Source organism: Columba livia, chromosome 5 (assembly GCF_036013475.1).
Source record: "Columba livia isolate bColLiv1 breed racing homer chromosome 5, bColLiv1.pat.W.v2, whole genome shotgun sequence".
Taxonomy (NCBI): domain Eukaryota; kingdom Metazoa; phylum Chordata; class Aves; order Columbiformes; family Columbidae; genus Columba; species Columba livia.
Window position 1 is genome coordinate 4455617 of NC_088606.1, and position 142572 is coordinate 4598188.

At 43.3% G+C, this 142572-nt stretch overlaps 4 protein-coding genes and 2 long non-coding RNA genes across 13 annotated transcripts in view; 3 read left to right on the forward strand and 3 right to left on the reverse strand.

The window, feature by feature from the left end:
- The window catches only part of CGRRF1 (cell growth regulator with ring finger domain 1), a 14834-nt gene extending 12975 nt beyond the window's left edge, over positions 1–1859 (reverse strand). For 2 of the 4 annotated variants that reach the window (XM_065063161.1, XM_065063162.1), the window contains exon 1: positions 541–755. In XM_065063161.1, the coding sequence (XP_064919233.1) occupies positions 541–644 (104 nt within the window). In that variant the 5' untranslated portion in view covers positions 645–755. Of the gene's footprint in view, positions 1–540; positions 756–1508 lie in introns of those variants that run through there. The other 2 variants (XM_005511731.4, XM_065063163.1) reach the window with 2 other exon arrangements.
- A 139-nt stretch (positions 1860–1998) lies between these two features.
- On the forward strand, positions 1999–22856 carry GMFB (glia maturation factor beta). Of its 2 annotated transcripts, none has more exons than XM_005511730.3 (7): positions 1999–2255; positions 4410–4506; positions 5054–5103; positions 6065–6114; positions 7163–7245; positions 9133–9206; positions 11744–15601. In XM_005511730.3, the coding sequence occupies exons 1-7, from the start codon at positions 2253–2255 to the stop codon at positions 11813–11815; spliced, it is 429 nt and encodes a 142-aa protein (XP_005511787.1). In that variant the 5' UTR covers positions 1999–2252; the 3' UTR covers positions 11816–15601. The 2 variants fall into 2 exon arrangements, with proteins under 2 accessions (XP_005511787.1, XP_064919240.1); XM_065063168.1 differs by lacking the exon at positions 11744–15601 and adding an exon at positions 18063–22856 and having other exon boundaries at positions 2046–2255.
- Positions 22857–24840: 1984 nt separating this feature from the next.
- Positions 24841–32334, forward strand: CNIH1 (cornichon family member 1). Of its 2 annotated transcripts, XM_065063166.1 has the most exons (6): positions 24841–25038; positions 27239–27307; positions 27559–27606; positions 30320–30432; positions 30785–30928; positions 31456–32334. In XM_065063166.1, exons 1-6 carry the CDS (start codon positions 24958–24960, stop codon positions 31481–31483), a joined length of 483 nt encoding a protein of 160 aa, XP_064919238.1. In that variant the 5' UTR covers positions 24841–24957; the 3' UTR covers positions 31484–32334. The 2 variants fall into 2 exon arrangements, with proteins under 2 accessions (XP_064919238.1, XP_064919239.1); XM_065063167.1 differs by lacking the exon at positions 27559–27606 and having other exon boundaries at positions 24842–25038.
- A 3708-nt stretch (positions 32335–36042) lies between these two features.
- Positions 36043–43049, reverse strand: CDKN3 (cyclin dependent kinase inhibitor 3). 2 transcript variants are annotated; one of them, XM_065063164.1, is made up of 8 exons: positions 42982–43049; positions 42781–42863; positions 41931–41986; positions 40313–40357; positions 39370–39592; positions 38440–38471; positions 37452–37555; positions 36043–36334 (listed from the first exon to the last, which is right to left on the reverse strand). In XM_065063164.1, exons 1-8 carry the CDS (start codon positions 43036–43038, stop codon positions 36248–36250), a joined length of 687 nt encoding a protein of 228 aa, XP_064919236.1. In that variant the 5' UTR covers positions 43039–43049; the 3' UTR covers positions 36043–36247. The 2 variants fall into 2 exon arrangements, with proteins under 2 accessions (XP_064919236.1, XP_064919237.1); XM_065063165.1 differs by having other exon boundaries at positions 37452–37552; positions 42982–43037.
- Positions 43050–43171: 122 nt separating this feature from the next.
- LOC110364572 (uncharacterized) lies at positions 43172–101893 on the forward strand. 2 transcript variants are annotated; one of them, XR_010472694.1, is made up of 5 exons: positions 43172–43236; positions 44738–44862; positions 89055–89176; positions 90599–90776; positions 101113–101893. It is a non-coding gene; the product is annotated as an uncharacterized LOC110364572 (long non-coding RNA). The 2 variants fall into 2 exon arrangements; XR_010472695.1 differs by lacking the exon at positions 43172–43236 and adding an exon at positions 43266–43419.
- LOC135579504 (uncharacterized) lies at positions 90770–105256 on the reverse strand. Its single transcript, XR_010472693.1, has 3 exons — positions 105110–105256; positions 101887–102015; positions 90770–91832 (listed from the first exon to the last, which is right to left on the reverse strand). It is a non-coding gene; the product is annotated as an uncharacterized LOC135579504 (long non-coding RNA).
- Between the last annotated feature and the right edge of the window lie 37316 nt (positions 105257–142572).

Below are 142572 nucleotides of genomic sequence, written 5' to 3' on the forward strand. Positions count from 1 at the left end.
CCACCCTGAGATATTGATCCCATTGATCAGATCCCTCTCAGCTTCTCTTCCTCAGCTGAACAGCCCCAGCTCTCTCAGTGTCTCCTCATCAGAAAGATGCCCCAGACCCCTCAGCATCTTTGTGTCCCTCCCATGGACTCTCTCCAGTAATTTCTTGTCCTTCTTAAACTGGGGAGCCCAGACCTGGACACACAACTCCAGATACTGCCTTACCATCCTCCCCTTCTCCTATAAGAGCAGCCCCTATGGTCAGTGCTTGCCCTCCTCACCTTCCTTTCTTCAACACAACCTCAATTCTCCAAGCACTGCCAAGCCCCACATCCCCATCCCCAGCACTGTCCCATCCCCGGCCCACGCCACACCCCCAGAGCTCGTATCTCAAGGGGTGCCAGCTCACATTACCCTTCTCCCACACCGTGCCCCCTCACTACACCGCCAGACCTCCGCAGCCGGAGCCCATCACTCCAAACCGGCCTCCACGAGCAACATCAGCCCCACAGGGCCGGAGCGGTTCCCAGACGCTGCCCCCGCCGCACTCACCAGCCCAGCACCAGGCCGCTGGTAACGAGGAAGCAGATGAACACCACAGTGATGCAGAAGAGCGGCAAGTCCTCGTAGAGCATGACGAGGAACACTTCGGCCATGGGGCCGGCCGGCCGGGGCCGGCCCTCACCGCCCCACAGCCGAGGAACCGCCAGCCCAGACCGTGCCGGCCGCCTCGGCCCGGAGGCCCGCGCATGCGCGGCAGCCGAGCGAAGCCGCTGCCCTCAGCTTGCCCGGAGATGGGCGGGGAAGGGGGCGGGGCCAGGGCCCGAGTGGCGGCGCGAGGCTTCCCCACCTGCCTGGGTTTGCACAAAGCATTTAAATAATAAAAAGAAACCCGCGTTTGTGCCCATTCTGCACAACCCGCCTTCAAACATCTCCGTGGCGCTTGGAAAACTGAGCTGGTGTAAGTAAGGGGCGCTGCAAACCTCCTCCCGCGATCTCTGCTCCTAAACACAAATAGGTTTTGCCTAACAAAATGAATAAACAAACTACCTATGGAATACTGAAACAGGTGCGTTTAAGAGCTCATGGAGATTAAGTGACACTTCAACAGCTGCTCAGCAATCCTGTGCTTCTGTGGTGTTTACTGAAGCTCTCGCCAAAAATCTGCAATTTTATGTTATAGAACTGGCACTTAAGTCGTTATTACAATCCACAAGAAGTCATGTCTGAGATGTGAAGTAGTTTCATTCTCTCTGAGCAAGCAAAGAGATTATTTTTGCCAATTCTCACCGTTATGGGATGGCCGAGCAGGCATTTTCTTTGTCATTACAGCAGCTTAAATCTCCAGCAGCACAGAAAAGGCCAGATATTTCCTTAGCAGCGGGGCAGACCTCCACCAACAGCCTATTATGGGCTGCCTCACACTTGCTGCTTGTATTTGTGAGCTCCAGATCCTGCTGTGCTTCCAGAATTATGCTCAACTTGTATAAACAATAAGTACCACGAGCAGCAGAGCTTACCGATTTCTGTCTTGTGCTCGAATTTTCTCATCTTTATTGAGACGGAAATTCCAGCTGAAGCTTTTTTAACAGTCATTTTTCTGAGTGTGCTCTCTGGTGTTTTAGCAAAGGATGTGACGTTACCAATAGGCCTTAACGGCCTTAACCGTGGTCACCCCGCCACGGGCTGATATCCCTGCCCGGCATCGGCACCATGATGATCCTCTGCGAATCGGGCTTTAAATATTGTCACCCTCAGGTGACATTAACCGCTAACAAATAGACTCCCTCGGTTCGGAGCCCGTTTCTCCGCGCCCCCCAGAACAGCCCCACGTCTGACGCACCCTACGTGAGGAAACCCCCGCCCGCCCCTTGCGCACGGCCCCGCCCCCTGCGCATGGCCCCGCCCCGTTGCCATGACTCCGCGGGGGGCGGGGCCGCGGCGCCATGGCAACGGGGCGGGGCACAGCAGGGGGCGGAGGGGTGCGAGGCGCTCCTTCTCTCCCTCCCCGGCGGCGCCGCGGCACCTGGATAGCCCCCGGCAATGAGGCGCTCCCCGCCAGCCCTTGAACCTTCCCGCTACCCGTAGGCGGGTGACACTGCCCCGCCCGGCTGGGGCAGCGGTGCTGATTGGCCAGAGGGGAGGGGGAGGCGGGGTCTCCGTCGCGCAGGCGCAGTGGGGTGCGCAGCAGAGCGAGGAGGCGGCGGTGGTTTCCGTTGGTGGCGCGCGAGGCGGCGGCGGTTGGGCGGTTGCACGCGCGCAAGATGGTGAGAGGAGCCGGTGCTGCCTGAGGGGAATTGGGAACCGGGGGGAGCGCAACCGGCTCCGCGGGCTCGGGGGGATCCCCTGCTGAGGCGGGAGGGGCGGCGTGAGGCCGGTGTCCCTGGGGGAAGAAGTTGTGAGGGGAGAGCAGGTGCTTTAGGGAGCGGCGAGCACCAGTTCTCCTCAGGGCGAGCCGCTGCTCTGGGGGTGCTGCCTGGGAAGGGGCCGCCGTGAGCGGCGTCTCCGGGTCGGGCTGTGCTCACCCGCCGCTCCGCAAGGAAGAGGACCTTCTGGGTTGTTTTGCTGCGGGGGGAGAGCGAAGCGGCAGCTGTTTGCGGAGGCAGCGGTGACCGGCCCTGCCGGCTACAGGGCTTCTGAAAATCTTGCAGTGTAATAGCGGTGTGAGTGGCGGCTGAGGGTCACCCACAGCAACCCCCCTGCTGCGCTGCTTGGCAGGTGTGTCTGCTGTCTGTGCAGCCCTTCTGTCTCTTAATTTGCTTCAGTTTCTATTAAATCAAGCACTGGTGAGCCAACTTAGCCCTGGTAGATGATCCAAATCTGCTGTCACCGTGTGTCTTGCAGGCGCGGCCTTCAACTTTTCTTAGGGATTTATGTCTGCGTGGCTGTCAAGGTGTAAGCAAGAGCCATGCTTACACAGCAGTGCCTGCGGGATGGTGTTAGGAAACTGCTGAGCCCGGAGGACTGGGAGAAATGCTTCAGAAAAGGGCATTTAATACAGAATATAACTTCAACTTTGAATTCTGGTGTGGTTTTCTGGTTGGTTTGTTTTCTTGTTTGTCTGTTGAGATCTTCTGAAATAGCAAAAGTGGATATTTATGATTTTTGTGGATCAGAGGGAGCCAAGAAAAATCTTTAAAGTTTAGGGTAAACAAGCAAATTAATGGATCTACACACACGGTGCTTGACCTGTCCTGTCACAGCAGAGCCCGGTTTCCTCTCCAGCTGTTGAGAGGAAGCAGAACGACAAGACTTTGTGCCAGAATTTGGTCAAGGTGGAAGTCTCTTTAGGAGTAAAAACGAACATAGGATATTTGCAAGGTGAATTTGGAAGTGGGGAAGGAGAGATGCTTCTCTGCTTTCTGAGGAAAATCCCACAAGCCAGTGTTGAATGCAAGGAGACAGAACTCAAAAGTTAAAAAGTAACTTTCTTCTGATATGTACTCAGTGATTTATCTGAATGATACAGTTCTTTAGTAGAGCTTGTGATAGGTAATCTTCCAAATTTTGTTTTTTTTTTTTTTTTAAATTTGAGCAGTTTTTTTAAGGAAGTCTTGAAGCAGTTGTTTTGGCACAAAAGCCTCGATACCTTAGGAATTTACAGATACAATATGAATAAGCTGGAGATGTTAAATAACTTTTCCTTTTCTAGCTGGCATGCATCTCTTAACTGTGGCTGTAGAGGTTGTGTGTATAAAATGTTGCTCAGGAAGTGATAGTGGTTGGCTTGGTACAGTTTAAAAATTGCATGTTTAATGGAAGATAACTTGCTTGTGAAATAAGCATTTCCTTCCCTATCTTCAGTATGATGACTAATATCTTATCTGGACACTTATTCTGAAAACTTGGAGTTAGTAACCTATAAGCACATGGGGGGAAGTATGAATGCTCTTTGATTAAAATGTAATAAATGCTTTCCGTATGTGAAAATCTCGAAAGTTTAGTTAGTATTTTTGTAGGTAAAAATAAGGGGTGACCCTTGATTGCTGTCTGTGTGCTTCTGAAATGCTAATAGTAGCTCCTGTTATTTTATATACTTAGATTACTTTAGCCAGTTTACTGCCACATTAGGGTCGTCCTTATTTCAGGACTTGTCTTTGCAAGTGAACTGTAAAAACTGTTTACTTCTGAGAGCTGTGAGAATAATCCCACTTCAGGAATAGCTAATAAATACTTCTAGTTAACTGTGTGGCTTTGAGGAGGGATATTAAAACAGGTAAGTGTTCTCTTAGAGTGTTTTTAAAAACTGCTTTCATCTGTGTTTTTTCTGGTTTGATGTTCAGAAACAGAACAAGCTGCATGTAGTTCCACTAAACCACTAAAGCAGGATTTATGCACACATATTCATGACATGGGGATTTTTTTCTGGTTTACTAGAAAGATTTACCTTTCCCTCCCCTCTGTCATTCCTTTTTTTTTAGAGTGAATCTCTGGTGGTTTGTGATGTTGCTGAAGACCTGGTGGAGAAACTGAGAAAATTCCGGTTTCGTAAAGAAACCAACAATGCTGCCATTATAAGTAAGTTAAAAACATGTCTGACAAAAATTGCAAAGTCTTGCAGAAAACCTGATCTTCTCTCTTCCTTCTCATTTAACGTTGCTGCTGTACCAGGTAAATGTGAGCCAAGAGGCTGTTTCTTGTATGAACTTCGATACTTCCAATTCTGCCTGTAATTTGAACAGTAAAGCAACACTGTTCTTATGATACAAGACTGCATCTGCTCTTAGTATTTATACTTAATTGTAGCTCAGAGTCTACCACTGGTTGTAAAATGATGGTAAAAAAATGTCAAGTCACAGTCATTTGAGTTTGTAAATTTCGTAGCCTCTAAGTAGGGGAATTTGAGGTTTCTGTGTGAAATTTGAGAGGAGTATATTGCGATGAACAGTGCTGAGTCTGTGCACTTCTCTTGCCATCAGTGATTTTGGGAAGTCAGGTGACAGACTGAAGAAGCAGAATGGAAGCACGAGGAATGCATTTATAGGGAGAATGTTAAAAAGCTTTGTGCATACATTGTATAGATCGATTGGAAAAACATTGATCTGCATTTTCTTTTGATTTATAGTGAAAATCGACAAGGATAAGCAGTTGGTGGTGCTGGATGAGGAGCATGAGGTTTGTTAAATGAATTGTAAATAAGAGTATCTTCAGCCTGCAATGTATTGTTGTCTCTAAGGTACTGCCTTAGTTTCAAATTGTTATCAAACTCTTAATCTAATTTGGGTCATGAGCTTATTTAAATGCATGGTCACTCTGCATGTAAAGCACAGCACTATTAATAGTGGAACTATGCAGAAGCAATTGAGTTGACTAATTAATTGCACAAAAAAGTTATTTTAAAGCTGCTATGATACAACTAGATAAAAAGCATCTCTGGCACCTTCTGGCTTTTTGAAGAGATTTCTGCTGTGTTTCCCCATAGATCTGCATATTTGACTCTGAGCTGATCTGCCATCAATTAGAAGCTGGGATTGCTAATCCTCTGCAGACTCTAAATTTGATAGGTGGCATAATAAGGTCAGCCCAGCATGTAGAGTTTCTTAATGGTACATAGGGCAAAATTAAATCCTTCCAAGGGATTTGAGCATTAACTGAAGCTCTTATTCCTAGAATGTAGAAGTTAATGTAAGATTTAGATAGAATGGGGACTCTTTTTTGCTTGCTCAAGAAGGAAGGACTGAGTTTTTCAAAAACACCATTTATGTAGCTGATTTTAACAGATACTTTTTGGTGTGTGCTTGCTTACTTCTGTTTAGCACTGGAGTCAGAAAAGCATAGTAGCTGCCAGCATATCCAACTAGAGCCAAAAATGTTGTCTAAACTCATTATGCCTAAAATAGAGATGATTATTCATGCTAACATTAATTCTATGTTTAGTCATATGAATCTATTAGCACACAAACTGCTTTCCTAAACTGATCTAGTAATTTGATTGAGAGATCATTATCAGTTCAGCTGTAGATGTACATCTGATGTACAGCTATTTCACAGTTCTGTTATTCTGCTTTAGCCTTCATAGTATACCTTCAAGTGCAAGGTCATTTGTTCAAATATTGCTTGTGTTTAATGTTACCAGGGTATTTCTCCTGATGAGCTAAAAGATGAGCTGCCTGAGAGACAACCTCGATATCCTTCTAATGCTGCTGGCATTTGGTCTTACTCACTCCTGGAAGCTGTTCAAAATGTTCAGAGTTGGACTTCACCTTTTTAGGCCAATATTTGCATGTAGTGTGACTTTACTGCTACTTTATTTGTGAGATAACCTGGGTGTCAGCTCTTGTGATACACCAAACAGTTGTCCCACTTGTTGAAACAATGACTGAAACACTTGAGCTTTTCCAAAGATTTTATTTTCTTCTAGACTAGATAAAGTTTGGGGAAGTAAAATGAAACCATGCTGCTGTTAATGTAAAGAAGTGAGTAAAATGTACCAGTTTTGTTTGTGGCTACTTCTAAATTTAGAAAAGTGCCTGTGTAACTTAGGATCCATTTCGGTACTTTGTCAGCATGTGGCCTTTGCTGTTTTGCTGCAGTTACAGATTCTGGGTGTGCTGTAGGCATGTGATCTGGGGAAGAATCCCTGTATTTAAAAGGAAGAAAGAGGCAAGTAAATTATTCTTTAACTAGGTGGAATAAGAGGGGTACTTAAGTTATTAGTGAAGAAAATATCTGCCTCCATTATCCTCAAAAGCCGGCTGGCACTATTCCACGTGCTGTTCTGAATCTTTCCTTTCATGAGCATAGTGCAGTAGGAGGCTACTAAGCAGGAGTGCTAGTGAAAACTTGAGTTAAAATTCAGCAAAACACCTGAAACAATGAAGTGCTTAGTCTGCAAAGAAAGAATTTGGCTTCCATTAAGCACGTTGGTGGGTGTGGGAAGTCTTTTTACAAAGCTGGGAAAGGAATATTTGTGATGAAAGGGTGATTTTTAACTCTCTGATGTGAAACAATAAGACAGCCCTGTCACCCAGCTCTGGTAGAGGTTGGTAAAGGCAGCGTCAGTTCTGAAAGTCAAATATGGAAGTGAAAACAGGAGAACAGTGAGAGTCCCTACCAAATTTAAAGCATCTCCTAGAATTCAAGACTTATTTGTGCCTTCATCAAGCTCTGATAACTGAGGATTATATCCTAATAAAATTGTTGATTTCTTAGTTTCTTTAACCTCAGAAAAAACATTTATTGTGTATAGTTACAAGTATCAACATGATGATGGAAGAGTTTCTTACCCCTTGTGCTTTATCTTCTCCAGTCCAGTTGGTGAGTGAACACTGTGGTAGCTACTGTGTGCTGTACATATGGGGATATTCTTTGCTATGGAAGATAAAATGAATGCTTAACACTCAAATAATGGTTCAGATACTTAAGGCTGGATTTGCTGATGCCAGTGCTGAAAGCGAGGCCCTATAAGGCTATGGCATCTGGAGACTTTCTTTGGCAGAGGGGAATCTCTAGTATATTAACTCCATCCTGTCACCCTCTTGTCAAATCTTGGGGAATCCTCAAAATATCACCAGACAAGGCTCAGGAAATGGGTGAGAAGAGGGCTGGAAGGTACCACCTCTTTTCCTGAGGGTTTCTGTTCATCTCTGTCCATCTTGCTGTTGGGATGTTAGCGACTGGCTGGGAAGAAATTCCTCAGAAGTACATGGAACCCATGTCTACCTGTGAAAGAAACAGGTCTCTGTAAAAGGGTTAGGATGGGATTTGAGAGGAAGGTTTTCCGGGGGGCCTGTATGTAATGGGCAGCAACAGAGGATGCTCCCAAACAGTGCTGTGATGTGAAGGTCTAAAGGATTGCAACAACTAGGGGTGAAAAAGGAGGAAAAAAGGGCTCTGGAACCCACATCTGGGCAGGTAAAAGTGCTGGGTGGACAGGCTGTAGTCAAGGAGAAAAAGAGTGTAGTCTTAGATTGTCCCAAATTTATACAGAGCAGTAGGTTCCTCTGCTTGCATCATATTAACCCTAAACATAAACCTAACTGTGCAGAAAACTCTGTAATTTTAATAGAAGCCAAATAACCTGTGACTTGGTTTGCTCTTACAGAGCTGAGTTGCTCCTGTGGCTTCCATCTGTGTTCTGAATTGTAATAGGGAAGCTTGCTGGTATTACTGGATTATCCTTGTTATCCCTTACAAGAAGATAAACTGATTGCATTGTTTTACCCTTCATTACTCAGAACTAGAATAACTAGGTAGGTAAAGAGTTGAGCAACTAGTGAGCATATTCTTCTGCAGTTACCTGAGCATCTTTGAATGTTCTGGGTGTTACGTGTCTTCAGAAGGACAGGTATTTTGTGAGTTAGAACAGCAAGAAACTTCCTGGGAGACCTTGAAGTAGCAAAGCAGGCAGACTAGTAGTACTTCATAGGAAAAGAGAGCTTACATAGTACTCTCTATTGATGGCAAGATTTAGAAGTATTATACACTCATATGTAGAAACTTATGAACAAGCAAACACTAAAGAAAAGCCCTTTTTTTTTCCTTGAGATAATGGTTAGACTGATACTGGAGTCAGAAATGAACCATTAGCTGGGACTTTAAACAGCAGTTACCTATAGCCGTGACTGCAGTGGCTCTGTGGTGGGGGTGAGAGGGGAGTCATTTTGAGCTACCAGTTAAGTTTAGAAATTTGGGGAGACATTAGGAGAAAGAACAACAAATTCAAACTGACTTGGTTTGTTCTCAGTTTAACTCCAGCTGGAAGGCATAAACTATAAAGATCTGTGTAAGTTTAACTATCAAAAACATGAGAATCTTCCAGAAACGGGAAGAGGGTAAAGAATTGAATGTAGTGTAATCAGCACAGTGCTGTGGTGGCGGGAGGTGCTGCTTGGTTGGCTGTTGTGATTCAAGTTTGACCACCGCAGTATTTGGTGGAACCTCTAAGTGGAAATACAGGTGCATGTTGAGACCACGAATTCAACTTGCACAACTATTACTTCTGGAAATGCTTTTCAAGTACCAGCTATGAAAGTAAGAGCAAGGATGACAATGTATGTAGAGAAACAGGTCACTTCTCTGGATGGAGACTTTAGCTTTCAGTTTGGATTATTCAAAAAAATAAAATGTTATTTTTTAAGTGTTGCAGTTTAAATAACTAGACAACCTCTTTATATATATGTTTTCTTTTTCACACAACTACAGGATGTAAGCCTGAACAACAGATGATGTATGCTGGAAGCAAGAATAAGCTTGTACAGACAGCTGAACTCACTAAGGTATAATTGAACAGCTGAAATAACTGTCTCCCCCTTAAATACAGGTTGCAGAAGCTGTTTTGTGTCCTGCTTGAACCTATTGCAAGAAGGGCATTACGAAACTTTGTAATTACAGTGGACAGATTTTGTTTTAGGAAGACTGAAGAGAGTGACATGTAAGGATTTGTGGAGTTTTAGGGTACAGGAAGAACAGTGTTCTCTAAAACTAAAATATCCATCAGTAGGGCAGATGTCTTTACTTTGGCAAATGAATTTATTGATGGGAAGAATAGACTGAAGTTGTGTGGTGTGGACTAGTTTTGCTAGATGGCTTATGGGTTGGATGCTTGCAGAACATAGCCTTCAGAATAAATAACCCATGTGCCGAGTGCTGAACAATTCTAAATCTTCCTGTGTTTGCCTCCTCCAGTACTGAGACCAGAATAAATCACTGCATTCACTGAGCTTAGGTGTACATATAAAGAAAACAAACCAAACAAACAAATAAAAAAACCAAACAAAAACAATAAGCAAACAAAAAAAAGCCACAGCTAATTGTCATTTTGAAGATCTTTGAAAACTCTGCTTAATTGGCACCTAGATTTCTTAAAGTTTTAGTTTCAACCAGTAAAGCCAAATAGAGTGAGTGGCCACTTCAGGTTTTTCATACAATATGAAGTGACTTCAGCATTCCCCAATAGCACCATTCCCTTTTGATCTTCCTTATCCTGACTGGGTACTTTTAACATCCCAGTAAAAATGTAATTTATGCCAATAAGAAAACTGTGAACTTCTCCCTCTTCTAGCTATACCCTGTGAGGAAGGACCTCTCTGCTTTAAGTTAGAGGTTGAGTTGACAGGGCTAAGCGGGGGGGAAGCAATCAGTACAGCCCCAAGAAATCTTTTTTTTAACTTTGTTGAAACTGCACAGCAGAGGCCTGAGAGCTTTAGCATCTTTGATAGAAAGGAAGAATTTGTTCAGGAGGAAGAAAGTTTTCAGTAGGTGAGAAAGAAGAGTTGATGAGAAGAAGGTGTAAGCCTGGGCACCTGCTCTATTGGAGTTACTCTCACCTGTCAAGAGGGAGAAATTCAGTTGGATCAGGGGTCTCTTATCTTCCTTCTGAAGCTGGAGAAGACAATCTGTCTCCAGGTTGCTTACTTGTTCTTCAAATGAGTTTCATTGTCCCCACTCATTGAGCCGTGTTTCATTTTAGCTCATGCTGCGACTTCCTCCTGCGATTTCTGCATGTGACTCAGCCGAGCCCTCTTATTTTTTCAGTGGCTTGTGTATTAGCTTCTGTTAAGCTGTTCTTTTAATACCAAGTTTTGTGGTTTTTATCCCTCATCTTTTACTTAAAAGAATCAGTATTAGTTGATAGTAGTGAATCACTGTCTGAATACAAGAAACAGTGTTCAGAGCCCATTCCAGCAGAGCTGGGGAATGAGGAAGAAAAGATACAAAACTTGAATTGTTTTCTGAAGAAGATTAAAATGGTGAAGTGGATGAGGACAGGATTAAATAGGAAGTTCTTTCCAAACAGCAGGTTCACTGGAAGACTTTGTGAGTCTTAAAAAATCCCATCCATTGTTTTGGCCTGCGTGCCTTTTGCAGCTCTCTGCTCCATACCCTTAGAAGGGCAGATAACAGATTTAGTGCCGGCAGAGCTTTATTTTCAGTGTTGTCAGAATGGTAACACCACTCTCCAGTGACAATATTTTTCTTGTATTTATTGCCTAGAAGAAGGCGTGTTTGAAAGCCTGTGGATCTGTAAAATTTACTTAACTGACTCTTCTGAAAAGATGATCTATTTGTGGGCATCTCGAAGACTCCAGTTAGTGATACAGGATTAACTGAGCCTTTTTTCAAGCACATTAACAACAAAAACCACACAAACAACCAAACAAACTCCAAACAAACCCAAAACATCGCTTGCCCATATGGAAAGTAAAGAGTATATTGGTGTCTCTGGTTTATTTTCTGTTTCAAGGTTTAAGACTTCTACAAAGGTTTGGGTTGGTGGTTTTTGTTTGGTTGGGTTTTTTATTCTGAGGTATCTTGGTTTTCTTAGAGGGAAAACAGTGTGCTACTGGATAATGTGGATTTGTTTCATTTCAGAGGAGGAATAACTGTCTTGGGCTGGGCAAATTTCCTGAACTTTGAGCTTAATTCAGCCCAGAGGTTAAATTAATTCGTATTCTTCAAACAGAATATCTTCTTGCTGAGATAATGCATGTGAGATGGTGCCATTTCAGAATAACTTTAAAATGTAGTACATGTGCTGTTCTTACCTAGTTTTAAAGAAGAATGAAGTCTAGAAATAGGAATTATGGAATTGCTCAAGTTAGTGATCTTCCTTGCCACTTAGTCTTGTGTATTTTCCACTGATGTTACTTTAGAACATTAACTGAACCTTTCAAGAAAGCACGTGAAAACCGCAGCTTGGTTCCTGGTTTATTATGGCTCAACCAACCTGTGTGGCAAGGTGTTGATTGCGTTGTATGCTTATCCCTTCCAAGTACCATCACCTGAAGAATTTACACAATGCAATTTTGTTTAGGTATTTGAAATAAGAAATACAGAAGACCTAACTGAAGAATGGCTGCGTGAGAAACTGGGCTTCTTCCATTAAGAAAACCTCCGAAAATAAGTATTTATGTACCATCCTGATAATACTGGAACCAGACATGAATACTTACATCTAAAAAATGCACTGTATTTACATCTGTCTCCTGCAGTATCTCTCTTGTGCAAAGGTTGTGCAAAGAATAGCAGGTCTGTCTCCTTGAAGTAACAAGTCTTTGCAGATGTTTCCTTATCTGTACCTGTTAAAAGGGAATACTCCTCTGCAGGGACTCCTTTTGCACTCCTGTGACTAATATTTCTATAACTAAATTAGTTCAGTTCTGGATTTATAACTATCTACGAACATAATTTGGAAGCTGATGCTAACTTCTTCTGAGCTACAAATGCATCCTTATGACATATACTAGCCATTTATATGCAGAAATTGTGTACTGTCACGTAATTTTCCGACTTTTTGACTTAACGTCTTCTCAGTTTTGAAAACTACTCTCTGGAAGCATTTAATATCCAAAAGACAAAATCCTTGTACTGCAAATCCATCCGTTTGCCTTGCCATCGAGTCCACGTGAACTTTCTCAAATTCTTGGAATTAATTTTTGTCATTCCAGTAATTCCTCAGTTGACTGAGTCAATCTTACAAAATTTCAGGGCACAGCTTTGACTGTCCAGTTCTCATGCTGATATAGTCTTACAGGAACTAGATGATAACTAAGGGCTGAACTACAACTCTGGCTACTCTCGTACCAGATGTTTTGCATATATAACTTCCTACACTGTTAAGAACTTTACCTCTTTGCTCATTTCCTGTTATATGAACACCTGGTAAAATACTGTGTGCCTTTAATTTGTTAGCTTTAAAATGACTTGAGAATTTTACACTGCCACTTATTACAAATTTGGTAAAAACTTTGTTAAAGAATCCAAGTAACATTTTTTTCTGAGTGCCTGGTCTTGCAGTTGACATCTGTTAAAAAAGAAAGCTAACCTCGTTTTCTTTGAAATTCCAGTCATCTACTCCATTTGTAGGAGTCAGGAGGTTAAAGCTTTTCATGATTATGAATGATTTCTATCTCTTTTGTTATAAAAGCTGGCCACACATAGCTTTTGAGTGATTACAGTCTCTTTCTTAACTGCTTGTTGGTCAAAACTACATTCCAGATAAAGCTTTTGCATAAGTGGTAATTTGATTTTCATTTACTTACGGTTCATCTCTTTGAAACAACAAATATTCTAATGTGAAAATAGTATTTAACTTTTATATATGACCAGTCTTTTTACAGGTCTGTTTTATATTCGCTAGAGTAGTTGTCTGACATGGGACGCGTTCGGCCCATGCGGTGGCAAAAGGAGTTGCTCATGTGACAGTATCTCACTATCTTGCTCATGAGTGTTTGTTGTGCTTCTGAATCAGTATCTGCGTGAGAGCAGCTTCCTGTTGATAATGTACCTTAAAATACAGCTGCGCTAACAAATCTGTTTGCTGGGAAGGAATGCAGTGTTAAATTTGGAGGCCAGTATTTCATGCTGTGAAACCTTTGCTGAAAGGAGGTTTATTTTTTGTTTGTAAACATCTGTTGTGTTAGTGTTAAAACACTAATTCCTCTAAAATCACAGGGAATTCATTTGCAAAGGTCCTCAGTGTTGGTAAATCTCTTCTTAGTTTGATGTTACTGCTCATTTATTTGTGTACTAATCTGACTTCAGAGGAGCTTTTCAAAGTACGTGTTAGAATGATCCAATTAAGTTGGTCTTTCAGTGCAGGGAAAAAAATGCTTGTAATTAAAATTACATTTCTGTGTTAACGTAGTGAACTGGAAAAACAATTTCACTTCCCTGGACAAAAAAAAATGTGGATTATGAAACTGTTGCTTGATCATTCTGTACTACAGATCAATAAAAAGAATATCTTTTGTGACAAACGTTGTATGAATAAGACCTTGGCTTAAAGAATAATGTCATTCTAAGCATCAGTCTTGAAACAGCAAGGATCTCGTTTTGTTGGCATTGTGCTCACAGGCATGTCAGTACAGCGCGGGGGACAGGGAAACTGCCACTTGTACCGTTCAGCTTGATTGGCAGTGGGGAAAACTGGATTAATCATCTTTGTTATTGTACTTTGTACACTGGGAGGCTGCCAGCATCCAACTGCTGCTTGCACAGGTCTTGACAAAAATAACTGTAAAAGGGGCCTCTCTCCTTCTCTCTCGGGAGGAGGAGGGAGGAGCTGCTGCAGTCAAATGGTTGAATTTGATTCTTCATCTCTGGATCACTCCACCTTCTGCCAAGAAAACACTGGCTGTATCTTCAGTCCAAGTTCTTTTCTTGTCTCTTCAGGCGTTATTGTTGCCTCCACTTAAGGACTTTCTGCCTTGAGTGCTGCCCCACAATTGCATAGAGCGAACAAATCCCCATGAGAGCATTAAAGCCATTTTCTTGTGAAAGGTGATGTTGGTGCTGCTCAGCCCACCAGTACTGTTCTTCAAACAGCTCTTCTTGGCAGCTGTACGTCCGTCCCCTCTCCGAGCTGTGGAGCTGAGGAAGCAGCTGCAGGTACCTGGAGAACCAGCATGCAGAGGATGTTTGCTGCTCTAGGCTCCGTTGTGGTTTTCTTGTTTTTAATGCAGTGTTTCGACACAACTGGCTGCTGCTTACTGTCCTAGGCTCTTGAGATACAGGTAGTGCTAATACCTGATTAAATAAAGGCATTAATTATGTCAAAATCCTGTGCAGATCATACTTGTTTTCATAATGTACTCTTCCCACCTTTAGAACTCTCTTTTCTGTCCTGAAGAGAAGCAGGAGGCAGATGTGTCCATGTTCAGAAGGCCAGTATGTTCTGACTGTGCTTTACTCGTGAGTTGCCCATCTGTAATCGTACATTTGTCTTGAATTTTCAGATCTCTAAAGAGGGTTCAAACTAAAGGACAACATAAATTAATGGCACTTATAGGAGCCTTTGTAGCTAAAGGTCTGAGAGTCAGCATTTTCCATTGGAGCTCCTATTTTTCAGGAGTTGGGTTGGCCATAGAATTCTTGGCCTGGAGTTAAAGTTAGAGGTCTCTCATAAAGGGAGACTTCTGCCACAATTAATCTGGTTTGCTTTAAATATTGACTAGATGGCAGGGATACAGCTTTTGTAATCCTATTAATTGATGGTAAACTGAATTAAAGCATGAGTTTGCATGTCAGCCTATAAAATGGATTTGTATTGTTTGAATTTTTTTAACAAAAAGTATTTGATGGTTTAAGTGTGTTTCTAGGATCATGAGTGCTGTTTTGATCTATCAAACAAGGCAATAATGGAGGTGTCCACACCTTTTCACTTCTCCAAAGGAGCGTCTTCTGCGTTTGTACCAGGGTTCCATCTTTGTATCTTTAGCTGTAAAATAGCTAGTCCAGAAATCAACGTTGAACTGGTAACAGGAGTCTGAATCACACATGCAAAAGCAAGGGAGTTCAGTTCCTCGCTTCAGCGCGCTCAAAAAAGGAAATGTCACGCAACTATCTTTTCTTTTTTAATAGATACATCTAGTAACTGTGAACTGGGGGTATGATGGGACACGAGGAGGGGCACAGTGAAACTCTTGCTTTTGTTACGTGATCCGGACTCTGCGTAACTTGTGTCCTGTGACATGGCAGGGTTGGCACCAGCGCTGCGAGAGGTTCACGGCCAGTTTTGAGAATTTGGCAATTCCATGAAAATATCAGTAACCAGTACAACTTCCACACGCTGTTTAGTCTCTGCTAGTTCACACTGCATGTTTACTTTAAACCAAATCTTTTTTGCTAAGCATGGTGCTTGTATCGGTTTAAATAAAATGTTTAATTAAGAGGTTCTGTTGCCCTGTTTTAATTGCACAGTATCACATCTATTGTGAGTGTCTGACAGGGATAAAGCTTTGAATTCTAGGTATGACCTTCTCTTCTCAGCTTCTTGGAGTTTGCTTTGGACTTGTAGCATGGTCTTCAGTCATTAATGTGCTCCTTCACTTGCTCTTCTACCTAAAATAATTCCTCTTTCCATCTGCTGTGAAGGGTGACAGCAAAGGAGAGGAGCTGATGGAGTGCGGTGGGACAACCGCTGTCCCCCCTGGCTGCTTTGCACCTTGCTGTCCCAAAACTCGGTGTGTATTCTTGTCAGCTGTGAGACAGCGTGGGGGCTCGACTTCATTCTGAAGCGCCACTTAGACTTCCATGTTTCACCTCTCCCACCAGGTCAAGGCTCCCGGCGTAACCTGGAGCTGTGAAATGCAATGTAACTGAATGCTGTTGGAGTAGTTGTGTAGGAGACCCCAGGGCTTGAAGGAGTCAAAGGAACTTAGTTGCACCTCTTCCTTCTCACAGTTGTTGGCTCATCTCTTTCTTGCCCACAAGACCCCCAGGTTTAATTGATGATGACGACTGTTTCTTCCTTTCCTGTCCTTGGAGATTAGTAGTTTATTCAACAATATTTTAAAAAAATAAAGATAATACAAGGAATTTAGCTTCGGTAGCTGATGTACATTGTTTTTGCCGATGCTGATTAAACATGATAGAGGTCAACCCCTTCTCTTTCAGGCGAGATTGATCCGTGAAGGAGAAAATGCGCAGCTGTTTCAGCTCTGGAATGGCATCTTGGTCACCTCAATGTGTTGCAACAAAATGTGTTGCCAAAAGCTATGAAATAAAAATCAGCTGAGCTGCTGTGGGAGAAGAATGGTTCTCAAGAACAGCTGATGAAAGGGAAGGAGGGGAAAAATAAAAGGAATAAATAGCTCTCCCATCAGAGGGGGAGACCACCTGTGGAGTCCTGTTCACTCAGTGTGCTTAACTAGAATATGAGGTGATGGTTTACTGGTCCTGCGAGACCATTGCGATGGTAAAAACAAAAGCTGACAAAAGAAAATTGCAAGGAGATAGAGGAATATGAAGTGAAGGGCAGCTGCTTTCCTTCAGGAAAGGTCATTGATTTGTAATAGCTATTTGAAAAGGGCAGTTGAGTGCTTGTTAAAGTCAAAGCAAGGGAAGAAAATAGGAAACAAAATGGAAAAGCAGTTCAAATCTGCAGTGTAGCCTGTGTATCGCTCATAGCTGCTGCTTTCCAGCTGTGTAACCGGGAGGAGTTCGCTACGGGGAGCCCTGGACTTGGCAGGGTCTTTGGGGATGATGCAGAGAAATAATCTAGTTGGTTCTGGGCGAGCTGGAAGCAGAGCTGCGGCAATTGCTGCCTGTATGAGTAGAAAATAGAACAGGATTTGTCCATCTTCTAAGATGTGGCTGGTTAGAAAAAAAAGTGAGCTCAGCTTTGTGTGGGAAAGCCTGCAGAGAAGGGTTTGGAGTCCTTAGGTCCTTCTACATGTATGACAACTACCTCTACCAAGTGAAGGAAGAGCTGTGGAGATGGTACCAAGTTTGTGGAGTAACTGTTACAATACCTCTTCTTCTCCAGAAGGGTATTGAGCCCAGGGAATCAGTCCTGTGCGCTGAGCTGGCGTCCAGGCTGGTCTGGGCACACGGCTTAAATTGTAACTGCTGGGGAAGAGGGAATTTTTCATGGATCCAAGAGGAAGCCCCAACGTTCCTAAAGAGCAGTTGCTAACCGCCAGATATGCAGGTGTGTGGGTTCCTGTAGCTTAGCGAGGAAAAGGAGTTGTAGTTCTCAAAATATAGTAACAGTCGATCGGGGCATTGGCAGCTTCTTTCGGGGCTGTTGTGTAAGGCAGTGGGCTGCATTGATTTGTGCTGTATTCTAGGTGTTTGGAGCTCCATTGCCAGCCATGTTTCAATGAATACAACAATTCTGAAGCACAAGGAGCCCTGGCATTAGCTTTAAATTTCTCCAATTAATACATATTGGTATCTGCCAGGACTCTATACTGAAAGGCTGAGCATAAGGCTGAGCAATTACATATCTCAGTTTTTTCCTATTAACGCTCAATTCTCATTCTGTGAAAAACAGTGAATATTCCCTAGTTGTGGTTAGGACACTACTGCATGAAAAATTGTCTTCCCATCTGTGTAAACTTGGCCACTGTTCCTCTCCCAGTTCTCGTTTGTTCTTCTCTATCTGCTGTTCCTTTTGGTGACACTAAGACGCTGAGCTCTCATGGGGAGAACAGGCTTTCTACTCTGGTGTGTATACATGGTATCTTGTACAGCCTTCCTCTGTGTCTTTTCTTAATGTGCCCATAAAGTGAAAGAGATGATTTTAATACATTTGCATACACGTAGTTAATCAGCATGGTCCGTTTTGTCATGCCACAGGGGGGTTGTCTCCTCCGGACTGTTTTTTTGTTGTGCTTGGATTTTTTCAGGGACTGGGAATGTACGCTGGGTTAACCATGTTCACCCTGGGTGGTGAGTGAGACGTCTCATCCGGAAGGTGATGGAGCTCGGCTGAAACTCCCCTGACAGCTCCAGCCGTTCCTCAGCAGGAGATGGAGCGGAGCACAGAGCAATTATCAGCCAGAACGACTCTGAATGCAGAACAGATGCGAACGCTGGGGAAACAGCATGACTGTCTTTCATGGCAAATTTACTTCTGCAACGGGGAAGTCCCATCAAGGCTTTTTGAAAGGGGCACTGTTAACCGTTCCTGCTGTTACGTGCTGTGGCAGGCAGCTAGTAGTATGAATGCAGCTTCTTTTTCCTTTTCCACAGTACTCGACTCAACAATTAATATAATGCACCCTTGAAATCCCCCTGCCAAACAGCATCTGTTGTCGTCACCTCTTTTCTGCAGAAAATGGGAAGAGCGCAGAGGAAAATGGGGCAGAAATTGTTCAGTTGAAAGGGAAAGGGGCACCAGCCATCCTGCACTCTCACTGAGGCCTTAGAGGGCAGAAGTAGAGCAGAAAGTTAGGGGTCAGTGCCCTTATTGAGCTGAACAGGGAACAAAAGAGATTTAGCGTTTCTTCAAAAGAATATCTAATTTTAAATATCTGCCATTGGAAAATGCTGCTGGATAATTGGGAGAAGAATGTGCGCGCCCTGCTCACAAGCGCGGCCTGCCTGGCCATCTGCTCCGACAGCGACAAATCCTGGATTGATTTGCGAACGTGATTAATTCAGCCAGGACGACTGGATCAAGGGATCAGCGAGAGACAATATTTCTACCTTATCTCCAGCTGTGAACGTGCAACTGTTTGGTTCAGAAGTGCAAAACAAATTGTGTAGCTGTATTACTGCCAGAATGGAAAAATAGATACATCCACTCAACAGCTCTGTTTTCCTTGAATGGCCCATTCCAAGGTCTATAACCACGTTCTAACATAAACGCAGTTTCCCCGTTTGAGATGAAGCGGAGCTGTTCTCATTTTACAGAGAGCTTCTGTCTCTTTAGTCCATGTGTCGATGCTGCTGTCGCTCTTCTTGCTGCAGTTTAGTCCTAAGATCTTGGAGCTGCTGGCTCTGTGACCTCATCCATGTGGCCTGGAGAGGCTGATTTGGAGGGTGAGCAACCCACCCACCCACCCTGCTCCTTGTGCCTGAGGTTACTGATGGGGGAACTGGTGCGTGGAACTTCGAATCCTGGAGTCCATTTGGGGCCCCTCATGACAAGAAAGACCTTAAGGTTGTAGTGAGGAGTGGGGGGTCAGGCTCTTCTCCCAAGTAACAAGCAATAGGATGAGAGGAAACAACCTCAAGTTGCGCCAGGGGAGGTTGAGGTTGAATCTTGGGAACCATTTCTTCCTGGAAAGGGCTGTGGGGCATTGGAACAGGCTGCCCAGGGCAGTGCTGGAGTCACCATCCCTGGAGGGGTTGAACAGACACATAAATGAGGTTCTCAGGGCCATGGGGCAGTGCCAGGGGTGGGTTAACAGTTGGACTTGATGATCTTGAGGGTCTCTGCCCAACCAAAGGGAAGCTCTTAAATCTTAAGAACAGCTGGGGGGTGAATATCCATCACTGGTAGAGCCTTGAGCTGCTTTGATAATACGGATATAGCTGGAGAGATCAAAAGCAAGATTTGTAAAGGTATTTAGATGTAGATGAAGGCTTTTGAAATCCTACTTAGTATGATTTAAGGGCGTAAACACACATTAGACCCGAAGGTGCCGTATTTGAGGCCACACGGGATTTCTGTGGGAGAACACAGAGACCAAAGTCTCCCGACTCTTTTTTCTCCCTCCTACATTTTCAAGTGTGCTGCAGGTCTGGGACTGCAAGAGCCACCTGGGGGAAGCGTGAGGTTGTGAGAGCTGGGCTGTGTCTTTTGGCAATTGACAAGATACAGCCCTAAACAGCTGATTTTTTTTGGATACAAAGCAGAAACCACATGTATCTTCCTTCCTTTTGGGCAGGAACAATAATGATGTCACATCTGGCAGAGGACTGAACGCCTCATTTGTCCCAGCGAGTATCTGCCCTGACTCTACCTTGGTGCAATTTTACCACCATATCCAGCGGTGACCGTGCTTCTGCTAAAACAATTAGCAGTGAAATTAACAAGGGAGGCTTTTTTAGGTGGTGTCATTTGGGACCGGATGTAACACCATCTTCAAATGCCACCACTATGGTTTCAGCTTCTCTTTATTCAGGTTGATGTTGCTGCATCAGTTTATAATTGGATCAGAATTTAAAGTTATTCAATGAAGAGTAAGGAGCAAGGGTGGCGTTTTCAGCATCAGAGCTACTGCAGTTGGGCTAACACAGAAAGTTTGGGAAAATCTCCCTCTTAGTTCATTAATGGGCAGCTGAATCCTGAAATGTGTTTTAAAATAGTTCTTGAAAAAACAATTATTGCTCCCTTTGCCGGATCTCCCAGGCGTATTATGCCATGGGCTCAGAATTGTATGGAGCTCTACCCAGCAAGAGAGAAACAAACCCTGTCATTAAAAGGACAGGTTGAGTATTCAGTGTTTAGCCTATTAAAAAAAGCCCTGTTGCCATCTGACAGTAAATGTTGGAGGGATTGAGGCCACGCATGGATTCCATAATGAGATGTGGGGAGATGCCTGGTGGCGTCTGCCATTTGAAATTGAGTTTTGAATATGACTCTTGTCTGTCTTGAGAATTTCTTTCATGTGCAAAGGGATTTATAAAGTGAATTTGTTTACGTGGTCACATACATAACAGTAGAGTCTAAACAGGGATTCTAAAGATGAGTTAATTAGCGCAACAGGAAAGGACGTTTGCCGGTTCGGAAGGAAGCCGGTGCATTCAGAAGCCCTTGGATCTTTTCATTCTGCTGATCAAAGGCCGAGCAGTGAGCCAGCACCCTCCAGCCTGCTGTCTGTTAGCACGTCGATGAGGTGGGTGCAGAGGCTCTGTACTTGTGCTGCTCCCGACGGGTATTTCAGAGGCGAGCAGGAGGGTGAGCTCCGCTAGACTGCGTCACAGGCACTCAGAGAGCTGCTCTCTATTGAGAAACACTCAGATTTTCCTCTCCTGAAAACCCAGTAAGTGACGGCTTTATTTGCATCAGCAGGATCTTAATTACTGAGTTCAACAGTTGTCCCTGATATCTATAACTGAAATAACTATGTTTTTTCCCAGGGATATTATTTTTAATGTTGAGGAATGTAGTTACCCCATGCGTTTCTACCATGGTAATTCAGAGAAGTTGCTGTGTAATCATCCCTCACAGGCCTGCGAAAGCACTGCTGTTGGACCTGCCACCGCCGTCTTTCTTCAGCTAAATCTTCCATATGAACAGACTGTAACACACTGAATTTTGTCTGATTAGATGACTGTTTTTCAATAAGGACCTCATTAATGTTTACAGATATATAAAGGGTGAGTGTCAGGAGGATGGAGCCAGGCTCTTCTCGGTGACAACCAGTGGTAGGACAAGGGGTAATGGGTGCAAACTGGAACACAGGAGGTTCCACTTAAATTTGAGAAGAAACTTCTTCTCAGTGAGGGTGGCAGAGCCTGGCCCAGGCTGCCCAGGGGGTTGTGGAGTGTCCTTCTGTGCAGACATTCCAACCCGCCTGGACACCTTCCTGTGTAACCTCATCTGGGTGTTCCTGCTCCACGGGGGGATTGCACTGGATGAGCTTTCCAGGTCCCTTCCAGTCCCTGACATTCTGGGATTCTGTGAAGGACAAATACTTGAGAGGGATTTAAGATGAGGTGAAAAGACACTGGCATTTTCCCTTGGGATTCCACTCAGGATTAAACTCAATGAGTCCACGTGAAAAGGAAAGCGCATGAAAAGCTGTAGGCCGCCTCCAGATCTCCACTGTGTCCTACGTACACTGCTTGCAAAGTTTAATCAGAGAAAATTTTGAGAAGATACTCAGTTGTTTGATTAGAGATCCCATATAAATGGACGAAATGAGAATCAACTAGACCCTTTTCTACAGAATTTGCTTTTCATTTCCCTTTGTGTTGTCTTAAATAGATAATCTATGATACAAGAAATCCCTCAATGAACAAATCTTTGTTGCACAAGATTATAGCTGCCTTCCATTTCTCCTGACAGGATAATTGCGGTTGAATGGTGTGTAAAGCATCAGAGGTAGTAAAACTTTGCATACCTTGAGGCACAACCAGTATTAGTTGCAAATGCAAGTACATGGCTGACACACCTTTTTATTTCTGCTACTGCACATCCCGATTGCACAACGTTGTGTCGTACAAGAACACAGAATGTAATTAGCAACAGCCTTGTTTATTGTGGTGTAGAACAGATGATTTGGTTCCCTTTTCTTGCCCTGTGTTTCGGCTAATACGGATCATACATCCCAATCCAAACCCATCAGCATCTGTAACAGCTGGAGTGCTCTGAAGGAATTTACTGCTGCAATGACCTGTGTATTCAAACAGCCAGCGATGGTCACTAAATCTGGGTCCCTTTTAGAGTAAATATCTACCTTGAATGGATCAAAGTGTTTTCCACATCACAGTGCAAAACCAGCGTTGCCCAGTCCAAAGGTGTAACAGCATCTCTGCACATATTCTCTGTGCCTTTACCTCCCACAGCTTTTCTGATGCAAATGACCCTTCTGGATGGCTTTGGAAAAGCCAGAAATCGGGAGTTTAAATGCTGAACGTCAGGTCTTCCAGCAAAGTCCATCAAATAGCCTTGAGAATAAGTGTATCCGTGTGGCCTGAGGCTACTCAAAGTAAGAAATAAACAGTGTGTTTATAAATAAGGCCAAGTGAAGTATCATAGAATCATTTTGGTTGGAAAAGACCCTCGAGATCACCAAGTCCAACTGTCAATAGTAGCACTAAACCATGTCCCCGAGAAGCTCATCTATGTGTTTTTGAACCCCTCCAGGGATGGTGACTCCAGCACTGCCCTGGGCAGCCTGTTCAATGCCCCACAGCCCTTTGGGGAAGAAATTGTTCCCACATCCAACCTCAACCTCCCCTGGTGCAACTTGAGGCCGTTTCCTCTGCTCCTGGCACTTGTTCCTGGGGAGCAGAGCCCGACCCCCCTGGCTCCAAGCTCCTTTCAGGCAGTTCAGAGATCAGAAGGTCTCCCCTCAGCTCCTGTTCTCCAGCTGAACCCCCCAGGTCCCTCAGCCGCTCCATCACACTTGTGCTCCAGCTCCTCACCAGCTCTGTTCCCTTCTCTCCACTCGCTCCAGCACCTCAAGCCCTTTCTTGGCATGAGGGGCCCAAAACTGCCCCCAGGATTGGAGGTGTTATTCCTAATCCATCCTGTCACCCCTGGATGGGAGCAACCGCATTAGGCTCAACCTTTTCTGATGTCCTGTGAGCATCAAGGTCACCCCGGCTGGTCCCCCCGGGAGGGGGTGGGGGGCTCCACGGGCAGCTGTCCGGGCTGGGGCACCCACCCCGTGCTCTCGCCTGCTTTTATTTTCTTTACCTTTTAATTAATATTCACTAAGGTTAATTTTTAAATCTGTTTTCCAAGTTTCATACTGAAGTTTCATTGGTCATAATGACACCGCAGTGGTTTTATGGGTGTAGTTTGGGGACAAGATGAGTGATTTTATACTGAAAGATCAACTATGTTTGCAACAACTGACTTCCTAAAGGTGACTCATTTGCTCCAGTTTTCCCTCTTATTTTGGGGAAGGAAATAAAAGTGCTCATCTCCCATTTTGACAATTAATTGCATGAAAAGCTTTCCAGCAGATATCATTGGAAAATATTATTTACTATTTGGCAGCTGTTAGTTTTTTGGAAATCACTACGCTGCCTGTGTGGAGATGACTGCACAGACACGACCCAGCCTTTCCGTCATTGCAAGGTATTGTTGCTTAAAACTGAAATGACTTTTATATGACCCAGCAGAACGAAAATACGTGATGTTCTCCTCAAATGATTTTTCTTGCTGTACTTTTAGAGCAGGGCCCAAACTGGATGGATCTGGGGCTGTGTAAACCTGTGACCTCCCGGGGCAAACACCACACACCCTTCCGCAGGAACTCTTCCTGACAGACATTTGCCGTCTCCCTGTTCTCCAGACATCGCGCAGATTTACCTGGTCTTTCCCACCAAAATGCCGCTATATTTATTGGGATTGCACCAATCTCACGCATCTCAACCTGAAAACCACCTTCTTATCTGCTTATAATCTACTCTGCCCTGGGGAGGAGTTGTGTGTCCAGGTCTGGGCTCCCCAGTTTAAGAACAAGGAATTACTGGAGAGAGTCCATGGGAGGGACACAAAGATGCTGAGGGGTCTGGAGCATCTTTGTGATGAGGAGACACTGAGAGAGCTGGGGCTGTTCAGCTGGAGAAGAGAAGCTGAGAGGGATCTGATCAATGGGATCAATATCTCAGGGTGGGTGTCAGAGGATGGACCAGACTCTGTTCAGTGGTGCCCAGCGCCAGGGTGAGGGGCAACGGGCACAGACTGAAACACAGGAGGGTCCATCTGAACATGAGGAGAAACTTGTTTGCTGGGAGGTGCCAGAGCCTGGCCCAGGCTGCCCAGAGCGGGTGTGGAGTCTCCTTCTCTGAGACATTCCAACCCCCTGGACCCACCTGTGTGATCTGCTCTGTGACCCTGCGGGAGCAGGGGGGTTGGACTGGGGGATCTGCAGAGGTCCCTTCAGCCCCAGCCACCCTGTGACTCACAAGCACCGAGCCGGGACCGAACAGGCCCCTCCCCAGGGAAATGGCGCCCGCGCCGTGGCGGCGGTGCCGGCGGGCCCCGGCAGGGGGCGCTGCGGGCGGGGCGGCGCATGCGCGAAGACGCCCCGGCGCGGCCCGGCGGTGAATGATCGCTCCCGGCAGCCCCCGCGCCGCTCGGCCCCGCCGCGGCTCGCCCGCCCCGCCGCCATGGCCTTCACGTTCGCCGCCTTCTGCTACATGTTGGCGCTGCTGCTCACGGCCGCCCTCATCTTCTTCGCCATCTGGCATGTGAGTGCGGGAACGGGGGGCAGCGGGCGGTGCTTCGCGGGTGTCCCGCGGCCCGGGCTGAGGGAGCGGCCGCGGGGCGGGGCGGGGCCGGTCCCGTCGGTGCGGCTCTGGCCCGAGGGCAGCGGCTCCCCGGGCCCGCTCCGCCGCGGAGGCCGGACGGGACCCGTCTGTTCCTCCGTGAGGAACCCCCGAAGGGCTTTTTTTGTGCAGGCTGGAGGTCCCTGCAGGTCTCACCGCCTGGGGCCGGCGGGGTGTCCAGCGGCTGGAGAGGGACTTTTACAAAGGCCTGTAGTGATTGAACAAGGGGTAACGGCTTTGAGCTAAAAAAGGAGAGGTTTAGATTAGAAATAAAGAAGAAATACTTCCCCATGAGGGTGGGGAGGCCCCGGAACAGGCTGCCCGGGGAAGCGGTGGATGCTTCATCCCTGGAGACACCCCAGGGCTCAGGTTGCACCAGGGGAGGTTGAGGTTGGATCTGGGAACAATTTCTTCCCCAAAGGGCTGTGGGGCATTGAACAGGCTGCCCAGGGCAGTGCTGGAGTCACCAGCCCTGGAGGGGTTGGACAGATGGGGTTCTCAGGACATGGGGCAGTGCCAGGGTGGGTTAACGGTTGGACTCGATGATCTTGAGGGTCTTTTCCTGCCAAAGTGATTCTGTGGTTCTATACACCAGGCTGGACGGGGCTCTGAGCAACCTGAGCTGGTGAAGGTGTCCCTGCTCATGGCAGGGGGGGCACTGGATGGGCTTTAAGGTCCTTTCCAACCCAAACCATCCTGTGATGCTGTGACCTCCCAAACAGCTCAGGCTGCTGAAGTGCCGGGTCACCCCCCGGGACTCACGGAGCTGGGGCAGCTGAGGTACCACAGCCGGTCCCCGGCTTCACTGTTATGTTGAAGATGTGGAAATATGGCAGAGCTTGTCTGTGGATAGAACGGATTTTCAAGTGCTGATAAAAGATTCATCTATTTCATTAAACAGTACTTTTAATCTGTTCTTTTTTTAAAAGAGTTGTTGGAAATGCTTTATTCTGAAGTCAGTTTGACTCCTTATTTAATAGAAATAATCACTTATGTGTTGCGCTCTTTATGTGCTTTATATTAAGACTTAATTTTTGATATTTCTTTATTATTGCTTTTTGAGGGTTTTCTATCTTGAAGCCGACACAGGGAGAGCCAGAACCTCCCGTGGCTCAGCTGTGAGAAGCTGCTGGGGGAAAGGACGTGAGGAGGAGGATGTTCTTGGCACTATTTCAAGCTTTGTAGTTATCCCTAGCAAAAACTGTTCTGTTGCAATATAAGCCCTGTCCTGTAAACATATTTGGGTTTATACTGAATATAAATGAATCTTACAGTGACAATAAGTCGGTCTTAAGACAAGTAGCAAGTGATAGGATGGGAGGAAATGGCCTCAAGTTGCACAAGGGGAGGCTTAGATTGGATATTGGGAATAATTTCTTCCTGGAAAGGGTTGTTGGGCATTGGAACAGGCTGCCCAGGGCAGTGCTGGAGTCACCATCCCTGGAGGGGCTCAAAAGGCGTTTAGACGAGGTTCTCGGGGACATGGCTTAGTGCCAGAGTGACATTATGGTTGGACTCGAGCATCCCGAGTGTCTCTTCCCACTGAAACGTTTCTATGATTCTAAGATTTTTAATGTCTGGTATGACACTTGTTCTGTACACGTGGCTTTTGTTGTATTTCATGCTGCGTCTTTGATTTTTATGGTACGAAAAGGTTGAGTATATGTAGATTTTTTAATAGATGCACATCTCGGACATACATGTGGGGTCAGCATTCACTTTGATGGTAATGAGGCAAAACATTTGGCTGCTTTTAAGTTTGCTGTTGCTTTGTTATTTCGTTAGTGACCCCTGTGCCAGGTTCCAAGAGTCACTTGCGAGGTTTGGCGAGTGGGGTTAAAACTGTTGAACCTGAGCTGGGAAACCGATTGTGGGTGGGGAAATAAAGAGAGAATGTGGGCAGAGATGTGAATGCCTGAAATATCTTCTCTTTCTTGTTTTATAACCTGTTTGAGAAGGGTCTCACCTGTGGGTTTATGACCTTAGAGAAATGACGTTCCTGAATGTGGTGGCAGCAGTCGGACTTATGGCTCTGTACCGAAATGTTATTTTTCACGCATAAAATACGTTGTTGCTCCTGGATTGAAGAATCACAACTCTTTCCTTTATTTCTTTTCCCTAGATCATAGCATTTGATGAACTGAAGACGGATTACAAGAATCCCATAGACCAATGTAATACACTCAATCCTGTAAGTCGCACGCTGAACGCTTTTTGAAATAAACGTATGTAAAGTGGTTGGTTTTGCTGTCATCTTGATAAAACAGGTGGTAGAATTGCATCTGGGTGGACAAAACCTAGTTGTTTCGCACAAGTTCTAGGGAAAATGTCTGATTCTTTGCTTTCAAATTGAATATTCTGACTGTTATTAATCTGCCGGTGATCTCGTCAGCTGTCGTACTAACATTCTTTCAATCTGCTTTCTACATTTTCGGCACAAAGACAGTTGAAAAGGTCAAAAAGATTAAAAGAGTCAAAATTGCATTGAAGGTGTGTACTGCTTCTCAGTTTCATGTTTTTAATGCCACTTTCATTTTGTTAGGAACATTTGTAATACTTTGAAGCTCTTTTGTTTAGTGTGCCTGTTCATCTGCTCGTTATCTGTTTGTTGGGGTTGAGATAACAACAACTTCATGGATTTTCCATATTTTGCACAAAATGATTTTGCTTGCGCACCCAGCGAAGCGGGGAAAACTGTTACATGCCTGCTACACGTCCTTTTCGTTAGCCGGACTAAGTTCGGAGGGAAATAAATAGAACGTTTCAAGCAAGATTTATTGAAGTCGGAGATTATCGGAGACTGGTTGGTTTTTAAGCGTTGACTGAGTAAATTCTGATCTCATTTGAGGGTTTAGATGGGTGTAATGTGACAGGTGTTATCTTCACTTCTTTGCTTTATGTCTCAGGATCGGGGTGTTTCTCGGTGGCCGCTCATGGAACTCCTTGGTTTATGAAAATAATTTGAGAAAAACGATTTGCTTACACCCGTAACACACCGATGATAAAAGGGATGCTTGTTAAAAAGCACGTAGTTGGATACAGCAGGATTTTTGTGCTGTTGTCATGGGTTTTACTTTGGCTCGGCGTGCCCAGGCTGACGTAGAACGCAGGGGCAGCACAGCAGCGCGGCCTGGACTGGAACTTTTTGAAGAATTAAGTAAATGTTGCCAATGAAAAATGAATTGACAGCAGCTGGGGAGGGAAATGTATGTTAGACATACGGCACGTAGCTTGACAGCGAGTTTTACAGCAAGAGAAGGGGTGGGGAGAGGCAGAGGCTGGATCTCAGGGGTTTGCATCTAACAGTTTCCCTTGCTTGGTCTGTTCTCGCGTCATTGCTGCTGCAGTACGGCGAGGGCAAATCCTCATGACATTTATGCATTATGATCTTATCACAACCTGGGAAGTATTACAATGCGCATGTTTAACGCAAATATTAACCTTCTGTTAACCCACGTGCATGCAGTGTTTATTGGTATGAATTGAAGACATTCAATCACTTAATATTTGCTGTTGTGAAAGTAGAGTAGCCACTAAAGGTGATGTTAAGATCCACGCTCTTGAGGGGATCTGGTAAATGACTCTGAAGTGTTTTTTCCTATACAGAGAATCAAAAATCCTGGTAGGAATTGAGACACCTGAGTAGGCAGATTAGCCCAAAATAGTAACTGCTTAGTACCCTCTTGATGTCTTCCCCGCTCCTATTATAGTTGTATCTCTTCTTGGCAACGCCAGTTCTTTCCTCCTCGCTTCTCTGATAAATATCACAGTAGAATATGCTGTAATTACTTTTTCTCTGGGAGATACAGGCGGGATAAGATGTGGTAGATTTGAAAGAGACAGGTATTGTGGTGCGGGAGTAGGGCGCGATCAACAGGACAACGGAAAACATGTTTTGAGATGTATAGTTCAATAAACTCCACATTTTCAGACCTGGCGAATGTGTCTCAGCAGGCAGCCAAGTGCTTGGTGTTTGGATAGGGCTGTTGTTGTTCTCCTATAAATAATTGCCAATTTGTAAATGGTAAGTATATAAAGAAGAATCCGGAGAAAAGGATTTACTCGAAACATTTCATGTATGACAGGTTGTTTTTGTTGATGTTGATGCAAGTTGCTTTGATGTTGTGCATTTAGAGAAGCAGAATGTCGGAGCGATGTAGGCGGTGAGAATGTCTGTTTGTTGGTAGTGTGTAGATTTCTAGGAATATCTTGGGATTTAAAAGAAGCCTCTGCTTGGAGAGAATGAACGAAATGAGAAAACACTGAGATTTCCGTGCAGTCATCCTATGCAATGTTAATCACACGCAAAAGTGGGGCGGTGTGTGTACGTGTGTGCACACAGTTTAAATCTTCAGGTAGAAATAGAGCTGTTTTCAAGGGGAGATGTTTTAGTGGTCCTGAGTTGAGAAGCAAAAAGCTTATGGATTTTCTTCTTCCTGAATTAAGTGATAAAGGAGTGAAGGATTTCACTGGGGGGTGACTTATTTCAGACACCTTTCCTCTTGTGGCAGGTGTGAGGTTTTTGCTGGCTCTCTGCATGCGTTTAATCTGTGTCTCTCTCCATATGTCTCCTATTAATAACACTAATATTACCTGGCATTTCACGCTTTCTGTGGTTTTGTAGTAAATGGATAATGAGCTTGGCGGGCCTGTGCTGGGCAGCATGAGGCTGTAACGCATGCGGGGGGGGGGACGGAAAACGGGGGTGGCTGGAACCCCCCAAACCGCTTGAGAAAGGAGCCGGCAAATCCTTTGAATTGGAAAAATGACGGATTTGTGAACGCCAAAACAAAGCTTTAAACCAGGAAAACGCAAACCATCTTTTTGCCGATAAACCATTATCTGGAGCGTGTTTCCTACTGATATTTCTCTGTCGCATGAGCAGAAATATCTCACTGATCTGTTCCAAAGGTCATACCTAAAGCGTGGAATCTGTTAACAGTGCACTGAATTTAATAGAAGCAATGAAAAACTATCGATCGGAGCATTTAATTGTTCACTTTTTTCTTCTTGGTTCATAAATACCACGTGAAAACAGCAAGGCACGCACCGCTGGCTGCTGTTTTCACTCTCTGTAGTCTAGGTAGTGTTGTGTTTTAATAATAATAATAATTTTTAAATGATAGCTTACCTCCAAAATAGATTAAACCACACGTTTTGCTTTGGGTAATCGAGATGTCTAACTCCTCTTTTTCTTTTCCAGCTTGTCCTTCCCGAGTACCTCATCCACGCCTTCTTCTGTGTCATGTTTCTCTGTGCAGCAGAGTGGCTTACGCTGGGGCTCAATATGCCTTTGTTGGCTTATCATATTTGGAGGTAATATTGACGAGCCTGCCGTCTCGTTATGTTAATTGTTACTCATTCTCCCGTTGCAGCGCTTCCTGTTAAGTGTTCGGCGTCTTTGGCAAATAAAGATGCTTTTTGATACGACATTAAGAAAGTTGATGTTGTGGCTATAAAACGAGCCCCATCGCTTTGCTTTCTCTGTTTCTGTTATATTGCTGTGCTGTGCTTCCCGTTGCTCCCGCAATTCGCCGTCTCCTACACGGAGCTGGTGGAATTTTCTGGAAGGGGGTGGTTCCGTGTCTGGGTTCTGGTGTTATGTGGGGGGCAGGACCCCGTGTTTCCCGGCACTGTCCCCACAAAACTAACCCTGTGTCGCTTCCAGGTACATGAGCAGACCCGTGATGAGCGGCCCTGGGCTGTACGATCCCACAACCATCATGAATGCAGATATTTTAGCCTATTGCCAGAAAGAAGGATGGTGCAAATTAGCATTCTACCTTCTATCCTTTTTTTACTACCTATATGGGTAAGTTTTTATTTCCTCTGTCTCCCATCTCATCTTCACCTTTGTTGTTTTTTTCAATTGGGCTCAGTGTACAAGAGAAATTTCATAGATAAGAATAAATATAGCGCAAACTTTTCGGAAAGAAAATCCACGATCACCATTTGATTCTGTTTTAAAACGCAACTCTTAATTTGGTCGGAATTACTATTTTGAATCCGTTTGACTTGAAAGCTCCAAGCTTTTCTTCTTTTAAGCGTAATATAACGACCCCTCGCCCAGTATTTTCATTAAGAAGCTGCAACAATGCTGTTTTTAGAGTAAGGAAATGTGATTTTTGTTAAAGGTAGAAGAGCCTGCCTTGGTCTAGTGCCAACTGGTTGCTGCATCAATTTGCATCATGTTTTGTATCAAAAAGCCCTTCTGATGCGTTTTGTGTAAAATTTCAATCACGACCCATCTACCTCACACAGATTTGTTCCTTAAAACTCAACGACTGTATAATTAAATGTATAAATGGTGCATCTTAAGATTTTTCTTTGGTTTTCCAGCATGATTTATGTTCTGGTGAGCTCTTAAGAAGACGTTTGACAAGCTTTGTTCCAGTTAAGTGCATGCAAAAGCCACAAACCACGGATTCTTTACAACAAGAACCTCTTACCAAGATTAAATCCGGAATCTGATGATCGCATTTGCGTTAGAAAACGACGACTCCCCTATTTTTAAAATATTTCCACATTTTATACTTGTGGAAAGACTCTTTTCTTATATTTTACTGGGACACTGAAATTAAAGAAGTACATGTCAATTAATATAAAGATTACTGGGTTTCGAGAAGTTTTGACTTTGCACTCCATAAGGAACAGCCGTAATCTTCAAGTAGGTATTTGTTACTACCAGCCTTAGTACACTAGGGAGTTTCTTTAGGCCGGGCTTTGTAGCGGCTCGTTTGGACTCGCGTGTCCCGCTCTAAATCAGCTGCCGAGCGCGTGGGGAGGACCAGAGGTGCTGGGGGTTTGACCTGGGAGCGCCGTTGGTCTTAAAGAGCTGAATTCACGGACACAATTGCAAAAATAGGAGTTTTGTTTAGTTTGGTTTGTTTTTTCTATGGTTAATCTTTCCTGTATGTCTGTATTTTCTCCAAACGTTAACCTTGCTTTAAGCTCAAACGTGTGTCATTGCGATAGAAGTTGAATTGTCCACGAGGGAATGAATTGAAATGAGTTTTGTTTTTAATGTCTGTGCTGTCTTATTAACAAATGGACAAACCTACAACAATGATGAAGTCCAATGATGAAAATACTCCTGAGTTGAAGAGTAATAACTACAGAGCTTTTCAAAGCAGAAAGTGAGCTTGTGAAACTGCCCCGCTGTTCCTTAGTGCAATAAAAAATAATAATAATAATAAAAAAAATTCTCAAATTCAGAAACACTTTTTACCTGGTGCCTTGTTTGGTTGGTAAGTTGAACAGATACCTCTTGTATTCAGCTGTTTATGATGGATAATTGTGTTACCCTTTAAAAATAGAGCACCGAATCAAATAGTGTCTGGAAAAGAGAAGCTCTGATTTCCTGGCTTTGGGGCTTTTTTTGTGGGTCTTCAGATAAACTGTAGATGGGGCAGGGGGACGATAATATCACTTTATAAATTGTGACTGCAACAGCTGCTTAATTTAGGAGTAATAATTAGGATTTTTTTGTTTAATGCTTCTGGAGAATAATAGTTTCCCAGTTCTAGTAAAACACTCTTGTATAAACTGGGTTTCTTTTGTTCACTTTGGATCTCTTGGGTGTTAAAATGATGTGAATGGCTGCACTGGTTCGACCAGAAACCCAAATATTGTGATACTGGGGTGGGCTGAGGCAACAACTGAGGAACGGTGACACTGGGCAGGTATCGAACATCTCTGCTGGACTAGCGGGGTGGTGTTTGGAAATCCACGTGTTACAGGTGCCCTGAGCGGGAGCTTTGGCGTCAACAGCCCTTGAATAGATTTTTCTTCCATTAATTCAGTTGCTTTTTGAGCACTTTCATAACCCAGGGTGGACGATGTGCTGGGACAGTGACTTCTGCAATGTGTAAAAAAACTTGTTGAAAAGTTCTGCTGACTTCATCTGCTGCTCCTAAGCTCTTATTTTTTTTAAGACATTGAAAATTTCCCCCTTTCCACCTTATTTATGCCAGGGGTGATTTGAATAGACCATCATGTCATCTGTCCAAGCCTGTTTAATCTCTTTTTGAGTGGAACATCTGTAGCTTTGTCGTTACGCTTTCTCCTCTGCAAATTTCCCTCTTCTAAGCGGGAGGAGACCAGAACTGTTGTCATCAGATGAGATTTGGGTGCCCTTGTGCTGTAGAGCAGCAGTTTCCTCCTCTTTTTCTGAATTCCTCTCCTCTTTTTATAATATACTGGGGATGTGAGAATCCAGGCTCTGATAACTTCAAATTCTGCTTACTGAGTAACAACAAATACCTGCCAGCTTATTAGTATGGACATAAAATAGTTTTTCTCACACGTTTCTTTTTTGCGTTTATTGACATTTAATTTCTCATGCCCTTTTGGCTCGAGCGTTCTTTTTTTTGGCTTTTTTGTCCTGAGAGTCCCAGATCTTTTGCAGCAGTTGCAGGTGTTACCTCCCAGCCCTTGTTTTCTGTGCAAGGTGGCGGGTTTCAGCCTCCTCACATCCACAGCTCCGTTACTGCTGTTCTGCGATCCCGGTCCATCCGCTGTTAGTTTGACAAGAGGATTTTCTTCCTTGCACAATCATCATTTTGAGCTTTTGAGCTAAAGAAGTTTTGAAAGGCTTTTTGGAAACTTGGGAATATTGTTCCTGTTGGCTCATGTTTGTTTTCCTGCTGCTTGGGGCCTTCAGACACTGCAGTGAGATTATGACTTCACCCTGTGTAAGCAAAATTTAATTAACCCTTTTGTATGGTTGTATATTTATTAATCTGTTCCAGAAATGAGCCTTATTGGCGCACATCGCCATGGCCTTCGAAACCTCTCACTCCTTTGGTACTTGCACTGATTTAAACCAAGTTACACACCAGAATAAATGCAGGATTTCCTGAGTTCAACTGAAAACCCCCTCCAGCTGTGGAGCAGCTTTAGCCAGGCATATTTAGCAAACCGTTTGCAACATTTGCGCTGTCCTGTGAAGGCCCAGCTTTACACATTGACATAAAATGCATCTGAGTGTTCCTGAGCAGTGGAACTGAGAGGTGAAAGCAGTTCTGGTGAGCTGAATTCACCACTAACCGCAGAACAAAATGCTTGTTTGCGTTCTGTCCTGGTTAAATACATGAGAACTGAAGGATTTAATCTTGTTTCAAAGGTCTTTAAACTGTCAAAGCATCACAGAGAAAGGTCACGAGGGCAAGTTAAGAATTCCTGTAAGAACGGAGTGTGTGAAGTGTGAGGACTGCCCAGCAGAGTCCCCCAGAGAAAGCTGCTTAGGAACCACGGTCAGCATCTTTATTAAAACAAGGTTAATGTCTGCCAGCTCCCACCCAGCTGCGGGGTGAACCTTGTCCCCTGCACCCAGCGACGTGCGCCTCGCACCCCATTTTATCTTTGTGAGTACGTGGAGCAGCACCCACGATGCTGGAGTACCAGTCGTTTCACATTCAAAATGTGGCTGTGGTATTAATTGATTTTGGGAGTTCTAAGAGGCAAAAGATTATGGAAAAAATAAAGAACGTTTCTCTCTCCCTGTCAGAAAGTTTCCAGCCATCTGACATATATTTAATACCTGAATACCTTCAGTTGCAAGGACTCAGCACTGAAGATGGGACAGACAGACAGTGCTTTTGTTTTTCTGATTTGTTTGTGCTGGAGAATACTGACACAACACTACGAGTTTTGAGCGAAGTGTTCTCTGCAAGTGACTCTGTGCTGTGGAAAGTGGAAGCATTCCTATTGTCTGCCTTCAAAGTGACAGGACACGGCTCCATCTCAGTGCTGGACATGTAACCAGCTGGTTTCTTGCAGCACTAGGGAAAAAAAGTGTCGCCTGGGAGGAGTGACAGCATGGACTACAGGGAAACAGATGGTGACAAGGCAGGACAGGACACCAGTACAGCTCACAGCAACATCAGCCCACAGGCAACAGTTCCTCTGACTCTGCTGGTTTGTCTCACAACAAAAGGCAGAGTGTGGGTGACACAGGGTATCGCCCCAGAGCCAAAATGACCTCACAGGGGGTCCCAGGACCCCTGGGCACTGGAGTGGATGATCATTGCTTCCTCCGAATAGGACAGAACTAGTTTAAATGTTTTCTTCAGGAGTCTGATAATCTCTGGTGTTTGTGAGTGGATGGAGTTAACCAGGAGGGACGTGAACTGTTAGAGATGTTGCTGTGAGATTTTCTCCAGCCCACAGTGGGTTGTTTGTTTACTTGCTTTGGTGTGATCCTGCAGACGGGCTGTGCCAGACTCACCCACGCAGCTATCGCAGTGTCTCGTCCTGCCACAGTCATATAAAACCTGCCTGCTTGCTTTAGCACACTATAAAACCTCCTTCTGTTGGAACGAGGGGATCTCATTCCTAAATATCACTGAACACACTACGCAGAACTGTGACATTTCAGAAAGCTCTTACTAGTTCATAAGGCACAAGTGCTCCAGTGTGAAAATTTCTATGCTTGATTTTCAGTTTAAAACTAGAGCCAAGGTTTTTTCGATGTAATTTCTACCTCGCTACATTTTCCCAGTGTGGTTCTTAGGAAGGCGGTGGATAAGGAGTTCTCTTTCACCTCTTCCCCTGCACACGGAGCAGAAGCCAGTCTGTCAGCGCTACGTCCGCACTTAGCTGTGAGGATTTACAAACTAATCGCTTTCCTCTCCTATTTTGCCTTCACGTCCAAGTGCTCCTCCCAATTCTCATGCTACATAGAACACAGATGAAGCAAAATGAAATTTGGTCGCTGTTTTGGCAGCCCAGCCTCCCTCCGCTTTGTTCACAGAAGCAGCGCATAGGATGTCAGTGTTAAAATATCAGCTAAACGGCAGCACACGTGTATCTGTGGTGTTAAATGTGAAGTTAACATTGTGTAAGAGTAATTATTCTGTGGAAAGTGAGCTCGTTAGGCGTGCAGGCCACCGGCAGAGCAGTAATGAACACCAGTACGCTTCCACATATTTTTAAGGTGGTATTAAATTAAGGAAGATGCAGTGTGGTCTGTAAGATTTCCATCCCCACCCCCAACATTTTACACACAGAAGTTAAAGCGAGCGGCTGCGTCACATGGGCTGGAGTGATGGGAAATTGCGAAGGTCGGGAGATGTTTTGTCCAGGCGTCCGTCAGCCATGTAGACACAAAGATGCACCACTCCAGTATTAGTTATTGTGATACTGATCTTAATCCCGTGTCCTTTGTTGCCAGATGTGCAGCCAGGTTCTCTCGAAAGTCATGGAGGTAATTGTATTGCTGAAAAAGCACAATCGGATTTGTAATGAGCGCTCTGTACTTCAGGAAAAGGCATTACCCATCTTAAAAAGCTGTTTGATAACCCAGAATTAAAACTGCACCCTCTAGTTCATTTATTTGCTCTTCTTGTGCTTATTCCAAACCCCCTGGAATTTCTCACCATGGATCCGAGCTTGGATCTTGTGGCTCCTCATAAAGGGCACACATGAGATCAAGCTAACGCAAACCATGGCCCTCATAGGTGGAAGTTTCATGTCAAAATTCCAAGCTGCTTTATTTGGATCACCATTACTCTCTCCGTAAGGAGTCCATGGTGCAGAATAGAGCCTTGAGTTATTGTGATGATGTACAACAGTTTGTACTAAGAGTGTACTAAGAGTTCTTAGGTCAACTTGTACATCACATGGAGTAGTAAGATGCAAGTGTTCAAAATGAGATAAAAATGTTGGTCAGCAGTGGCTAAAGGACAGATCGTCCACCCTGAGCGGCTCTGAGGGCTTCTCGTTACAACATTTGTTCAATCCTTCCCCCTTTCTTCAACCAGACATGCAAGCTGCCCCCCACCTGCCCCTCTGGTTTGTTGAAAACTGATTCTCAACAAGTAGTTTAAACAAGATGTGCCTTCCAGAGAGGCTTAGAGCTAACAGAGAAACAGTCTTTGGGCAGCACTTCCCCCTCAGAAATTATCTTGTTAACTTTTTAAATGTCCTCCCTCCATGTAGGTTTTAACACTAGTGCCAGGGATGCTCCTTAAATGAAGGCTGCCAGTGTATGGATGTGATGGCTACGGAACGTGAACACAGCTACACAGGTTAGCGAGGCGGAACGAAATCAAGGCAGAAGAATCAAGTAGAAGTTGTGAGGAGAACGTGAGCAACAGAAAAAGGGACAACAGTGATGAGCAGGGATAAGGACAAGAAAGCAACTAGTTACTAATGATGGTGAAGAAGAGGCGGGGAGAACAGCTGTTGAATTGAGAGGAGACAGAACAAGATGGTTGGAGCAGTAGGGGAACTTCTCAGAAAGACAGCGGCATCCCTTTGGGAAGGAAGGAGTCGGCCGTCCGAGCTCTCTGCCCTTATTTCCACACGTGTTTTACCTTTGTTAGCTTCATTACCTTGATGGTCTGTATCGCCCCAGATCCTCTCAGGTTCCTCAGGCTGTCTATGGCTTGCTGAGGTGCCAGCGTGTCCGAAAGCTGAAGCAGGAGACACCCAGCTACTGTAAAAGAGAAGTAAATCCACCCCTGTGCTACTGAGCACCTCCTCCTGCGCACAGCACCACTTTTGTGCAGTAATAGGTTTGTTCCATGAAAACCACTCCAGTATAACTCAACCTCATCATATGGGGGTCACAGATCTGCTGCATACTTTGCCAAATACTATTTGTTGGTCCTGGTCCCATGTGCCCGCTGCTCCCGCCTGAGCCCACAGGCTTTGGAAACAGGTGAAAACCCTCCCAGTTTCCCCCCTGTCTTTCCAGAAGCATTTGGGAGGCAAATTCTAGGCTTTTGAAGAATGAGTCCCAGTACACCCCGTTAGTTGCCCTTTGTGTCTTCTGACTGCATTTGCTTTTTTGGCATTATCACCTTCTGGCACACACACAATAACTAATGCCCCTGCAAGCTTTAGAGGGAACATTGGGCTGAAGAAAGATGCAGAAGAAGAGTTTCATCTCCTTTTCCTGAAGAGTCATTGAGAGAAGAGGGGAAAGTGCAATCCCATTGGTCAGAGGAGACTAAAATTTGCAGTGAAAATGGTGAGAAAATAAGAGAGAACTTTCTATCAGCCCCACTGAAAGACTGACCCTGCCTGACCCTCCATCCTCTCACCTACACACTCAGAGCTATACCATAACATACTTATGTCACTCACTGCAAACAGTTTCTATACAGGCAGCTCATGTTCCTACCATTTGACAACACCTTTCTCAAGAAACAGGCCCAAATATACTATAATACCTAACCTGCTACCCGCAGGGGCACTTTGCATTGTAACCAGTTAAGCTTTGAGGACAATTTGGCTCCTTTAGGCAATGCTGTCTCCCAAAAACAGGTGTGCGGGGTGGGTTAGTCAGGCATTGAGAAAGAGAAGGTAAGTGCTTACTGAGACATGAGCGTCCGAGGCCACCGTAACAGCTGAAAAGAGAATAAAAACACTTGGTTGTACTGAGCTGTACTACGCTGCAACACCCAGAGCGCCTCGATAAGTAAATACACCCACACAATTCTTGCCTTAATTTAATCAAGAGGAGCAGTGGTACAAGAGAGTTGGAATATACCTACAAGGCTATCTCGTATTTATTCGTCACACCTTCCTTAAGCAGCGGCTTTCTAAAGAAACTGCAATTTTAAAGTTTCCCTTCATTCATGGTAATAGTCCCAAAGGCACAGGAGGACAGAAAAGGGCACAAAAGTGGAAAATTTCGGTTTTCTTTAAATCCTACTCCATATTCAGGCTTTGATGACAGTTGTGAGCTGCTGACGGCAGCAGGGAGCCCAAGGACTCAGCGGGTGTCTGTGCGGGGAGCTGTCAACAGGATCATTCAGGGAACACAGAACTTGGAAAGTTTTCCCCCCTCTACTCCGAGCTCCGCTACAACTGTCTAAAGAAATTCTTTTAAACCTATTTCAGGCAAATTACAAGTGAATTTTGCACTGCTGGAACCCACTGACTCCTTGATAAACAGCCCAGAGGTGTGTTATCCTCTAACAACAGCTGCTTTAGCTTGCAACTCATATCATACACCCAATATCCAAGGGGGCTGGCAGTGAGGAGTTGTCTGGTGCCGTTCAACACATGATGTGAAGCGTTTGCTGGAGAGAACAATGGGAAATGGGAGATTTGGATCTTACAAAGGACAAGTTAGCTCCAAAAGTTGCACGAGGAGAAACAGGTGGCTTTTCACAGCTTGAACTAACTCTAAAAAATGCAACTGTCATTTGACAGGGTTCATTTTCAGCTGGTCATGCACCTAGAGAGAAGCCAGTATCTTTTACAGAAATGTGGGGTGAAAGGGAGACAACCAGAACCTACTGTATGATCGTTTTCCGGTTACTTTCCAGGCAGTTTTTGAGCTCTTCCAGAATTTTACAGCAGTTGGCAATGTCAGGAGTGTCCCCATCAGGAACAGGATAGTGGTGCACACAGATCCCGTGCTGTTGGTAGGCATCTATAAGGTTTGGTACTCGGTATTTGAAGAGCTCTCCTCTGGTACAAAGCACAAATATATCCTGGGTCCCGTAGTTCTTTAGTTCTTCTGCGAACAAATTAAGACACTTGCAAATAAACAAGAGCCTATTGAGCTTAATGATACACAGATAAGCTACTTGGTACTGGTTCTCTTGTTTAATCTTTGAGGTTAAGACAATAGGAGTTAGCAATATTTCTTTGAGCAGCATTTACTTCTGCTGAGTCTTACCCACATTTGCCTCCAGGTGACCCCTGAAAGCATTTTTCTGGGTTCAGAGGGAATCTCAAGATGAGCCTCATTAAAAGCACATCAAAACTCAGCTAATTGCTGCCAGCTTAAGCATGAGTCTGTCCCATCTCCAGCTGCGACTGTGCCCAAACACAGTGGGGTTTTGCTGTTGGTATTAATCTCTCCTCTACTAGTGTTTACAGATGAATACTCGGCAAAATATTTACATTATTTCACCTTTTCTATCCCAATCTCACTTTCCTCTGGGAAAAGGAGATTACAAGTTTGTAATTTATCTTGGTCTTAGCTGCTTTAAAGACAGATTCTCCTGCACGTGACTTAGCAGAGCTTGTGGTTACTCCGAAAGATAAGCCTGTACAGCTCCGGCCTGGAAATTATCTGACTACTTATCCAATATTTGGTAGAGAAGTCAGAGAGAAAGTGGCACTGCACACCTGAAAGTCGTATCTAGTGCTCATAATGGTGACAGCACTAAGATATTTGCTGCATCTACTGCCTGGAAGAGAGAGGCCTTTATATACTGGCCAGAAGACTCACCTATATCTTTCTGAAGATTTCTTCTAATATCCTTAAACCTGCAACCTAAAACAAATTATGAACGACAATTACCACTACAGGCAAGTGACATTTATGGAATGGCTGCTACAGCTGAAGAATAGAGCACAGACAAACTCCCCACCAAAATGAAAGCAAAAGCCAAAACCACACCCCATGTAAAACACAGTTCTTATTTTTGCAAATAGATCACTAGCGCAAAAGACACTTTAAACTCCATTATCTGCTTAATACTGTAATGTAATAGGATTAAAAAAACCCCACAACCTGCCCAAGTTTTTAAGATGCTATGCATTTTCCAGATGAAGAGCTTTGGATATTATAAATCAGGGTACAGCTTGAAAAAAATCCCCCAAAACCAAAAACCAACACCACAAACAAAAAACCCATAAAACAAAAAACCCCAACAAATAAAAGGGCTGGGTAGAGATCACTTCAAAGTTATCTGGTTGACTGGTAGGAAAGTAAGTTCCCTGTTCTATAATATTCAGCATAAATTAGGTTAAAAATCCTCCTCACTATCCAGTCTTCAGCGTATCCCCACTTCTGTTTTTTCCTCACATCACACTACAAAGGCATTTTTGCAGCCCCTACAGAACACTGTACTGCAATATTCACAGCTGTTGTTTGGTTTGAGATGTAACTGCTCAGAATATTTGTGCTGCACCTTCCCTCTGTCTCCCCTCCTTCTCTTACAGCCCCGTAGGCAACGAATCTTCAGGTCTACCCTGACAATGCTCAGCATTGTGCGTATCTTGAAACACCTTTTGAAAACGAGTCAGCAGAATCCTGCAGACCAAAAGCTGTATCAGCATGGCTACGACTGGATGCATCTGAAGATTAGACAGCTCACGTAGCTTAAAAACATAATGCAGCTATTTTTTGGCATATATATATTAACCAGTGTTCGAGTGGTAGTGGGATTTTCACTAGCACTGGCCATCACCCACTTCAAGATACCTTAAATTCAAATATTATTCAACACTTGTTTTCTAGTTCTTCAGTGTGGTGCTAGTCCCAAGCTTGTACTTCTCAGTTGGCTGATGAAAGTCAAGTAACTGCTTTGAATGAAACAGAGAAAGTTCACAATGTCACCACCAGCAGTTCTATCTTTTCTGTGACCACAAGAGATTCACCATGGCTGCAGTTTTGGTAGATAAAAATACAGTGAAAGCCTGTATGTTTATTTTTATATCTTGGTCATAGTAGTACAACCCAGATGCTAAGGGAGAGCAGTGCAGAACTGTGAGCAGACCGAGTGAGTGTAATTTGAGCCAAATATATCTTACAAAGGAATTATTTGTCAAAGCAGTCTTGTTTCACTTATGTTGTTGCTTGTTATAAACAGCAAGCCAGGCTAAAAATCCCAATATTTTAACTGACAGTGGAGGACAGCCGCTGTTTTCCTACCACTCTGCCAAATTATCTTGTGTTAAGATATTCTCTCAATTGGTCTTGGTATTTTTGAAACAATTATTCCAGTGGTAGATTATAAATGAAGTCACTCCAACAACTAAATGGAACACAGAATTTTGGGGTACAAGATATTGCCTCTCTTCAGCTTCAAACATGCCTGCAAATTTCAGTGAATACTTCTTACCTGGAAGGGAACATAATCCCAGGAATTTAGAAGAGTAGACAGGAGACAAAGTCAACCTACCAGGAAATACAAAATATAATTTTAAAAAGCCCCCAAAAAACAACAAAAAACAACCCAGAACATTTTTGTTATTTGAATACAGATAACTCACTACCAGACATTGCTTTTCTGTGGGACTATGAGAATCACAGGACGGTTTGGGTTGAAGGGACCTTCCCAGCTCCCCCAGTGCCACCCCTGCCATGAGCAGGGACATCTTCACCAGCTCAGGTTGCTCAGAGCCCCGTCCAGCCTGGCCTGGGATGTCTCCAGGGATGGTTCATCCACCACCTCTCTGGCCAACCTGGGCCAGGATCTCACCACTCACATGGGAAATAATTTCTTCTTTATATCTAATCTAAACCTCCCCTCTTTCAGTTTTAAGCCGTTGCCTCTTGTTCTGTCACTACAGGCCCTTGAAAAAAGCCCCTCTCCAGCTGTCTTGCAGGTCCCCTTTAGTGGGGGAAGAGTTACCTACCTATAATTCACTTTTAAGAATAAACCAGGCAAGGGAAACTCACGTGTGGACACGTACTTCATCACATACCCCTGCCCAAGAGGAGAAAAGCACTGACAAATCCCCACGAGATTTGTCAAAAATAAATAATCTATCAAGCGTGACTGACAGTGACCAGCAAACACTTCCAAAAGCGGCCCGGGGCATCAATCCCTTTGCGGGGGCACCAGCAGTTCAACCACAGCCCCCGCCCCCGCTCTGGCCGGTCACCACAGTTTCCTCCAGGGAAAAACTCCCGTTTTCCATCAAACGCCCTTTAATGTTCCATTCCCGCCGCTCCCGGGCGCGTCTCACCAGGAGATGGGCAGCGGCCTCGGGTCCCACTCAGTGTCCTCTTCATCCGAAGAGTCAAAGTCTCCCACTGGCGTCCCGCAGGCCTGCGGCGGGACAAGAGCCAGGAACTTACCTGGGGCCGCCCTGCCCCCGGCTGAGATGACCCCGGGGATCCCGCTCCCTATCGCGATCCCGCTCCCTGTCGCGATTCCCGCCCCTCACCGGCTGCACCATGGCGCCGCTCCCCCACCGCCGCCCGTTCGAACTGGCCCCGCCCATCCGAGCCCTTCTCTCCCTTTGCCCAATGAGAAGCTGCCGCGCTTCGCGAGAGGAGCTCTCTGATTGGTGGACCGTGAAAAAGAGGCGGGCTTAAAAGAATAAAAGCAAAGAGGGCTGTGGTGATCTTTGCGTTGATTGGCTGAGGCGGTGTGGCGGGAAGGGGTTGTGTCTCGAGCCCCGGGTGGCGTTGCTGGCAGGGTGAGGGCGGCAGCGCGCGCGCGCGGCTCCCCCTTCACTCAATTCCTTTTTAAAGCTGTTTTCTGACTGGAAAAGGGCTGGGGACGGGCTTTTTTAGCTGGCTGTGATTCGCATCCAGGTTGCCCCAGCCCTTTTTGTCTGGGAGGCTGTTCCTGAGGTCAATGCAGTGCTGGAAAGCACCTAGTGAGTGGGGAGTGCTCCTCAGCTCCTGCGGTGCTGGCCTTTGGTTTCCATTTGTCTCTGTCGGTCATAAATCTGCTGTGGGGTAGGAGGGAGAAGTTGAAGGGAAGGGACGTTCTTGAAAAGTGGGCCTGTGGGATGAGGAATCTACAGCCACACAGGCCTCCCTCATGGTGCATGTGGGAGCAGGGACGCGCTTGAGTTTAGCGGTTTGGGGTGCAGTTTGTGGCCCTTTTTGGTACTAGTGTGGTTTTTGTGGCCTTTGTGGCTGCAGTGGGGTTTCTGTGGGACTCACAGCTGCCTTGTGGAGGTTTTGGGTGGTCAGTTCTGTGTGCACAGAAAATTGGACTTATTAGAAGCAGCAAACGAGCAACGTTTGCTCTGTTAAACTCAGTGTCAAATATTGTGGCAGCAGTAGGACATGCAGCTCTTCAAAGTGTTCAGACCTCACAGATGTGCCCTTAGCACGGTTGCTTGGGCAGGCGCCTCAGCTCCACGCAAAGGAAAGCAAAGGTGGCTGCAGTGCATCCTCTGGTGGGATCCCCTGGAAAATTCAGACTTAAGGCAATTTGATGTGTGCACATCCTCCTCTTCACATGTTCCTCTTTTCTAACATTTTGTGCACATAGGCTTTAAGTGTATTGCATGGAGTTTTTCTCTGAGCCTAACTAGCATGAAAGCTCCAGGGGAAAAGAAGATTCTGGCTACCTGATTTTTAAGAGCTAGGCTGCTGCCCGTGCTTAGCGTATTTTAGTAGAGCTCTTTTTGCAGCATTTCTGGTTTAACATGCCAGTAATTCTGTTCGTTAATTAATAGGGAGAAATGCATAAATTGTTAGTGTGGAATTTGGGTTTTAAAAACTGGATTAAGGCATTTCTACAGTCTGTAGAACTGTGTTGTGAAGGAGCCAGGCACGAACAGTGATTCTTGACATAGGTCTAGAGGATAAAATGTGGTCATGGAGACTCTCAAAGATGTTTTTTAAAGTCAAAAGTATGGTTGTATACTAATTTCCTTAAATGGTTTGTGTTTGGAAGGCTTCCTGGTGGTGTCAGTGCAAGTTCTCCAGGTGTGGAGATTACAGGTTTTTAGTTCCACATTCATAATATTAGTTCCACAGCTGGAGGTTTTACTGAAACCTGCCTGAGAAGGATTGTAGGAACAAATTGCTTGGTATCACAGGATTTAGGGTGAATTCAGGGAATGAAGAAGCAGATGATGAGGGGATCAAGGAGGAGACCAGTTCGTTAAACCCCAGAATATGATAGCAGATGTACAAAAATTACATTACTGAGCATAATAGAGAATTAAAACACTGCAGATGGTGGTGACTAAGATGAGAAATGGGAAGAAATATGTCTGAAGAATTGAGGCAACATGAGGACAGCCAGCCACTGTAGCTGCAAACATCACTTTAACTCCTGCAGCTGCTACATGAAGGATCAGGTATGTTTACTTCTTTTCAATGTCTTTTTAGCCCTTGTGCCCCTGCAGATTATGTGGAACACTTGTACTGTTTGATATAGATGTGAAATTAACTGTATTTCCCCCCCCCCGTGATTGATTTTGCCTATTCATGTGAAAGGTGTTGCAGAATTTAACTCTGTGGGATATATCACTATAGAAGCAGTGACATGAGATGGATAAAGGTAAAAAAAATAGCAGTGATGATAATGCTCCTGGTTGTCCTTTGAGATCAAAGGGATTCTCTGGAGTTTGGGTGCCTTCATGTGGTAGAACTCAGTATGGGATCTAAAATGGTAATAAGAGCTGGTAATACCAAGGACTACCAAATGTGAGGCTAAAGCTTGTTGTGGCAGCTAAAGCTTCTGTTGTGGCAGAAATGTATAATTATAATATGTAAGTGTGAAATCTGAAGTAAATGGAGGAAAAAGGTTGGGAAAACAAACAACAAAACAAACCTGGGAAGGTCCTGTGAGATTCCTTATTACTTTAGGCATCTTGCAGCGTTAAACAAATATTATGTTTAATTAGCTTGATACCTGTTAGGATTGTTTATTTCTTAAATCAAGCTGTTGTCCATAATGTCAAATTGTAATGTGCTAAAGCATCTAGACCATCTTGCTTGTCTTGGTCTGCCAGAAAGTGTTCTTTTGGCACATAAAAAGGAATGCATCAGCATCAAGACTTTATCTTCTGGAAGTTTTTGTTAGTTTATAGATGGGAGGCCTGTGCTAAGTGAAGAAAAAACAGTCACAGGCATGGGCTGAAATACATAGTTTGGAAGATTTATTTCATTGGTGAGAGAGGTGATGAAGAATGCATGATTTAAGCAGAGTTTTGGTAAATAACCAGATAAATGGTTAGGCCGGGAACTGCTGTCTACAAATACCTAATGTGAGGGTCTAAAAAAGATGGAGACATGCTCTTAGAGGCGTGTAGCAGAAAGAGACAATGGACAAAAGTTAGAACATGGGAAATCTGTACATCATATAAGAAAATAATTGCTTACTGTGAGTGTTGACAACAATCAGTAAGAATTTGAGTGGTAAGTTTGTGTTTACATGGTAGCTGCTTGGACTTATATTTTTTGGTTGGCGCTTTTTTTTTTTGTTGAGAGGTAATTATGTTGCTTGACATAGACACTTGTGCCTTTAATGCAGTATTAAATACCCTTCCAGAAATACTAGAAATAATTTACAGTGAGTTGAGTAAAACAGCAAGGTTTTCCAAGGTGCCCTGCCTCCCAGGCTTTAAATACACATGCATAGAAGAGGTTTATGGTCTGGCAGCAATATCTGTATACAAAATTTGGAATGTAAGCAAGTAGTGTATGAAAATCAAGACCGTTCTGGTGGGTCAGGTGAGAATTTTCTCATGGACCCAATTGTGAGTCCTGTGAAAGCAATCCTGTTCAAACCTGTAAAGGTTTCAGGTCATTTTTATTTCTCATTTTTTTTCTTCAGCAGTCAAGCTTCTGAAAGCCAGCTGGCTTTCAAACGTTACTCTGGTTATACCTGACTCAAGTCTGTGTGCACCAAAGACAAAGTGAAGATCTTCATATCCCAAGTGCATTGCTTGTCATACCAGTGAAGTGTTAAAATTCTGACAGAGTTAAGCCTGACCTAGTTTTGCTGTCCTGGGGCCAGGGGAGTGGTTCATACTTGTAGTATCTTCTACCTGCTGTTCTGCACTCAGGTTTCCCAGACAGAAATAAATAATTGATTTACTTCAGGTAAAAGCCTGGGAGGTAACTGGTGTGTATGGAGTGCAGTGGACAGGGATCACCAAAGACCAGTGTGGAAAAAGGAGAGAATGAACTTGATGGTATATAGTCTTAGGATGTATTTTCAAAAAGAAACCTTTAATCAACAAGCTATGTTCTTTTCCTGCAAGGAGCCAAAATGAAATCTGAAACACCCAAACTATTAAAATAATTTAAAAATCATTGTTAACTTATTATTCGAAACAAACTTATGTAGTGCCAAAGACTTATTAGTCACCTCTCTTTTCATATCTCATTTTCTGGATGTTGTATTTTAGTAAGTAATTAATATGCATAGTGTTACAAGAGATGTACTGTAATGTCTTTGGGAGCAATCCACTGGTTATATCACCAGAAGATCCCATGACATAATTTCAATTTTTCAGATTGTTTTTTGGTGGGTAAAAAATGATAGATGGAACAGAGTTGCAACATTTCCAAGCATCTTCTGTTTTTCTCCACCCTTGACTTTAAACTGTAGATTTGTAGAAAACTTAATGCCACTACATTACAAACTTTACATTGTACCTCCCAATGAGGATGTGAATGGAAAATTCTTGTTGCATGAGATAAAAATGTGTAATGTTTGGAGAAAACTTGAGATAACAAAATTTTAGAATTGCAAGCACAATTTTGGGAGATTCCATCAGTTTTCCACATTGTTACTTAGTTCTTCAGCTGCACTTGAGTATGTTTTGTTGGGGTTTTATTCTAAAACTGCGCCAAAAGAACACTGACAGAAATATTTGTGAATGGTGATTATCTGCTCCAAGCTGAAGTGTTTGTTGAAGGGAGATTCTTTGCAAGCTGTGTTATTTCAGAGTAACAAGCAACTACCCTCCTACTCCATGTGTTTTGAGTGAACTTTTTTTTTCTTCCCTTGCATGTGTTTTTTCTTTGCTTCCCATCAAAACCCAAATACATTTGTGGCAGACAGCTGACCAGAAGCAGAAAGCTCATGGATTGCCTGTCTTTTCTGTCAATAAAGCTTCAAAACTGTCATTTTTCTGTAGCTCTGAACAAAGAGACGCTGAGTACTGAGAACGGCCGTTGGTTTGTGGAGCAACTTACTTGCGCATATGGTGTTATATGCTGCTTCTGCTGCCGTAGGACTGGATTTATGGATTGTTTTGCCAGGATGGTACCATGGAGCAAAGAGTTGAAAGAAAGAGAGGCTTAAGCTCTGTCCAGCTCTATAAATCCTACTTGTCAATTGAATTAAAATCAGAACTGAGATTTGGCCCTAAAACTGGTGATGAAAACAGTGTTGGAGAGTAACTGCTGAGGATACTGGTGAATAAAATAGTAGTCCGTGCAGTTTTATAATAGTTACTGGCAATTTTTAATGGAAATGAACTTCGGCATTTCTAGGCAGGGTGCAGCCCTGCTTATATTGAAACTAATTATGTAAGTGTCGCTGGAATCAGGATATTTTGACTTGCAGTTTTCAACAAATTCCTGTTTATTCTGGATTAAAACGTCGAGTCTTTTATAGTGATAAAGAAGGTCCAGTGCTACTTATAGTCGAGAATTGTGCCGTTGCGTGCAGCTGGCATGAGATGATGCGTGTTTCTTGTCTGCCCTTCATTTATCACAGTTTTTTCATTTACATATATATAAATATAAAAAAGTATATATATAAATGGAGTTTGATCAAAAAGGATATAGATTGCCCAGCTGGCCTAGTAAGAAGTATCAGAAGCACCAAGTCCTTTTTGTCTCCTAAATCTTTCTTTTATATTTGGGAAACTAGGAGCAATAGTGTTTTCAAACTGTCTCCTTAAATCTCCTGTAAAAGACAAGCTAATGAATTTCACTGAGCCATCTTTATAGTATTGTTGAAGCCTGTGAACAGACAAAAGGATGGCAGTGGTCAGGAGCTGAGGTTGGGTGGTGATGGCAGAGAGATCAAAGCACCATACGTGCCTGAAGCTTGTGCACTGGAAGGAAAAGGAGTGAATGGACTACCTACACGCTGCCAGCAGGTTTATCACTTATTATGCTGGATGTCTACTAATTTCACTTCAGAGAGAATAATTTGTCGCAGGGGAGTAATTTAGGATTCTGCTTAAAATCATCCTCGCTCAAAACATGGTGATCATAATATCTGCAAGCAAAATATGTCACCTGAGCAGCTTGTCCAACCTCTTTGAAGTTCCATCTCCAGCTGTGTCCACTGCTTCACAGAAGCATTGATATCGCCTCAATAGCAAACTTCTGGCGAGACAAGCTTTGCGATCTTCCAGTTACTATTTTTTCTTAAACTTAAATCCTGCACACAGTAATTTGTTAATCAATCAGCAAAATTCAGCTGGAAGTGTCATCTTCCAGGTCTTATAGTGCAGGTTGCATGGCGTCTGTGACAGTAAGGAAACATTTGAAGAACTAAAACAACAAAAGAAAAAGGATGTATTACTTAAGCAGTAGAGAAGATAACGCTATTTGAATTTGATAGACATCCATCAAAGATGCGGTCATATTTAGATTACGGGAATAAAAATCCCAAGTTAAATGTAAGATGGTAATTACACAGATAAAAAGATTTTGAGGAGCAAACTCCCTGGAGATGCAAAACTACTCATGTGCTTTTTCCGTCATATTGGAAGCAGAATTTTTATAGCCTATTGATAATGTTGTAAGAGGAATCCTTAATGAAGTTAAGGTTGAAGTTGAAGACTAAATGAATTATTTAAATCAATGTTCTTTGTGGAGTAGCTTGGGAATCTTCCATGACTAGAGTCTGTCTTTTTTAAAGATGTCTCTGAGGAACTGACTCTCTGACAAATTATAGTGTCAGTAGAATGAAAACAAACATCAAAACCAAACAAATAACCAACAAAATGAAAATGAAGAATAAATGGGTAGAAGCAGGTGTTCACTCAATAATTTCAAAGCTATCTGATAACAAGTTCACCAAACAGCTTTGTTTCTTGAAATGGAATGAAGGTCATTGGGTGGCAGGTGACAGACACTAAGCCTGTTTTAGGAAGAGTGCTAACAAGAATCCAAGAGCCTTATGTGGGCTTGACTACCATATTACATTGGTCAAAGCTGTAATGAAAGTAGAAGTAATAGACACTTGAGTAGTTAAGCTATAATGATAAAGAGTAAACACTGCTTTTATAGAGGGAAATCAGGTCTCAAAGATTTGTTGGTGCAAAAGGAATTGCTGGTTTTGTATTGTTGAAATTTGACATTTAAAATTGGAATACATTCTTAAATAAATGTGGTTATGTTATGCATAATTTTAATGTACTTTTCTCACCTTGTTTTTTTCTCCTGGATTATTACTTGCTGTTTATTTTATATTTATTTTTAGACTATGTAAATGATGTTAGATGAAAAGCAAATTTGAGCGGTTTTCTTATTCGAGTTCAAAACGGGTTGTAAAGCAGTGGAGACAACTTGCAACATCAACAGCTTGTTTGGCCCAGGAACTGATAACGAATGTCCAGTGCAGTGGTGGTTACAGAAGTTTTGCAGAGGAGACAAGAGCCTTGGAGATGAGGAGTGTAGTGGTGGCCATTGGAAGTAGATGACAACCAATTGAGAGCGATCATCAAAGCTGATCCTCCTACAACTACACAAGAAGTTGCTGTAGAACGCAGCATTGACCATTCTATGGTAGTTTGGCATTTGAAGCAAATTGGAAAGGTGAAAAAGTGGGTACCTCATGAGCTGACTGAAAATCAAAGAAATCATCATTTTGAAGTGTCATCTTATTCCATGCAGAAAAAACAAACCATTTCTTGATCGGATTGTGACATGTGATGAAAAGTGGATTGTACATGACAACTGGCAATGATCAGCTCAGTGGCTGGACTGAGAAGAAGCTCCAAAGCATTTCCCAAAGCCAAACTTGCACCAAAAAAAGGTTTGATGGTCTGCTGCCAGTCTGATCCACCACGGCTTTCTGAATCCAAGTGAAACAATAGCATCTGAGAAGCATGCTCAGCAAATCGATGGCATACACCAAGAACTGCAATGCCTGCAGACAACATTGGTTGACAGAAAGAGCCCAATTCTTCTCCATGACAATGTCCAACCACATGTTGCACAACCAATGCTTCCATAGTTGAACAAATTGGGCTATGAAGTTTTGCCTCATCTGCTGTATTCACCTAACCTCTCGCCAACCGACTGCCATTTCTTCAAGCATCTCGACAGCTTTTTGCAGGGAAAACACTTCCACAACCAGCAGGATGCAGAAAATGCTCTCCAAGAGTTCATCGAATCCCAAAGCACAGATTTTTATGCTACAGGAATAAAAAGGAACTTGTTTCTCATTGGCAAAACTGTTGATTATAAAGGTTCCTATTTTGATTAATAAATGTGTTTGAACCTAATTATGATGATTTAGAATTCATGGTCCAAAACTGCAGTTACTTTTGCACCAAAGTAATAATAGTTTTTGGAAACAATAAAGAAATTGCAATCTTTTGGTGCAATTCTGTTGGCTACAAGAACAATTTTGACCTACTCCCCTTGTTGGCTTAGTGTATACTAATATTCCATGATGCAATTTTTGGACTTATGGGGTTCTTGTTTGTAGGGAAGTTTAGAACAGTTAAAGATGCTTTGGGATGTATGATGCTACCTAAGCATATTATCCCATTGAGCAATCTGTACCTCTTTTATATAAGTCTGGAAGACATGGACTACCTGATCAGGGAAAAACAAGACCTACACATAGGGCTTGCACAGCATGCAAATGTACCTACATCAGCTTCCCTGCGCTTGAGGGAGTTGTGTGCTCATTTCAGAGAGAGGGTGCATAAATAATCTTTCTCCCACACTTAGCAATGTCTTGTTGTGGAGTTCTTGCTCTGCCCTCGCTGAGTTCACTCAGCTTGGGTGGGAGGGAACAACTCCCAGGCTGTGAAGCCTCCAAGGTTTGTAAAGCATCTCTGGGTCAGGAGCTTATTCATGTCTGTGTTGTGTGAAGACTTAAAACAGGTGAGGCTGAGCCTCCCTGGTTTTAATGTATCATGAGCAGTAGAGGGCGATATTGTCTTAAAAATTTAGAATTTTCACCTCTCCATGCCTTTCCTTTACAATTTGTTTCTGAAAGAATGAAGGTTTTTATCTCTAGAAACCTATAGGATCAGATGTCTGTATTGTTCTCTGTAAATCTTATCTTTTGTTAAAGATACTTGCAGTAACTATCAGGTTTTACACCACACAGGAACGTTTCTCTGTATTAAGTGAGAATTGCTGAAGTAAAACCACTGTAATACTAATGGAGCAAATAATAGAATCCACTGTGCAGGGACACTATGAAAGTCTGCAGTAATGGGGTAATACCCAAGAAGCATTCTGAAATAAACTTTTTTTTTTTTTAAGGCTTAGGATAAAAAAAAATTGGAACATTGTGGTTAATGAAAAGTAGATAAAACTCATAATTATTATTTGATTTAGTACACTGCATGAAAATCAGGGAAATGCAATTCTAAATGTGTTTTGTAAATGTTTCTGTATGGAAGGTGCTTGTCTGTTACCTGTAAACATGGGGATGGCCAGCTGCAGATTGAGGCACTAGTATTTACATGGCTAGTTCTTTTTACACAAACTTCTTATGAGTAGGGACAGTCCACATGACGAAAAGCTAAAAGATGAATGCTTAAGTTACTTGGACACAAAATATATGAAACACTTGACTAGGTGGAAAGTTGTACTTCTGCCTTTATTTATTTTTTTTTTTTGTGGTAGAGTTTTTAAGCGGTGGCGTTTTTAAAAACATTTACTTTTATTTTGTGTAACATTTTGTATTCCTAAGGTGTCTCCTGGAGACTAGTGTGCTAAAGCATTTGGCCACGGTGAAGGAGAATGACGGCTCTTGTAGATGGCCTGTCTTGATAAACTTCTTTGTCAATTAATCTGTTGCAAATGCCCTTCGCCTTCCAACTGGGTTTTCCTCTCACAGCCTGGTGATAGTTCCCTGTGGCTCCAGGTTGGAACAATCCTGGGCAGTAAAGAGATTGAGATAATGACAGTCCATGGTGACAGCAGGGCTGGCAGAGCCCGCCCGGGGGAAGACAGACGCATACTTGCCAATAGAAATACCTCCATCCTTTGGGAATTGTAGCTTGGGAATCAAAGCTGACCTCATAGGCAAGAATGATGGAGAACAAGCTTTTGATTTATGACTAGATGAAGCTCAAAGTCTGCCCTTCTGATCCTTCTTTACAACACACCTTTTGTATTTTATGTGAGCTCTTTCACTTTATTGTCAGAATGTTATCTTTTGGGGTATCGTTTTTAAGTCTTTCAGTGTTGTAATAGTTCTCTCATCTCCTTCATAGCAGTTTTTCTAAATGAAGCTAAAATCCCTTTTTAGTATCACAAACAAACTGTCATTTGTATTTAACATGACTTATCAGCTGCCTTGCTGCCTTTTTTTTTTTTTTCTTTTTATCTGTGTTCTCCTGAAAGCTAAAACCATATTTGCTTTCCAGATTACATGCTCACTGGTGCCTTGGATGCCTCAAGTATTTATTTGCACTTGGATACAAAAAATTGCATTTTTTTAATACTAAAATTTATAGGCCAGATCCTTAGTAAGGTGTTGACCTCTGAGTTTGATGAAGCTATGCTGCTTTTCACCACCAGTCTCTAATTAAGGCATCCACTAATGACTGGAACAGTATGTCACCATGCTAGGAAGTTTACTATCTGCTACCTTGTCCCTTTGTCTTACAGATCTGAAGCAAAATCGTGAACTCTCTGAAAGTGAAAATAAAATGGCAATCTGTGTCTAACTCTTCTTATCTTGTTCTTGTCCAAGTTATCAGTTGTTCATATTTTCCTCATCTTTGCTGTGTCCTCTGTGGCAAGCCGTAGAAAGGGGATAAAGAGCATTTACAGTGGTGTCATTTAGCAATGGGAAGGACTATGACAGTGTAAGGTGAAGCACAGCTTTCCGAAAAGGAATGTGTCTGCGCATCAGCTCTGTCGTATTTGTATTTCCATATATCTGTCAGTCTGTCTGTCATCTGCCTGCCTGTCTTCCTGACTTATACGGCTGTTGATAAATATGCTCCATTGGCGATTAGAAGGAAGTGACCTCATGAGTTTGTCTTTTCAACCACAAAGGTTTGGTTGTAACGTGACATTCCATCCTATTACTCTGGTTTACACCAAATTCAACAACTTGTGGCCTGCAGATCCTCAGTATAAAGAGCAGAAAGAGACTGACCTTGACAACCTCATTTCTCATTCCTTTCTTGTTATAGGTAATATAGCTGAAAATGTGGTTTTAATTATAGTACTAATGAAAACTGAAAATCCAGACAGACACTTGACAAACTCTGGTACGCTTTATATTACATTTGTGCTAACTACAAAGTATCCAGCTGGGTGAAACATTATATCTCTTTTCCTTGAGCATCCGCCTGACTTAAGCTGTATAATTAATGTGTACTTTGGCTGGAGGTCAGCTTACAGTTGGTTTTTTAGAATTTTTACATTTTTTAAGATGTTGTAATGAAACGAATATGTTTATTACCTTTGTGCCTGCATTCCCCAGGGGGAGTTAATACCTGTGGAGGAGCACTGACTGGGAGAACTTGAATAAAATGCTTCTGCCAGCTGAGTCTGATGCATCAGAAGTCTGTTTGCAAAAGTAGGTGTAAAAAATAGAACCAAAGAATGTAAAGGCCACATATGTGTTTAACTTTGATTTACCTTCTTTGTGTGGTTTGTTGATTTTAAGTTATGACACCAATGCATGATTGCCCAAAGTGGAATTTGTGAAGGGATTTCTTTTATTTCTGGTTTTGTTGTTTTTTTGCTTTGGAAAGCAGTTTGTTGTCAGAACTCACCAACGAGAAACTGATGTTCTCAACTAGAGCCAAAAGCACTTAAAGCAGGTTCCCTGCCAAGCCCCACCATGCACCTTCTTCCTGACCTGTCTTAAGTCTGCGGTTCCAGTCAGGCATCTGACTGCATGAGCATGTGTATGTAATCGTATTAAATTAAATACTGGTTTTCATGATATGGACAAATGCTCTCTTGGGACGAGACTGAAATGAGCTTTGAAGCAATTTTATTGTGATGTAAGGTAAAGTTGAAATTGGGTTGCAAATGATAAAAATCCAAAGACTTGCATTGCACTGCTGTTTTCAAGGACCTGCTGTGGAACATGAAATTTTTCTTAACAAAAATATCAGTGTGATCCTTATGCCAGACTTCAAAAAACCCATTTCTGACATGAAAGGAAACGGCTGCGGTACAGCCACATTCGCAGTGGGGGCCTCAAGGTGTTACTCGTAGAAACAAATGCATAATGATTTTCAAATGACCTTTTCTGGCTTGTTCATCTGGCTGTTAACGTGGTTTGATGTCTTGTGCGAATGCACAGAGAGCTGATCTACACAGCTCAACTGCAGCTGCACTTTAAATGTTTGCTGATACAGGTGATCTGAGGAGAGTTTGATCTTTCTCTAAGAGCCTCAAATTGTTTCTGCTTTCTCTTTTTGTGATCACAAAGCCAAACACAGATGTGAAAAACAAAAAACCCAAACACACCAAAACAGTTTTTTCTGAAAAATTATTAATGAGTGGCTTTGCTAATGTTTAACTAATTTTTGCAAGACCAGCTGAGTCCAACTGATCAAAAGGTCTCTCCAAAACAGTCTAGCTAACAGGTGATTGTTTTCAAAAAATGCCTTTCTAAAAATGACTGGCGGGTAGAGTTCCTTAAAGGCCGTACCTTATCTTGGAAGGTATTTTAGAAAACATGATGCTAAAGTGATACATATTCTTTGTACAACAGAGGGTATAGATTTTGGAAATGGCCATCATCTTATACATTTGTGTTCCAGAAACACCGAGAAGCCTTGTCCAAATTCAGGCTCTATAGGACCAAATGTTATGCTGACGTGCGCCGTAAGAAACCACCTTTGTTCCAAGGGCCTGTGATCCAGAGGGACACAATAGGCAAATCCCAGTGCTGGTTTCTACCACAACTGCTAAACTGGTTTTCGTGGTGTCTCATGAGTGCCCATTTGGCATGAGGGAGATGCACTGGCATCAATTAAAGGCATTTCCCATCTCAAAGAGGAAATAACACCTAGTCTACAGTTAGTAAACAGTTCAAAAAATGAATTAAACCAGATGTTACTGAGCTCTTGGTATTGACACACATGGTAGTGCAGCCTTTAAAGTGTCCCTCCTGTGGCCCCTCTAGTTATATTAAGATCTTATTTCCATCCTATAAACATTTAGGAGAATGATTAAGCAACAGTACCCTATTCATATCCAATGTTATGCTGAGAAAAGTTCATGGCTGCATTGTTTCTTGAGTGAAAGTGTGCTGGATGAGTAGTGTAATATTACTTATTTGTTACTCCATTAACTGTTACTAAACAGACTTACAGGACAGAAGTAGCTAAAAGTGTTTAATGTTTGATATTTGTGCATTATTATTGTTTGGCTTGTTTTCTCCTCTGGTAATTTGGACTCTTTCTCCTTCACCTCTGCCATTCTACTAACTATTTTCACTAACCTTAGTGGAACTACTATGACTAGTATATCTGTTCTGATTTTATTCCCATCATCTGCTGTTTTCAGCTGATGCTGAGGCACTAATTCTCCATTTGGCATCAAATACTAAACACAGGCATGAGAATAAATTTGTTTGTAGAATAGCTTGGTGTTTACTGGACAATACAGCATGAATGAATGGAGAATTTCATCCAGGATTAAAAAATGGATGTCTTTTCCAAAAAATCTTTTTTCATAATAAACTAAATGACTGCTTTGTGTGGGTGTTGTGTTGTTACTCTTCCTGAGGGAGCGCAAAGGCAGGGAGATGAGTTATATGCCTGTTACTGAGGGCAATGAGACAGTGGGTCTAATAAGGAGTTATAGTTCAAGGCTGGTCCTGGCGTGGAAAGGAACCACGTGTTTTATAAGCAGGAACAGCAAACCTATGGAACTGCTTCCACCATATCCTATAGATTCTATGGATTCTCTAAATCAAGGTCACTATTTGTGTTGTGTGCTGTCATGCAAACAGAAACTGAAGGGCCCTTGTGCCAGAATTCAGGGCAACTACCTGCTCAGCTGCAGGTAGCAGAAAATAACATTTCTCTCTGGCTATTTGGGTTTCCTGCGCTGTGTCTGGAGGACCCAAAGCTGTACCTGTGCCTCTTTGTGTTTTGCAATGGGATGCTGCTAGTAAACTTTTTGAGACGGATGTCTCTTCCATTTTCACTTCCTTTTGACAACAAGGGCACAGAGTCCCCACTGAATTTATTGGAAATAGAGTTTACTCCAGTGAAGGCTTCAGTCACAAGTATTGTGCATTTGGCCTCCTGGATGTCATCATCACAAGAGAAAGCTGTTCTGGGAGCATGGAAAAAAGTGTTAAATTTTCTGATTTGCCCATTTATAAATAACCATATCACAGTATTATGCTTGTCATATGCTATGTGTGTTCTGGATTGCTTGTGTATTTATAAAAACTACAGGGTCAGCATGACAGCACCTTGCCCACTGCATTTCATGTGAAGTTTTGGTTTGTTGAATTTGACAAGATGTTTGTGCCTTCGACTTAGGCTGGCGGCAAATGGAATGTACTGGGGTTTCTCAGATGGAGCACTGTTTTTTATCATATAACATTTTCATATATCATATAACACTGTTTTTTATCATATAACATTTCAGAGGAATCGCTGGAGGGAAGTTGAGACAGTTTTCTCTGATGGGAACAATATTGGAAAACAGATTTGTCTAGAGTAAAAACAAAAATTTCCATGCCTTACTTTACTGGTGCCATAGTTCCCTAGGAAATGAGAGGTACCTATCCATGTTTGGGAATGTTTTGTATTTAGATATCTGTTTTACTTGGCCTTGCAGTGCTGTGGAGTTAGATTATTATTATTTTTTCTTTTGAAGAGTGGCTGTTGTTTTACTGTTTTATGGGCTTCTTGTCTGTGTGGGGTCCTGGATATGTGCATGTATTGATATGTGCCTATCTGCGTGTATATGTTCTCCATTGAAGTGTGTAAATAACTAGGCTGCTGACTGGCAGATGCAGTCAGGTGCTTAGTTCTCTGTCAGCAGTTTCATTCTCAAATAACACCCTGCAAAACTTTATCTGCAGATACTATAAGCTACTCAAGAATGGACTCAAAGGGCAAAGGCAGGATGCAGTTCCATTTAAACTGACAAGCAGCGTTTTGAGCAGCCAGACAGCCCCCTTTGACCACACAACTGAAGAGGATAAAAGTTTGAATTATCCCCAAAGTTACTAACACTGGCTGCAGGTTCCATGATCACAGCAGGCTTGCCATGAGGAGTTTACAGTCTGGATTGCGAAGTCGGATTGTATAATATTTTACACCATGTGCCATATTAGTTTGAGCCTGCAATCTTTTCTTGAGCCTATTTGTACAGATTCATACCTGTTCTCTGTTGATTTGCATTAATTAATAATCACACACTGCTTGAGAAAGGAGCACATGAGAAAAGATGCTGAATGCATTCAGCTCTTGAGCTCTAACTCTGGAGGACAGCAAATAATGTTTTCTGGATAGAATCCTGTTCAAGAAAACATATATATACACTTTATTTCCTGAACTGTCCCTTTTATATTTTGGAGCTGGAAGAAAATAAGATTCTCAACACATTAATCTTGGAAGTATAGTAATGAATAATGGATCTGAGGACAGGATTTGGCACTAAACACTGACCATGGTTCTAATGATTTTATAGAATGCTATAGAACCAATTCAACCTTTTTAAAATTAGGGGAAAGAGGTACATTAATGTAATTTTCTTCTGTCTGCAAGACCTAAATCTCATAAATTCTGAGATCCACTCTTCCAGCTCTAAAGTGCAGAGGGAAATATTTCCTTTCTGTCTGTAAGCTTTCACTTAGATTGCAAACATTTGGGGTAAAGCTGCTGCTCACTGCGTTTGCACAGCGCTTAGTCCGCTGCTGCTCCAGCTTCAATTAGGGACTCTGAAAATGTCATAATTTCACCAACTGGTAGTTCCAATAGTAGTGACAGTTCAGCACTAACCCGTGGCAGTATATATTCAGCATGGCAACAATATACTTTCCCATACTTTGAATTATGATACAGGTGGTGCCCCTGAGTTACGTGTGGAATAGCGGCAGTGTGAGCTGATGGGCTATTTTGTACCTCGGATGCAGAGTTTTTATGATGGCCAATACTCTGAAACTCGTTCAGGCAATAAATTTACTTGCCTTTGAGTTTACAAGGCAATAAACAGTTGAGGCCTTTGACCTCAACATTTACCAAATACATTTGCAGCAGTTGTGTTTATTGACAACTATTTATGGGGAAGTATTTTATACTGAATTTCACATGTGAAAGAGAACAGTTTAATTTTGCAGCTCTTATTCTTCCTTCTGATTTCCATCTCTGCCTCCTCTCTCTTTGATTCACTCTAATAGTTGCAGGTTAATGCTGCAAAACACTCAGTTATTGACACAACACTTAATTAAAACCTTTGTGCCAGATTTTTAGAACTTTCTCTATTTTTATTTTGGAGATAAAGTTATAGAAATGCTATAATTTACAAGGCAAACTATTATTATTATTAACCTTGATAGTCATTTAGCAACTTGAAAACATTTACTTTATTAGTGAAAAACTGAAAATGACAGAAATACTAATATTTTAAGCTCCTTTTCCCTGATTTGTAGGAAGCCGGGGTTTTCACTCTTTTCTGGTGGGTGATTAGCACCATGGATGTTAATGCTCCTCTACAAATCCAGAATATCTAGTGACTCTCTCACGTTTTCTGCTTATTTGTTAAGACCAAGAACTCTGTGCTGCTCTGCAGTTGAGGATTCCCTCTCATTTAGGCACGTGTGGGATGGAGACCATCAGCCGGGGCTGTTCATAACAGTGAGTGTCAGAGCAGCTGGAATTTTAACCAGCATAAACTCACATAGTCCCGCATCTGCTCTAATTTATACCTTCAGATTACTGGAAAGCAGAAAAGTAACAATGTTTTCATCCCTTCCTGCAATGTTCAGCCCATGCTAGGGGTACCCGAGGAACTGTTCCCAAAAACAATCCCTGCTGTTGGAGTTGATGCTTTTTAACTTGCATTGGCCTTGATCCAGCGAAATACTTGAGTTAATGTTTAATTTCGGGGACAAAGCTTGGGACTTCAGTGCGACTGCTCGTAAGCTTAAAGATAAGCACATGCTCAAGGTCCTTGTTGGAAAACAGCCAGCATGCTTTTTATCTTGGAGCATCATGCCTGCGAGGTACTCATTTCAATCTGCTGAACTCTGATTGCTTGAGTTCTTCTAGAAAAATCATTTCAGATGCTGTGGAATCAGGGTCATTAATTTCTAAATAGCTCACCAGATTCTTCCCCCTGTAAGCTGCTTCATGCCTATTTACAGCAGTGGAGGATATGCTGGAGGGTTTCGTTCAGGAATACTTTATGCCCTTTTGTAACTGGACTTTTTTCCTTTTTGATGAGGTATTTATCATTAATATCTACAGGCCAAGTGCACCAACATTCTGAAATCTATTAGAAAAATAATATTTAACCAGATGGTCGGACTCTTGGGTGGGTTACATCAAATAAGTTTTGAAAGTACTGTCCTGTGCTTCAGTAAATCATTATAAATGGGTCCACAGTAGATTGTCATGCAGTGTTGATGTTCATTCATGTGACATAAAGAAAATGGGCTTATTCTCTAGAGTGGGTCTGTCCACACAGGAAGAGGCTCATATACAAGATGTTTTATGTATTTAGTGTGTTGAACGTTTAAAGGAGTAAGAAAAACACTTTATCAGTGCAGCTTTGTGAGTTATGTTTTCAGCTCACATCCCAGATTCACGAGCTAGAGATCTGTGGAAATAATACGAAATGGCACTGACTCACACTGAGGTGGTGACAATCTGGAGTTCTGGGGCAGGACACTGCTTTCTTGGCACCTCCCTTGTCTGTTTAATGAGGTGGCAGAGATGCTGGGCTGGAATTAAGGTCTGATATGAAGGTGTGGGGGAAAGCACATTGCTTCGTAGGGCTGGGTTTTGGATGAGTCCCAGAATCCTCTAAGGAAATCCCATATAGAAGGTTGCCTCAATATGGATGTTTGGCTGAGTTTGCTGTAGTGCGTAGAGGGGATACGGGCCCGTCGGCCTGTAGGGACCAACACGCACAGCTTTGTCAGAGCTAAAAATGAGTCGGAGAAGAAAAACAACATGGAGGAGGACGAGTGGGGAGGGACATCGCATTAGCAGCCTGACTGTGTGACACTGCAAAAGGCACCTCCAGACCTGTCAGCACAACTGTGTGCAACAAGCCAAGGTGCCAGATGCTGTTCTTGCTGCTGAAAGATGGTTTTCCACATTGGGGCCTTGTGATGTAAATCCCTGCCCTGTGTGTGGCCATAGGTGTGGAAACTTATTCCTGGCTAAACTAGTGAATGCAGAAGAAAGCGAGGAATCTTGTGTTTACATGGGGTGATTGATAAATGAAAAACAAATTAATTGGATTAAATAGTCAATTTAAAAGGTGGGGAGAAGGTACTTTGTAACACTTAGTGATTTATAGGTTTAGGTAGCAGCATCCGCATTCATATCAGTGTGTCTCTCAGCTGTAGTCCTCCCCACAAATGCTCATTTTTAAGAAAGCATAAGAAATTAATGTATTAATTTTAAAAGGAATTGTTAAGCTAATGAGAAGCGTACTTAAAATCACTGCTTCATCTTCCTTTGTATTTAAAATAGTATTCCTATTTTCCTTCCTGTGCATCTATCCTTAAAGATGAAGCCTTCACATCCGGAGTGAAGGAATCATACTCAAGAACAGCCGTTGGGAGACAGTGGATGGAAATCCCCACTAATAAATCCAGAGAGCCTTAAGAAATTATAACAACCTTCATTGGTCATAAATTTGCTGTTGACTCTTTTTTGATAAAACATATGGACTTTCTGTGTGTAGAAAATATCTGCTTTCGTGGAAATTCTTTAGTAAAACTCAAAAGGTATTTTTATGCTGAAAAATTTTGATTTTTATATCATTAGTGGGGTTATTGATAAAAAGTAATTATTTTTCTACTGGAGATTCATCAGAAATGACCACCTTTCCTTGACATTTTCAGGAAGGGGAAAACATTAACCATTTTGCCAGTAGCTTTAATAAGCTTCTAATGTTTTCTTGGCATACTCATTGCTTTTTGGCTTTTATATTTTCATTGCAACCCAGAAGTTTGGGGTGGGAGGGAAGAACTAGGTACTCAAATTGTGCTATTTTTCTGTCGTTTCCCAGCTATCCTGAGGTTTCCTCTGTGAAGTTCTCTAGCTAAATGGAGCTGAAGCTCAGCTGCCAGGAGGTGGTTGTTGAATCTCATTGATGCTCCACAGCAGTTTTATGCTTGGGAAGTGCCCAAGGTTAAACCAAATATTTTCCCAAATCATCTCGTATTTGTGTCCTCTTATTGCTTGAAATCCATTTCTCAAGTGTGCAGTGAGTCCTGCCAAATGATCAGACCTAAGCTGATCTCCAGCAATGTTTCGATTCATTTAGGGTGCTGAGATGGGAAAGGAAATTTATATGGGGCAAACCCAAAAATTAAAAGCGAAAGGAAACAAAGACTGTTGAGGTCTTGGAGTCACACCCTGTGATTAGACTGCTTTGCCTCCTTTAATTTTAATAAAAGTTCTGCAGAGGCAAAAGGCTGAAGGTAAAAACTATCAGTGATTTTCCTCAGTTTTCTCTGTGAAAACCAGAGGAGACAGACTTGGTATCACAAGGCACATATCATTTAATATGGCTCTTACAGCCTTGGCTCCGTGAGTCACTGCAAGCTCTAATGTACCTTAGCCTATTTGTCCGTGTTATTTACCCTTAAATTCAATAAACTTTACTCTGAAATTTTTATTAGTTTAAATCTGAACTGAAAACCCCAGAAGAACCCAAATGCTTTAAGTACATATTGCACTGATATCTGTCCCAATTTTTAAACTGGTTTTAATTAGTAGTATTCCATTCACTCTAATACAAAGGCATTCATAAACCCAGATGTTATTTAAAACAAACAAATCTGCCCAACAAGCCAAAGGTTTGTCCATTCTCACCATCAGCCCAGGCAGGCCAGTCTTTTCTCAACAACCTGAGCAAAGATTAAATTATTAATAATAGGATACATGGGAGGCTAATTAATTCAGACACTGTTGGGCCAAAGTGGGAAATTAATTGAAAAACCGAGGATACCCATAAAGAACAGTCTGGTGGGTCCCTCCCTGTTTATTTGGAAGAAAACTTAGCTCAAGCAGACCATGGTCATAATCTTACTAAATGTAAACTGACGTGTTCCGTGGGGCTTCTCCAGTTGATCTCAGCCGAGGCTCTACTCAAAGGCACTAATTTGAGAGAGACACGGATTAATAACTTTTGCAAAGTAGCACAGAACTGCTGTCTGTATGCGCTATACTGAGATTTGCTCTTAGGGGTCACTGTATTTATTTCTGTTAATGGTTACCCTGTATAGGTAGATGAACAATTATTTTTCGCATCTTTTAATTTTGGTATTGTTAAAAATACCTGGAAGATATTGATGGTGTACTTGCCAGTGATTCTAGCGTTGTGTTGCGTTAACTACATGCAAAATAAGTCACACTATCTGTGGTGTTATCTGTTGCTTTACATTATAACACTGTGTTACTAGTTGGTTCTCTCATTGTCATTCTTCAGCTATTTGGAAGGAATGGCTAAACCCAGCTGCACTGTTGATGAGATTAGAGAAAGATACATCTTTGTTATTGCTAATATTAAAAATATTTGTTAAATTATGCTTTGGACAAACACTTGAAATCTGGACTAGAAGTTGTTCTGATATCAGAGGGAGATCTCTTGGCCACCCTATAAAATTTTTCCCAAATCTGGCCAAGCTGTATGGCTCTCAAAACTTTCAGTTCCCAGATGTTTCAGTCTTTTTAGAGTTTGGCAGCTAAATTCTCTGGTTTCCATCTGAACAAATTCAGTTTTCTCATAATTCATTTTTTTTTGCTGCTAGTGCTGCCTCTGAAGTGTATGGGCAGGATAAAGAAATGGAAAAAGCACCTGATGGGAATTTCAACAGAAAAGATGGGAGGGAAATAGAAAGTGAAGGCAGAAGGAAATAGAAAAATATTTGAGTGAAGGATATTGATTCTGTTCTCACGTATCTGCTGCAAAACCAACCTTCTTTCCCTATGTGAAGTGCTTGGATGCTGTGCCTGTAGGACAATAGGAATACCAATGAGGAAATAAGTAATTCTGTATTAAATGCACAGTTTAAAGGCCATATATAAGATAAAACTGGGGGCTACATGTTGAATGGAAGAGTAGAAAGTATTGAATAACTCCTTGTTTTCTGAATGAGTGAGAGTTTCTACAGGCAGCTATCTCCTTGACAATCCTAATTCCTTCCTCGAGCTGTTCCTTACCTCAGGATGGATGAGACAGTGGTTTGGTGGAACAAAATTGTACATGATCATGTAATGAAAACCTGTATCATGAAGAGCACTCAGAAAAGGGCTTCACGAAGCTTACACAGGAAACCTTAATTTTGGCATTTCCTAACTTTTGAATTCTTGGCGTTGTTTTGTCGGTGTTATTTTAACGTAATTTTTGGATGTCATAAGTAAAAGCGATGCCTTCGAAGCCTGTATTTCATCCTTAGCTTCAGTGAAGCGTTGCTAATCTTTATCCGAATGAGCCTAAAGGGGCTTGTTTGTCAGACTTAGAGTCAGTGACAAATTGTTTGCAGCAGCATTTTAGGAAAACGAACCTCATGCCAAGTTTACAAATGATCTTCCGAGAATGCACGTTGTGCATCTTGCCCCTGCGGCCGCTTGCACGCTCAGAAGACTTTTGCCTGGATTGCTCAGGAAGGTGTATGGTACCGTAGCTTGGACGTCCGTGTGGATTTGAGTGGCTTTCTTCTGGAGACTGCATTTGCATTTAATACTTGAAATATTACGGAAGACCACATCCCATTTCCCGTGTAGTAAAAACAACTGGTCCCTTTGTCAGTTCAGCGGGAACACTAATGAGGGTCCTGTTCAGAGGAGCTTGCCATCTGTAAATCTGTAAAGTAGTTCAGCATATTCTTATCGTTCTTATATCATTAAGGGCATACTTAACCCACCAACTTAATGAGGAACATACATCTTTAAAGGTAATCACATACTTAAGTGCTCTGTTGAAAAGGGATTGATTTAAACCTGATGCAACTCTGTAACTCATCCAGTTGATCAAGTACCCATTCAAATTCCTTACTTAACTGGAGGGCTGGTTTACACCTTCTAGATATTGCTTTGAGCAGCAGCAATGTGCAGTTGTTCCACTTCTCACAGAATAGTAGAAAAATAGGGCTGCAAGACACCTGGAATTCTTGATTGCAACGGTGCTCAGCCTGTGATCCATAAGCTGCATATTGCTCACTCAAAGAATTAAACCAATCAATCCTTTTCAGGTAGCAACTCAGGAGCACTTTAAGAGTGGCCTGTTGACTTCAGGAGTTGTTTGAGTGGTGGAAAATCCATGATTGTGGCTCTTGTTTTCCTTGTGGGGTTCCTGGGCTTGCATTCCATGCAGTGCATGGTGCCAGAGGTGGGCTGTGCAAACTGATTGAGCAGCACATCTATGACTTCGTTTTTTCCAAGGGTAAGCTGTGATGCTCAGAGGCTTTTCTGCACATGTGTGCATGCCCGCAAAACCAAGAGATCCCAGAAAGTGCCATTCCTGCGATGTGGGCATCTCAAATCTCATCAGGTTATAGGGGAAGGACAGGAAAAAATGGTCTATCCATCCAGAATCTCTAAATACTACTCACCTAGTTTGTTACCTTGCCAAGATCGACTATACCTATATTTTTCTTTACAGTTTTGTGTGTATACCTGGGGTTTTTTTTCTGTCATTTAATAATAATTATTGCCTTTTTTATAGTGTCTCAGAACAAAGGTATGAAATTTTCCTCCTGCTGGTATATTGAGTCAAGGGCAGCAAACACAGTATTGCCATGTATGTTCTTAGTACCACAGTGCAGAGACGCATTTGGCCAACAGACTGTGAATCCTCATGGGAAGAGGCACAAAGGTTTTCCAAACCTCAGAATCATATGTTGAAAATAATTGTCTGGAAGGTAATAGTCCCCCAGAATGGATTAATAGCCTGTCAGGTTTCATGTTTCCCTAAGTCATTTTTGAATTCGTGAAATACTCCAACTCAAATTCGGTTCTCAAAAACGTCGGCTCATGAGATGAAGATTTTTACCTTAGGTTTCCCTTTGCCTTTCTCACTGGGACAGCCTGAGCGAATCGGGGGAGCAAACTTGCATTTTAGGAGTCAGTTTGTATTTACTCTGTCAACAGATACTCGTTGAAAACCTTAGTGAGACTCTCAGTAGTGTTAAGTGTCCAGCTGCCAAAATACAGATGTTGTACAGCTAAACTGGATTGATCCAGAATGGTATTTCGCTGGCAAGATTTAGCATTCTTAATGCAAAGTGAACCCTCGTAGTAGGGCCTCTTATACTGTAAGGTTTGTACTTTAATGAGGTAGATATTTAATCAATTTTAGGGTATACTGGTATCTACGTTTTGCATATGTTTCAAATAACAATGAAATTTATACGCAGATGAAGTAATTGAAGCATAACCTGATTTCAGAAGGGCGCATAGTCCTTACTGCACTGTAATTCGAAGAGATTGGGGATCAATCGAAGTGTTTTAAAATTAAGAGGTTTCTGCAGCTGGGACACTCCCAAGTTGAGCTACTTTGGTTTCAGTTTATAGCTCAAGTTTTTTTTCTCCAAGTCAAATGGTTTATTGTACCCAAGATTTTTTAACTGTCACATCTGAAAATGAAAAGTAGCTTTAAAAACTTGATATTCTGTAGAGATCTAAACCCGCATTGAGCTGTGTGACCCAAACATACCCTGAACTTGAACGGCAAGAAGTTAAAAATTTAAATCCAAGTCCACATTTCACATGAGTTCCTATCCTCATATGTCAGAATTCGAATGCAATATTCAGCTAAAATACTTCAGAATTTGCCTTAACTGCTCTCACACAAGTTACAGCTCTGGCAATCATTTATCGCCTCTAAGCACTATATTAGCTATTGTTTAGCAAATAACCCTTATCCTTATGGTGGTCCCTACCACACCATTTGGTTTATATGTGTATCTGCAAACTCTGGAGTATTTGAAATTCAGCTATGGGTTGTTTGGCCAGAACCGTTAGCAGATTTTCACAGTGTTGCTCTACAAATCCTCTTACTTTTGTAGTAAGCATGTTTGCAAACTTTCTCTGCTAGGAGTGTGTTATTAAGTTACCCTCTAAGGTCCACTTTTTGATACGTTTTCTTGCAGTAAGTAACACCCATGTTTTATGGGGAGCTCCGCATGGAATAGGACCTATTCATTCTGCGGATAAAAAAGTAGACTTTGGCGATCAAGATCTGATTTAATACCCTCGGAGCACAGTGTTTAGCAGAGCCTTGTATGTACTTGAAAACCAGGACAATCGAGTCATCAGGAGTAAGAACTACGACAAATTGTGTTTATCTGTAGTTAAAATAGTTTGTTTAACTGTGTCTCAGAATGACGTTTCTGTGCTGGATTCTGAATTTCATAGTTGACAATTAACTTACAATTTTTCTACTGACAAAGAGCCTGTTCTAGCTGAACAATGAGTCCTAAATGCATTGCTCTAATATTCACAGGTGGGTATCATGAAAAAATTCCAGTAGTCCAATACAGACCAATATTCCAATATGTTTTCAGAGTAATTTTATTGCTTTAATGAATAGGTACACATAAAAGCCATAGTTTAAAAAAAAGAGGCAGTAAAAGCATCTTTGTAGAAAAAACAAGCAAAATAAAAAGACAAAAGTGGGTGGAATGTAGAACACCATGTTAAGTAATAAGCAACAGTTACATAGGAGTCATTACAGGATTGGGTCCTGCAGTATATTCTATAACAGACATATACAAATAAAACCATATGGAAAGAATTACACTGAACAGGAAAGCATAATTTAGTTTTAATGATATTTTCAATAATTTGGACCAAAGCACTTGAAATGTTTCAGTGGATTTTTTGCAAGTTTTTACATAGCTTTCTATTAAAATTTTCTTTCCCATTCAAAATAAGTTACTTTGCATCCTTTCTATTAATTCAAACTCTTGTTAAGGAGTGTTTCATTAGGAAAATGTTAAAATAAGCTAAGTGCTGTATTTTTCAGAATACCATATCTTTTAGAGTGCACCGCTGAATGGAGTCTTGTCAGATAAAGGATGCACGTTTTCAAAATTATTTCAAAAAGAGCTTGTTTTAGGATGATATTCGCCCTTCAGAATGAAATTCTGATATGTTTAGATCTTGATTAGAGATAAGAATAAACGTCAGGTGCTGTAATGGGACAAAGCAACTGGCAGCTAGTGTGACGCTCTGTGCTCGTCATTATTTCTTTCTTTCCCTGGGGTTATTATTTAATTAGTTCATTTAGTTTTTCTGTTTCTCGCGCAGAACCCCAGCAGGAGCTCACAGCCGTACGGGTGACACGGCCGAGCAGCCGTCAGCCAGACTGGCCATGAAGTTGAGTGGATTTGCTCCACACTTGTATCCCCTCCCATCCCACTGCCTGGCCGGGGGTGTATTTAATGCTGCACCCTCTCCTGTCTTCTCAAAATACCCAGATTTTGGGGTTAGAGCTCTTCTGGGCTGCTGGAATAGCACAAAGTGGCTGGCGTAAGGGATGGCGTGGAGGCTGCTCCTCTCCAGATACATTCACTAGCTTTTCCAGTTTTTGATGTGCTGATGGCTGTAGTTTATAGAAGTACGTGTCATCAGCAAAATTAGAATTTTAGAATGCTGTTTCCAGAGTAAATTACAGTGTAGCTAAGTAGGGAAAAAACTCCAAACAAAGCCACAAGTTATTTAGCAAAATGAATATATTGAAGGGTGATGTAAATTGTCTGGCATTAATGCAGTCATATGGCGAACGTGAAAACAAAAGGCCGTTCCACTTTAGAAAGGAAAAGAAATTTTGCTCGTGTGAAATATCTGACAGCAGGTAGCTGTCACGCACATGGGGATGAAAAAGGTTAGGAATGCAGCATGCTTCAGAACAGAAGATTCTCTGTGTTTTGTCTTTTATATCAATAAATGAAAATAGAATTTTGTGGTTAGAATATGGCTTTAAGTGCATAGATAAGGCCCAAGTAAATACTAGGACTCCTCCATTCCTGAGGGAAGTTGGTGGCCTGCCCATATAATTTGCTGATAAAGTCCCATCTGTTAAAACAAAGCACTGCAGCACTAGTAATAAATTTCAGGGAAAGACCATGAGACGTTATTTTTGCATGACAGTCTTTGCAGAGCTTTATTTTAAACCAGAAAAAAAAAAAGCATTTGAAACTGAAATAAAGATTAGAATGTTGGCTTTAAGTTCGCTTTACACTTTTACAGGGCAAATGAGAAATCCCGCTCCACTTTATTTCACGGGTAAACTGTGTCGCATGATAAACTGTTAGCAGAATAAAGTCATAAGGAAAACTCTGCTTCACAAATGACATACGTAGAAAAACAGCAGATGTCTGATGAAGTAAAGAACCGACTTATTGCCAAGTCTTTGGAAAACAAAATTAATTTCCTTTCGTCTTTGATAATGGTGATGTCATGTAGTTAATAGGAAGAGCCTGCCATGCTCATGGAGTTATTAAAGAAGAAATGTTAGACATGCAGCAGGTCAGAAATATGGGTTTACTTACCAGTGCTTTTTCCATGACAGTGTTTATAGATGTGGAGGAAAAAGAAAGACGATAGTGATGTAGAATGTTGCTTTTTGTGTTATTTGAAGAATAAGAAATGTGTAATGAAATAATACTCATGAATGTCCGCTTAATGAGTTCAGAATTCAGCTTGGTGAGTGCAAAGAAGAAAACTCTTTTTGGTAGGCAACTTTCTTCTGCTGCGGTCTTCCTTGGAGGAAAATGAAATCTTTTCTAAAGTGAAATTAAAAAATAAATAGCTTGCCTCCTGTTTTTTTCCCTGTTGAGGGTTAAACCCAGTGAAGACAGTGTAACCTCATCTGGGTGTTCCTGCTCCATGGGGGGATTGGACTGGATGAGCTTTCCAGGGCCCTTCCAATCCCTGACATTCTGGGATGAGTGGACATGGCCTTGGCTGTTTTACTGGGTAGAAAATATCTCAACAACAACAAAAAATAAACCGTGTTTTTCTTAATTTCCAAACACTTAATTTTGCTCCTTTGATTTTTTTAACAAAATAGGTAGCATAGTTGATAGATGTAACGCTATATTTATGTGCAATATCTTCTTTGGTCACTAGATGTCCCCGCATGCTGTTGGAGTCACTGGCAGGGTGGGGTTCCTGGTGAACAAAAAAGGTAAAGCTACCGCTGAAGTTGAGCAGATTCTTTGAGGGTATGGAGGAAGCTGTCCTGGATAAAGGACATTTGGTGATTTTCTGTGCACTTACATGGTGGGGGAGGTAGGGCTGGAATGTCTTGTACTTTTACCATAGATACAGTATCAAAATGAGGTTTTTCATGGAAACTTTTGAAGAGCTACTTAGTGGAATGGTTGAAGCAGCCAAATATGGTTTGGGAAAGCATTGGTGGCTTTTCCCCTGGGATTAAATATTACAAGTTTGTTGAGGTGGTATTTAAAATCGGAGTTTCGTTGCTGAGATGTGACGATAACTGCAATATATTAATACATTCATATATATATATACATACACGGAGATGTGTGTGTGTATGTATGAGAGAATCCCACAGTCCTGCAGTCATTGTAACTAATGTTGCTTTTAGCAATGTCCACGATAACAATCTTGATGGTAAATTTTTATATTATGCAGTGGGTTTTGTATTCTGTGACAAGCCTGGGAGTAGTACCTAATTAACAAGAAACCTGACGTTGACCTGTCATGTAGAAGATTTGCATCTATTTCTACATTTTTTCCCTTTGAGTACAAAATGCACACATTTTGATAGATGTGACTGCTAAATTCTCCCCTGGTGTGAACAGACACGATGCTGTTGCCATCACTGGACTCTTGTTCTCATGCAGGTTGTAGAATTTGGGTTTTCTCTTTCTAGTAACAACCCCTGTGCTACATCTGGCAGCCAGGACTTAGATTTCTGGCAGATCAGCTCTGAGGAGAGCTGGGACAGATACGCTCTCATCGGAGCCGTTGCACTTGTCACAACAGCCGTCGGGCTTTCTGAGCAGCATCTAGAGATGTGTTTTTGCCACCGTGAAAGATTTAACAGTTAGTGCAAATCGCAAATACAGAAAGCAGACTAAACCACTGCAGAAGTGATTGTGGTTTTCGATTAACAGGTGAAAAATAATGCCAGAATTTAGTGTGAAATACAAAACATAACTCTCAAGAGAAAAAGAACATGTGACTGAAAGAGTTACCTTCAGCTGCAATGTATGCATGGGGACTACTAAACTGTTTTTATTGTTGCAATTTTATTTTTTTGCATATATGGCTAAAAGTTTATGGACATTTACTTTAGCATTAGACTGCTCTATTCCCTATTTGACTTACCATGGGTTGTTATAAAAATAAAATTATTTTGGGTTGTTTGAATACCTACGGAATTGTTGTGGTTATTAAAACGCACACAGGCTGATTGACCACATGTTTATTAAGCCTGGATACTCAGGCCTTTAGAGCCCACCTGCCAATGAATATTTCACTCCAAAAGAACCAGTTAAAGTTCAACAAATTTTGCTGAGGGTTGCTCATGCAGAGGTGAGACCTGCTGGTATGCCATCCAAATGTTGAGAGCAGTCTTAGTTTGCTTCACTAAACTGGGTTTCAGGAGTGAATTATATTTGTGTTGCGGATTCAAGCAAGTGCCTTGTCCTGGAAAGCTGCTTTGCTGCCTGTGGAATCTCTGAACTCTTTAGTAAATGGAAATTTGAAGGTTCTCTCATGTATCTGATGAGTTCAAACATCTCTGTCCCCCCCACCTCCCCTTCTACCAATACCGAACTGTGGGTAAAAGAATTCAAAATAATCATTTCTATTTTGCGGTATTTGTTTAGATCAGGGGAGCCATGGCTCTTCAGCTGAAGCAATGGTTTATAAAATAAAACAAAACTGATTCTTTGAAATTCTTACATTTAATACATGTTTGTTCTAATTTCAACTGGATAACTAATTTTTTTTTTATTGTGCTAATGGGCTGTTATGCATATGTGGAAGCCATTTACTACATGCCCCAGACGGAAGCAGACTCATATTTCAACTCTAGATATTTAACACTTAATAAGGTAACCACCTGCTTTTAAAGTTATTCCAACATATTTGAATGGCCTTTACGGCTCATTGTGAATACCGGTATTATTTTTGATCTCCTGTAATGAAACAAATAACCAAACCAAATTAAGCGCTAAATAAACGTAAAAAAAAAAAAAAAAAAAAAAAAAAAAAAATCTAACCCTCTAACTCTATTTTTCAGAAATTCAAGCAACTTTAAAATAGCACCTTATAAATCACTTAGAAAGAGTTCTGTAGCTTTAAAATATTTGTTCTTCTCAACATGAGGCAGTGACACCAGGGAGTGTGTGGTGGGTGAGGGCAGGTGCCGGGCTCCGATCGCCGCCCAGCACCGCCTGGTCTCTTCAATGCTGCCCAAAGCCGTCTGGAACATTCCTCTCGAAACCTCAAACCAGTAGAAATGAATCTGTGCATCTGTTCCACTTTGCCCGCAAATTTTGTCATGGCTCATGAACCTGCATCTGGGGAGTGTAAAGTACAAGCCAGGAACTGGCGGGAGGTGTTGCAGATGTGGCTGAAAGCCATGGACTGACTCCTCACTTTGGACCTGGCTGCTCAGGACTTCAAACAGCTCCAGGAGTCATCTCATTTCCAAGGGCTGGTGTTGTTGCAGGGACAGAATCAGAACTCTATGGTGGTTTGTGTGGGGGAAGTGTTACCTTAATACAGCATTTCCCATTCTTCCAGTTTCCCACAATGTCAGGGACTGGAAGGGACCTCAAAAGCTCATCCAGTGCAATCCCCCCGCCAGAGCAGAAACACCCAGATGAGGTTACACAGGAAGGTGTCCAGGCGGGTTGGAATGTCTGCAGAGAAGGAGACTCCACAACCTCCCTGGGCAGCCTGGGCCAGGCTCTGGCACCATCACTGAGAAGAAGTTTCTTCTCAAATTTAAGTGGAGCCTTCTGTGTTCCACTTTGTACCCATTGCCCCTTGTCCTGTCATTGGTTGTCACCGAGAAGAGCCTGGCTCCATCCTCCTGACACTCAGCCTTTCCATATTGATAACCATGAATGAGGTCACCCCTCAGTCTCCTCCAAGCTAGAGAGCCCCAGCTCCCTCAGCCTTTCCTCAAATGTGAGATGCTCCACTCCCTTCAGCATCTTCATGGCTCTGCACTGGACTCTCTCCAGCAGTGCACTCTATTCCCTCATTCAAGTCATTGATGAATATATTGAATGGTACTGCTGTTTGATTTTGACCATGAGTACACAGGACAAGAAACATGATTAATACTGTATTATCAGGCTTCGAGATGCCACCCATTGCCGCGCAGTGCCAGCGAGGCTGGGGACGCTGAGGGAAGTTCTCCCTCTGGGAACAGCCACCCAGCTCTGCAGGGAGCAGTGGGCTGTCTTTTAGACCATTTCTATTTAGGCCATTTTGGTCTCTTAAAAATAACAGTGAGAACTTAAGCGAGTACTTCATGGTGAGCCAGTGTGATAGCAAGGAAACAATCTGCCTGGGGTCACTGTGGGTAGGTGCTCTGCAGCCTATGGTACCAGCTGGTGTCCTAGTGATAGGACGGGAGGAAACAGCCTCAAGTTGTGCCAGGGGAGGTTTAGATTGGATATTAGGAAGAAGTGCTTCCTGGAAAGGGTGTTGTTGGGCATTGGAAAAGGCTGCCCAGGGCAGTGGTGGAGTCACCATTCCTGGAGAGGTTTAAAAGACGTTTAGATGAGGTTCTTAGGGACATGGTTTAGTGCCAGAGTTAGGTTCTGGTTAGACTCGATGATTCTGAGGGTCTCTTCCAACTGAAATGATTCTATGATTCCAGGTTTCTTGTTGCTGACGCTTGAAGTCCAAATGGACTCCAGTGCCATAGGCAGATGGGAAGCGAGGAAGGCATTTGTTCTTGAGGCCAGGTCATCACATGGATGTAGCGCAGACTGTTGGCTTCTCAGGGATGGTAAATAGCATTTCTCACAGATGTTGTTCTATGAGAGCATAGTATCAATAAGGAGACAAGAAAGCTTCCAGAACGCGGATTCTCTTGATAATCTGTGAGCATGTGAACTCACTGCGAGGGAACCGCAGCGCTCCTTGGAGCGTTTCCCTCTGCCCACAAGCCCTGTCCTGCTGAGCCTCCGCTCCAGCCAGCTCCTGCTCTTCCACGTGCTAATCTTGGCGAGACACTGGGACAACTGACTGTCTGTTGTATTATCCTGGGCTGTAAACAACAGACGTGTGTCTGTGTCTACAATGTGTCATCTACAAGAACTTAAATCCAAACAGTGGCGTGAGCGCCTGTGCACCGTTGGGAGCATTTTTGTAGCGTGTTAGGCATGCTAGGGGGACAAAGGATGGTCAGTGTGCCAAATATCCCGAGCGTAGATGAGGCTTAGACATGTGTGTTGGACAAAAGCAGAGCAACAGTGGCAGAAGTACTTAGGAAAGCAGCTTGAGTCGTTTCGGCCACTAGTTTCTTTCTTTCAATGCAGATAAGTGAAGAGAATAGTGTTTTTTAAGAGAATGGTTCCCCTTTGAGGGAGCTGGGGAATGTCAGGGGGCATTGACGACGTTAGCAGGAAAAGACTTTTGCTGCTTTGTGCTCTTCTTTTGTTTAAACTTGCACTTTTTGTATAAATCTCAGGATTTTTGTGATGTTGGAACTTGTTATCCACCTCTGGAGTGAACCAGGGCTTTTCTGCAGCAGATGAGTTATGTCAACTCATGGGTTATCTTTAGCCTTTTTGCCCTTAAAATGAAAAAGATTGAAATCTATGTTTTGTACAACAGACATTATGAAAACAAGGAGCAAACTTGGTTCTCTTCCTGGGTTTTGGAAGAAACCTGATATGTATTAACTAGGAGTTTATTTCACTGCTGTGCCTTTCTTTAACTGTCTTTAAAATGGGAATAACAATACTGGCCATGTTATATCAGGTGTTGTAGAATGCGTGGGACAAACGAGCCAGGGAATGAGTCAGAAGCCGACTGAATCTGACAAAATCCCAACTGTATGAGGATCTGTCATCCTCTTTCATTCCCAATGCCAACTCCATGCAGACTAGTTTGAAATTCTGTTTTAATTAGGAATATGTACTTTGTAACAAACTAGCAATGGGCTAAACACATCTTCACCAGTAAGAACATTTTTCTTGTAAGGGCAAAGAATGTACAGATTCTGTAGCATTAGCTGTTGCTTATTTTATTTTTAAACAACTCGTCCTCATCTGTATTAGGGAGCAAATTATATTGAGCAGCTTGACAGTTTACATATTTTCTGTATATTCATCTTTCTAGAGAAGTCATAGCTTGAGCTTTTAAAGCAAGAGCATGTGATGTGTAGTTACAGTCTTTAATACTAAGTGGTTATCATCCCCCTCTTTCTTTTGTGGGTCACGCAGAAAACTCAAAGCAAATCCCATGTTGGGCAGTGTGAAGTTTTGTGCGGGCTGAGCGAGCAGCGGCGTGATCTCCTGTTGATAAAGCACCGAGCAAAACAGGTGAACTGCGGTGCTGCTATTTGCCTTTGCTCACTGGCAAGATTCCTCACAAACCATCCAAAAAGCCCTTGAATACAGTCGCTTGAAGGGATGTGATGCACCCAGAGATATACATTACATACATTATGCCTCGCTGCTTCCTCTGCCGTGTCTTCCTCTGTGTTCTGTGAACGCCGTAGGAGAGAACCCCAAGTGATGTGCTGCGAATGCTGCGTGTGCCTTGGGGCAGGAATGCTGACACAAACAGAAAGGAGATAACTTGGAAATTCTATTGCTCCGTTTATGTTATTATTGTAGTTAATGGTCTGTCAGCATTTCCATTATAAATCCCTATTTTCAGGGTTTTATAACTCAGCCGTAAAAATTCTCTCCAGGCTGAATTTGGCATGTGTGTTTTCAGCCTGAGAGCACATGTGTTGGGTTTTTTTTAACAAGTTTTCTTTTTTAAAAAAATAGAACTGCATTCACAATTTTTAAGATATAGAATTGCCAAAAACAAACCGAAAAAAAAGGCAACAAAAAATAGGTGATTGGTTACAGATGCTTTCTTTGCACTCACATAACTCAAAAATTGCTGAGTTATTTCAGCTGTAATTGTGGGTATGTGTAAGGTTAAAATGGTGGATTTAGTACTATTCCTTTCTTTATGGTGTTGGTATTTGACAAGCAAATAGAAAACAGACCCCGATACTGTATACACTCACATATAAGCTGACCCGTGTGTAAACTGACCTCCCAAGCCCCACACTCCCCCTGTCTAGGCCAGATTGTTTCAATGTCAGCAAGGGGTGGGGATGCAGGGAGCGGGGGACAAAATGTTCAATTTTGGTGCATTTCTCTTCCTTTATTCCATTGCTTCCAATAGGCCCGTGCTGATCTGCAGCCGCAGAATCCACATCGACCAGGTGGTGTTATTAATAAAAAGCTACAATAGACACATGTTCCCACACATTCTGAGTCTCAGCTTTGTCCATCTTGTTTACAGAGGGACTGCCCTCTGTCTGCAACTCACTGCAGAGAAGTTTACACAAAGATGAGTGTAAACCACATGTTTTACGCTGAAAAGAAAAGAAACAAGGGGGAAGACCAAGGGATTATGTCTGAATTCTTTACTGTCTGCACACACAGACTTCTCCTCATCTCCCCACAATACCTGTGATTCTCCAGTCGCCCTCATTCACCGGTGCTAGAACAGAAAGGGGTGACCAGCATCCAGAGAAATTTTATTTTCTCACTTCCCCAAATTAATTTGCTTCTAAATGAAATGATTGCCTCAAGAGCTGACTCCAATAAAGTCCATAGATATTTTTATTTTACTTATTTTTGCACAGAGTGCTCTCTGCATAATGTTTTATTGCGCATAAGATCAGAACATGGCATGTCCTCCCAAGAATGACCAGTTTATTTCACACTTAAAGAAAGTAGGCAAGAAACGGCAGCAATCCTTTGCCATAGCGATTCCTGCTGTTACTGTACTTTGGCATTGTATAAACATCGATGTCTATAAAAGTGATTGTGGAATTGTATAATCTGCTTTGATTTTTTTGCGTCTTATCAGATATATATTTTTGTAAGTATCCAATTCTTTAAATTTTTGCTATCCATACTGAATTTTTTCCACGATGCTTTTAACAACCTGTGATATATAACATCCCATCATATCTTAAACATTCCTTTACATCAGTATGAAAGGTCATGTACTTGGGCTGTTTTTCATTTCATGAACATCTGGGCTTATGAGATTAACAGAACAGTATACCATTGCCTTCTTTTTGGTCTCTTTTATTAATAACTTGTGAATAACACTTGTCTTCTACCATGTGGATTATACTTCTGTTGGGGCAATTTCCTCACTATGATAATGGCTGCTGGTTAACCCCTTACAGCCGCTGCTGTTACCAGCTCAAATGCATTTCTTTATATGTTGGAGTGGATAGTCCTGTATGTTTTCATGGGGTGGGAACAGTTCATTTGCCTAAACCTGGGCACCTATCACCATCTGACATGTTGTAAGGTGTCACAGGTCTCCTCTGAATCCTTAGTCGCATCTTGTTGTGCAGATGTCTCAGATTCTGTAAGGTATTTTCAGTGTCGTTAGGTGCCTATGTTTCTATTAGAAACTTATTTCCGTGTTTGTGGTGAGCACAGTCAGGAATTGGGGTCCTCCCACAGTGCAATGTAGGGTTGGTAAAACCATGGGACAGGGACAAGAGTTGTTCAAAATGTGTGCCAATTAAGGCTTTAGCTGGGCATGCGATGGTTTTATATTCTGCATAGACCACACAGGTCCCTTTGTTGCAGCCAGCCATACGGGACATGAAAGCTGCTCTATAACCACCTAAAAGGCTAGAGTGTACTATCAGCAAGTTTGCTGATGACACCAAGCTGGGAGGGGTGGCTGACACACCAGAAGGCTGTGCTGCCATCAGAGACCTGGACAGGCTGGAGAGTTGGGTGGGGAATAACCTGATGAAATTTAACAAGGGCAAGTGTAGAGTCCTGCATCTGGGCAGGAACAACCCCAGGTTCCAGTATAGGTTGGGAAATTACATATTAGAGAGCAGTGTAGGGGAAAGGGACCTGGGGGTCCTGGGGACAGCAGGATGACCATGAGCCAGCACTGTGCCCTTGTGGCCAGGAAGGCAAATGGTACCTGGGGTGGGTTAGAAGGGGGTGGTCAGTAGGTCAGAGAGGTTCTCCTGCCCCTCTGCTCTGCCCTGGGGAGACCACACCTGGAATATTGTGTCCAGTTGTGGCCCCTCAGTTCCAGAAGGACAGGGAACTGCTGGAGAGTGTCCAGCGTAGGGCAATGAAGATGATTAAGGGAGTGGAGCATCTCCCTTATGAAGAAAGGCTGAGGGAGCTGGGTCTCTAGTTTGGAGAAGAGGAGACTAAGGGGGGACCTTATTAATGTTTATAAATATATAAAGGGTGAGTGCCATGAGGATGGAGCCAGGCTCTTCTCGGTGGCAAACAATGATAGGACAAGGGGTAATGGGATCAAGCTGGAACACAAGAGGTTCCGCTTAAATTTGAGAAGAAACTTGTTTGGGGTGAGGGTGGCAGAGCCTGGCCCAGGCTGCCCAGGGAGGTTGTGGAGTCTCCTTCTCTGCAGACATTCCAACCCGCCTGGACATGTTCCTGTGTGACCTCACCTAGGCGTTCCTGCTCCAGCAGGGGGATTGGACTAGATGATCTTTTGAGGTCCCTTCCAATCCCAAACATACTGTGATATTGTGAAGGCTAAAAGTAGCTTTTTTATGCATAGATATGTGATCATTTTCAAGTTGTGGAAGAGCTAACAGCGACTTTTTGTGTTGTTCCCTAGCAATGGTGTCAGCCTCTCATTGCCTGCTGTGGAAGGTGTGAGAAAACGGGTTGTAAAGCTCTCACTGCTGTGGGAGTGAGTGACCCTCATCCAGAGATTCGGATGGGTGGTTTGACAGGAGAAGGGCTGGGGCAGAGCTACCATCTCCATGCCTTTGGTTGTGTAACATGTGAGGGACTTTGAAGAAATTCCTACTTCCCATCTGTGTCGGGCCAAGTGTTTTCTTTTCCCTCCGTAACCTATACAGCAGACTTTTAGATAGTCTCTTACATATACCATCTTATACTCTTGCTGTCATCACTATCCGTGTTTCCTCTGTGCAGCTGTTTTCATCTTTACAAACAAACACGCTTTTAGGTCTTAGTCTGCAAGTAGGTCCTATTTGGAGCATTTGTCTTGTGGGAAAGGCACTTATTTTATGTCGGGCAGTAACAACACTCAGTGGCCTCATTGTTTGTGATCTCCTGCATTTCCTCCTGCTTCAGTTCAGTCAGAACTTGGGCAAACTTGTAGAGGATGCATAGCAATTATTTGCACAGAAAACTCATGTGGGGGAAAGTTTCAATAATTGCAGCTGTCTTTTAATGGAGTTTAACTGTCAGAAGTGTGGAGGAGTTGGTTCTACACCTGCGGACAGACACATTAAACAGAGAACTAGAGACTTGGAGATTAAAAGTCTTGATAGTAGGTCACCAATCTTTTAAGCCCTTATTTGTTCTTCTTTGTGCATTTATTGTGTGTTTTGCCTACTGTGTTGTATCTACCATAGCAATTTCATGGGTTTTGGCCACAAGATGGCATCTGATTTCATAATCTTCTTTTAAAATATCACTTTTTTGTTTTTTTTTCTGTCTTGATGGAGTAACGCCCAGTTTTCTAGCAGCAAATTGTAACCTACTTTCCTTCTGCCTTAGGGAATACCTTCAGGAGCAAATGCAGTATGATTTTCCACGGCATTCTTGGTTTCTAATAGCTGGAACCGTCAGCAGAGGTGACGGGCTCGGTGACACTTGCTGTGAATCCTCTGCTGTGCAACCCCCATTCTCAACCCTTCCAGGGTGTAACTGCTGCCTCTGTTGTGATTGTTGCCTGGTAAATGAGAACTGACACAAAAGTTTCAGCTCATTTCTCTTGTGAAGTGATCCAAAAAGTCCCTTGAAGTTGTTAGAAAAACTCTCATTGGCATAAAGGAAACTTTTAACCTGGCCTCTGCTTACAAGTTTTAATTCCAGCTAAGCTTCTGAAAGTTACAGCTAGTGTGTTTGCTCCTTTCTGCTTCAGGGCATCTCCCATGTCCATGTATTTGGGGAAGGAGGAGCAGTCAAGTTTGAAGGACAAGCCGGCGATCGAGCAGACGCTTCTCTGGGCAGGCTGGGAATTCTGCCTGTGCAATTGCGGGAGAAATGAGTGACTGTGATTTATCGGGGGATCGGCCCTACAGCTAACCCAACAACAGTCGGTTCTCAGAAGCTTCTAGAACAGAAGGTGGATCTTAATTTGCAAAGGGAGAACTAAATTATTAAAAAATTATTCAAATCAGTTTGGCTTAACTGTGCAGATGACGTGCTGCTTGGGAACTACTGAATGATGTGAAATAAGGCAATTCACCTTTTTTGAAGTAACTTTAGCAAGTAACATAATTGTGAATTGCTACAGAATATTTTATCACAGGAGACCTTCCACCAACTTAAGAAAGCAAAAAGTGAAGATTATTTGAAGAGCTTAGACAGATTCATAGAGTTCAGGTGCAACCCTGGCCCAGAAACCCCATGTCCCTTTGATTACTGGAAACCGGTGGAGTTCAGTCAGATGAAACGTACAGTATTTGGCCTGAGTCTGATATTCCTCCTTCAATATCTGCTACTGTCCCTCTTCTCCTCCTCCCAGAGACCAGGCTAAACCTAGTAGGTGTTAGTTCTGACCCAGAGGGCATTTTCTAAGCTGTTTCTTCTGTGCTTAAATGCTGAGCTCCTTATCTTTGATTTTAATTGATGTTTTTGGAAGCATGTGTGTAAAAACACTCTTCCATTCATAGTCACATAGACCATATCCTCTGCACTGGACAGTGACAGAAATAATTTCCTCTCTGTTTTGCAACGAATTATTGAAATAGTAACTGTAGCACCTGCGTTCCTTGACTCATCAAACAAAACAATACCAGAAGGTGCCAAATGCACTTTAATTTTTTTAAATAACAATCCCGTAGGATTGTTCCAATCCACCAGGAAGGGCTGTAGAGACTCTTCCCAGATTAAAGGCCACGGGGTAGGAACCTTGGTCAGCCGGGGTGGCAGAGGAGGTACAGGTGGTAATGGGCAAGGAGGCAGGGACCAGTGCACAGGGAATGTGAGACTGTAGACACCAAATAGTTCAGCATCCTTGTTACTGCTGAACTCATGGATCAAGAAAAAGGGTAGATTTACCTCTGTAGTATGGTCATCCTGGACGAAATGTAGATGAAGCAGTAGATGCTCACAAAAGAGAGGCCAGCAGCAGGCAACGTGATAAAGGCTGGAGCAGCAAAAAGATTTTTAAATAAGAAGTTCAGCAAAGAGTGGAACAGTTGACCATGGTCTCTGTGTGGATGTGTTTCATGGTTAGATGTTCTGATTGAAGCTTTTCTGTCTTTGGGGCAGACCCAAAGGCTCTTTGCTCTGGGAGTTCCTGATCGCTGCTGAGGGCTGAGCTCGGCACACGGGGTTTCCATCAGTGTGGGATGCACCGCTGGCCTTCCTCTACTATAATATAATGGAGGAGAGGTACCTGCTTTTAAAAATTTAAAAGTCTTTAATTTATCTGAAGCCTCTACCGCTCAGTCCAGTCACATATGGCTGAAATTGGCAAGTGGGGATGTTTGTGGAGGGGACAGACAAACAGACACTGCATGATCTGGGCTAAACCCTCTGTTTTTCAGATTGGGTTTTAATACAAGCTCTGTTAACTTTCTTAAGTGGCTCTTTCTGTAGATACTTACCCTAACACCTCAGAGACTTGTCTTTACACCTACAAAATTCCTTGGAGGCAAGGAAGGGTTACTCTCTTATTTTTCACTTGAACAACTGGAACACAAAGGAATCTTGACCAAGATGACAAAGCTATTTAAACATCTAATTCCTAATAGGAACTTACGGCTCTGTAAAAATAGTCCCCTGAGTGACCTGGATGCAAGAAGTTTGCCCAAGACGATGCTGAAATGGTGTCACAGAGCAGTGAGGCTTGACTTGCCACCACCCGATTTCACTCTGTTCAACAGGCTACAAAGATGCTGAGGGGTCTGGAGCATCTTTCTGATGAGGAGACACTGAGAGAGCTGGGGCTGTTCAGCTGGAGAAGAGGAGCTCAGAAGGATCTGATCAATGTGATCAATATCTCAGGGATGGGTGTCAGAGGATGGACCAGACTCAGTGGTGCCCAGTGACAGGATGAGGGGCAACGGGCACAGACTGAAACACAGGAGGGTCCATCTGAACATGAGGAGAAACTTGTTTGCTGTGAGGTGCAAGAGCCTGGCCCAGGCTGCCCAGAGCGGGTGTGGAGTCTCCTTCTCTGAGACATTCAAACCCCCTGGACCCACCTGTGTGATCTGCTCTGTGACCCTGCGGGAGCAGGGGGGTTGGACTGGGGGATCTACAGAGGTCCCTTCAACCCCAACCACTCTGTGGTTCCTCTGGATGGAGACAGATGCTGTGCTGGGGCAGGGGCTTAGTGCCACCCCAGCTGTATCGACACTGCTGCTCCTGTGAGCCCTGTTTCAGACTAAAGGAGTAGGGCTAGTTTAAGTGATGCAAACAGCAGGCTTTCACTGATTTTGTGTGTGATACAGTGCTTCCAGGAACAATTTTCCTCGGAAACTAACAGGGCTGAAGGCTGTCCCATTTTCCACAGGTATTGCTGGATCCGGGAGAGGATGTTTGTAGTGTAAGTAACTTTACACATTTCCATTCAGCCTGAACACTCTGTGGTTGGAGAGTCCAAAAAAAGCTGCTGTTAGCAGAATTTGCTCCTGTGCTGAGGCTTTGCTTGAGGAACTCAGTGGCGTGTATCGGTGAAGTGTGCTTCAGGTAATTATTTGCCTCTTGGTACACCTGACAGTATGAAAGCTCTGTTTTCCGTGAATGTTGAAGAGCAGATTTTCAAACAGCACACACCTAGTCTAGAGCATATTCCAGCTAACAATTTAGTTTTGAAAAGTACTGATTCCGTTACTGATTCTCTGTCTATTTTTTGGTATGGAGATGTTTCAAACTCTTCCACTCGAGGTCTGAAGGAAAAAGCTTATTGCAACAGTAAGGAGCTAAGGACAGCTATCCAACGACACCTCCATTTCCAGCTTTTCACATCTGGTTAAGTGCATTATGACATTTTTGCTTTTACGTACGAATCATTAGTTATTGGCTGTGACCAGGAGGAAAAAGAGACAGCAATTTTCTTGTGCTTTTCCATATTCCTATATAGAAAGGGGGTAATATTTTTTAAATATGCTGAGTGCTTCTGTTGCATCTCTTGTCTAAGTACCTTCAAGTTCTCTGCAAATAGTGATCAAATCAGTTGTATGTTGCATGACGAGACAATTATTATAAAAGAATAAGGGGGAGTGTGAGATCACCTTCCATTTCTTTTACGAATCCAGAGACAAGCACATTTTCCTTTCCTGCTGAGCAATGAGAAATTCTTGTTTTATTCTGATCAGCTTCAAAAGCGAAGTGGAACTACGGTTTATCTATAGTCCTGTTTTTCTGTTAATGTGCTCAAAGTGGGTTTTATTTGGCAATTATGCTTTTTTCAGCAGAACTGGAGTCTTCAAACAGCCTTTCCCCATCTAAGCAGGATAGTAAGTGGAAAAGGAGGTTGTTCCTCTATTAATCTCCTGCATGGCTCAGTAGAAGCTCTGTCAGTCTCTTGTGTGACTCCTCTACATCAAATAGGAAAAACTTTTATACCTTCTAGTTCTCACTTCTGTACTTCAGTCCCAGTCCCAGATTTCCTTTTCTGTCAGCTGCTGCCTTTGTTCCCTTTGATGAACGGTTGTGTGACCCAGTGAGATTTGAGCTGCATATTTGTGCTTTGTTGTCTCACCTGCTCTTGTTTTGACAGCTCAGAATGGGCGAACGAGGCAGACCAGAAGCTTTCTGGAAAGGCTCAAACTTCAGAAACCTGCAGTGCAGCCCGGCAGTGGTACAGCGACCGCTGAGCTGCTCGGCAAGGCCACATGTCCCTGGGGGCTGAGGGATTGCTGGGCACTCTGAAGGGACACTAAGGTACAGCAACCCTGTCTGTGTGTCCAACAGGCTCCCTGGGCCTCCGACACTTTCTGCCTCCAGCATGCCTAGTGACATCCACTCCAAACAAGCTTCTGCAGAAACCTGTAGGTTTTGTGAAGGCAGCAAATCTTATTCCTTCTATAAGGAAAACAAAAGGCATTTTGGGGTGTTGGAGGGGAGTTTAATACATACGTTAAAACACTGCGTCTCAGTAATGTTAGTTGTGAGTCAGTTCAAGGGATACTGGCTGGTTGGCACTATTTCTAGAAGGAGCATTTTCCACTGAGCCTGTGATTCCATAGCAGTTTAAGCCAAAAAAATCGGTGTACTATTGCTACCCCTAGCCTCTACTCGCACATTCCCCCTCCTGTCTCCTCCCCTCTCCTTTCTGTGCACATTCAGCGTGGATGAGGCTGTTCCCTGTGTGCTGGGCTTTGCAGGCTGGAATGGCAGAGATGCTGCATTTCTCTAACACCCAAGAAACAGTCTTACCACCTGGCAAAAAAATTCTGGGAACTTGTGGCCTGCCTGAATCAAATAAATGGGTAGTCTAAGATGGAAAGTGGGGAAGATACTATCGAGTATTTTTACTAGTTCTACCATTAATTTACACTCTTTCTGACCTTTGGCAAAACAATTGAATTTGTGGATGTCCGAACTCTACAATGGAGTTATCAATACATTTGATCCTGTAGGAAACTGGCACGGTGCTGCTCTGTGTGTGCCGAGACGTTTGAGATCCTTGGACAGAAAGTTCTCCACCCATCTGAATTGCTATAATTATGACTTTGTTAGTTGCGTATTTGTAAACACGGGGCAAGAAGTCTGGGGAAATACCATAAATCAAAAACTCTGGAAAAACATGAAAAAGAATATTGAGTTCCTCTTACTCTGAAGTTTGTAAATCTCAGAGTCCATATTAGGAAAAAATATTCTGCTGCATTATGTCACTTTTCAGACTATGGCTAGTGCCACTTTGTCCCCATGTAGAAAATACTGAGATCAGAATAAAAGATTGCTTATAATTACATCCACCTTCATTCTTTTCTTGAGGGGCAAAACAGAATGTCCCAGGGAACCCAGAGCATTAGCGTGTCTGTGCTCTGCTGCACAAGGTTAGTTCAAAACTGAAAATCTGTGAGGTTCAGTATAGAACAATAAACTGATAAGAGGAGCCCAGGCCAAGCACTGCTGGTCCCAGCTGTTGGAGTTTATCAGGGACTAAACTCCAGACTTGGCTCTGTGACCCTCATGAGAGAAGTCGAACAGGTTACCAGTAATGAAAACACTCAGAAAAATTGGTATTGTTTCACATTTTAATGTTTATGTTCTTGCACATGGGCGATCAGGGAGTTTCCATCGGCAGCACTGCTGGAAGAGCAGGTTGACAAAGAGCTGAGTATTATCCTGAGGATAAATGAGTTAACCCATCACCGCAAACACTGTGCTGGCGGATTTTAGTGCAATTAGCTCCACAAATACCAAGACATGCAGTCTGCAACCAGACTAAAAGGTCTCCTAAACAATTAGGGGACCACGGCCCCATGGACCCCTGTCATGCACATTAATGTCACTGCCCTTAGCACAGGGTATGTGTGTGCTTTGATGCCAGGGGAATCCAGAGTTTGACGGCCCCATAAACCTCGTACCATTTTTGGTCCCAGCTCCCACGACTCAGTGGCATTTTATTTACTACACCTCATAACGTTTAGTCAATAAACACGTACAGGTTGGAGAGAAGGTCTAGTGTGAGCTTAATTACCTCAACTCTCTGCCTTCTCTTTTGTTATGTACATCATGGATACTTGACAGCATTAACATTCCTGGAATTGTATCTGCCATCCTTTGTAAAAGGATTGAATACTACGCATTAGTTCGGGCTCGTGGGGCATTTGTGTCTCCAACAACAGCTTAATTATGGACATTGTTTACTAATCAGTATTAAATTGACAGACTATGAGGGCTAATCTGGAGATTAACACAATAGCTTGTTTTCATTTTGTTCTTCTAGCAGTTTATTGAATGCAAGATTTAAAACAAGACCCTTTTGTGAGCCTTACCTTCCACATCACAGCTTGCGTGAGTTTAAAGATCTGGAGATTTCCTTACTGTAACTTAGAGTTTGAGCACATTTTGCTTAATATATACAAACTATCATAAAAAACCCATGTACTGGGTACTGCTGGATGTTAAAGCAATATAGGGTGTCCATCTGTAGGATCAGCAGTTCACAAATCTTCAGTCTCATTTAAGCCTTCTGTTTGTTCTGTTTTCACAAGCTGCACCGAGTATCATCACTCAAACAAATACCAACAGACCCCAAGCCCCAAGTAGTAATTTGCGTGGTGAGAAGATCTGATGTCACTGTGTGCAAAGTCATTCAGTGAAAGCTGTGGGTGCTTCTGGGACATCTGTTTTGCCCATACAAATTATTAAACTCCCTGCTAATTTTGATTTACCTGTGAGTGATTTCTGGTTTTGGCCACGAAAGCTGCCCAGAAGCTGAATGTCTGTTTGTGTAGGCAGGTTCCCATTTGATTATGAGGAATATAAGGGTTCGCTTAGGAAAGAACACCCATCATGTGAAAGAGTCTTCTGCATGTTTTGTATCTGTCCATCGTGTCTGACTGCAGCACTTGTGATTTATAGTAATGACAGTGACCTGGCGTATCATGTTCACATCTATACTCAGCTCTGATTTTTCAAATTGCTGAAAGTACCTTGGGATTTGTAGCCTGGGAAACTTTGCTTATTGATGGATTGCTTAGCTGATTAAGTAGAAATGAATGAAAACTCAGTAATCATGAGATAATCTTTTCCTATTCTCTGATTTTCTGAAAAAGTGATGTACAGTAGGAGGAGGTGGTGCTACACTGTACTTCACAGCAACAGTGACTGTGGAAAAGCGTCTCAAACAACCAGAAACAAGCGGAAAGGGCTGTCACTACCCTCTGTCCCAGACACGGCAATTTCATACGCAAGGTTTAATGACAATGTGGCACTCCAAATTACACTGTGGAGCAGCAGTTATTTTACTTGTGGCAAGACAAGGTGGCAAATATTCCTGCGCTGAAATACCCAGCAGAGTGTCTCTGAAGTCGGCGCTCTTCTGCTCCATGCACTTCGCATGCTGGAAGTAATTAGTATAAAAACCCTAATCTTTTTTTGCATCCGAGCCACGCGGTATAATCCAGTCTTTCAGAAGGATAAGTCAGTATTTCTGAGCTCACTTGGATTTAATGTAAACAATAAAGGGCTAATTCAATAAAATGGCTTTGACCCATCAAAATCTCCTTTTGGGAGCTGTACTGTAGGCTTGGAGCCCACATGGTGTGTTGTGCACGCAGAAATCTTCAGACCTGCGTGGTTTGGAGAATAGCTGACAGTGCAGATGTACCAGCCCCAAGGAGCGCCAGTTGTTAGAGGTTTTGCACCTTGCTTTTTGGGGTCATATGCATTCATTCTTAGAGAACTTGTTTGTCGAATACGATATGACAGCTTTTCCGATTTATTCACAGGCCTTAGAAAAAACAAAGGAAGAAAAGGAAAAGAAAACCAAACAGAAAGACAATTAGCTAGGACGAAAAGAGCAACTGATTTTTTTCATTCTTCAATTTTTGTGTTTAAGATTCTTCAGAGTGTAGGTTTCAGCAAACTTTGACTATTTCATCTGTCTCCAGCAAAAAAATCGCAAGAATGCTGTTAAAAATTAAGGCATCCAAAACGCATTTGTTGGCTTCTGAAAATTGAAGCTAGAGGCTTCTGAACATTTGGGCTCACAGACTCTGAAAAGTCTCTCAGAGGAGACTCTCGCATAGTGAGTTTAAGACCGTGGCAAATAGGTCGCCTTTTATTACTATGCTGCAGACTCCTTAAAACTTGTCTGTTGATCACAGGTTGAAATTCGGTAATGAAGGTAAATGACTGGTTATTGTAGCAAAGTCAAGTTTTACTTAAGTTTTACTTTTGCTCCTGGCTCCTTATTTCCTCGAAGGGTTGTTCTTTCACATAGGAGCAGCAGGCTTTTAGAAATGGATTTAGATTGGCTTCACACATGTGAATGTACATCCATAAACCATGTATTTTGACTATTGTGTGCAAAGGTTAACAACTCCGATCTCTCCATCCACCTTTTTTGCAGTTGCTCGTATTCAAGTCCTTTTTAAGCAACAGTCTTGAAAGAGTGAGCACTAGAATGTTTTCGTGGGACTCTTGGGAAGCTGATAAAGTTTGCTAGTTAATCCAATAAAGCTAAGTCTGTTGCATCAGACCACATCAGTCAGATCAGTTTACACTCTGGCTTTTAAAGCAGGTCTTTGTTTATTTTCTTAAAGAAGTACCTGCTACCTGTACATAGGCACTCAGGGCAGAAGGGACCACCCCACCGATCATCTGTTTCCAACCCCGTTTCCATAGGCCATGAGGTGTTTTCTGGAAGCTGGATTAAAGTGTTAAACTAGAACTGTATCTGGTCTTGCTTAAAGGCTAAGAAGAACAAAGTCAGCCAAATCCTGTACTAAGATGTTCCAATATTTAATAACGCTTATTACAAGGAAATTACTTTTTTATTTTAGAGTTGAATTCATCCAGCTCCAGGATTTTGTTATACTTTTGTTAGATCAAGACATTCCTGGTTGTCAAGTCTCTTCTCCATGTATTAAGCTCAATGTACTGAACTCCTTAAGCCTTACACTATAAGCTTTCCTTTTCTAGATCTCAATATTTTTTGTAACCTTACTTTGAATACTTGAGGAATAGTCAAACCTTCTTCAAAGAATGTGCATCAGAATCGACCGGCAACTCTAACAGATGTTTCATCTGTGTACAGAGGTGGTGTTGCATCTCTGCTTCCACTTCATAGACATCTTACAGTCAAATGAACTTTCTTTATGCCACAGCATCTCAGAGGTTTGTGTTTGTCCATTGCCCCTGGAATCCTTACTGCTGCCCGAGTCAATCTCCAATCCCGCTGGCAAAACCTACGTGTTATGTTTCAATATGTTTTAAAATGGCCACGTGATCCATCCATGATAATACAGTTTTTCTTTCTCTCCATTACAGACAAAGGCTTGCAAGCGGGTTATCTCCTACCCTGATGACAACTGAATGGTTGCATGTTACTGCTCACTTCATCATTTGGAAGCATTCAGTACGTTCCTGTGCGATCTCTGACAGCCTAGCAGGTAAGTGTCTTGGAAAAAACTCAAGCGCTCTCTGTTTTCTCCTTTCTTTACATAAGATGTAAACAGTGATTTTAACATTCAGGTTAATTGACTTATCCCCAAGTTTCAACCATATAGTTTATTCTTCAAGGAGAGAAGGAAAGAAAAGGAGGTCTCTGACACCTCCTTTTTACTACTTCTCCTCCTACTACAACACAGAGGTTTTTAAGCTTAGTCTCTCTCAAATCACAATACCTTAAAATGCCTTTAGACATTGTCTTCTAGGTCTAGCTGTGCCAGTTTTAGATATTATTATGCTTAGCTATTTTTGACCACTAGAATGTAAAGTTTTCTTCTTCCCCAGATTAAATCAGAGTGTGTGTCTGCAACAGTTTTAATCTCTCTGAACGAAAACTGCCTCAGTATCAGACTAACCACTGCTTTTCCTACTCCCTTCTTCCCACAAACTGTAGTAGTCATCAGACTCTTTAGTGAGGCAGCTTGAGGAAGGCAAAACCATTGAAAATTACTTTTTCTTAGAGTTAAGATGCAATCACATTCGTTTCCTTTTATAATTTAGGGAGAAATCTCTAGAGAGTAATTCAGACCACCTAAATTCTGATTTCCCTCCTCTCCTCTTAGGAAATTTGATGATAAAGTTATACGATACAGTTGAGCTGATCTAACATCTTGACCTTCTGTTGAAAGAGGTAGTTCTGCTCCTCCCTACTTCCTGCTATCCAGCCCTGCCACTCTTTTTCAGCAGCTAAATAGCTGTCTTGTGTAACTGCACCCCAATCCAGCTCACCCTGCAGGTAGATGAGCACCAGATGTGGCACGAGAGAGGGTGAACCAGCCTTTTAGTCCACGTTAGGAAATGCCCGATCTCTTGCTGGCTGAGCTGTGGTTTTGTAACCCGCAGCAAAGGAGCGGTGACACATTGCTAGGCCAGATAATGCCTTGAATCGCAGTGCTATTTGCTGATTGAACCCTTGTCCAATTACATACACATTTAGGCATCTGAAGCATCGTTATCTCATTTTCAAACACCATTTACACAGTTTGATAAGAGATTTTTAGCCTATCTTTCAGGAGGCTGTTAATCCTCTGTGTGAGACTAAACCCCTGTTCTCTGTAAAAGTTGTTCCACTGCTCAAAAAAAAATTCCCCTCCTTCACTGCTTACTTAATGAGCTAAACTTTCACTTACTGTTCTTTTCCTTGCTTGGAAAGTTTTCTGAAAAGATAATTAAAAACCCTTTTCTGCAGTCTGTCAAGAGCTCTGGGCTGGTGCCTGGTGTGTAATATCATGGATATCAATGTGGATTGTAACCAAAGAAGTCCTTCCTGAACTTGGAATCTTCCATGTTCGTGGTGATAATATGTGGCCTTCATTCCTGCAAAACTACTAGCTTTTCTCTTGTCTGTCTTTTGTCTCTTGCAGGTCATCTTAATCGGTTTCTGTCACGGAGTTCTCAGACAGGACTGTCTATCGACTTTGGCAAGCTGAGGGTTGTGTCTTGGACCTCTGAAGTCTGTCTGGTTTGAGCCAGTGGCAATTCTCAATGGATTCCTCCAGCTTCTTCTTGCAAGTTGGTCTCTTTGTATGTCTACAGTGTCAGGTACAATTAAATACACTCAGGGGTAAAGATTTTGGGTTTCCTCCTTGCTGTGACATGTATTCAGTCATCTTTTGTTTTCTTGTCTGCTTTTCATGTGATTCCTCTGGGAGAGTGTTGGGAGTCCCTGTGGAGTGATTTGGACCAGTCTGTTGAGAAAAGATGTTTCTCTCAGTCATAAACTTTCTCCTCCACCTGAGCTTGTACCTCATAAAGGCAAAAATATGTCTTTTTTAAGAGAACTGAAACTGGGCACACCCAGTGTAGTGGCATAGAGCTGAAACCCCTCTGTCCATCTGCATTGCTGATGGGAACCTGCACCACAAAGCAAAGCCTCAAGCTCAGCTCTGGGAATATTCTCAGAAATTCCACTTTCAGCCACTTGCTCTTCCCAGTTTGTATTTCCTCAGCACCATCCCCTTGGCAAGGGTTGCAAATAACCTTAGGAAATCAAAGTCAGAACCTACAGCACTTCCTTGTACCTGATGCAAACTATTCCAGAATCCTAAAAGCAATCCCCCAAACCCAACAGACCCTGAGGGTGGGTTTATGTGGTCTCCATATGTGCTACTGAAGGCATGGACATCGTGGGACTCAGCCCACAGCCAGCTCAGACCAGGGCTCCTGAATGGTGGCCGTTTGCACGTACCATGAGGAGTCAGGGGTTGAAACGTTGGTTTCTAGAGGACAGGCCTATATGTCTTTGTTTCCTGCTTTTCTCAAAGCTATATCTGTGCTCAGATGGAGTGAAAGCTGCTTCAATTACCGCCAGGCATAGAGATGCAAGTAGCTATCAGGCTTTTTATTGGGCTTCCTCACCATTGCTCCGCCTTGTGCTTCAGCAAAGGAAGCGTTAAGAGAGGAAAGTAACTGGCCCATGTTAATTAGAGACTTCTCTTCTGCTTTTCCCAGGGACAGACTATCAGTTGATAATTACAATGTGTCACTAACCCCCAGTTGCTTCTGATGCTGCTGCTTGGTGAGCTAATGAGGGAGGGAGGATGAGCTGTGGGAAGAGTCTGTCCTGAGGGGAGTCTTCACTTCTCTCTGGAGTTCAAACTGTAAGAATCATAGAATCATTTCAGAAGAGACCCTCAGGATCATCGAGTCCAACCATAACCTAAGGTTGGGGTTTACAACAATAATACTGATATATGCTCTTATGACACTCTGCGAATTATTTTTTCTCACGATTTAGTGTTAGATATGCTACTAATGCTACACTTAACTAATACACATTGCAGCACGTGCTTGTCTTTGCCTCAGAGCGGAAGGAGGTCTGTTCCCATCCTTTTTTAATGTGTGTGTGCAGATGACCTGCTCCACCTCATTAGCTCTGCGGTGCTGGTTGGTGTGCTGGGAAAGCTGATCCTGTAAGATCCGCTCAGCTGAAAGGGATGAAGTGCGGCTGCGCTGACAGAGCTGCCATCTCTGCTTCCTACATGGGAATCAATTCGATGAGGGATGCGACGGAGCATCCCTTGTAGGCCTTCAGTGAAATGAATAAGAATGTTCTAGCTCAGATTTTTTAAAATCGCATATATGCATATAATATTAATCCATATTCTATAATCAACAGTTCAGGTCCTGATTTGGGTTAAAGGGAATGACCTTACTGTCTCTATGACATTTGAAAATGCCAGCTGCTGTGTCATTTTAGATATTGTCTCAAGAACACAATGCACAGCTAGATCCTATGATCAGCCCCCTGAAGGAAATATAAGTGAAGTGCTGTGTCCTTTAGTCTTGTAGAATTACACATTTAAAAGACTTTTGATTCTTAAAAAACCTCCTTTATAGCTGTATTAAAAGTACCCCTTTTCTAAAAGCTAATGTTGATATCTAACCAGTCAACTAAAATGCTGCATTAACATTTTATTGGAATTCTCTGATCGACCTCAGCCCTGAAAAACTTATATTTGAATAAGGTGTTATTACAATTCAAAACACTTTGGTGAATTTTACCAGATACCGTGGTTTAAACATATATATCATATCTCTTCTGACGTCAGTGAGATTTGAGTATGTACTCAAAGGCACTGCAATATTTTGCTGAACAGGGATGTTCTAAAGTGTGTCCTTAAATTAAAAATATTTGTAGTCCTTAAACACCTATATTAGTTAAATATCTTTGATCAGCATCTGTTAGGGTTGATTTGGGATCACTTGGTACCATTAGAAGGGAGAAACACATTTGGTAGAGATCCAGAGCACCGAGTTTCAGGGTGAAGTGAACTTCTGGTGTGTAAAGCAGTTATTAAGTCTCAGAGAGATTTGTACTGGGAATGCTGTTGGCATAGTGATAACTATCAAACTGAATGGAGTCTTGGAAAGAACAACACTTGATAACAGCTGTGTTTGCATTAAACATTTTTAGAGTTCAGTTCAGAGCAGTTCTGCGCCATATATGTAGAATTTTTATGCAGAATTTGCATACAGAAAGCATGGAATGCTCTTCTCTGGGTAAATTATTTGCTTCTGCTATTTATGACACTCCCCCCCTTCCCCTGGGCACACATGGCTGTGAGGATGTGAGTTAGTAGAGAAAACAGGTGTGCCTGGTCAGAAGAGCAGAACGCTCGCATTCACGGGAAAAGCAGGATTTTTGTTTTGGCCGAGATGTATAACGCAGTCCTCCCTCTGGGTCCATCCGCGCTGACCTTTTGGCAAGACTGAATTCAGGCACAGATACCATGGCCCATATTTTCCTCATCTAATGGAGATGCTTTAATGCTGTCCTTATTAGACAAAAGATTTAAGTACAGTCTTAAGTCAGGAACATTGCACTAGGCTTACTCTCTCCTCCGAGGACAAGAGGTTCTTCTAGATGGTACTTCAGGTCTTCTATACATCGAGCCATCTTCTCTCTCACTAGGAAGGTGCACGATAAGACTGAAGGGGTCCAACAGCTCATTTCAGGTGAAGGACACAGTCTCACTCCTCTTCCTCTCCCTTCTTCCCAACTATGTGGATAGTTTTCCTCTGGGGCAGCAGCTCTCATGCTTGCCTGACTGCAGAGTAAACGCTGAACCAACTCATCAATCTGGAAGAAAATTACCCTTTTTCTTTGATCAGGTGGAGCAAAAACTTTCCTGCAGGCTGAGTGAATCACATCAGGGGTCAGGGGAGTGCCAGGGAATAAAGAGTATTGCAACGTGAAGGATTCTTCCCTTCCGGCAGACTCTCCTCGGAAATTTCTCTGACGTTGTGTGTTCCAAAAGGCCAAAGATCACAGCACAATACTCCACAGTCTGTGAATCTCACCTCATGTCATCCCTGGATTTGGATTTGGAGATGGAAGAATTGCAGACATATGGTTTGTTTGGAGTTCTTCTAGACAGGGGTGTTTTTCCATGGGCCTCAAAACAACTGAAGATGGAGCTCCCAGAGCTGTGCAAGTCCCTGTTCCCAGGACAGCAAAACCTAAATGTGTTGGAATTTGGCTGAAACAGTGCAACTAGTATTCTATTTTCCTGCAAGAGATACCTTCTGACTTCACCAGCTGTGTTAAGTACGTGAATTTTACATGTCATGTGAAAGGTAGTATCTCTGTCAGCACCTGTCATTAATACCATTTTGGGTCATCTGCTCTGCAGTGATTTGGACTGTAGGATGCAGCTACTGGCTCAGCAGTATCACTTGCAGCAGTTTAGATGTTCTTCAGAGGTTGCTGCCTAAAATACTGACCTGATCCTGCCTGACCTGCATAGCTCATGAAATCTGATGGAATTTCTTAAAGGTACCAGGACTGATTTCACCTGTGTCTGTGCTGACTGTACCATTTTTCTTTCCTTATGAGGGAGAGGTACAATGAGTAATAGCAGGCATCATTAATTCTTTTGGTATTTTTGCTTCTCTGTCATCTGAAACAGAATTTTGTCTTCAATAAAACTGGTTTTGATGGTTTTAAACCCCCTTCAACCATTAAAATAGTGTGAGCCAAGTGGAAACCATCGGAAAACTGTGAATGATCATGGATGCTGGTTCTCCTGCAGGTGGTTGGTGAGGACAGTGCTTGAATGTCCAGAGGTCCTTGTGTTGATTGTTCCTGTTCTTATCAACAAGAGATTCAGTCTATGTTATTTCTTTTGTCTTCCTTCAGTGCTATGTAGGGTTGGAGGTGGTGGTCTGATGTCCCTAGAGCTGAGACATTCTCTGTTCCATATGGCTGAGCACTGGTATATAATCAGATTTCATTTGTGGAGCAAGAGTAAACTTATCTTCCATGTTCCTCCTTTGTATGCAACCTCTAAAAGGCTTCATTGTTTTAAAAGAAAGATTCTGGGCTAAAGGCGAGCTGTGCAGTTTTGGAAACATGTTTTTGACTTTTTTGTCCAGGCTAAGAACAGCATTCATCTCTTAAGGCTGCATTTCATGTCTGGGGGGGCAGCCTGTGTTCCCATGGTCTGAAAGGGCCGGAATGTCTATGGGGTAGGACCTCCCCACTCTCAGTGTCCCCTTGTGCTTTCCAAGTGCTCAGCATTCCTTACAAATTACAGTCTTTTGTGGTACAGAATACCGTACTATTTTAACCAATTGGAGGGGTGGTGGTGCTGGGGGGTGGAATATAATAGGCTGAGAAGTATTTTCTTACTGTGCTAGATGGTTTGTTTAGGCTTCCGTCCTGCAACAGGGTCTGAGGACATGGACCTTTACAGGCCCGGTGGGACTCTCTCTGAATAGAAAAGGTCTCCCCTACTATCACATCCTGAAGTGTGTAAAATCCACTGTCAGCTGTAGCACCTCCATATACTTAAACTGATTAAACACTATAAAGGAAAGGAGCTAACAGATCCAAATCCCAGAATACCCACAGTTACTGAGCAGTAGGCAGGTACTAGTGTTCATTTCAGGTGGTAGTATGGTTTTTAAATCCCAGATTGCTTGAATCCAATCAGAAATGTGAAAAGAACACTCAAGAAAATAGCTTCTGAGATGAAAAACATTTAAGTTTACACTAGAGAGACAATAAGCAAATTATTGACTTTAGGAATCCCATTTTCAGGTGGCTGTGAAAACTGTCAGGAGAAGGGTCCAGAGATCAAAAGGAGACAAAAATGTTAAGAGAGCTTCCTGAGAACAAGAATGTGGCAGCGGGAGACTTGTTAGAGCCACGTAGGGTGAAGGATGGAGCACAGAGACCAGAGACGTACATACTCTGTAAGATAATCTAAAGAGATCAGCCCTCCTTGCTTAAAGCAAAAGAGCTGGGAGCTGACAGTAAGCACCAGTGAGCCCTGGGGAACGACTAAACAGCTGTATTGCATATCTTGTTTTTAAGACTTGTTTTGTCAGAATAGTTTGGTTATAAGATCTGCCCAGATTCTGCAGATCTAGGCTTTTCACACAGACAGTGGTAGAAAACGAATAGCATCCTTGGAGCAGAGTATTTTTAGTGAGAACGTGAGTCTGTGTTGAAAAATCGTCTGTGGATCTAATATTATTTTTCTAACTTAAAAAAATTATTATCTTCCACACCCAATTTTTCAAAACTACAGTGAGGTCTCACAGCTTTGCCCACAATTCATATATCCATCTATCTCTTCATCCGCACAAATCCAGCATGAATTGTAAATTTAAGCATGCACTCAGGTGAGTGACATTTGTTGAACACGTGGTGCGATAGGACAGCAGTACATGGGGTGATTTCAGGAATCTGTCAAGAATAAACATTATTGATGATAAAACATGCTGAATATGCAGCCGGCATATATGCAATAGAAAACAGCATTGCCTTTGGTTTTGCTGTTCTATTTATTTCATTCATTTTCATGCATAATAAGTCTTCACAAGTATAGGATTTATTCTGAAGAAATCACTGCAGAGTTCCTTCCTTTTAGGGGAAGAGCAGGCTCCTTAGGGTAAGAACGTATTAGAGGTAGGAGAAAGTAACTGGCGTGTTTCCTGAAGGTAATACCGATTTGGGAGTTGAAAGAAGAAAAGAATTTGCTGCAGTCTTGTGAGAAACAATCACCTATTGGAATAATCCAAACTAATAAACCCTCTCTTTTACACTATTAAGAAGTTTCTTCCTACATTCTTAATGTACTACATTTCCTGATACTAATGATATGGGTACTTGTTTCCTCAAATGTGCCATTCTCGTTACACTTACTATTCAATAAAATCTCATTTCTCCCCCTAAGACGCAAAGGAACACAAAGAACAAGAAACAATTCTATTTTGTTGTATCCCAAGTAATTTAATAAAATAGTAAGTAAGGTTTTACCTCTGACTTCTGACAAGTTCCTTGGCGTAAAAAGTCCATTTAACAGCTGTGCTACCAACATGAGCTCAAAACATCTCCATGTTTTCTGAGCTCTACCTCAGCAATGGCTCTAAATCACTTCCCACCCACCTTCGGCCTGCACTGTGCCCTTGTGGCCAGGAAGGTCAATAGTACCTGGGGTGGATTAGAAGGGGGTGGTTAGTAGGTCCAGAGAGGTTCTCCTGCCCCTCTGCTCTGCCCTGGTGAGACCACACCTGGAATATTGTGTCCAGTTGTGGCCCCTCAGTTCCAGCAGGACAGGGAACTGCTGGAGAGAGTCCAGCGCAGCCACCAAGATGCTGAAGGGAGTGGAGCATCTCCCGTGTGAGGAAAGGCTGAGGGAGCTGGGGCTCTGGAGCTGGACAAGAGGAGACTGAGGGGTGACCTCATTCACGTTTACAGATATATAAAGGGTGAGTGTCAGGAGGATGGAGCCAGGCTCTTCTCACTGACAACCAATGATAGGACAAGGGGCAATGGGTACAAAGTGGAACACAGGAGGTTCCACTTAAATTTGAGAAGAAACTTGTTCCTGGTGAGGGTGGCAGAGCCTGGCCCAGGCTGCCCAGGGGGTTGTGGAGTCTCCTTCTGTGCAGACATTCCAACCCGCCTGGACACCTTCCTGTGTAACCTCATCTGGGTGTTCCTGCTCCATGGGGGGATTGCACTGGATGAGCTTTCCAGGTCCCTTCCAACCCCTCACATTCTGGGATTCTGTGATTCAGCTGCTACATGTGCACAAGTACAGTCAAGTGCAAAGAGCTCAGAACTGCTTCCCATGTTTGGGCACGGTTTGGAGAGCCAGGATGGCAGGACTTAGGGGATGTGTTATTCAAAGGTTAAATAATTGTGTCTTGTGAGGTTTCTCATGGTTTGCAGAAGTCAGTCTGGTGTAGCTGTTCTCACCTGCTAAACTCCACAGAGATAAACAACTTTCTAGTCATTATTCTGCAGATTCTCTTGTCTCCAGGTATGAGTAGCAGAGTCACAGGGTGGTGAATACATGTAAATACAAAGTGGAGAAGAGTAGCTGCTTTCTTTAAAGGTGTGCCCCACATCTAACAAAAAAATCAAATCCTCTGCTGTGCAGATGTGTGGAAAGAAGAGGAAGGTGACTGGGGACGGGAGGTATATTTATGCTAAAGGGATCCCGCTTCCTGAAGAAGCTGCTCTTTTGAATAAGGTCTGCTCTGAAGAACTGTGGAGATGGGGAAGGATTACTTTCCTTGCCACAGAAATCTGCAGGGCCCAGCCATATTACTCAGTTGGCAAGAAAACACGCTCTTAAAGATCTCTTCTGTTGAACTTGCTAGCAACTGTGTCACTGACTTCAGTGGGACCTGGATCAGGCCCTAATCTGTTAAAGAAATAAGTGACATGACCGGTTTCCCTCCTGGCCCCCTACTTTTGGCTATTCTGCCCACCACTGTGTTTATGTTTTCTCCAGCTGGGCTGGTTTGATGGCAGCAGCGCAGCCGGGCTGTGTTCCGCCTCCGACCCTCTTCCAGCAGAGAAAAAGTGTTGTGCTGCAGCCCTTTGCTCAGGCAGCTCCTCTGATTATTAAGGGAATAACCTCAAAGAATTTAAGGAATCACAGATATTCTGGGGGGGAAAAAGAAAATCTGTTGGCGGAAAGTGACTGTGTAGGAAAAGCAAAGAATGACCTCGCATCTTGATTCAACTTGTCTGTTATATCAATCATTTACTCTGAGTGGGTAGCAAAGATATGATCTAATAGGTGCAGGGTTCTTATTTCCTGTTAAAGCTGAGCATACCTTTGGTGTGAAATCAGAATGTTTTTATTTTGCGTTATTCACCAAATATTTTTATCAGCTAATTTCAATGGCAATGTAGCAAAAAGCATAATAGGTCATTATGTTTCAGGCTATATAAATCTCTTTAAGGTCTTCTAGATCTTTTATAAGCCTTTATAGTATATGTTCTCCAAAACTTTCTAGTCTTGTGCTTTCCGGTGATGTTCTGCTTTTCTCCCTGTGTCGCACGCACTCAAGTTCATACTTAGGTATAAGAGTAATTTTTTCCTTTGAGAAAATGCTAGTGTGGAGTTAATGATAGTGCAGCCATTCTCAGAGCTTACTTCTCTCACATGCAAGGAGAAAAGAGAAATTAGAACAAAACAGCAAGTGCCATCATCTGCTCTAGAAATCAGTGGTATACTCACAATGATAAGCAGCTGGATCAATATCCACATCAACTACACATGGGTTTCACTGGGAATTCAGGCACTTAATTAGGATTTAGTTTGACTGTCTCTGTGCCTGGTATGCAGTGTTAGCAGGATCAGCCCCTCAGCTCGTGCACTCGAATCTGCCATGAACCTGCTGTGGGCAAACCCGTGTGCTCCCCAGTGACTTCAGTGGAGCCAGGAGAGCCCAGAAGCTGCTCCTGTGGAGATCATTCTAGAATCTAAGTTTTATTATCAATGAGGAACTTTCTGTCTTTTTTTTTTTTTTGGTCTGTGTGGCAATTTTGTTGCCATAACAAGTAAAAGAAGTAATGGGAATAGGTTAGCAAAATGCGAGACACAAGCAAGTAATTGTTCTGGTGATGAACTTTAAAAGGCTGGAAGCCTGAGTTTCTTTCAAGGCTGGTTTCCTTCTCCTCCCTGGATTTAGAACCAGTCAGTGTTAGCTGTAGGCAGTGCAGTGTTAGCACAGCGTAAACGTTTCCACAGGTTTGGAGTGACTGGTCCTGCTCAGTAGGCACAATCGTAGCTAATATGTCCCAAGCAAGAACCAAATAGCTCTTAATGGCCAGCCAGCCTTGTACTGACCTTTCAAGCCATGACCCTGCGGCTGGTTGTATTGTGAGGTTTAGATTGGATCTTGGGAACAGTTTCTTCCCCAAAGGGCTGTTGGGCATTGGAACAGGCTGCCCAGGGCAGTGCTGGAGTCGCCATCCCTGGAGGGGTTGAACAGACACATAAATGAGGTTCTCAGGGACATGGGTTAGAGGTGGATTTGGCAGTGCTGGGTTAATGGTTGGACTTGATGATCTTAAAGGTCTTTTCCAACCAAAACGACTCTGTGCTTCTATGTGTAAGCAAATGAGCTCCACCTACTTAACAGCCCAGATGAAACTGAAGAATTGATGTGTCCATGTTGTTATTAATTTCTTCACCCAACCTTGTGTCATCTGCAAACTTTATCAGTAGCAATACTGTCTCTTCCTCTGCACTCTGGAATATTATCTAATGGCACTGTCCACAGTGAGAGCCCCGTGCTACGACCTGTGCTCTGCCTCTTGGAGCTCCCAGACTCTGTTCTTTGGACCTTTGGACTCCATTTTCCATACAGAGTGATTTCTTTGCTGTGTTCAAGCCATAGACTGGACACTGATTTAGTTCTTATAAAGTACTTATTTAAAATTGTAATTTTGCATGTGTATCCTTCAGTTTTTTTTGATGGATTCTGTCACTCCACTACTTTTTACCAAAAACCACACTATCATCATTAAAATATTTTAAGCATTTAAGTCTTGTATTCCATTTCATCAAGAGAACTGACACCATCTGGGTTGTGAGTCTTTGGCTTTATAAGTGATTGCATCTCATCACAGCCTTATCTTATCACAGTCTTATCTGGAACTGATGTTGTGTTGACCCTTCTGTAATTACCCACAGTTTCCTAGTTTTATAGAAAGGTTGGTACCTTGCAGAAAAGGGGATTTTCTGCAAATCCCCTACTTTTGCAAGATTTTTTGACTAAAAACTGTGCAAGCTCAGAATTCCTTGATCAACTTCAAAAACTCTTAAGTGTAGATTATCTGATATCTGAATCCAGGCAGAAGACAGTATGATAGTGAGTGCTATCAGGTACCCAGGGAGGGCGCGAGCACACTCACGTTCCTAAATACATCACCTAACAGTGGGCGTTATCCCCATAAAATGTGTTTGTGGATTCAGCACTGAGGTTCTGGGGGGAAATCACAGCCTGGCTGTGTCCTCTGCGTTGTTTCGAGGGCCACAACAAGGCCAGTGGTAACTGAAAGGGGATCAAGGTGCTTCCTCTGTGCGTAACAACCCTGTGTGATCTGTTTTCTGCCCCACAGGCGGAAATCCCAATGGCCCCAGAGAAGATATTAGAGCCCTGAGCTGCTTCTCCCAGGTGTGGCTTGTGCCATGGCTTGAAAAGGACTGCGGATAAGGCTGACAAAGTCCACACCGAAGTGGAGCTTTCTTTAAATGCCTCCAAAGCTTGGAAACCAAGGATTGTCCTAAGGTTAGAGCCTAGAGTTCTTTCTTGTTTTTCCTTTGTGTTTTTGCAGTGTTTACCAGCTTATCCTTTGTATTTTGAGTCATAGAAGTTCAACTCCTGGAAGTTTTGCTTAGCGCTTTCTGCAGACAGTAAGAAACCAAAGTGCAGATTAAACTCCAAACAGTTAATGGACGTTTCTAGAGGAGACGATGAGAGAAAGGTGCATTATCTTCATAATGAAAAAAACAGGAAAAGCCCACTCAACAATTACTTTTCAAGACAAACACTTAGGCAATTTGCCAGAAAAACATCAAATGCTGTCTGTTGTCTGCAATGTGCATCTTGCAGCTTGTCCCTGTGACTGCTTGCAAACCTTCGAATAAAACCTAGAAAAAGTTGTATTTCAAGGAATAGTCCTGGAAAGCTTTGATTCATTGCTTGTGTTCAGGATTTGTGAGATGTACTATAATTACATATGTTATTACTCTTGCAATATTTTGTATTACGTTACTGCATGTTTATAGACCAAAACTTTATAGACAGATAGAAAGCAGCCTGAGAAGGAGGGAAGACATAAATCAAAGTATAAAACTGCCCTGAATAATATTTTACGTTTCACTATACTGACCTGGAATTAGAGGATAAAGACATTTTCTACTAGTGCACTGTTCTTTTCTTGCTTTCTGTGTGTGTCCGTTTCAGCCTTGTTGAAGTTCGTCATTAAATCCAGAATCGGTATCAAATGAGCTGTAGTGTGCTGCAGCACATAAAGGTTTCAAAGCAACAATTACTCTATTATTTCAGCAGAGATTACCTGTTTGAAATGAAACCCACACTGAATCCTTTCTGACCTGGTCCTTATTGTGATACTGATAACAAGCCACACTTTCCAGTCTTTATCTTCCCTCCTACGGGGTAATCTTTTCTTCTGGAGCTTAATTCTGCTAATAGCACCCTTGACTGGTTGCCAGACAACAAACACAAGCAGGTGAAAAATGAATGGCTCCAGTCTGACCGCTGATAACTGCTAGAGCCTTTTTATTCTCAGAATTCCCTCCAAAATACACAAGCGGACTGGTGGCCGATCAGTTATAATACATTCCTCGTATGCTTCTCCCTCCCTCAGACTGGTTATTCTTTGAAAGAAATGGTGATGATCTTTCCTACAGTTTCAGATTCTTTTTGATTTTTTTCCTCCTCCAAACAACAGTAAATAGTAATTCCAGATGGTAGAAATTACTTTTAAATTAAACCGGTTAATACAGGGCACGTATGCTCATCTAATTCCCCTGTTTTAAGTGGTAACGATATGATGGAAATGGGTAAAACTGATGTGCAGCGAAGGTATGCAAAATAGTTTGAGATTGTAAAATACTTCCCCCCCTCGTTTCTGATTTACTGTCCATGAAAATGAATTATAGACTCGTGAAGAAAACAGAAGTTTTTATTTGCTGAACTCAATAGGCTGCTTTCTGGGGACTTGAACTCTGCAAAGTGCTGAAAAAAAGATTACTGCATTCCACTGACGATTTCTCTGTTTGAACCAAATGGGAGGGATGACAGTGCGCTGCGCTCTGCCTTTCTGCTACCCAAAGAACATCTCAGGGCTCTTTATTGTTCCTCTGCTCTGTGCGTAAAAGTCAAACCCCGAAGCACACGCTTAAAAACTTCGCTATATTATGTATTTGAGCCTGGACTTCACTTTAATCAGTTCCTCTTAAAAGCAACGAGTGCAGAAGATCCTGAGCACCTTGCAGGTTTGGGGAGTATGTGAATCAAAGCCATTGTCATAAGGAGGATGGTGTATTAAATGGACCTTGCTTCGCTGCAATCAGTGACCATTCATTAATTTACACCAGCTCAAGATTTGGTGGGGGCTCATTTGCTTTTTCCAAAGTGATTTTGCTTTTACCATCTATGATTATAAGGTGCTGAGGGGGAATATGGTTGGCTTTGCTGGAAAATATAAAAGTATCCACTGTTCCTTCAGGGAAATCATTTTAATAGATAACAGCATGTTGTACAATGTTTCATCAGTGATATTTGGATCTAAATTAGGAGCAGTTGTGAGATGGGTTGCCGATTTTCTTGTGATAAAAGGGAAATAGTTCAAGAAATATGGACCAGATGTTATCTTAATCCAATCCTCATGTACGAGAGCACACTATGAGACAGTAATAATAGTCCCTTCTACCTGTTTCTAATTTTCCTGCTCTGAAACACCCCCTGTGAAAAATAGATTAAACCAACACATCATTTATGCATCGGCACTGGGCGGGTTGGAGTTTGTATGGAATGCAGCATCGTGGCACAGCCCGGCGGGTGCAGCCACTGGCTTTTGAGACATGTTTAAAAATGCTCGTTTGACAGTAACATTTAAGACGGCAGCTCGTAGTGATTTAAAAGGAGAGTAGCCAGCTTGGGTTTGAATCAGGCTTTTGGTTCAGTATATCCCTACACAGTTTCAAATTTGTCATCGGTGTTTCTAGGCAGTATATGTTATACAATCCTCAGCAGGCCAAAAAGGAGGGGGTTGATCCTCAGCTGCTGTAAATCAACACTGATCCATTGATTTAGATGGAACTACACTGATTTGTACCATCTCATGGTCTGGACAAAGTGTATTAACTTTCCCCATGAAAATCCTTCACAACAAAAAGCTCCATTCACAGTCCTACTGCATAAGCAGTAACTAATGTGTCTCTGTTCTCGTAACAATGTTTAATACCTGCATCATTTCCTACTTGCTGGGGCACTTGAAACATTACTCTTTGCTTTGACGTAAGAAGTTGAGTGCTGCGCATTTGTAATATTTGGGACGGCTTTTTCCATAACTCCCTGTCTGAGCTAAAACATGTTGCTGGAATATTCACGTCTCTTGGCATCAAATGCCATGGAGGCATTTGGGCAGCTGTCTAGCAACTCAGGAGACAAGACTTTTCCTTTGAGTAACACAGTTATATGAGAATATTCAGGACTTTAAGAACTACTGGATTCAATTTTTTGCTTATTGGAAATAGCAATAGCTGTGAGGATAGCAGTAATACCAACGACAACGTTCATAAGACCGCTTTATTTAGAGTAGACACCTTCACATTTTGAACTATCCCAAACTATTTGTGAAGCAGAATAAAATCCTGTTTTCCAGATCGGATATTTTGTATATTTCTACGAACAGAGGAAACAACAGCAGGTGATGAGCCAATTAATCTTCAGAGCCTGCCCACGCAGCTGCCTGGCTGCTGCAAGGACGCAACAAGAGTTTTCCTTTTGCAACTGACTCCTTTGCTCTTCATTTATTTTTAAAATTAATGTATGGTATTGCAAATGGATTCGCACCTCTGTTGTTTTTTGGTTCATTTTTTTGTTTGTTTTTCAGCAGCTTTAAAGATAAGTGGGAAAGCTTGGAAAAAAAATCGCTTTGAAGGGCCAAAAGGGGCTACAGGCTCACACTAGAGAGCTGGAATCTCATAGATTCCCATAAAAGGTTCATAATCTGACTATTCATGGGTCATGTATCAACGCATTAGGAAAAAGGTGTTCACTATTTCTGGAGAATATTTTTGTTGTGTTTTAACCTGTTAATCCAACAGGTGTCATTTTATTCATGTTGTCTGTACCTCAAGTGTCACAGTCCATTTGATGATGGACTCGTGATGGTTCTTTTACCTTGATCTCAGAGCACAAAATTAAGGGGACCAAAAAGCCAAGGGGTTATAATTCAATCAAGCAGTGTTGCCTTATTAATTTGCCTGTAAAGCGGCACACGATAGAGAGAGAAAGAAAAAGAAAAGGGAAAAGAAATGGGGAAAAGTTAAAGTAAAGGTGAGAAATGAGGTTGCGTTTATTACCAGTCCAGTTCCAGAAGCATCCCTCTGGTCTCCGGTCCTGTGGAGTCCTGCTGGTCCTCTGTCGTGGTTCGGGATCCTCTGGCGGGAAGATCTTCAATGGTGTCCATTCTGGAGTCATCTTTTATGCTTCTTCACCCCCCCTTGCTCCCATTGTTTGAGGCCAGCCTTCGCCTTGATTTCACAACCCAGGCTCGTACTGCGCAGGCTCAAAGGATTCGTGCTTTCTTTTGCCAACGCTTACGTGTCCAGCATTCAGGGGTCTTTCTCTGGTCCATTGGGTGACCTCAAGACCCCTGGCGAGCTTCTGGGCATGCTCCTTTTGTTGGCCATTGTTTGGGGGAGCAGGTGGGGGACACGTGTGACTGAGGCTGCAGGTGAGAACACATCTTCTGGATGGCAGCTATTGCCCCTGGGTCAAAGAGACCCTCATAACAATCACTTTCAGGAAGCAGAGGCTGGTTTGGCTGAAGCAGCAGGCAAAGTCCACACAGCAGGCATTGTGAGCAGCAGCCCCCCGTATCGGAGAAAACAGTGCAACACAATGCTTCTCCTCAGGCCTCTCTCCAAGTCATTGTCCATGTGTTCTTTCTGACAGGGCCTCAGTTCTCTAAGTTCTTGATGGTGATGTTCAGGCAAATACTGCTCCATCGTCGGACCGGCTCTCACACACAAGGCCCTACTTAGCTTTTGAGGGGCTGGTTGTGTTTGATTCTGTACAAATTCTCTGGAGTCAGGGAGGGTAGTAAGATGAGACAGGTGGATGGACAGGAGCAGGAGGGGAAGGGACCGTAAAGGAATGGCTCAAGAATGTGCAAAAATAGAGTCCGGATAGTCCAATCAATGGGAAAACTCTCATTTGGGATAAGACTGCTTTGGAAATATAGATGGAAAACTTGAGGGATTAAAGTGGTTAATGAGAGAATAACATGAGAGGAAGAAAGATGTAGAGTAGTTGAAAACAGTTATAGGAGAGAGAATCCACCTGGCAGGGGAACTGTGGATTGGGGCAGCTTGAAGCGCCACAGCAGCCGAGGTGAAAACACACGTCTAAACCGAAATGCAAAGCGCAGCTTTGAGATCTCGGGGCTAAAAGGCACCCGTGGTGGTGGTAGTGGGATACGTAGGTTAATACTGAAAGCGTGTTATTAGTAATGACCAAAGACCTTTAGCCTCCTGTCCAAAATGCTTTTTTACTGTATTGAACGGGAAAGTAAACTCTATCATGTTGGGCTATTTAGTAAGCTATTAGTGCATTCATCTTTTCATCATTTGACAGGTGGAAGTAGTAGTCCAGCTTTTAGTTTTAATTATAAGGGATTCCAGATGTAGAATAGGACATAAATTAAAACCAGATCTACTCATATGTCTTTTCAAAGTAAGCCAGCTTCAAGGTATCTGCTTTTCATTTCAAAATGTTATTAAAGCTATTACTAAGAAATTCATAGTCTTAGCATGCTCCAATAATTGACACCTTTAAAGTGACTAAACAGATTTAGAGTGTGCAGAAAAGTAAATTTGTCTTAGAGAATGACTCTAATCATCCATTTACATATAATGGACAAATCAGTGTTTGCCTTTGGAAAGGCTGGGCGAGCGGCCTGTCTGACGGCTCTTTCTCACAACTCCCCCAGCCTGGCCTGCCTGCCGGCTGGGAGCTTGTTTTCATGATTATGCTACTATGCAAATAAAGATAAAGAATTAAGGGCTGATCCAGAGCCAGTGAAAGTCAGTGGGAGTCTTTTGGTGAGCTTACCGTTGTAGTCTCCTCCTCTCATGTTGACTTGACTATGTTACGTTATGTTTGTAGTTGCATTTTTTTTCTAAAGAAAATTAAATCCAGAACTGTTTTTTTTTTTTCCAGTGATAGTGTTTGTAAACCCAGAACTGCATATAGAAACCTGCAGATTCCTTTCTAAAAAGCTTTTATTTCCCCGAGACTTATATATCTAGTGATAGGTTACAACCATGCAAATAACGCTGTACATCTGACTTCATAAAAAGTCTGAGGTTTCCAATAATTAGAATGATAGCTGGCAAGTCTGATAAATTAGAGAAATAACTTGTTTGGTGTAAACTGAGCCTGTTTCTGAGGCAGAAATGTTAGGCTTTTATCCTCTGGAGTGTGATTGAAAGGGTGAGAAGTTAATTTGGCAGCTTCGCTTCTATGGTTTCATAATGTTTCTCCTCCCCCCTCCCCTCAGCTTCAGGGAAGGACTGTGATTTCAGTACTTTGCGCCTGCCCTCATACAAGGCAAGAGCATGACCCGAAACGAAACCCCTCTCCCCAGGGCACATCCTGAGCAGTAACAGCTTGGCTCAAGTGTTTCTTATGAACAGCCGTCCAGAGCACTTGATCTAAATCATGCCATTTCCTTCACAGTATGGCACAGTTAACAAGTCAGTGCATCAACACAATCTGCAGATGGCAGTTCAAAAGGTGCACGTTCCCCAGCAAGATAAAGGGCAATGAGTTCCATGGGTTAGCTCATTACTTGGATTCAGGCAGGGGCTCCGTAGGGGTGTGAGGGAGGAAAAGGGGGCAGGCAAACCTGGAGAATGCATGTCTACACAAATAAAGGCAGCCTTGCAAGAAGCACGTTATTGAAGGAAAGCGCAAACTGCTTGCAGGGCATCGTTTCCTTCGGAGGTGACTCGCTTCGCCCCCAAAAAGCGAGAGGAAAAGGGGAGTGAAACCAGCAGCTGCCCGCACGCCTTCGTTTATCCACAAAGCCCCCAAATTCAGAAGAGGTGAGAGAGTTCTCGGCAAGGGCCAGGGCTCGTGGTTGCTCCTCATCCCGCTTGGGAAGGAACCTGTTTTCTGGAGCGTTGCAGAAGGGCTTCTAGAGAGCAGCGTGCGCTCCCGCACAAATTACATTAGAGCTGAACGTCCAGTGAAGAATCTCTGAGACATATTAGTCCTTTAGACTTCAAAACAAGCTTAAATTGGAACCATATTGCTGGAATACTTCTTAGCTAACATTTATATTACTTCAGTTACCAAATCCAGACTAAGTCCCAGGACTCGGCAGGGGAGGACATAATATATTAGGAAGTAAGATGGGGGTGTGCACTTCTGGCTTTCTATTTTATATAAATGTACAAAAAAGTTTCCTCACACTAGCAAGGAAATGACTACAAGGCCCTAAAATGCTGATTTCCAGCGGCAAACGAGGGAAGTCCGCTGCCCCCGCCTCTCCCTTGGCCATTCTGTGTTCGCCATGCCTTGGGGATAGTTTGGATTACTTGGAGTAAGGCTGTTGCATAGAAGCTCAGGTATCAGAGCAGATAATTATACACATATAGCTAGATACAGCAAAGGTCTCAGTGAATTGTCAGAGGATGAGATACATCTCGGGAGACCAAACAAGCCTCCCCTATACTGATCTTTGTAAATGAATCTCTTTGGGAACTATCAAGATGGTGCTTTACCACGATTTTCACCGCTGAGGGAAAAGGAACTCTTCCAAGCTGCTTCTTTTCCAGCTTGTATCAAAAGATGGCGAGTAAAGAATTATTTTCTTTCTGAGCTTATGTTGGTATGAATGCACTGAAAGGCGCTAACATATGTGCTGATCTCCGAGTTCCTGCAGCAGAGAAGTTCAAGGCAGGTCAGGTAAGGGAGGAACAGTAACCCCCCTTCCCCTCCACATAACTTCAGATCTACAAAGGCTGACTTGCTGGTGAACTCCCCGTCTACATCACAATTCTTTCGGAGAAACAGTGCGAAAACTGGGAAGGGCAAATCCTGAGTGGCTGCTAGGCAGAGGTGTGTTGAACTAAGTTCATTCCTTGTGTAATTTGATTGATTTAGTAGAGTTATGCCAGAGAGAAATTTGGCTTCAGGCTTTCGGATGATGTGTCATGTTTCTTTATTTAACTTATCAAACAGGTGCTTAGCAACAGCATCTTCTACTGGTTTATCCAGAAATCTTCGCTGCTTTCTTTCATTATCTGTTCTTTAATATCCTTCCAAGCTGTGCTGAGTTAAAAACTGAGCCAAGACTTCAGGCTGTGCCCCCCTGGGACACGAAGGTACGCAGCACGTTTCACCAGGCCCTGTATCCATTTTCTTTCTTACAGCCATGCCTGGTAATTGCTGTTTTTCTCAATTCAGTGAGATAAATGAAGGATAAAGAGCTGTGAGTCTCAGAGATTTTTCCTGGACTTGGGGGGTTCAACCGTAAGCTAAAGCAGCTGAAGAGGACTTCAGTGGTAAGGAGTTGAACTTCATTTCCTTAGAAATGTTCCAGCTTCTGCTGAGATCTGCAAAAAACAAATGAGCCCCAGAGGTTTCAGACCTGAGCTGACAGGCAGCACTGGTGCAGGTTGTTCACAGCTGCTGCACAGTGTGACTTCTCTACACCGCTTTTAAAAGCTGCAGTTGCTGTCCTGGAAGTATTTTTGCCCAAACAACAGGTCTAAGACATGCACACGTCTCAGACACTGCAAAGCAGCTATTTGTCATAGTTGCCCCTGCTGGGCAGCAGCCTTCAAAATATTTTCTCTTTAGTGGAGAGTGCAGTGCCCAGAGCACTGAGAGGTGGCTCGAATGCAGGAGGGCTCTGCCTTGGCTACACAGATCCTGCTGCTCTTTCAGAGGCATCTTTGCTATCTCAGCGTGGCATTGCATGGTGCTGTGCTGTACCAGGGTTGTAAGAAATAGTCTTTTCGATCCCTTTCGCAGTCTCTCTTGAGAAGACAGAAGGAGAGATGAGCAATCCTTGTGCTCAGCTTTCCCTGTAGCAAGTGGTAGGACAAGAGAAAACGGCCTCAAGTTGTACCAGGGAAGGTTTAGGTTGGAAATTAAGAAAATATTCTGGCCAGAAAGGGCTGTTGGGCATTGGAACAGGCTGCCCAGGGCAGTGGTGGAGTCACCATCCCTGGAGGGGTTTAAAAGGCGTTTAGACGAGGTTCTTAGGGACACAGTTTAGTGCCAGAGTTAGGTTATGGTTGGACTCGATGATCCTGAGGGTCTCTTCCAACTGAAATGGTTCTATAAGTGGCAAAGCCACGTGCCCTCTGTCCTCTGTGTCTCTTCGCTGGTGTGGAGCCGATCTCACCGTCCTGTGTAGAGGGTGGAGGGCCTTATTCATGAGTTCTACAGCAGCCACAACCTGCCTAATCTCTTATCTCTGTGGCTGCATCCTTCACAGCTGTTGCTTGCAGAGAAAGTGTTGTTTGCTTTCTTGTGTTACACCTTAAGCTCAGGCCAGTAAGGTACACCTGACAAACAAACGCTTGTGACTGATGGAAAGGATTACATGACATGTTTGCTTGTAATAGCAGGAAACAGAGCTTAGTGAATTGAGTCCCTTCCCTCTTCATCTTCCTGTGATTTCCCTTCTAATGATGGATGTCAGAGAAGTATACGGTTTATTCTGGTAGTTCTTACTGATCAGCACGCTCACATTTCTTAGGACTACAGTGGTCTCCTATTGTGTTGAAACAGAATCTCAGACCCTCACAATGCCATAGTCTTCCAGAAAACATTCTGCATCTTTATCATGAAACTTCAGTGATCTGGTAGCACTGAGAAGCCCTGAGGATGGGAACTCCGGTGTGCAAGGAAATAGAAAAAGAGATCGATCTCACATAGGCAGTCTGCAGCGAGCACAGCGACCTGGGTCTCTTGCCTTGTAGTCCCATGCTTTCATCATGAAATCACTCAGTTCTTTCAGCTGGATCTCCAGGCTCTGTTCTTAGCACTGTAGTTTCTCTGTCCCTCATGGAAACCCCAGGGCTGGGCTTCACAGACTCTCTGCAACTCTATCCCTTTGGACTGTAATTGATTTGGAGTCAGGTGGTGGTGTAACATAACCCCTATGGAATCTGTTGGTGAAGTTTATGGCCATTCAGTTAGGAAAAAAAAAGAGAGAGGAAAAAAGGGGAAAAAAAAGGAGGATGAATATAGAGGGGGAGTAGGAAGCAAATTGAGTTTGAGTTCTGGGATGTGAAGCTGCGTTGTTTCACAGCCCAAGGAGAAAAGCTTGTAGGGGCCTTGGCTGTGGAGAGGTGTTACCAGCTCATGCAGCACAGTCCTGCTCAGATATACAGAAGAATATACAGAGAATTGTCCTCAGCTCTGGTCAGCCATGCAGGGAATAATCCCAAAAATTTAAAAAAGAAAAAAAAAAAAGAAGAAAATATAATTGCTCATTTGCTGGCTCTGCACTGCCTGGCTGTGTGGTTATAGTAAGTCTTTGGACTTCTCTCTTCCCTTACCTGAATTTCCAGCGGTTTAGTGTAGCAAAGGGAGATATTTCAGTGTGGCTCTGGGTCCCCTGAGGTACTGCAGGCAGCCTCATGTCATTTGCAGGTTTGAACAACTGATTCTAGATTGAAAGGCTTGAAATAAACTGAGAAGATCTCCATTGATTTTCTGATTTGGCAAATTCGTGACAGAGGTGACAGCCAAAAAATTGCTGTTTCTGTGACAAAAGAATCCCTTTCACAACGTTTTGTAGAAGAGGTTTGGAGATATTCTTCCAGGTGCAAGAAGTTCTAGAAAAGATTTCTTACCCAGCTGGTGGGCTTCCCCTATGAGTTACGCTGCAAATACTGACAGCATTATGTGATCAGCATTATGCAGTAAGTATGTGATAAGCAAGGCCATAAGTTTGTACAGGTATCCCTGCATTGCTGAAATCAAAATAAACAGTGAAAAAGGCTGTGAGAGCTCAGATCACAACCGTATGTAAAGTATTGTGAGGCAAACACTCGTAGCTTTGCTGCAGCCGTGATGATTTACTGACACAAGGGAAGCAAAGTCTGTGCGAAGCAGTGATATTTGTCAACAGGCTGATTTGTACAGCTAGAAAATAAGTGGTCTGGCCATTGAAGACATGATGGAGGTATTACTGCTGTTGTTGTCACTACTGTAATCTGGGACGTTGCTTCCCAGGAGGAAGAGGTGAGGGGTTCCCACCCCAGACCGTAGGCAGACTGTTCCTCTGTCCTCATCTTGCACAAATTGCTCTTCCAGGGGCTGTGGACAGTCATCCTGCTGCTGCCACCAGTGGAAACACCACTCTTGGGTGCATGTGAAGAGCGAAGGGCAGAAAGGAGCAATTGAGGAGGGAGAGGGTTTGCCTTTAAGCACTTTAAGCCCTGACTAAGGAGCGATATGGATAATGCGTTCAAACTGGAACACAAGAGGTTCCACTTAAACCTGAGAAGAAACTTGTTCCTGGTGAGGGTGGCAGAGCCTGGCCCAGGCTGCCCAGGGGGTTGTGGAGTCTCCTTCTGTGCAGACATTCCAACCCACCTGGACACCTTCCTGTGTAACCTCATCTGGGTGTTCCTGCTCCATGGGGGGATTGCACTGGATGAGCTTTCCAGGGCCCTTCCAGTCCCTGACATTCTGGGATTCTGTGATATCTCAGTTACATCAGCCACCCAGACATCCTAGGGGACCTGAGGTCCTCGATTACTGTTCTGTGGGACATTTTTTCCCTTTGCTCCTCAGAGGCTCCTCCAGCCAGTGCTACCAGGGGGAGATTTACAGAGGAGGGGGAAGATGTTTCAGTCCCTCTGCTACCACGACCCTGTGCAGCATGTGCTGTGGGTCAAATGCCCCCTGTACACTTAGTGTCATACTGATCCCTTTCCCACAGACTGTCCCAGTCCCTCTTGTCATCCCCACTCTGTGAAGTCACTGTCATACGTCCTGCACACACCAGGGTGCTTTTCGGGTGATCTCTGTGTGTGCCAGTGTCCCAGAGCTACCCAGGGCGGTGTACACTGTTCTGTACCATACCCTGTCCTACGTCAGTGGAAAATGAGATGAAACAACCTTGAAACCAGTCAATTCATAGTGAAAAATAACCTCCTATAGAACTGTTCAGATCAGTAAATGGAAACAATAATAGGAACTTCTGAATTACTTTATGGCTTTCTTAACAGAGGTTATAATTTTCCATTGTGTTTTGTCAGACACTTAGCACATCTGTAGCGTGCTCCTTCTTTGCCATTAAGCTCTTCGAGGTTCTTCCATAGGGGTGATATTTTTTTAAAGAGAAAATACTGAAGCCCCATGTGAAAACAGGAAACTCCATGAATTTTTTATAGTGAAATTTTTCCACTAGGGAAACATCCATGTTTTACAGTTTGCAAAATGTGTGGGATCATAAGCTGTAAAACCGCATGGAGAACTGGAGAACCGCAGCTCCTTTGTGCTTCAAAAATAGACATAAAAGTAATTTGTCCAGAAAGAAGGAGAGTATTTTTAAAGGTGAATATTTGCAGGGCTTATAAAAGCTATTGGTCTGTTCTTGGAAACTGAATGATAATGTTTAAAAAAGGAAAAGGCAGATTGCGGTGAGTCTAGTGTGACTGAATCATCTCTGCAGTATGTGCTCCAGCGGAGCAGCCGTAGCGCAGCTGCTCGGGGCTGTGAGATGTTCCCACCCAGCCTGTCAGCCCCTGCTTCTCTGCACCCAGAGGTGAGGGGACAGGAGAGATGGTGCATAGAGATCGCAGAATGGTTGCGGTTGGAAGGGACCTCTGGAGATCATCCAGTCCAACCCAGATGTAGCGGGCAAGTGGTGAAGGCCGTGAAGAAATTAATTTCTTCATTTCTCCCACTTATTTCATTTATTATTTCATTTCTCCTACAGTGTGCCAGCCAGGGGAGCTCAGCTGGAATGAGGGAAAACCAAGCTATTCTGGCCACAGGAGTGCTGTGTTTTCCCCCAGGTGGGAAGCAGGGAAGAGCTCATTCTTTATTCTCTCAGCTCCTCGGGGGTGGTGCAGGAATGACCACACTCAAGGCTTTGAGCCACAGCTCAGTCTCACCCTGCTGACCATGCCATTCGTAGTAAATGAGACTGACACTTTTCCTCTTCGCATCAGCCGCTCTGCAGCCAGGGCTGTGCCGGACCAGGGCTGGTCTTTAGAGCTGCCCAGCTGGGAAACGCACGTATGGCAGGATGGTATTTTTTAGCAGATGCTCAGTGCGTGGCTCAGCACAGGGATGTCAGCACAGGAGGTATTTTGTTGCTCTGGACGTGCTGTCAAGGCAAGCAGCTGCAGTGATCACCTGAGCCCATGGTGTCCAAAAACAAGGTGAGATCCAGTGTGTGAGTGGGCAAATGGAGAAGTGGGGACCTCCCAGTATTTAATTCTGGCTGTGGCTCTCTGTTGATGAGATGAAAAACCAAGGGCAGGATGTGTTCCACAGCATCCCCAAGCATCTTGTGTGAATTCTGAATTGCACCAGGGCAGGTTGTAGTTCTGGGCAAAGCAGTTGCCCCAGAGCTGGTGGAGTCCTTGGCTCTGCTGCCCGCTCAGTACGTGCCAGGTGTCTGCGGATCCGTCTCTTCTGCAGCTGCTTGAGCTTGGGGTGTGTGGAGGAGGTGGCCTTTCCCAGCAGCAGCTCTCTTGTCCTCTCCTTTTCCCCCAGCACCAGGAGCAGCAAACCGCATTCTTCACAGCTCTTTTCACTTTCCCTTCCTCCCTGGCTGTCAGCTCTACCTCCGTTTCCAGGCAAGAGGGGCCAGTTCCTGGCATAGCCTCCTCTATGGGTGACAACATTCACTCTCGTCTGGGTGGCAGAGGACACTTTATCGGACTCATGATTTGATAATGACATCCTGTTTATCAAAGTTTATCCTGCCATTTCATATGGATAAGAATGTACTTTTCCACACGCTGCTCAGTCCTAGTATTCTTAAATAGTGTAATATTCTGGTCCGCTGTTTGTCTACAGCTGCCTTTCATCTTCAATTATCCACTATATTTTAGCAGTGGATAACTGACTGATTCCTGTATTCAGGCCAAATCCTGCTTGTTTGGCTCATGTGAGTAATCTAAGGAAGTCTGACACTTTGTTCCCTGATCTGTCTGGGAATGCTTGCACGACGAGTGGTCCCTGGGCATGGGACCCATGAGCAGGAGCGGAGTCCGGGGGCTGAGACCCATCTTCTTTTCATTGCACAGGCACAAGGCAAATGCACCGGTCGCAGAGCGTGACTCCTGCTCTAGAAAGTCACCCTGTTCGTGGCCAGCTGGATAACATTAATTTTTACAGGCCGTTGGTACACAGTGTGGAATATAGCAGCTGCCTTTCCATTTTCAGGGAGGGGTGAGACGAGGCCTCGGGCCATTCCAGTTGGACGGGACTCCTGAAAAAGGGCAACTAGACGAGCTGGAAACATGCAAAGTGAAAAACTTTCCCAGTTCTTCTGTGCAGCTGTCATCATTAGCACAAACAGGCTGGTGCTGCCAGAGCTGCTGGGCTACTCACCGCTGAGACTCATTCTATCCCAAATAACTGCCCTGCTCTGCTGGTAAATGTATTTCTTTTGGATGCTTTCATTTAGCTGAGCTCCAGAGTACCGAGAGCAGTTTAACTCAGGATGGGGCTGCAACCGCTTCATTTTTCCTACTTTTCTGCGTGCGTGAAGAGATCTTGGATGTGACCACCCCAGAGCTCTGAGCGTGGACCAGTGTTGTATGCAAACAGATGCAAACCAGGGTGAAGTATGCGAATTTGGAATATTCTTTTTCTGTCACTTGCCCCTACTACTTCCATAGCGGGGTCACCACCTGAGCGAGGCGGGCTGGCCCGTGATAAGCGCATTTCCTTTGAACCTGGTACACACGGGTTCAGTTTTCTGCTCTGTTACAGGTTTTCACTGTGAACCTCAGAAAGTAACTTACACTCTCTGTGATTCAGTGTCAGATGTAAAATAGTGGCAATAGCCTGGCCTTTCATCAGCAATGCACATAAAAGAAAATGAATTAAAGAAATGTGAAGTGTCAGCCATTATTATGTTGAGAGCCCAAGGGAAAGGAATATCGAGCCCAAGGAGGTGAACTAATGGGGAAGGACTAAAATCAATGGATGAGGTAGTTTAGGTTTGGGGATGAGAGGGGTAGAGGTACGGCCAAGGTGGGGCAGGCAGATGTGCTTGCTGGAAGGCGTTTGGCAGATGCAGAAGGAACATGAGGGTGTTGGAACTGGAGTCATGGGAAGGGAACGGGTGGGAGAACAGGAGGTGTAACCTCCCCCCCAGAAAAAACCCTCTAATTTTTGAAGAGAAACTGTATCATTCTAGGACACTGTTTTGAGCACCTAGAAACGGACGAAGAACAGAAGGGTGTTGTGGGCTTGGTGGCCACCGTCCCTCTGCACACTGAAGATTTCCTACCCTGCTCACCAACATCACTTGGGCTTGGTGACTGAAGCGATGCTGTAAATGTCCGAGGCTGAACTGTTTGTCCCCAGGGTCTAACTTTGTCTTGTTTATTTGTTGATTTACTTGCATTTTTCTTGAACAAAGTCCTCATTGTCTGCTTTTACAAAATCTAAATATTTTAGGGTGTAAACAAGCAGTGTCCGGGTAGAGCAGTGAGTTTATGGTTTTGGATGTTGTGCAGTGTTTGTAAATAAAGTTACAACACAGATAGCAACAGTAATCATGACAATTAAGATCTCTGGTGCCTGAACTGAGCCGTTTGGCTGAGCTCTGGCTGTCTCTGTGGGCTGTAAAGACAAAACAGCCTCTTATCAAGTGCTCCATGGGCCCCTTGTGTAGGCCTTATAGCTTCCAGCTTTACCAGTCTTTTCCAGCATAGGACACCAGCCTTTCAAAAGGCTCTGGCCAGGATTCGGTGGACTACAGAAGTACAATACAGATGTTTGTATAGGCAAATTAGGAAAAAATAATGGACATATGCATAAATATGACGCACTCAGGAAGAGTCAACCTGGTATCTGTGAAGTCCTGTTGCACAAATGTCTTGGAGTTCTCTGGTGGGATCAATGAACAAGTGATCTGATAGATAAAATCTGCTTGAGGGAATTCCAAAATTAACACAAAATTTCCCACTCAAGGCTTTTAATGTAACTTAGTGACCATGGGGTAGGAGAGATGTTCTCTGCATGGGCAAATAACCAGCTTAAAACAACAGGATATAGAAAGTTGAAATAAAATATTGGTTCTTGCAGAGAGGGAAGTTCACTAGTGGGGTCCTGAGCTGGGGCCTGTGCTGTTCAACGTATTCATAAGTGGTCAGGGGAGGAGAGAACAAACAGTGAGAAAATCTGGTGGTGAAGCAGGATTTAGTCAGGGGAATAAGGCTGTTGATAGATAGTGAAAGAATGTAAAGGGGCTTGTGACTGGTCCTCAAAATAGAGGGTGAAATTCAACAGACATAACTGTGAACAGATGCACACTGGGAGAAATGAGCTAGGCTTTGCAGTTAAAGTGAGGAGCTTTAAGCTGACCACTACCACTCAGGACTAAGATACAATAATCACTAATTTTCTTGGCTACTTCTGTGAAAATGTCAATATGCCCAACAGCACCCAAAAAAACCCCCAAATCATATGTTAGGAATTACTAGGAAGGGAGTGGAGATGAAAAGAAAAGATCCTTGCACTGCTATAAATCAATTTATTGCCTGCTTATTGGCTGTCATATACAGTTCTGGATATTGATGCGTGCTCTGACCCAGCACAATGATTCATTTTCTCACCTGTATGTGTTTTATCGGCAGCTGTCCACTGGATGTTCAGATTCACATACAGTGTCGTACTTTAGCAGAGCAAGGTCTAATCTCTGTGATGAGGAGGCAGTTTCAGCTCTGGATCTTAAACTCAAACCAACATAATCTCGGAAGTTTTTCACCTTTCTAGGGTAGAAGGTCTCCCTACAGATCACCTCATAAAGAAGTTCAAAGGATGTTGTCCCTGAGAAAGCAGAGAGTATGGTCAATATTCTTTAAATAACAGTTTATTGATGCAATTGGAGGTAACAGAAAATACCACTGATTTTGTTTCAGTTCTAAAGTTTTAGCTGGTTGTATCTTGGCTTCTTTCACCAGTGGAGACTGGAGACTTCTCCCTATGGAGACTGGCAATGCTATCCACATTCCTTCCAACCCCTCTTAGTTCAGAAAGCTGGCACAAGAACACATTAAGAAGATTTGGAGAGTCTTTGTTAGCCCAAACAGTATTGGTTTTCTGATCTGCAAAAGCGACAATCCATCTAATGCTGGCTCTTTTCATTGTAGGTGTGACATCACCATAACGTAGTTGGACATCGTATCCCCATTCGCACTGTTTCTGCTCCACAATTTAGCCAGTAAGTGGCTAATTCCATTGAGGCAAAGTGGGACTGTTCTCGAAGTGCATAAAATCTCCTCCTTAGCTGGAACCATTAGAACCTTGAAGACAAATAAAAGTCATTTTCTCTCCAGGCCTGTTGTCGTCTGCTGTTTCCATCTAGAAGGCAGATTCAAAACATTTGAGAACAGCTGCCGAAATGGAAAGGAGCCTTTGGTGAATTCAGTGCAGCTTCAGCTGGCAGCTCCTTGAGAAATGCTCAATATTTTCACACTTCCATTAAAAAGGTCAATAAAAGGCTTAAAGACGACTGACTTACCTGCAAAGGAGTTGTTGTCTTCTGAGCTTTACTTGAATTCTGACACTACTCACGAGACCTTTTTGTACTTGTTACCCTTCTGTTCTCTTTTTTGATTGTCCAGAAATTCTAATTTCTTATAAGCAATAACAAGGAAGGGTGGAGGGAAAACCAGTAATGGTAGATCTCTTTATTTTGATGTTTTACAGGGAAGACATTTTATTAAGACTCATCCTGAATCCCTGCCCAACAAATTAACAGATTTCCACCTAGTATTCAAGTAAGCGCGTCACTTATTTTTGCTGGAACTGTGAAACATCGGGGACAGGAACAAGTTTAATACACTGGATATATATGAGACACCATCACTTTAATTAACTGGATTGTGCAGTTTAGATCCTGTCCATGTCACCTATTGGAAAATAAGAGAGATCAAAACTTTTCAGTACAGAAAGTCTTGATTTTGGCTTCTATATGTATCTAGAGTGGATGTTACCTCTCAGACTTCCAGGCATCCAGAGAACATCGATACTTGGAGAGCTTATATCTGCAGCGAAAAATTATGGAGGAAAATTCTTATTTTGATAATTTGTCAATTTTAATACATTCATATACATCTTATCGTCACCAAAGCCTCCAAGCTGCTACAGATATTAACAGCTATGGTAACACCTGGGAGTGTGCAGAGGAATAGATTTGTCATTGTAATGGCTGGAAAGAAAGAAACAGTTCCTTACTTGCACAGTAACTGTTACTCTCACACAAGAAATCTCTCTATAGCTCGCTCTCCGTTGTCTCCACCGTACATTCTACTAAACTTATAGATCTCGAGGAGGTGCCCTTGGAGTTCACAATAAGGCCACTTTTTCTTTTTTTTTTTTTAATTCCTGCTATTTTTTTCACCCCCCAAAAGAAGATTTACCATCCCTGCCTGGGTTTTGAATATCTCAACAACTTTCCACATCTTTTCAACGCTCCTCCCTAATACCTCATTACAGAGCTGGTGGCACGATACCGTCTTTCATCTGCTCATTCATTCACTTTACAGCAAGCACCTCAAGTTCTCTGTCAGGATATCTCACTAGGATTCTAGAATGGGTTTTTCTCTTTGACCTTTTCACAGCCCTGGGGCATTCACCGAGGATTTGGTGGTTGTGGGAGCTCGTCTGAGGAGACAAGAAATAAGATCGAGCCGTAAAGATATTTCCATAGGCACCACTATCCAGGAGACCTCAACTGCCTGTATGGACACATAAGCAAAAGTAGAATCCATGTGGACAACACATCTTGAACGATAATTACCATATGGTAAATAGTCATTCTTTATTGTATTGTCAACAGTCAAGGAACCTGCTCTGATGCGGAGGCTTTGGGGTATTGCTGGTGGAGTTAATGGATGAATCTGGGGGGAATACTCTTTTTCCCACTTGACGCTCAAGTCACTGTTCTTAATCGTAAGAACATCTGTAAGAAGAAGCGAATGAGTTGTAGGCTTTGACAGCTGATCTTCCCGTGACTCATCCCACAAAGACAAACTTGTCTTCTATTTGTCCTTTATCTTCATTCAAAGTATTTGCCAAGAGGAGTGTCTGAATTTTGCTGAAATTGTAGTATTAAATTTCAGATTTTCCATCTGAAGCCTTTGCTCCAGAAAGAGGAAGGATGCTTCATATTGCAGCAGTAATAAAGTTTTAAGAGTTGTTTCGGATAGAGCCAGAGCATTTAAGAAGGCACTTCAGGCTTTTCTACCTTTGTAAATAAGGTTTAAAGAGGAAAGCTCTCTTTATTCAGTTTTAGGTTGATATGAATTAGGTTCTGCATGAAGAGATGTAATTTTTACTTGCATGTGAATACTTACAAATGAAGCCACATGCAGATGTTAAGAGTGAGTTGTCTCCACCTGAGCTACTTGTCCAGCTTCCAGAATAACGAATGAAGAGAATTAAAGTGTATCAGTGTATCCTATAGTAGTTGCCTAAAACAACTCAGACTATCTGTTCCTTAAATTGTCTGCATTTCATTTGTTTTCCTGACAAGCTCAGAGGTAGGTGTCTGCTATGTAGGTATCTAAAGTGACTCCAGTAACCTTCCTCCGTTATGGGTTTGGTGTATTTTGTTCCTCAGAGCCTTTTTACTCCCGCTGCTGGGAGGGAGCTCTGCGATCTTTCCCGATAGGTATAAATTAACCAAGGACTTCCTAATTTCAATTAGATTGACTTGTCAAAATAAGATTGATAGTAAATTGTCCCAAAGTATAAATACCTTCAAAGCTATAAAATACTTAGTAGTGTTTTTTCTTTTTCTATTGGAGAAATGCATATTGAAACCTGCTAGAAGCTAGACAGATATATTTGAACTGAAAAAGAGGCTTTTTTCTTAATGACAGGGAAACTTAATCATTAAAGCAACCCAAAGATTGTAGCAAAAGGACTGATATATTCTCTATCTTTTGATGTCATCACATCAAGCCTGGCTGCCTTTGTGCAAGGTATGTGTCAGCCAGCTACAAGTGACACTCCGGTCAAACACAAATTATTGGGTTCAGCAGAGGGGTAACCCAGTGAAAGTTAATGACCTGTGATATATAGGAAATCACACTAGATGATCTAATGGTTTCTGCTGGCCTCACACTCTATGAATCTATGAATATGTATCCTCTGAGGTTGACTGCTAATTATATTCCTAAACAGGGGAGCAGGCAGAGGCTGCTTCAAAAGCAGGATTTAAATTTATTGGTTTTTAGCTATATATTCAGATGGTTCACACCCGGCTTATTTTTTTCTTTTCTTAAATTTTCCCTTTTTTGATGTTTTTGGGGTCTGCCAGTGGAGCTGGAACATTTGGGACAGGAAGGTCTCTGGTAGCTCCGCTCTGAGAATTCGGTGCCGCAAGAAGTGATTCACACATTTCCCAAAAGGTGCCGCCTTCCAGCCTGTTACCACATCTTGGCAGCGTTTGAAGGGCACCCGGCGAGCATGAAAGGCAGAAGCGATGATTCAGAGAGCCACAGTGAGTGGGAAGAAACCCTTTTTTGGTGGAATTATGAAAATACAGATACTGCTTGTGTTCAGGGCTATTCAGACTATCAAGGGAGGTGCAGCCCGCAGCAACTGGGCTCATTTGTGTGTGTTTAAAGATGGTTGGTTTGGCTGCTTGTTTACCAAAGTGAGGCTTTTCCCCACGTTTATTTTCTGGAAGGACAGTGGGAATCAGAAGAACTCAGAGCCTTGTGCCATGCTGGGGCTGCCCATGTGTCCTTACAACATCAGGTTCCTGTTGCTGGTTTGGTTTTGTTTTCCAATCGGGTGGGAATATTATTTTTAAACAGGCGAGAAAATGAAAACAACTGACTTAAAACCTCTTTCGAAATAATAATCAAGGAGGCAAGGATGTTCACAGGAGGGGAGGAATAATAACCGATGAAGAGGCGAGCGATTTGAGGAAAAGAAGTAGCCAGATTTGGAAAACACCAGGGAAGTCCTGTCTGTTTCCAAGCTCTGTTTCTCCACACCTGTGTGTTAGAAATGCTGTCATCTGAGGAGTGGCCCCATATTACAAGAAGGTCAAGCACCAAGCAGACCTAATTAAAAGCTCATTACAAGAGACAATCTCCATTAGCATGCCAAGTTTCATGCAAATCCATTAGCACCAGGGCTCTCTTCGGAAGCTTTAAATTCCAGTCCTGTGCCCCAGGGACTGGAAACCGTGGCCGGTTAATTTGCCATTCTCAGTCTGTGAACATTAGGCACAGTCCTCTTACTTTCTGGATTATTTCACATTCCAGCAAATTAGTTTTATCCGTTCTGAGAACATTTTAACAAAGAAAGTTCTTTTGGCATCACATGGATAAAATAACAAGGGATAAAAGAATGAGCAGTTCCCCCAATCAGGAACAAATAACTTTAAATCTCTCCTGAAAATGCAGCCTTTCCTGTTATTCCCACCCCCCCCTTCCTTTCATTTATCTTTCGGCAGTCGGATTTTTTAATTACGTTTCTGCAGCCAGATTCCCCTCCCTCTCTCTTTATGGTGCTGTTCTCAAGAGCCACGTTTTTTCTTTATGCCATTGTAGCAGAACTTGACTAAAGATCTTCAAACTTGTTAAGTATAAAAGTTGGTAAATGATACTATTGTTTGAGTTAAGGGTGGGGGGAGAAAGGGGGAAGGCACTTTTTCTGGGGTGGCTGCAGGGAGGGGGGAAGATTGAAAAAAAAGGGAAAGAAAAAAGGCTCAAATGAACTGAAATGGATCAAAGTAAACAGAGGCATCTAAGAGCTTTTGTAAGTTAAAAGTGGCTATCTGTTGCAAGTCCTGCCTCATTAACTACTGATAGAAGCGCTGTCTTGGCCTTCCCAGATATGTAACGCTGACCGCCTATCAGGAGCTGAACTCGGGGTTATTCCCTCTCGCCGCTCCCTCTGGTGCTGTGCACGGCCGCGGAACCTCGGCTGTTTGTCCTCTGCGAGGTGGGAGACTCGCTCCCCAAACCTTGGCTGTTTGCCCTCTGTGAGGTGGGAGACTCGCTCCCCAAACCTCGGCTGTTTGCCCTCTGCGAGGTGGGAGACTCGCTCCCCAAACCTTGGCTGTTTGTCCTTTGTGAAGTGGGAGACTCGCTCCCCAAACCTCGGCTGTTTGCCCTCTGCGAGGTGGGAGACTCGCTCCCCAAACCTTGGCTGTTTGTCCTTTGTGAAGTGGGAGACTCGCTCCCCAAACCTTGGCTGTTTGCCCTCTGTGAAGTGGGAGACTCGCTCCCCAAACCTCGGCTGTTTGTCCTCTGTGAGGCGGGAGACTCGCTCCCCAAACCTTGGCTGTTTGTCCTCTGCAAGATGGGAGACTCGCTCCCCAAACCTCGGCTGTTTGTCCTTTGTGAAGTGGGAGACTGAGTCCCCAAACCTCGGCTGTTTGTCCTCTGTGAAGTGGGAGACTTGCTCCCCAAACCTCGGCTGTTTGTCCTCTGCAAGATGGGAGACTCGCTCCCCAAACCTCGGCTGTTTGTCCTCTGCGAGGTGGGAGACTGAGTCCCCAAACTTCAGTGCTCGCTCGAAGGAAGAAACAACCTCAGAGAGGAGGAAGGAAGTGGGAGAATGAAGGAAATCTCCCCACAGTTGGTGTCTGGTCTACACTGGTTCAATATACCTTTCTTTTGAGGAATTAATGGAGAGGTGGAGATCACCGTCCATGTTGTGGGTCACAGTGTCCCCCACGCCGTTCCCGCTCGGCGCTGAAACCAAGAGCCTTGTCCAGGGAAGCGGGGAGCGTGGGGAGGGCTGGGGAGGGGGGGACACGATGGCTCTTTGACTAGGACCAGATAGGTCTCTGTGTAGAGTAATATTACAGCTCACTCTCTCATAAACAAGCTGCATGCCGGCTTCTAAAGAGCCCATCTGGCATAGCTTTGAGAATGGCAATAATTACAAGCTGATGATGGACATGGAAGAAAAGCCCTGCTGAGCGAGCTCATAAGGAAGTACAGGCCAGGACTGTAGGGAAATTACAGGCTAAAGCCCTTTCTAGTTTAGGCCTTTTGGTGTTCTTAATCACAGACTTTAAATGTTGTAATAAACACTGTTGCATTTTATTGACCAACTCCCATGACAGGCAAATCTTTTTTATTTTATTTCATTTTTACTATTTGTTAGTTCAGAAAGCAGCTCAGGAACAATTGTTTCTTCAGACTGGGTCTGTCGATTTACTTCATGAAAAGTGATCCAAACTGCCAGAGTACTTTGCAATTAAAAAAGAACAAGGAAAAGAAATATTTTAGGGTTCCACTTACCCCTGTGCAGCACTGGGCCACTGATAATGCTCACTTTGTTTTGAGATTATAATCATGGAATAAGAACTAAAATGAGTTGTTCAGTTTTTAGGTGAAACTCATGTTGATTTCACCGGTTGTGGGATTTCTCAGGAAATAAAAAAGCAGTTTTTAGGTAAAAGGGGTGTGGGCCTGAACCAGTGTCAGTTCTGAGAGGCCTCGGCACATTGATGTGCCCTCTAACCACGGTGACTCAGAACTGCATTTCTGAATAAAGGGGAAAACTGCAGGCTGCTGGGGTCACTGGGGCTCTGCTCCAGCATCCCTGACAGATGTCGAACACGGTTTTCACGGTGACAACGTGAAGCACGTTTCACAGCGGCACGTGTGAAGCACGGCGGCTTGGCGCCCAGGTTAGGGCACCTGGCGGGGTTGTGGTTTGCAAGGACGGTGGCTCTGGCAGCAGGTTTCCCAAGTTTGGAGTTGAGAATCACAAAACTTTGACAACATTACCACCTCTGAGCCTCTAAATGTCTGTGTTTCGGGTATATGAGCGTATTTACTATGTGGCTTTATAAGCACATATATGTGGCAGTGCCATCCTTATGGACTACGGATGTATATGGACTATCTCCATGGATATATGAGTGGAGTGTAGCGGTGCTGTGCCCGTTAACACCAGCTAAAGTTCTGCTTCACAGACTAATTTCATTCTCCTTTTTCCTTTTACGGAGTCTAGAAGATCAAGAGCTAAACAGTTCTGTGAGTTTTATTTGACTCCGGTGCAATAAATCTCCCAGAGTGACTGATAGACTGATACCTCTCAAAATCCATTCAGTACTTTGTGTGTCAAATCAACAGTGAATATGGAGTATTGTCAGTTGTTTGAAATAATGCTGTTTTGTCAGTATGTCGTTTATTCCAATTCAACACATGTCATTTGTTTTCTTGGAGGAAATCTGCCTTTATTTTACATTGTTTTTTATAAGAACATCAGCCATGTATTAGAAATGCTGCATAATACAGCGAGTTGGATTTACTGATCCAGTTGAATCCTGGCAGTGTATCTGTGTTTTTACAGAACACATTCTCCTATGAGATCCTAAATAGCAGAACATTCTGTTCCTTTAGATAAATGTTTGCCTGCAGGTATAGCTTTGCGTTTGGAACTTGTTTCATGTTGGTCCTATTTCTGCGGCAGTTCCCATTTCGCAGAAGCTTAAAAGTTTCTGGTTTACGTGTGGCTGTTTGTATCCCAACATTTCATAACGCAGCCCGCTTGTTTAGTTTTCCTGATTACCACTTGATTATTTGTTCAGGCATCAGGTTTTTTTCTCTTTCTGTTGTGAAGTTGAAGGAACACGAGGTCAGGCAGTGGAAATTTACCTTTCCCAATGCAGCTCTTTTCTTTCATAAACTTCCTTCGGCTTCTTAATCTGAAACTTGCTTGTCAATGTGAAATGATTTCTTTATATTTAACTGTCTCTTTCCAATACAGACTAGAATTGTTCCCAACAAAAGAAGCATGAATTGGTGGAAACTATATATTAAATGCAAGACTATTTGTCTAGTTTTCATTAGGTTGCTGAGTGAGAAGCCCAAACTCCTCTCTTTTCCCAAGGTACTCGGATATCCACCAAGTGCCTTCATCCCGCAGCCTTGTTTCCTCTCCCAGTAAACCAGCTTTCCAAAAGAATGCTGCACTCGCTGCTCTTTATACTGTCAGCAGTGACAGCAACCAGCAACGCTGACATTTCTTATTGTTTACAAAGGATGAGCGCAAACAAGGCATCTCTGATCGCTTGATAAACTCTCCTAACCCTCTCCCCCAGCCCAACCCTCCGCTCCGCTGACCAAACTAACCTTTCCACGGTACACTGCCTGTAATTACCAGTGAAAGATGCTAACCAGAAAGGATCAAAACTTCAGCTGAACACAAACAAACCGGCAAAACAGCTATGAAGATAGACCGCTCACAACTGACGGTGCTCGGCTGGGAGAAACTGAGTAGCTACAGGCGGGGGGGGTGGAGAAAGAAGAAATCTAACCCGAAATTCTTTTGTGCGTGTATTTTTCATATGAATTTTAAAATGGCTTGAAAAAACATCCTAGAATAGCATTAAAATAACCTTGTTGTTTATGATGATAATCCTGTATATTTAATATCCTTTTTCCCCTTCAGTTCCCCCCACTCCTGCAGAAACTCCCGCCAAGACAGTGGTCAAACTGAGGTCATAGTTCCCTGCACCAAGCCCAGGACTAAGGCCTATACCAAAAGAGTTACTTTGCAGTAATCACATGAATTTTACTCCCTCACCCCCTTCAATTTCTAGTGTGACAAGCAGATACTTCATATTTCTTTCCATTCTGCTTTCCTGGAGGTGAGAAGCACCAAAGTCAAGTCGTCTCTCATCCCTCTCCAAGAGTGAGCTGGCGAGGAAGGTGGTGTTGATGGCCTTTGTTTGCCAGGAGTGCTGATGTGGTAGGTGATTATATAAACATGATTTATATTCCATCTTAAAAAATTGCATCTGCTGTTCCAGATTCTACCTGAATTAGCTGGATAACGGGCTTGCTCAGTAAGCAGAACTTTTGCCACTGAGTTTTCCAGTGCCAAAGAGTCAGACAAAGTTTTCAGTATAGTGGGATATTCTTACTGTATGCTAAGGTATATTGGTTCACTCTTTTTCATGATAAGAGGGCTGTTACATGGAAAACAACAAGATCAAGTTTAGGTCTTCATCAGAAATCCACATCTTTAAATTGAAGCTTTATTGTAGGCAAAACAAACAGCTGCAGAGGGTCACCTGGCTCTGCAAAGTATCTTCCGGTTCGTGTAGAAGTCTTGTCTGCTGGGAACCCGCTTGTGCCATGTTAGATCAGCACAGAATTAGTTTCTTCAGCGATAAAAAAATGTTCAGGTACTTGTGTCACTTCTGCAGATGCCGTTGATTAAAAACCTCCTCAGGAATAACCACAGAAGTAGCAGAACCACTTTGATGGCCTTTGGACAGGCTTCGTCATCAGCGAGATACTGAACACCTAAGAGACCTCCCTTCATCTTTCTTTCTTTCATCAAATTGTTGCAGTGTTGTGATGGATGAAATAGTTTGTGCCTTAGCCCTAAAACCCTGATCCTTGACTGGAAGATTTAGCTGAAATTTCAGCACAAATAATAACCAGTTTGCTAAATGGAAGGTGTCTGAGATCTGTCCTTGCCTGACTTTGTGGAGCTTCCACCATCCCGCCGGGTCTCCATGTCAACACCATTGGTCAAGGTAGTACGTGGTGTTTTTCCTTTCATTTATCTGAACGTCAATTGTTATGGTTCCCCCTTGAATTTTGATCTGCTCCAAGTGGATTTCACAACATTGTCAAACTAGTAAGACATGAAAAGCTGAGCCTACGCAAGCAGATTTGAAAGCCTGTGTGATTTAAGGAGCACAAAAACCTCCTTAGAAGTATATATCATTTATCCTTATTGGCTTTCCTTCTTTTCTATATCAGGATGGCATTTTTTAATCAGAAGGTTCTGCATAAAAGTGGCTGTTCATGCACTTATAACACTCAAAGTGAAAAGTGTCCGTAGGTCTGAGACGTCGTTTATTTTCCAGAAAGAAAATGTGACGTGTGTCAATGCCTTTGGTTTCCTCCAAGCCCTTCTCGGCCCATCCCAGGAATTGGTTTGTTCCAAAGCTCTTATGAGGATGTACTGAGCGAATTGCTGCGACAGAGCTGAGTGCTGCATAGGCAAATGCAGTTTAACGTATTGACAAACAGAATTTTAAATTGCGGATATGCATCATCTGAAGACATGAGCTTAAATAGACTGGAAAACCCCCACAAATATAAGGCATATTTGAAGTTTCTAGGCTAAAATATTTATGAAAATACCAATTTAAAATATTTACTTTTTCAAACACCCATAGATAGGAAATGCCTTACGTTAGTCTTTATTTTGTCCAAAATACCCACTAGCCAGTGAATGCAGATGCTAAATGCAAAGCAGAATTTTTTTTAAACAATTTAATGCGTGTGGTGGGGAGAGACTATAAATTAGCCTTATCAGAGAAAGGCTTAACTATTGAAAAACTGCTTCCTCCCTATAAACATCAGGAGGATTCATAGATCTTAAGGCTAGAAGGGACAATCAGGGGCCATGCTGTTCCTAAAATGTAGCATGTTGGCCAATGTTGGGTATTTCTGAAATTAGATACAGGGAAACCTACAGCTTGGGCCAGGGTGGGTGGTGACAGGACTATAATCAACGGCGCTGGATGGAGATGGAACATATAACACACACTCAACATGTAACACAGTCACTGCAAACCACTCGGGTTTCTTTTTCCTGTTGTTAATATAATTAGAGTTCCCATATTTCCCACTATTGTCCCTTTGTCTTGCGCCTCTTTCATGTTTTGGTGTCTCGCTATCACCTTCATGCTAATGAGACACTCCTTGGCTAATTAAACACTTGTTACCTTAGTATAGGTAAGTGGGCACGTTGGCTCTACAGGTCGTACCTGGTCTGAGTCGACATGACGTTTTATTTCTGTGCTTTATGTTGGTAACGTGGTGTCAGTGTGTCCCTGTTTTCCCAAAACTCGGGGTTGCAGCTGAGGGAGCTGGGCAGGGAAAGGCTTAAAAAGAGAATTCTCCCCTGCACTCCCATGTGCTTGTATAGTATCAATCCCAAGAAACCCTGTGAGTTAAGACGAGGTGCAAATGCCAGCAATTCTTTGCCCTTTTATCTGCACTGTAATGAAGTCAAGTCTTGCTGTTTCACTTTTTGTGTTACAATTCAGATTTTTACTTCCTCACGTGATTCACTGCAGGGAAAGTGGATTCAGAAAACTTTCCAGGGCAAAACAACACAAGTCAGAGGCGCACGTAGGTGGAAATGGAAGTCTAATCCCAAGTTATTTGTTTCCAAGTCACATTTAAAAAAACTACAAGAGCAAGTCTTGCTTTCATCAGCATGCAGTGATTGGAAAGAATAAGATATTTGCTCTTGGGCATTATCAGAAGCCCCCTAACTTGGGAGATGCCAGATGACTTCAAGGAGTTAGTAAGGGGAGGCATGTGAGACAAATGAAGGTCAAGCACTTACAAGCCAATAGGCTGTTTTTTGGATCTGCTGTTTAAAAATGTGAGCTCAAAATTCACGTCGTTAATGCACAGAAGCATTTTACAATGAGAGCTAAGAGAGTAATAATCATATTTAATGTCGTTTGTCATGGAACTGCATGTAGATTCTCTATCTAACCTACCTAAAATGAAGTGTCTTTGCTAGACGGAGCCAGTTGTTCCCGGGACACTGGATGAAGTAGCTTTCTGCTTTGTAGATTTTTGCTCTATTGCATTTGCAGGTGCCTCATATTTAGTTGCAGACAGCAAATAATCAGAACTTATCTGAATAAAATTTTCCTGAGTCTTCTGCCTGAATGTTCTCACTGTCTGTTCCCAGCCAAACTGCCTTTCCAGTTCTTTTCCCGACGTTTCTGCACAGTTCATTGCCCTCATTCCACCACCGTGGCCCGACGGTTTTGTTTGGTGTCTCTTGTCTCTACACATCTGCTTGGGCCAGCGGCTTTCAGACCACGACACAGGGAGTCTCGCTGTGCGGGAAGAGGAGGTCACCGCAGTTTGCCTCGATATAATCCTAGATGTGAGTAGGAAAAGCACAGGTGTTGTCATTAAATTGAGATTTCCTATCACAGTGGTTGTTGTGGGGCACTGGATTTTGGCTGTTAAAGCCTTGGTGGGCCAGGTGAAGCAGAAACTCCCAGCTGAGCGTTTACATCAGGGACACACTATGCAATAGCAGCGTTAAAACCAAAATTCGTTATCAAGCAACCAGCATTTCTTACTGGGGAAACATTCCAAGGAAGCAGAGCAAGAAAAAGATTAGAAGTGTCTGGTGGAGTATGCAGGGGAATTCTGCTCCCCAAGTTCAGAGAATCATGAAATCATAGAATCATTCTGGTTGGAAGAGACCATTAAGATCATCGAGTTCAACCATAACCTAAATCTAGCACTAACCCATGTCCCTTAAGACCCTCATCTCCCCATCTTTTAAACCCCTCTCAGGATGGTGACTCCACAACCAAGTTGGTATAGATAAGGAAGAAATAGGGACAACCCCTTCTGATCTTGATTAACTGTATTTATACATATTGTGGAGCAGAATTTTCATGAGCTAAGAGTCACATCTCTGCAGGAATCTCCTTATCTTTCGGCTTTGGGCTCCGCTGCTGCTTTGCAAATGCACAATGCAAAGCACTAGCTCCCTGCAGCCACTACACCTGATTATTTGACTGTCATTTGGATGCCCAGTCATTGTAACTAACATCATGTTGTACTGGCTGTCAAAAAGGACCTTTCTGACTAGTGAAAACTCCATTTTCTGTTCCAGTTCCACAGTTACAGTTCTTTCCCTGCTCCTGCTCGCTGCCATCAGCAAGGGATTAGCCCAAGAACTTTGTGATGCCTCCGCACTGTCCAGATTGTCCCCGTTCAGTGATCAGTTATTTTTCGACACACATGATGGTGAGATCTGTTGCAAGACAACCAAATGCACCGGCTGAAGCACCCCAAGTGTGGATGTTTGGGTTGTCAGCCCCTTCCTGGAAGCGAGGACCAGAGCCAGTTCTTCTCCTCTCCCCCAGCAATAGCTCAGTCAGTGCAGTAAACTGTGCCACACAGGGGGTTATTATTAATTCCTTATCCTTAGGTCACGCTGGATCGAGAACCAAGATATGATTTCTTTAGTCACATTAAGGCTCTAAGGCTGCATGTCTTTGCGTTGCCTTGTAATAAGTTAATTCTGCCAGGGAGCTTGGTGGAAATGGTCCAGCCTGTGCTGACCCAGTGTTTTCTATCCACAGTTCATCCCGCTAAGCCCAGTTCCCTTCCACAGCATGCTCAGGTCTAGGAAAACTCGGTCTTCCATTTCCCTACCTCTGTCTTTAGGAAACAGTAGGGAAAGCTCCTTCCCTAAGGCTTCAAAACGAATCAGTTACCCCTGTACTTGTGATGTTTGGAGCTGCTGTGATTTGAAAGGCTGCTTAAAGCAGAGTTTACTGGAGTTGTGTAAATCTTTGCTTTAAATCCACTGTAAATACGTTACAGCATCTGCCAAACATGCATTAAAATATTTTGCTCCAGATATGCCTATGTCTAACCTTTTGGTTTCTGAGAGCTTTAATCAGTAATCTTCAAGTAGGAAGTTATTCATCTTTATTGCCAGGCAGTTCTCAGTGGTGGTCGTGGCAACAATCTTTTCATTGCTTCTGTGTTTAGTTGTTCTTTGACATGATAGAAGTCAGCTGCAGTTCAATGAGCTCACTATTTGTGCAACTTAATTGCTTGCTTCCTTTAATATGTACTCAATTTTTCCTTTTATGAGCAGGGTTGTTGGAAAAATTAAGCTTAAGGATATAGCTATCCACTGTTAATTAACCTCCTTCCCAAACACATTAGTAAAATAGGTCAAATGACTGTTGAGTGTTAAGTGTACCATTACTAAGGTATTTCTCAGCTGGAAAATGAACTCTAGATTGGCTAAGACAGGAGTTTCCAAAGGAGCTTCAAGGACTTAGGTGTCCAGATCGCACTGAAATTCAATTAGATCCGAGCGCCTAATTCCCTTAAGCTGGATTTTACAAAAGCTCTTAGGGGTGTATGTTAAGGAGGTTTGATTTGGTGCGTGTTTAGAACACGCGTGTTTAAAAATAGACCGAAACGGCTTCCTTTTGTTGCTCTTTAATTAAGCTTAGTGGAATTTTGGGTTCCACTGGGGTGCGTGATCTACGCGTGTATGTGCGCGTGTACACGAGAGCAGGCAAAACAAGGGAATCGGTTTCTTCTGAGGTATTTGTACTTTGCATTAATAAGGATACTGCATGCGTTTGTTCTTTCAAGAATGACTAATATTATTATTGAGATCTGAAATTCCTAGAATAGCTCTGATATGTGAGGATGTATAAATAGTTTTGATGAGTATAAAATACGCTCAGTGAGGGAACTGATCTATCAAAACAGCTTTATACAGTGATAGTGTAATTTCTTTCCATGTCAGGGATATATTCAGATGGAAAAATCACTTTAATTGCAGTGGTGATAACTTGATGGGAATTTTGCCAGTTTACCCCCAAAATTGTGCATGGATTTAAAGATCATGTTTAGAAATGTGAGTTCAGTTGGAAAGTTCGTCGTTTTTTACATATGTGCATTTTGCAAAGGAATGGGTAAGGTTTAAGAAAAATGGAAGCTGGAAGGATTCCCACTGGGAGATAAAAGGCCGCGTTTTGTTGTGATTACATCTCCCAATCCCAGTTCCCAGGCTGCGTCGGGAAACGTCTTCTAGAAGCCGGTGGGACTTCCCATGTGTGTAAACTCTCCTCATGCAAATATTATTGTGTGTTGTAGTAGTGGCCAGCCAAGATCAGAGTCCGCTGTCCCAGGCACGATTCACGTGCACCGGAGGCAATCCCTGCCTCGGAGAGCTTCCATCTGAACAAGATCTGCTTCTGCTCCATTGTTTTCCCTTGTTATTCTACTATAGGTTTATATAGGGCTTGATAAATGCAAGAAAGTGAAAAATAAGTGTATTAGTGGAGGCTAGGCTCTTGATTTGGAATGTCCTTCTGGTTCACCAAAGCCAGGGCCAGTGGAAAACTTCTGGCTTCCAGGATGCAAGCTGGAGCTGTACAGTACGCCGCTTCTCTTTCTTTTATACCCGATCAGAATACTGTTAAAAAGCCATAGGGTGGGTGTAAATGACATTTCTGCCAAAAATCAAGGCTCCTTTAGCCACTGGCAGTGGTGTAATGGGGCCTATAATAAATGAGCTTTAAGTCCTTATTTAGAGAGATGCACTGAAATCGCTGAAATGCTGCCAATACGATACAAGCATCAGGAAATCGCATCTGCTCCACGTGGCCAAAACCCACAGAGAAGCTCCATAAAGCACTTAATTTTTGTAGTATGGCTGTAAATAACGTAGAGAATTAATGCTGAAGTCCAGTGAATAACTTAGAGATGTGCTCCTGACAATGTGTTTTCACCCTCTTTTGTAGCTGATAGTGCTGCACGTCGCGGTCCAGAGGTGGGATTCTCCTCGACAGAAATGCACCTGTTGATGTGCAGAGGGTGGGAAGTAGCTGAGGAGCTTCTGCAGACCAGCTGAGAGCTTAAAGTGTGTAAAACGACTGCAAAGCCACTGCTGTTTGCAGCATGGCTGCTCCTTTCAGGACACGCTGAACTGATAGTAGAGCGTAGCTCACACACGGCTACTTGAAGCAACAGAAGCAGCTTATTGCTAGATCCTGGGACGCCATGCCAAGAAAATAGTGCAGAGAATTGGCAGTTACCCACAGAATCAATATGGTTGGAAAAGACCTTTAAGATCGAGTCTAACCATTAACCCAACCCTGGCACTAACTCATGTCCCCGAGAACCTCATCTCCGTTCAACCCCTCCAGGGATGGTGACTCCAGCACTGCCCTGGGCAGCCTGTTCCAATGCCTGACAGCCCTTTGGGGAAGAAATTGTTCCCAATATCCGATCTATACCTCCCCTGCTGCAATTTTAGGCCGTTTCCTCTCATCCTGTCACTTGTTACCTGGGAGAAGAGACCAACACCTGCCTGGCTACAACCTCCTTTCAGGTAGTTGTAGAGAGTGAGGCGGTCTCCCCTCAGCCTCCCTGTGCTTATTTATCTTCCTGCGGAGAAAAACAATGTGAGGATTCCCCAGCTGGTCTGTGTGGAGCTGGAGAAAAGGGTGGCCCTTGGTTGTGCCGCAGAGAGGAGTGCGGTGTGTTAGAGGAGAGTGACCCATGTCCCGTCGCTTGTATTGAGCACAAGGTAAGGACCAAAGTGCTCTGAGCTCTTCAGTCCGCAGATCTAAACTGGTGCGGCTGGCGTTCCTTGGAGATCATCTTAAAACGTGATTTGGCGTGTGGCTGTGCCAGCTGGTAGCCACAGCAGGGACGGGCAGGTTGGCAAGTCCTTCTGCAGCGAGGACTTGCTGGGTGGCTGGGATTCGTGCCGCAGGCCAGAAGGTGGCACTGCCGATACTGCAATGGAGAGGTTCCGAGAAGGAAAGTGGGGGAAATCCTACAGTAAGGAGACACTGTAAACCCGGTTATGTGGGTAACGGGGCTGAGAGCTTAAAGCAAGCAGCAGGAGTGGACAAGGCAACAGTTTGGATGTGAATGTGTGAGGGTACAGGGAGCATCCTGGTAGTTAATCTTCCACTTGCAAGATTTTGGTCTTACTAATCGCAGAATCAGACTGTGCAAAATGTTGAAACTTGCAGTTTTATTGCGAGCTCCCAGAGCAAATGAGATTGGCAGGAGGTTTATGGAGTGAGCGCTGCAGAGGGGTTCTCGGCTTTGCCTGGACAGGATGGAAGGTTTGGTTGTTTTGAGCTGAAAATGGTCAAAACTCTGCCTTTTTAGCCCTTCTGTGGCTGACTTGGCATTGCTGGGTTGGGATAACCACTCCTCCCTCTTGCATTTCTTTCTGTCAGTAAATAATCACCTTTTTGTCAATGACTGTTCAGTAGTGAGGGACAAACTGATGGAGTTTGGTTTTGTTGAACCAAGAGACTGACATCGGGAGGAAGGAGCAGGTGTGAGCTCTTTGCTAATCCCGAGCCCATCTCTGGGGCTGTACGCCCAGCTTCTTCCCTGTGTATATTTTGAAGAGGATTTTGTGCTCAGCTCTGAGGAAACCCGCCTAAAGACAGTTCGATTGGAAGTGACTCTGGAAGGCCAGTGGACGATTCATCATCCAAATGACTTATCCCTCCCCCAAAGGTACTCTAAAATTTCCTGTCAGAGCCCGTGTGCCCTGAGGAAAAGTGCTTTTGCTTTTTTCATTCCTTCACTCTTCACTAGCTACTTGTGTGGGTGTCCCAAGGTCTCAGAGAAAGTGATGCTGTGTCTGGATTTGTCTCAGCTTAACTCCACTCTGTTTCTATCCACCCCAGTGTGAATCTGGAGTCACAAAGTTAATGATGATCCACCCATGGACAGACTCAGTGGACACATCTGTCGAGTGGGGGCTTGAGCCTTCATCAGAGCATCTCTCAGCTGCTCCCCCTCCTCTGCCACATGGAGATGTCTCTACAGGTGACAAGAGAATGAGGATCTCTGGCTCCTAAACCTGCCAGCCCTTGTGAGCAGTCATCCTGGGTTGGGTCCAGGCTGGCCAGGATTTGTGCCTGGGTACAGTGCCCAGCTCAGGAGCAGAGCCGAGCCTACATGGGGATGCCTGGAGCTTGCATCTCTCTAGGGACCAGCTAAATCAGGAAGGGTGGCAGCTTTTCCTTCTACTGTCCTGCTGTGGGCAGTAGCTGCCAGCTCTGGGACAGTAATAAACAGCTGGAGAAACTTGCAAATGGGGAATCACAGAATGTCAGGGCTTGGAAGGGACCTCAAAAGCTCATCCAGTGCAATCCCCCCATGGAGCAGGAACACCCAGATGAGGTTACAGATACACAAAAGCTGAGGAAAGAAATGAAAAGTGGTGTTTTGGCCCAGGAACATCAGCCCTTTACCCACATGAGTGAGAGGGGGGAATAACCCAGGCTCTGTGCCCTGCTCTCCATATGAAGGCGTAAAAAATTGCTTCACCCCAAAGGGCAAAGCTCCCATACAGATGCAACAGGCTTGTGCAGGAGAGGTAAGGTCTGCTACATCCTACCCTACTCCCTTTTCCCCTCCGTGGGCAGACAGCGTGGCTCAAAGTGTGACCAAGCATAAATGGTGTGGCTCTCTGAACTGACAAGGGGCAATTTTATTCTATTCTATTCTATTCTATTCTATTCTATTCTATTCTATTCTATTCTATTCTATTCTATTCTATTCTATTCTATTCTATTCTACTCTACTCTACTCTACTCTACTCTACTCTACTCTACTCTATTCTATTATTTTCTGGGTCAGGATGACACGTGCAGCTTGCAGCAGCCTGGTTTCTGCTGGCAGGTGGATGTGACTTGGCCATTGTGTGACGCCAGCCCCCATCCCTCCTCTTTCGGTCCTGGCACAGTCCCGAGGAGGGGAAGGCCACGTGCAGCTCCGAAGGGCACATGTTTCCTGTCTCTTTGCTCCTGGCAGGTTTTGTCTGCAGACACTGGCTTGAGTACCCCGTAATTACATTTTCGCATTTTTTAATATAGTAACACACGGCTGGGCTTGTGGTAGGGAGCCAAGTGATGTCTTTGGGCCGTGAGGACTATAAATAGCCAAAAGGGATCATTTTATTTGGTTATGGAAGGAAGAAGGTCTTTCTTCAGCACTTACTGTACAAACACAGCTTTGGAGCAAATAAAGAAGGTTCTTTTTTCTATGTGTTAGGGAGATACCCATGGATTCAGCAGAAACCCCCAAAAGACAAAAATTCTTCGCATTATGTTTCTCTACAGAAGGCCTTCATGCAGTGTCAATCTGCCAAATTATAGCTTTGTTTTCATTTTAGTTGTGGCAATTATTGTGCTTGTGTTAAAAATACCATTCTGTGTCCATTCTAAGCTCTTGGTAGCAAGGACTGTCTTAAAATAAATGCATGTACAGTGCCAGGCACAATGGGCCTCATCTGTGCCCGAGGCCTTGAGGCAGAACTGCCGTATATACAGCAAATAGCTGGTTTGCGTAACGAGATGCGACTTTTCAGGTCTAGATCTTGGCGCTGTGACTCTTGAAATCAATGGTTCCTCCTTTCCCTCCGCAGTGCCATTATCACGCTATGTACATCACACTAACGAGCAGCCAGCCAGCCCCGCCACGTGGTTCAGCGATCATCTAACGCGTTGTGATTCCTCTGCCTTGCGGACTTTGCTTAGTGTGAACAACCACACACGAGGCTCAGGGCAGGAACATTTAGCACTGTTATGTATAGTTTTAGTTCTGCTTTCGAATAAGTTTCCCGTGACCTGGTATCTGGGCTGAGTGCTGGATCTGCCGTAAATAATTTGTAGAACTTGAACACGAGCTTTTGCCAACAGAAAGGTGCTTGCAGGGATTACCAAGGCGTTAATATATTGTGCTTCTGCAGAGGTTTCAAACCAGAGAGACGTTTCTGTGCACCGTGGACCAGGGTGCCTGGTGCATCTATGTATTTATTACTATAATACGTGTGACAAAAGTATAACCAGATATAATGGGGCCATTTCTACACCCATTTTATAAATACAAAATGTGATCAAAGTGTACTCAGACTCCGATAACCAAGCAGGTGACGAGTATTTACCGCAGCCTTTCTCATTTCCTTTCAGGGAATGTTTTCTCCTGCACATGATCCAACTCTTAGCACAGATGAGTGCCCGACCGAGCAGTTTCATTCCTTGCCTGTGTGTGAACCGCTGCACTTCTGGACGGAAGGCGCTGTTCATACAATTGCATTGTTACAAAGAGACTATAGTTGCATGATTGTCCTCAATTAGCGATGCTGCCAGATCATTCCTAATATTTTTTTTAGATAGGCCCAGCACTGCAATGAATCTGACGGTGTGTATCTTTTGATGTGGTGCATTGACAGCAGCAGTGTCTATGAAGAAGGACAACGACAGATTAAATAGCAGCGTGCCCTCTCGATCATGATGGGGCAGTTATGGGGAAAAAGCTCCTTTTGTTTCCATGGCCATATCGACCGAAGCTGACACAAGGCCCTCTTGATTAAATGAACTGGCAGCAGAACAGCAAGTTCTTGTTAACCATACATGCCAAAAGGCCCTAACACAAACAATCCCCATTATAAATTAGGCCTTTTACAAACAATATTTCAAGAAACTACTTGTCTGTTTTCCATGCCATTATGCATTTTTAGGATGATTACATGTTTCTGCTGGATAATGGCCTTTTGCCAAGGGCAAAATGGAGTTTCAATAGGACTCATTATGAAGTGACAACTTTTTCTATTCCTACCCCCTGGAAGGAAAAAGCCACTCACAGATAAAGCTTGTGATATAATTACGTTGCTTTAGATAACCAGCGACATTACTTCCCAAATGATAAGTACTTGTTTTTATCCTTTCTTAATCTCACAGGCCTCTTGTAGTCTTTTAATAGGAAGTGGTGGCAGCTGTGGAGGCCACTTGATCATTTGGGTCCGAGCAGAGTGCAAGGCTGCCCTGCTGATAAAAGTCATGACAGCTCCAGCTATCGGGATCGCTATTAGAGGAGGAAGTGCTGTCTGCAAGGGCAGACTATGCCAGGGAGCTTGTCAATGCACTGCTAAATAATTATGTCCCATTATAAACCTTGCCCTTCCCCCTGTTCGTTTTACAGAGCCTGATCTTCCCTTGAACTGGGACATGTTGTTCGGATCTGCGAGGGAACGTGAGATGCTGAGCTTTTGGAATGGGGATGTCAGGGTCGGATCCTGCGATGACCGTGGTAGGGGCTGAACTCTTGGATGCTGGTGCTGTGTGCAGGAGTTCAACAGCGCTCGGTGTCGCAGAGGAGTTACACAGCAGCTCTGTGTAACAAACGCACAGGTTGCCTTAAGGACTGGAAAAAAAAAGGGGAGCCTGTAGATCAGGCCCTGATCGGGGTCTCAGAAAACCTGGTTCAGCTTCCAGTCCTCCCTCAGAGTCCTTGGTTTTCATCAGTCACTCACTGCCCTTGTTTCCCATTTGTTAAACGTGAATGGAAATGATTTCTCCTTTTGGCCAACGCTAAGGATTATAGGATCTTAAGATAAAGACTCTGTCATCCGTACAGAATATCAAAATCAACAGGCTTTTCCTGCCTTAAGTTGAGATATTGAGATGTTACTGTACCAGAAATCCCATTTCTCAGTTCTGTGGCTCAATGTGACCAACTTTATTTATAGAGGCGCCCATCATTCTCCATTACGTGCTTCTCCCATCATTATCGCAGGAATTTCATCAGGAGGGCAAAAAATAACTTGGTGACTGTGAAAACAAAAGCCCCAATTCATGAAAATTCATTTTGAGGTGGCAAAAGCAATTTATTATACCCACATAACAATTATTGCAAGGTTACTGATTCCAGGATTTCATTACTACTATTAAGCCTTTTATACTTTTATAGTCTGAGGTCTTTAGGAACACTAATTAGAGCTTTTCAGTGCTCCTGGAAGGGAGGAAGATTTTATTGTGCAGGATCAGCTCACACTCACCAGGAGGGGAATATGGAGTTAAGTCGCTTGCCTGCGTGACGGTGAGAAATTTAAGGAGTTCAGGGACTCCCCCTTGGCTTTGTTAGCTGATTCATCTCCCTTGGCTTATCCAAGGAGCAGAGAAAAAGGTACCTCCAGGTGGCAACTCAACCTACCGAACATCCATGCTTCCACTTGCTAAAAGCAATTTTCAAGGACCTTAATGAAGTTGCTGCTGGCAAGTGATGAATAATATAGTTAAATGAGATGAAGCGGAGCTGAGGCCACCTCAGCCTAATTGTGCTTTGCTGGCTGTGAGGAGCCAGGAGAGTGGAGAGGTGGAGTAACTCTGGGGTAGGTACGTACTGTCCAAACCAAGAGGGGGAACGGGAATCTCAGTGAGACATGGAGGAGTGGGAAAGGAAAAGGCGGATTTAGGCAGTGAGATGCACCTCTGATGCCACCACAGTGCTCTGGTGTGAAGTGCGATGCTTTTATTGTCCTTTGGGCTGGAAGCTCTAAAGTCCTGGCTTTCTGTTTCTGGACAGTCATCTCAGCTCCATCTGAATTGCAGGTGAGCTTCAAGGTCCAAACTCTATACATGAAAAACGCTGTAAAATGCAAAGTACTTTGAAATATCATGCCCTGGACATGCAAAGGTTTTGATGTGTGATGATGTCGTTTACTCATGCTGAAGAGAAGAATAATTCTGTTTATACCACAGAGGAGACAGAGCTGCAAAAAGCTCATGTGGAATTAGGGTGATGGGTCAAAGAAAAAGAAAACAATGAGAATTTGACAGGTGGGTGTTTGATGGGTGTGTAAGGAAGTCCACAGTCCAAGCTATTCTTGTGCTCTGTGCATTACAGGAGAAACTGCAATGACAGGCATTGCCAGCTCCTGCCATTGCCAGAAGATACTCAGGAGGCTGTTCCTTGTGGTGTTACCACAGCCTTGTGCAGCCAAATCGCGTTATCCCACTCCTAGATTTACCAAACTCCGCCTGAAAGTGCCTAAAGCACCTTTATTATGAAGAGAGACTGAGAGCTGGGGCTGTTCAGCTGGAGAAGAGAAGCTGAGAGGGATCTGATCAATGGGATCAATATCTCAGGGTGGGTGTCAGAGGATGGACCGGACTCTGTTCAGTGGTGCCCAACGCCAGGGTGAGGGGCAACGGGCACAGACTGAAACACAGGAGGGTCCATCTGAACATGAGCAGAAACTTGTTTGCTGGGAGGTGCCAGAGCCTGGCCCAGGCTGCCCAGAGCGGGTGTGGAGTCTCCTTCTCTGAGACATTCAAACCCCCTGGACCCACCTGTGTGATCTGCTCTGTGACCCTGCGGGAGCAGGGGGGTCGGACTGGGGGATCTCCATAGGTCCACAGAACAAAGTGAGCGACATAGAGACCCTGACCTGCAGCTTGTGTGTGGAGACCCTTTTGGCATGGGAAAAATGAAGAGTGTCCAAGAGGACACTCAAGAGATTCAGGTACATAGATATTACACTGAAAAGATGAGGGTACTCTCTCCCAATTTGTTTCCTGGACCAGATGGTGGAAAGAAAGAGGATATTATTAGAAAAACAAGGATTATCAGGGGGGCAAGAAAACCTGAACAGAAAACAGATTGCTTCAAGGCACTTGAATTCTCTGCCCATTTTTGGTGTCAAAATTACCTAAAGGGTGTTGACAAACTCGGAAAAGCTTAGGAAACCAAATGAATAATAAACCCCGATCACCAGCAAGCTCCCCAAAGACCCTGCCTGCCTCAGGAAGGGGAATTCCAGTGAAAATCGCCACATTTCCAAACTGCTTGTTTTAGCGTTAATCTTCTGGAGTTGTTTTTAAACAAGGTCTGCAGCAGCCAGCTGAGCAGATGATGTGAATAAAAGAAATGAGCCACAGATCAAAAAAGTCGACACGGTTTGGCTTTTAATTCTACCTCTTCATCTTTTACCCAGATGTGGTTGTGGGTAGGTATCGGCCAAGAAATTGCAGGTGGCACGGTTATCTTGCTGTTTACTGTGCGATGATGCTGCTACCAGCTTTTCAATAATAGGAAATGACTAATGATGTGGTGGAAATTATGAACCAGGATTAATAAAACTTGAAAAGGAACAGTCTGGTCTGTTTGATCCTCTGAAGAGGAAGTCTGTCTGTGTACAAGTCTTTTCCCTGAGGTGATGTTCTTATTAGTCTGATCTGAGTAGGGAGCAAAGGGAACAGAGTTTAGAAGTGGCTCAAAAAGAAGACAGTAAAAAGGGGACATGAAGTATTGTCAAAAAACATCCCTGGGTGACAGGCTCCTTTCTAACGCTGTGGTGCTAAGTCACAGGAAGGCAGTTCCAGTCTGCACGTCGCTTGCGAGTAAAAAAGGAATTTCTTGGAGAGCTGCGTTGACTCAGGTCAGATTTTGCTGCTTTTTCTCCTGCCAAATCCTCCTTGAGTCATTTTGCTTGATGAGGGACTACAGTGCTGAGCTACTTCCAGTGCTGCTCAGCCCTGTGAAGGGGACGTGCCACATTCTCAGTGCCGTAGCGGTGACAGCAGTCGTTTCTTGGTCAGGAGCTGGAGGCAGACTGCCTTTCACATCACTGTCACAGGTGCCATCATTGGAAAGCAAAAACTGCCCTGAAAAATCAGGGAAAAGCCCAAATGAAGTAAAATCCTGAACTCTAAGCCTAACGGGAGAGAAGAGGTTTCTGGACATGCATTCTGAAATGAGCGTGTGAGCCTTGGATAACTGGAGTTTTCCTCAGTAAAACCGCCACCGTCTGAGACGGCACCAAGATGGGAATATGGTAGAGGTGGCAAGGCTGGCAGCTCGGACGCGCGGTGGATTCCAGGTTGTTATCACAAACCAACAGTCCTTGCCCTCCACTGTCTGATAGGTGTCTAGCAGAGGTACCAGGTCTGTCTGCAAATCTGTAACTGCCTGGGCAATATGGCACTGCAAGAGAACAGCAGGGCCATACAAGTCATGGTAGTGAGGATATCAGGGAGCTCTTGAGCAGAAGCTGGGGAAGCTGCCCTTCCCTAAGCCACCCCAATTCCATTTCGCAGGAGACTTAGCGTGTCTGAGATTATATATTTCCTCGGTTCTTTGATTTAACAAATTCCCATGGCTGCATTAGTGAGCCACTGTGATCTATTCTGCTCTTCTTGAGGCAGATCAGAGTTGTAGCTATTGTTTTTTTCCTAGGGGACTGA

Coding starts and splice junctions, on each gene's coding strand:
- GMFB (XM_005511730.3), top strand. Junction 4,507..5,053: donor CAACAATGCTGCCATTATAA/GTAAGTTAAAAA, acceptor TTTGATTTATAG/TGAAAATCGACAAGGATAAG. Junction 9,207..11,743: donor AGACAGCTGAACTCACTAAG/GTATAATTGAAC, acceptor AATTTTGTTTAG/GTATTTGAAATAAGAAATAC.
- CNIH1 (XM_065063166.1), top strand. CDS start 24,958: ATGGCCTTCACGTTCGCCGCCTTCTGCTACATGTTGGCGCTGCTGCTC. Junction 25,039..27,238: donor TCTTCTTCGCCATCTGGCAT/GTGAGTGCGGGA, acceptor TCTTTTCCCTAG/ATCATAGCATTTGATGAACT. Junction 27,308..27,558: donor AATGTAATACACTCAATCCT/GTAAGTCGCACG, acceptor TTCGGCACAAAG/ACAGTTGAAAAGGTCAAAAA.
- CDKN3 (XM_065063164.1), bottom strand. CDS start 43,038: ATGGGCGGGGCCAGTTCGAACGGGCGGCGGTGGGGGAGCGGCGCCATG. Junction 40,358..41,930: donor GGGATTATGTTCCCTTCCAG/GTAAGAAGTATT, acceptor AATTTGTTTTAG/GTTGCAGGTTTAAGGATATT. Junction 39,593..40,312: donor AAATCTTCAGAAAGATATAG/GTGAGTCTTCTG, acceptor ATTTGTTCGCAG/AAGAACTAAAGAACTACGGG.